At 45.3% G+C, this 141260-nt stretch overlaps 8 protein-coding genes and 1 long non-coding RNA gene across 19 annotated transcripts; 5 read left to right on the forward strand and 4 right to left on the reverse strand.

Moving 5' to 3' along the window:
• Positions 1 to 3149: 3149 nt before the first annotated feature.
• rnf4 (ring finger protein 4) lies at positions 3150 to 20008 on the reverse strand. Of its 4 annotated transcripts, none has more exons than XM_088990973.1 (8): positions 19811 to 20008; positions 14549 to 14588; positions 10825 to 11020; positions 10654 to 10736; positions 8753 to 8765; positions 8555 to 8678; positions 3861 to 3912; positions 3150 to 3792 (listed from the first exon to the last, which is right to left on the reverse strand). In XM_088990973.1, the coding sequence occupies exons 2-8, from the start codon at positions 14558 to 14560 to the stop codon at positions 3643 to 3645; spliced, it is 630 nt and encodes a 209-aa protein (XP_088847099.1). In that variant the 5' UTR covers positions 14561 to 14588; positions 19811 to 20008; the 3' UTR covers positions 3150 to 3642. The 4 variants fall into 4 exon arrangements, with proteins under 4 accessions (XP_088847099.1, XP_088847098.1, XP_088847097.1 ...); XM_088990972.1 differs by adding an exon at positions 15144 to 15299 and having other exon boundaries at positions 3150 to 3912; XM_088990971.1 differs by having other exon boundaries at positions 3150 to 3912.
• Positions 15304 to 19019, forward strand: LOC148902446 (uncharacterized). 2 transcript variants are annotated; one of them, XR_016114300.1, is made up of 7 exons: positions 15304 to 15397; positions 15533 to 15634; positions 15737 to 15825; positions 16455 to 16530; positions 16635 to 16673; positions 17264 to 17506; positions 17609 to 19019. It is a non-coding gene; the product is annotated as an uncharacterized LOC148902446 (long non-coding RNA). The 2 variants fall into 2 exon arrangements; XR_016114299.1 differs by having other exon boundaries at positions 15306 to 15634.
• Positions 20009 to 21665: 1657 nt separating the features above from the next.
• selenot2 (selenoprotein T, 2) lies at positions 21666 to 28688 on the reverse strand. Its single transcript, XM_088990976.1, has 6 exons — positions 28473 to 28688; positions 24162 to 24272; positions 23968 to 24094; positions 23809 to 23896; positions 22311 to 22438; positions 21666 to 22240 (listed from the first exon to the last, which is right to left on the reverse strand). The coding sequence occupies exons 1-5, from the start codon at positions 28655 to 28657 to the stop codon at positions 22314 to 22316; spliced, it is 636 nt and encodes a 211-aa protein (XP_088847102.1). The 5' UTR covers positions 28658 to 28688; the 3' UTR covers positions 21666 to 22240; positions 22311 to 22313.
• Positions 28689 to 29402: 714 nt separating this feature from the next.
• On the forward strand, positions 29403 to 33794 carry cox18 (cytochrome c oxidase assembly factor COX18). Of its 2 annotated transcripts, XM_088990988.1 has the most exons (7): positions 29403 to 29541; positions 29620 to 29961; positions 32061 to 32161; positions 32235 to 32389; positions 32470 to 32585; positions 32649 to 32756; positions 32824 to 33794. In XM_088990988.1, exons 2-7 carry the CDS (start codon positions 29668 to 29670, stop codon positions 32983 to 32985), a joined length of 936 nt encoding a protein of 311 aa, XP_088847114.1. In that variant the 5' UTR covers positions 29403 to 29541; positions 29620 to 29667; the 3' UTR covers positions 32986 to 33794. The 2 variants fall into 2 exon arrangements, with proteins under 2 accessions (XP_088847114.1, XP_088847112.1); XM_088990986.1 differs by having other exon boundaries at positions 32649 to 33794.
• Positions 33795 to 39062: 5268 nt separating this feature from the next.
• Positions 39063 to 42966, forward strand: igfbp7 (insulin-like growth factor binding protein 7). Of its 2 annotated transcripts, none has more exons than XM_088990989.1 (5): positions 39063 to 39569; positions 40592 to 40701; positions 42456 to 42563; positions 42629 to 42773; positions 42836 to 42966. In XM_088990989.1, exons 1-5 carry the CDS (start codon positions 39140 to 39142, stop codon positions 42856 to 42858), a joined length of 816 nt encoding a protein of 271 aa, XP_088847115.1. In that variant the 5' UTR covers positions 39063 to 39139; the 3' UTR covers positions 42859 to 42966. The 2 variants fall into 2 exon arrangements, with proteins under 2 accessions (XP_088847115.1, XP_088847116.1); XM_088990990.1 differs by having other exon boundaries at positions 39067 to 39569; positions 42839 to 42966.
• A 39-nt stretch (positions 42967 to 43005) lies between these two features.
• polr2b (RNA polymerase II subunit B) lies at positions 43006 to 58907 on the reverse strand. The gene is made up of 24 exons (XM_088990977.1): positions 58792 to 58907; positions 56915 to 56987; positions 56643 to 56793; positions 56402 to 56514; positions 54644 to 54863; positions 52109 to 52267; positions 51859 to 52023; positions 51587 to 51783; positions 51374 to 51493; positions 51122 to 51308; positions 50905 to 51048; positions 50695 to 50834; positions 50432 to 50543; positions 50194 to 50348; positions 49928 to 50126; positions 48461 to 48629; positions 48192 to 48383; positions 47867 to 48117; positions 47707 to 47796; positions 47528 to 47635; positions 44920 to 45033; positions 44677 to 44837; positions 44413 to 44608; positions 43006 to 43141 (listed from the first exon to the last, which is right to left on the reverse strand). Exons 1-24 carry the CDS (start codon positions 58808 to 58810, stop codon positions 43052 to 43054), a joined length of 3525 nt encoding a protein of 1174 aa, XP_088847103.1. The 5' UTR covers positions 58811 to 58907; the 3' UTR covers positions 43006 to 43051.
• Positions 58908 to 59930: 1023 nt separating this feature from the next.
• LOC148902451 (phospholipid-transporting ATPase ABCA1-like) lies at positions 59931 to 99189 on the reverse strand. Its single transcript, XM_088990995.1, has 49 exons — positions 99065 to 99189; positions 98028 to 98195; positions 94865 to 94958; positions 87001 to 87142; positions 85665 to 85783; positions 81031 to 81152; positions 80758 to 80961; positions 78378 to 78467; positions 76647 to 76887; positions 76158 to 76297; positions 75969 to 76085; positions 75667 to 75861; positions 75335 to 75540; positions 75067 to 75243; positions 74756 to 74978; positions 73960 to 74181; positions 73677 to 73881; positions 72857 to 72970; positions 72585 to 72759; positions 72392 to 72523; positions 72035 to 72312; positions 71755 to 71966; positions 71600 to 71672; positions 71281 to 71531; positions 70917 to 70968; positions 70719 to 70829; positions 70501 to 70646; positions 70301 to 70425; positions 70090 to 70188; positions 69809 to 69998; positions 69647 to 69741; positions 69539 to 69571; positions 69371 to 69476; positions 69124 to 69198; positions 68869 to 69038; positions 68617 to 68794; positions 68432 to 68547; positions 67383 to 67527; positions 67183 to 67306; positions 66988 to 67117; positions 66761 to 66887; positions 66590 to 66652; positions 66407 to 66513; positions 66201 to 66342; positions 65981 to 66115; positions 63698 to 63801; positions 62033 to 62125; positions 60710 to 60953; positions 59931 to 60636 (listed from the first exon to the last, which is right to left on the reverse strand). The coding sequence occupies exons 2-49, from the start codon at positions 98091 to 98093 to the stop codon at positions 60487 to 60489; spliced, it is 6858 nt and encodes a 2285-aa protein (XP_088847121.1). The 5' UTR covers positions 98094 to 98195; positions 99065 to 99189; the 3' UTR covers positions 59931 to 60486.
• An 8685-nt stretch (positions 99190 to 107874) lies between these two features.
• Positions 107875 to 124220, forward strand: slc44a1b (solute carrier family 44 member 1b). Of its 5 annotated transcripts, none has more exons than XM_088990998.1 (16): positions 107875 to 108571; positions 108815 to 108904; positions 110127 to 110269; positions 110344 to 110480; positions 113650 to 113743; positions 113822 to 113991; positions 115077 to 115166; positions 115248 to 115378; positions 115447 to 115633; positions 117641 to 117809; positions 119037 to 119193; positions 119284 to 119367; positions 119447 to 119584; positions 119649 to 119732; positions 119835 to 119885; positions 121514 to 124220. In XM_088990998.1, the coding sequence occupies exons 1-16, from the start codon at positions 108548 to 108550 to the stop codon at positions 121883 to 121885; spliced, it is 2121 nt and encodes a 706-aa protein (XP_088847124.1). In that variant the 5' UTR covers positions 107875 to 108547; the 3' UTR covers positions 121886 to 124220. The 5 variants fall into 5 exon arrangements, 4 of the variants coding, with proteins under 4 accessions (XP_088847124.1, XP_088847122.1, XP_088847125.1 ...); XR_016114302.1 differs by having other exon boundaries at positions 107877 to 108571; positions 119649 to 119885; positions 121514 to 122391; positions 122473 to 124220; XM_088990999.1 differs by having other exon boundaries at positions 107879 to 108571; positions 119649 to 119885; positions 121514 to 121612; positions 122473 to 124220.
• An 8506-nt stretch (positions 124221 to 132726) lies between these two features.
• Positions 132727 to 133520, forward strand: neurog1 (neurogenin 1). Its single transcript, XM_089018443.1, has one exon. It carries the CDS (start codon positions 132802 to 132804, stop codon positions 133354 to 133356), a length of 555 nt encoding a protein of 184 aa, XP_088874569.1. The 5' UTR covers positions 132727 to 132801; the 3' UTR covers positions 133357 to 133520.
• The last annotated feature ends 7740 nt before the right edge of the window (positions 133521 to 141260 follow it).

A 141260-nucleotide genomic window follows, 5' to 3' on the forward strand; every position in this document is an offset into this window, starting at 1 on the left:
CAGATAGCTGGCTTGATAGATAGCTACTAATAATACATTTCATTTGTAAGTGCCTTTCAAAACTCTCAAGGTCACTTTAAAGTCACTGGATCAGTTTTTCTGTGGGTGAGCGGCGGCAGCCACATGCGCCAGCGTTCACTCAACCCGGAAGTAACTCAAATATATAGAAAGCGAGCTAGCTGGATAGATAGCTAACAGATAGCCAGCCAGGTAGCTAGATAGCTAATACTAATAATAAGAAGAAGTCCAAGATGGCGCCCGAGTAGGCAGCCGTCAGCAAGTGCTCTCACGAGCCTTGCTTTTTTTGTTGTTTTTGTCTTGTTTTGTGTTTTCTTTTATCACTTTGTGTTGTTGGGCGTCGTGTGGAACGGATACGGATTGTTTTTCAGAATTTTTGACGACGACATTCATCAAGGAGGAGACTGTGCTGAGCGGTTGCGCCTTTTCGGCAGCATGAATATGCCAGTACTGTTTTTGAATGGGAGGAATGTCAATGCCATTCGACTGCCATCGCTGGACACCAAAGGGGCCATTGTGTTTTTTTTGCGCCTGTAATGGGCAGCATCTTCACAGCCCCGCTTTGTTCAGCGGAAAGGTCGGTGCTGTTGGACAGTCTGCGGCTGGATGGATGCATGGTTTGAGGAGCCCGCGATAAGAAGAAAGGAGCGTCAGCGCAGAGCGCCGATGCGTACGTGGAAATGTTGCGGCTTGGAATTGAAGCAGACTTATGTGGGACAGGAGGTGTGAGACAATCTCTTTTTGTCAATGGATGCTACAGCTGCGTGTTTGCTTTCAACATTTAGCTTGTAGTCGACGTGCACGTTCCACCATGATGTCCCTGATCCACTGGTGGAAAGACGCTTTGAACCTCTCCTCTTTCATCTCGAACTGCTTCATGTCACAAAGAGGGTACAGAAAGTGCTGAAGAATGAATGACTCTCTGTGTCTTTGTGTTGTCATGTAGTGTCATATGTTGTGTTGTCATATTATTTGTTACTTAGTTTTTTTGTTGTTCTTTTGACTTCAAGACGGCACCGCGAGAGTGGCCGCCTTTCCAGCAGCTCATGTATTTTGTTTTTCTACTTTCATCACTTTGCTGCTGTGAAATGTAAATTTCTCCACTGTGAGACTAATAAAGGCATATCCAATCCAATGTAGGGAAAGAGATGCCCATTTCACGGTAATATCAGAGCATAGTCATCAAATGGTGAGTACAGTTTAGCTTTTTTGAATGTTGCTGTGCCGATGGCCATTTTGTGTTTGGGAGCCTTTTACTGAGCATCTTCATCTTTATTAAGTTCATAGAGTTGCTTGTTCTGTAGCCACAAGAGGACATAAGCCAGTGTCTTCTTGTGCCGGTCCAAAGCCCGGATAAATAGAGGGTTGTGTCAGGAAGGACATCCGACGTAAAAGCTTGGCCAAAACAAACATGCAAATCAAACCTCTGAGGATGGAAGACACTGATTCGCTGTGGCGACGCCTTGAAGGGAAAAGCCAAAAGGAAAAGATTACAGTGATACCTTGGCTTACGAACTTAATTGGTTCCCAGACAGTGTGTGTGTTTTGATGAGCTCGCAAAAATGTTGATGCCAACTACCGCGTTTTCCACTCCAGGAGATTTGGATTACAGGCTTACAAACTTAATTGGTTCCCAGACAGAGTGTGTAAGGCGAAAAGTGTGGATCCCAAAAAATTATTTCCCATCGGAAACCATTAAAATGAGTATAATCCGTTCCGAGGTCCCTATAAAACGTACTTTTCTACTAATTTTCTCATTCTTAAAACTACACAAAATATACCTTATTCTATATCGTTCTATAAATGTGCTATGGTATTATAATTAAAGAAATAAACTACTATACAATAAAGTTGTTTTATTTACTTTTATGATGGTCGTTGATGGCTTGATGGAATGGAGTGGCTGGTTTCATCAGCATTTAAACACTTGATGAGCGAGAGTGGCTGCCTTTACAGCAGGTCCTGTATTTTTTTGTACTTCCTTGCCTTTCCTCTTTCTTTCATCACTTTTGATGCTGTGAAATGTCTCAATTGAAATGGCAACGTATTTTGACAGATATATTTGATGCATCAATTTTTTTTTCTTATTTGCTTTCAATTTCTTGTTTATCAAATCGGGATTTTCTCCATTGTGAAAACATTTTCTTCTAATGATAAATCTGCTATTAGAATCTAACATTTTATTCCAAGCAATTGAAAGGAGATATAGAATTGGAAAAGCACTTTTCATAACTTTGCTGCTGTGTTATTTCCGGGTAGAGTGAACACTGGTGTGAATGGCTGCCACTGCTCACCCGCACAAAAAAATCCATGACTGTAAAGTGTCCTTTAGAGTTTTGAAAGGCGCTTCGAAATTAAATGTATTATTATTATGATGATAAATGGTATCGTTTTTGCTTTTTTGAATGTTGCTGTGCCGATGACCATTTTGTTTGGGAGCCTTTTAACTGAGCGAGTTGCTTGTTCTGTAGCCACAAGGGGACATAAGTCTTCTTGTGCCGGTCCCAAGCCCAGATAAATACAGAGGGTTGTGTCAGGAAGGGCATCCGATGTAAAAGCGGATCCAACATCTAAAGATGGAGGACACTGATTTGGTGTGGCGACCCCTTGAAGGGAAAAACCATCTTGCCTTGCTGTAGAATCAAAACAATGGATTCAGATTCGGAGAAGATGCTTTCTTGTTACTCAGCCAGTTATGAATATGATTCCAATAGTTCTGAAGAGGAAAGCATAAATGTTTGCAATGGATTAAAGAAGTCCTTCTGTCTCAATTCGAGCCCTCAGGACTCCAATGTAGCGTCCCAGAAAATGCACAAGATGGCGGCCAAGCTCCGTTGGAAATAGGCTAATTTGTCTACTTGGAATTTGTGTCAGCGAGTATCAAATAGTAGTCTTGGTGCAACACACGATTCACCATCGCATTATGTGTTTTCCTTCTAATTTCACCATCAACACGAAGTTTTCCGACCAAAGTACCGCAAAATGCATTGTGTGTTGCTTTCTGACGTGATGTCACCGTCAGGAATCGTCACCAGCTCAAAAACAAGACTTCCTGAATATTCAGCGTGAGTCTTAAAACGTAAAATATAGCTATATGTGGGGGAATCTTAGTAAAATACACTGAATCGAAGTCATTTCAATTAAGTGATTTTACAAATTATGGACACAACTTGTCCCGAGGCGTCGGTTGTCATTTAAAGCTTGAAAATGAAAAAGCAGGAACCAAGTTTATATCCAGACAAATGCCATATTGGTCATGCAAATTGATTTAAAAAAAACAACCTTTATTGATTTATTTCTTCCTAAACCAATTGTCATCAGCAATTTTCCTTTGTTCTGAGTTCATATTGAAGTGGCTCTTTCGGAATGTCTTCAATATGCTCTTTCTGCACTATTGTCACCTTTGACTCAGAGAAAGAAGACTTCTGGACGTGCAGATGGGTGAAAGGGTTTCTGGAACATTCCGCCGGCGAGGCCTCCACTTTGCAGTCGGTCCGGTGACTGTTGGCGCAACGCTTCAACAGGTGGCGCTTTCTCGACGTGCGCAACTCGTATTACAAGAGCGGTCCAAACAAAAAAAGCAAAAAAACAAAACAAATCCAACACAGTGCAGGGCGTCGGCGCTCAGATGTAGACAGGGTGGTACTGGCGGGGCGTGAGGCGTCTGCGGCACGTCGGGCATGTGAGCGAGCGGCGCAGGGCGTCACGGAGGCACTGGCTGCAGAAGATGTGACCGCAGTTGGTGGACACCACCAGATGCCCGCTCGCCACCATCTGGACCGCCGCCGCAACGACAACATGAGTGTGCATACAGCGTATCCGTACGGCCTCCCGCATCTCACCTCAGAGTACGTGTCCATGCACACTGGGCAGCTGACTGTTCCCGAGGTCAACCTGAAAACACAAACATACCTTTACGACACCTGGACTTTTTCAGGCACGTGTGGAAGGAAGGGCTGCATTTCAGGGGCAGTCTTGAATTTGACTGATTTGCTCTGGGGGAAGGGTGGTGTGGTCATGTGTGTGAGGCGCAATCCTCCTCTGGGATACGGCTGGAAATTGGAAAGGAGTTGGTCCCCGCAGGAATCGGGCCAAGAGGGCAGACAATTTACGTGTAGTTCCCAATTCGGCCGCAAGAGGGCGAACTCTCGCGTACCCTTCACTACAGGCCAATTGAGATTTTTACAATAATAATACAGTAACACCTTGGCTTACGAACTTAATTGGTTCTCAGAGTGAGTGTGTAAGGCGAAAAGAGTGTATCCCAAAAAATCATTTTCCCATAGGAAACCATTAAAATGAGAATAATCCGTCCCAGGTCCCCATAAAACATTTTCTACTTTCTAATTTTCATAAAACTACACAAAATATACCTTATTTTATGTATAATAAATGTGCTATGGTATTATAATGTAAGAAAAACTGTACTGTATAATAAATTGGTTTTAAAGTCGAGGTGGCATTCTTGACAGCAGACTAACTTTCCACTCCCAGAAAAATAACTGAACCCGGTCTGCGTACTTCCACCTATGCAATATCAATCGTCTTCGCCCGTCTCTCACTCCTCACACCACTGCTATCCTCGTTCACAGTCTTGTCACCTCCCGGATTGACTATTGCAATTCACCTCTCCTTGGTGTCCCTCAGAAACTTCACCACAAACTTCAACTCGTCCAGAATTCTTCAGCCCGGATCATCACCAGAACCTCATCCTTTCACCACATCAACCCTGTCCTCCAAGAGCTCCACTGGCTCCCGGTCAAATATAGAATCAACTTTAAAATTCTTCTATATACATTTAAAGCGATCCATAAGCTTGCCTCCCCATACCCATCTGACCTTCTTCAAATTTCTATTCCCTCTCGTTCCCTCTGATCCTCTTCCTCCCTCCGCCTGTGTGTCCCCCCCAGCCCGTCGGGTGACAGAGCCTTCAGCTGCTCTGCCCCCAAACTTTGGAACTCACTTCCTCCCAACATTCGTACAACAGCGATTCTCTTCCCACCTTCAAGTCCCATCTCAAAACCCACCTATTTAAAATTGCATTTTCTTTGTAGCTCTCTCTCTTGTTTCAATTTATAATTGTATTTTATTTATTACATTCTATTTGTGACTGCATTTTATTCATTATAGTACCTATGCTTGTGGCACTATACAGTTCCATTTTGGCTACTGTTGAAAGAGTTCAAAGATGGTCGATGGCTTGATGGAATGGAGTGACCGGTTTCATCAGCATTAAAAAAGAGGAACGTAGCCTTCTTCTTTCACCATGTTGAGGAATGATTCCTTGTAGGTGCTTTCTCTGCGATAATTTTACCTTGTTCCTCATCAATTGTGTTCTGTTTAGCTGGGTTGATAGCTTTTTGCATCAAGTGGACAGATGGCTTGTGCGGGTTATTTGTGGAGCCTGATTGGTGGGATATTTCAACCTTGCACTCTACCCTCTGTTTCTGAACTATCAATGGGAGTAGGGAGGAATGTCGGTGCGATTTGACTGTCATCGCTGGACAGCTCTGGGGCCATTGTGCTTTTTTTGCGCCTGTAATAGGCAGAATCTTCACAGCTTCTTCACATGCCGCTTTGTTCAGCGGAAACGTCGGTGCTGTTGGACAGTCTGCGGTTGGATGGATGCATGGCTCGAGGAGCCCGCGATAAGAAGGAGCGTCAGCGCAGAGCGCCGATGCGTATGTAGAACTGTCGCGGCTTGGAATTGAAGCGGACTTATGTGGGACAGGAGATGTGAGACAATGTCTTTTCGTCAATGGATGCTACAGCTTCGTGTTTGCTTTCAACATTTAGCTTGAAGGAGATGTGCAAATTCCACCATGACGTCCCTGATCCACTGCTGAAACGGATGCTTTGATCCTCTCCTCTTTCATATAGAACAGCTTCATGACATCACAAAGAGGGTACAGCAATTCCCGAAGAATGAATGACTCTCTGTGTCTTTGTGTTGTCATATTTGTTATTTTTTGTTTTTCCCAAGATGGCGGCGCGTGAACAGGCAGCGGCTCCCCTCTCCCGGCAAATTGGCATTTTCATGTTTATTATGTTTGTCAAAGTCATTATAAGTGCCTTGCATGCTTGATCCGAGAGGACAGTAATTTCATCTGTGCTGTATGTCATGCATATTAGCATATTTGACAATAAAGCTGACTTTGAAAGTTGAAACAAGTCCAAATTTCACTGTTTTCTATCCATTTTGTCACTCTCTCTCTGTGGTCTGTCTGTCTCTTTAATGTTTAACAACCCCCCCCCCCCCCCTGCTGCGTTCTTGACCAATCACGGCGATAAAACTAAATACATATTCTCACTTTTTTGCTGTTCATTTCCTGTTTGGGTGTTAGTTGTTGGAAAGCGCAACTATGATTGGACGATACTGACCTAGGTTGACGGAAAGCGCAATTTTGATTGGATGATACTGGCCGTCATGTTGAAAAGGGTAAACGGCCCTTTCAATAAGCCCGGCGAGTAAAACAAATGACGATTACACTTCAGCTTGAATGCACCGGAGGATTCGCCTTTGTGGAGAGAAAAGGTTCTGATTCTAATTTGCAATGAAACAATACCATTGATGAAACAGTCGAATGTCAGTGGCATTTTAACAAGCCCCATGCTAATGTTAGCATCAATATACTTCTGCGAGAGACAGCAGAAAGCAAGTGTGGAAGCTAATAAACCGTGTGCAGGCTAGCTAGCAGTAACTTCGCCTATGTTGACTTTCATTCTGATCGTTGGGCTGGATTTTTACCAATCATGAGGAACGGAAAACCATTCATGTTAACGGTGAGTACTATCACAGTTATTTTAAATACAGTAAAGTCTCGTTATATCGATATTCTTGGGAGTCAGAAAAAAATGTTGATATAACCGTACTATCGATATGTCCGATCCTGTGCCGTACTACATGAAGCGGGGGCAATAAATGGGGGATCTTTGATATGGCATGTCATTTTTCTTATTGGGTTCATGCATTGCGTATCTAGCATGCTTTTGTACTGTAGTGAAGTGAAAAATAAACTTATGCATTAAATAAAAACGTCATTTATTATTTTTATAACGCACTCTTGCAATTGTGACTCTGCGTATCACTCGACATTGTTTATATTGTACACACGAGAGAAACCACGAACGGCAGCATGTACAAACATATGACAGTGATTATTGCAAGCGATAAAGATATCTGAATACAACACAATTAAATACATGTATGGAAAACGAAAACTGCAACGTTTACATTACTTACGTTGATGAAGTATTCTGTGGCACGTCGAACTATTTCGCGATGAAGGAGTTTCTTGTTGGATTGTCCCCCACAGCCACGATTGCCTTGTACGTTGTTCGGATATCACAATTCTTACGTTTCCCCATGGTTGAAATTTGTGTCAAACAACTGTATACTGTATAAGAAGACTACAGTATTGTGACGTTCTGAGGGAGAATAATAATTTATCATGTTTAAAAGTGCCGTGCTTTGCTGACCAACTAAACAATAAGCCCACAGTCAAAGCGCAGATGACTACAGTAAATCTGAGTGAAACAGACACGGCAGGGTGAACTGTCGGCTCCATCTAGTAGGAGGTCTGGCCTTGAACACAATTCGGGGCTTGGGATACTCCTTTATCACCGAAGTTATTTACGGCTTGAACATCCTGCACAGGCGCCAGGTTACAGACTTATCGGTTCATGGAGGGGACAACCAATTAGAGTGTCTGTTTTATTGCTTGCAGCTGTTGGTGCTCAGAACGCCCAGAGGCGTGGCATTATAATCAAGAAAACGATGTTTTACTAATTATCACTTTAATTTACATATAGGCTCAATAAATGGTTTGGCAGTGAGGCGCAGAATTCAGACGTATGTCATTTGATGACTGCGTCTCCTGCCGGCAGTGGGGACAATCTTTCTGGTTCCGAGTCTCTGTCCACGGTGTCTGACTGTCATATCTCTGACACGTTCTCATCGTCTTTGATCCAGGTCCGAAGTCCAACGCTTCGTATGGCGCCTTTATTTTATCCTTACTCTTCAACCACATTGATAAAGTATTTATAACTCTTTTGCAATGGAGGATTTGCTCCTTGTTGTATTCTCAACAGCCACGATTGCCTTGTATTTCGTTCCGAGGACACAATTCTTTTGTTTCGCCATGGTTGAAAATGGTAGAAAATGGCGTCTGCTACACAGCGCCAAAAGAGCACCGTAGTAACCGGATTATCGTAATAACCATGTATGTTACTAAACGGAACTAATTATACTTAAAAAGACTGGAAATTTGCCGGGAAATGAAAATAGTATCGTATTATCAATATAACCGATATCGATATTACGAGACTTTACTGTAATACATTCTGACATTGTGTTGAAAAGTGGCCGCGCGTACGTGCGCGTGGCTCTCACTGAAAAACATTTCTAAATATTTCACTCGTATGGCTCTCTTAGTCAAAAAGGTTCCGGACCCTTGCCTTACTATATGGTGACGGGAGGAGCGATGCGACGGGTGATGGAATAATTTGGTGGGGAAATGAGGTGAAGCTTTCTCACCTGCTGGAATGCGGCGTCTGCCGCAAGGGTAAGACATTGGCGCCATCCGCGGGAGGCGTGGCCTCGTCATCATCGCTGCTAACGATGTAACTTACTCCTGGGGTGTTCCTCCTGCCCTGATAACCTGATTGGCGGACAGGGACGGTGTCACGGCAAGTCCACGAATGCGGCAAAAGTCTTAGTGGAGGGACAGGTTACCTTCATCCACCAGCTGGAGCAGCAGAGCGGACAGCCACGTGACAGCAGCAGCAACGAGAGGCGGAGGAGGAGTTAGTTGGGGCTCGCCAGAATTAATTGAGATCACGTTTTCAGATCAAATGTTACGGCCCGCTCATAATGTTTAAAGGACAACCGACACCTCCGGACAAGTTGTGTCCATAATTTGTCAAATCACTTCAAATGACTTCGACTGAGTGCATTTTACCAAGATTCCACCGCATATAGCCATATTTTACGTTTTCAGACTCGCACTGAATATTCAGGAAGTCTTGTTTTTGAGTTGATGACGATCCCCGAAGTGACGTCACGGAGGGAACGCCCCTGACCGACAAAGCGACACACAATGCATTTTAGGTACTTTTTTTCGTCTGAAAACACCGTATTGATGGCGAAATTAGAAGGAAAACTACATAAATAACGCAATGGTGAATCGCTGTGTGTTGACTTCTACTGAGCGCATGTTATAAAGATTCCACCGCATATAGCTATATTTTACGTTTTAAGACTCGCGCTGAATATTCAGGAAGTCTTGTTTTCGAGTTGATGACGAGCCCCGAAGTGACGTCGCGGAGGGAACGCCCGTGACGGAGAAAGCACACAATGCATTTTGGGTACTTTTTTCCATCTGAAAACACCGTGTTGATGGCGAATTTCGAAGGAAAACTACATAAATAACGTGATGGTGAATCGTTGTGTGTCACAGCCAATTGCGATAACACGCATAAAGAAGGTGCAAGTTTACACAAATTCCTAGTGGACAAATCAGCCCATTTCCAACGGAGCTTGTGCACCATCTTGTGCATTTTCCGGGCGCTACACTAGAGTCCAGATGGCTGGAATTGATCCGGAAGGACTTCTTTAATCGATTGCAAACATCTATGCTTTCTTCTTCAGAACTATTTGAATCATATTCATAAGTGGATGAGTAACAAGAAAGCATCTTCTCAGAATCTGAACTCAGTGAAGCCATTGTTTTGATTACCTCCGATCACTTAGAGCACAGGTGTCAAGGTCAAGGCCCGCGAGCCAAATCCGGCCCACCACATCATTTTTTTTCGGCCCGCGAAAGCAAATCAAACTTGGAAAATTCCATGATGATTGCTAAAATCTGAGCCAAAATTTCATATTTTTGGATGTCAACCACAATAAAAGTCATTATTCTTGACTTCAGATTTGAAAACGAGTTATTCATTAATTTGCTGTGTGCTCTATATGTAGTATTTGAAGGGATTTAAACATTCTAATGGGGCCCCCAAATTCATAACGGCCCTCGAGAGGAAACCATAACCACAATGTGGCCTACGGCAAAAAATGACTTTGACACCCCTGACTTAGAGGATCATCATCAACTCAAAAACAAGACTTCCTGAATATTCAGCGCAAGTCTTAACAGGTAAAATATAGCTAGATGCAGTGGAATCTTTGTAAGATGCGCTCAGTAGAACTCATTTGAGGTGATTTTACAAATTATGGACCGGGTATCGGTTGTCCTCTAAGTCATTTTTATTGGTGTTTTGCATTTGACGAAAAATATCAGCCTGCATGTTTTGGATAGTTTATTGGATTGGATATGCCTTTATTAGTCTCACAGTGGAGAAATTTACATTTCACAGCAGCAAAGTGATGTTTGATTTGCTTTCGCGGGCCGATGAAAGGTTTAGATGCTGTAAAACGTTTTTCTGATGTCAGTTACGAAACAAAAAAAAATAGTGTCGGTTGTCCTTTAAGTAAAGATGGTGTTTAACAAAAAACACAAAGGGCACGTTCAGGGAGCCATCGCTCTCATCCCCGCCCAATGGATCCTCCTGTGGGGTGAGGTTAGGGTGCCTTTCCCTACCAGCGTGTAGATCTACACACTGCATGCATGTGTTGTTATTCACCAGGACAGAGTCGCTGCTGGTGAGGTCGACAACATGCGATGCTTCTGCCGCCTCAGCCGTCAGATCCACCACCTCCTCAATGCCTGAACAGCAACAAGAGGGGGTTATTGATCACACGTCAGCCAGACTTTGCTGCAGAAACCCTCCTCCCCCACCGCAAAGGCGACTCACTGTCCTCCAGCTCCAGCACGTCCATGGTCACGCCGGCGGAGGACGGCGGTCCCCCTTGGGGGCTGGTTCTTCTGGTGGCCACCCCGCTCGTGTTCACCCTTCTGTTAGCTTGGGCCGCTCTGCGAGCACGGCTGCGGGGTTTAGGCAAGCTAAACGCGATCAGGCTCCCTGCACGCCTTCTCTTTCTCTGTGGCGCCTACAAGCATAGCGACAAGGTAATTTCCCAAATCGAGGTTTATGAATAAAAGCGTGGTTATGTCAAGTATGCCTTTTGCCCACGCATGAAAACGTACGCCTGCCAGCTGGGTTTCGTCAAAAGGCCGCAAGAATGTTGCCAACTTGAATTGCGATGATTACAATCACCGATTTTGTTGTTTGGTGCAAAGACGTTTCCAAGGACCAAAATAACAAGACCCAGTGACAGATATCCATCATTCAGTCTGTGTCAGCTCTCAGTCGTACAGGAGTGGTCCATCGATGAGAAGGTTTCTTCAGCCGTCATCTGTACTCCTTTGAAGGTGTCGGACGTTTCACTTCTTATCCAAAAGGCTTTGGCAGCGAACATTTTTTTTGCTGGTAGTTTTGGCCCTATATACATATATATCCTTACTGACAATGTACATTGGGGAGACTAAACTTCTTCTTTTCCTTTCGGCTTTTCCCTTCAGGGGTCGCCACAGCGAATCAATGTCCTCCATCTATCCCGGTTTTGTGCATCCTCTTCTCTCACACCGGCTACCTTCATGTCCTCTTTGACCACATCCATAAACCTCCTCTTCGGTCTTCCTCTCGGTCTCCTGCCTGGCAGTTCAAGGCTCAGCATCCTTCTCCCGATACAATCACTCTCTCTCCTCTGGACATGTCCAAACCATCTCAGTCTGGCCTCTCTTACTTTCTCTGTAAAGCCTCGATTGGGGAGACTAACAAATTCTCAAAAAAAAAGACTTTATCAACATCGCAGGGATAATGCTAGTGGGCCTCAATCTGCAGTACATATGCACCTAAAAGCTAGCAACTACACATTTGACGACAACGAGGTTAAAATTTTAGCGAAAGAAAAGAAGGTTTGAAAGGGGAGTAAAAGAAGCTATTTTCATAAAACAGCAAAACCCTTCACTAAATCACCTTGGTGGGGCGAGGTTCAATTTGAATCGTTCCTACAACCGACTTCTTAGGCAACTTAGGCTTAGTTATGCTGATGAGGTGATAACAGAGCAAATGGGGCAATCAGGCCAGTCGTAGACCCCATACTCAGGCAGGACAATAACAGTAATCAGTCAGGATAATAGAAGTAATCAGTGTAGCCGCAGGGAGTAGTCCTCTGCTCCCCCCTGAGAGCTCGGACCAATCATAGAGTCTGGCACCGCCACCTCTGGACAGTAGGGATGGAGATATATATATATATATATATATATATATATATACACATACACACACACACACAGTAAAGTCTCGTTATATCGATATTGGATATATCGATAGTCCCGGTTATATCGATACTATTTCTATGCACGCACGGAGAAAATTACATGCAAACAGGGTCGGATATATCGATAGTCCCGGTTATATCGATATTTTTTCGGACTCCCTTGAATATCGATATAACGAGACTTTACTGTATGTATATATATATATATATATATATATATAAACTAAACTACCAGTAATACAGTAGGGATATATTTCGGGCCAAAACTACCAGCAAAAAAAATTTAGTTCGCTGACGAAGCCTCTTGGGTAAGAAGCGAAACGTTCGTCACCTACAAAGAAGTACAGATGACGGCTGAAGAAACCTTCTCATCAATATCCCTCATTGGCAAGAGTTGGACTCCTCAGTGTTTCTTATCCATCCCTCACCACTTCCAATGGTCAGCTCAGCTCAGCCGACGCCCCCTCTGTTCTTTTGACTTCAAGACGGCACCGCGAGAGTGACTGCCTTTCCAGCAGCTCATGTACTTCGTTTTTCTACTTTCATTCCTTTCATCACTGTGCTGCGGTGAAATGTAAATTTCTCCACTGTGAGACTAATAAGGGAAAATCCAATCCAATTGCAACTGCTTGGATCGCCTCGAACAGACCGGCCAACAAGCCGCGTGGGTCGTGCTAGTCGGCGAATTCGTCTGGGATATTGAAAGTGGGTAGAAAGCGACTGGCTAATATGCAACTGATGCAGCAGAGAAGCAGACGGGCTCCGCCGGCTCAGCTTCTGCTCTCATTCAAGCGAACGCGACACAGTAGGTGGCGTGAGCTCGCAAAAATGTTGATGCCAACTACCGATATTTCTGATAAATCTGAGTTTTCCCACTCCAGGAGATTTGGATTACAGGCTTACGAACTTAATCGGTTCCCAGACAGAGTGTGTAAGGCGAAAAGTGTGGATCCCAAAAATTCATTTCCCATAGGAAACCATTAAAATGAGAATAATCCATTCCCAGGTCCCCATAAAACATAATTTTCTACTTTATAAGTTTTAAAACTACACACAATATACCTTATTTTATGTATAATAAATGTATTATGGTATTATCATTAAAGAAATAAACTGTACTGTACAATAAAGTCATTTTATTTACCTTTTTGATTTAAACACGATGATGAACGTAGCCTTCTTTCACCATCTTGAGGAATGATCCCTTGTAGGTGCTTTTGCTGCTATAATTTTACCTTGATCCTCATCAATTGTGTTCTGTTTAGCTGGGTTGATAGCTTTTTGCATCAAGTGTACAGATGGCTTGTGCGCGTTATTTGTGGAGCCTCATTAACGGGATATTTTTAACCTTGAAGTCTACACTCTGCTTTTGAATTATCAATGTTGAAACGAGTCCAGATTTCACTGTTTTCTATCCATTTTCTCACTCTCTCTCTGTCGTCTGTCTGTCTAATGTTTAAACCACCTCCCCTCACTGCTGCGTTCTTGACCAATCACATGGCTTTAACCGAAGACTGGGGGCGGGGAATAGAGGACAAAAACAGTCAGCTGACATTTCTTGTTAGAACGGGCTCGTTTGCAAATGACACATGACTCATTACGGTGCTCCGTGTGTATACCGAAAAATAGTTATAATTAAATAGCTAAAAATTTCATAAATGTAACGTTCGTAAACCGAAACGTTGGTAAGCCAAGGGGTTCGTAAACCGAGGCATCACTGTACTTGAAAGGCGAATGACCCCTCATTTATTTCAGTGGCCGCATCATGAAATCGCTCCATTGGTCCCCTGAAAACAAAAGCCACGGAGGCAGATGAAGGGATCGCCGTTGACTTGGGAAGTCATGCCAATCCCACCTCCCATGAGCCTCACACTCAACAGAGCCTCACACTCTTTCTTGAAGAGACGCTCCATGTGAGGCTGTTAGGGCACATCACTAGACGAACACATTCTTAATTTTCATCTATTGTCAATCTCAATCGACACTTTTGTATACTTATTTCGAGTTTGATTGTAAACTCCCACTTCTAGATAGTTTGTAGCTGATAGACACTTTTAAACAATATCACCATTAGCTGATAGGCTTGTTTGAAATGATGTCACATGAGCTCTGCTTCCCCTCCCCCACCCCTGCTTTGGAACAACTGATTGCAAGTAATAATGATAACATTATATTTTAAGCGCCTTTCAAAGCTCTCAAGGACACTTCACAGTCAGACAAGCATAGGTACTATAATAAATAAAATACAATCATAAAATAGAATACAATAAATAAAATACAAGTGTGCCAACTTACAGCGTGACTCATAGCGGGACAACCACTGCGGGGAAGAACGCTGAAGACACATAAGACACAATCAATTATTGGACGGAAAATAAACAAGATAGATTAAGCGGGGAACTTTCTAACAACTACTGCCGCAAAATGGTGTACATGGAGTCACCGCATGCATGCATACATACATGTATGTGCGGACTCTGCACCGCACGCACACACACATCGTAATTTCCGGATTATAAACCGCAGCTTTTTCAAACCTGCATCCTGCGGTTCACGCAACGATGCGGCTAATTTATGGACTTTTTCTAATGGCTGCCATGGGGCGCTAGACCCCTCAAGGGAGTTTTGAAAGGTGCTTAGAAATGAAATGTATATATTATATTATTATCCACATATCAACACGGAAGTAGCTATATAGCTATCTAGGTGGATTGCCATCTCGCTAGCTATCTATCTATTAACTGGCTATTAGCTAGCTAGCTTTTCTCTCTATTTGAGTTATTCCAGGTTGTTGGCTATATATTAGCTATCTACTAGCTGGCTAGCTAACTTTCTGTCTATTGACTTCCGCGTTGAGTGAATGCTGGCACGTGTGGCTGCCGCTACTCACCGATTAAGTAACTACCAGTAAAGTCTTACTGTAGTTTAGGTCTTTCTGTTCTGACTTTAGTCAGAACAATAGGAACAATCAGTGGAGCTGCAGGGAGTAGTGCTCTGCTCCCCCCAACCTGAGAGCAGGGACCGATCATCGCAAAACGTCCGACACCTTCAAAGAAGTACAGATGACGGCTGAAGAAACCTTTTCATTGATGGACCACTCCTCACTGTAAACCCGAACAGTACTACTGACTCAAAGTCATTGAGGTCAGTCAACTCAAAAGCCGATTTTTTGTTTCAAAAACTTAAACGTTTTGAGTTTTCTGAATAGTCATGCGTTTTTAATTTGCAGTAAATCAATACTTTTGAGTTCATGGCTGTCGTATACTTATATATTTTGAGTAAACGGCAGAACGCTGCGTGATGACGTCACCGCAGGCGTGGTCTCACCGGGGCCAGTTTTACTTCTCGACGGCTAAAGCGTGCAGAGACCCACGAATTCAGGTGAGAAGACAAACAACATTATTTAATATTACAAGGACCCACTGTATCAATGCTGTAGTCGGTGCACAGAAAAAGTATATTTTGTTGTGTTTTTGACGACAGCAAATTGGAAAACGTCTGTGTAAGCTCTCAGTCGTACAGGAGTGGTTGTACAGATGACGGCTGAAGAAACCTTCTCAGCAAATTGGAAAGTAAGTTTGTGGAACTTGCCGCCTTTCACAAGTTAGCAAAGATGCTAGTCCGTGGTCGTGCTTGCGACTGAGGCCTTCTCATCCACTCTTTCAGCTGTGTTGTTTTGAGCCCGGGACTTATCCTATGTTAAGCGCTCTTCTGTGGCGATATATATATGAATTTTTCTTAAACGTCTCTTGTCTGTTGAAAGACACAGAAGTGTTATTTAGAGAATAGTACCGCGCAGGTTTAGTTGGGCGGTGGCCGAGTAATATCTGTTGCAGGTCATGTTTGTGTCCGCGAAGGTCCGAGAGTAATCATCAAATGGGTGTAAAATTAAGGTTTATATAAAAGGGTCACACGAAATCCTCCACACTGTGGCTGCAACGCCCAGCAGGTTAGTGCTTTGAGTTAACTTTGTTTGCAAACGATAGTACCGCGTGTCATTGTCCAGCACAAGCTATAGGCTTAAGCCATCTATACACGTGCAGCGGTAGTGCTGCAGTATTAAGAATGCACTAAGTAAATATAATGATAGCCAAAAAATGTACAGTGGATTGGAATATGTACAATTGATGCAGTTTAAATGGTCATGCATGTGTAAATTAAACATGAATTATTTTTTTTTATGTATTTTTGGCATATTAAGGATACCGAGAGAGCTGCTGGAGGCCAAGTCATCAAACTGCAAACGCCTGACTGGTTTGATTGCATCATTTAATCTGGTACATTAGATTTATTAAACTTAAAAAGTTAACATTGATAAATGTGTTTTATTAAATTAAAGGATTACATTCATTGTCATGTTTTTTTCTCTTCAACCTTTCAGCCCCCGGGTGCAAATTGGGCAACACCATCATTATCGAAGGTATGTTTACATTTTTATTTATGCTATACAGTAAAGTCTCGTTATATCGATATTCAAGGGAGTCCGAAAAAATATCGATATAACCGGGACTATCGATATATCCGACCCTGTTTGCATGTAATTTTCTCCGTGCGTGCATAGAAATAGTATCGATATAACCGGGACTATCGATATATCCGATATCGATATAACGAGACTTTACTGTATTCTTAATTACCTGATGAATATCATACTACATGTAGGTATTTTTTATATTGAACAGAATTTTACCTTTTTAACATCTATTGGAGTATTTTACACCATTACTTGAGACTTCATTGATTGTTCTTTCTTTAATAAAAACAATCTCAAGTCTCACATTCTCCTCTGCTTTTACCAGCAACTGATGTTCATTAATCATTACAGTGATGCAGTTGTTAAATTGCAATAGGGATAGTGCGGAGGTTCCAAACTATTACGAAGGATATGCTTGGATTTGAGCTATAATAATCTGTAACTGTCTTTAATTTGGACCCACTAGAATCACACCAACTTTACTTTGCTTATCCAAACACGTACTCATTCTTGAAAAATGTTTAATGTAATTGCAGGCCTAACATGGACCGGAGATGCAAACTTTGTTCTACATCCCTGGATACTCGGGCGAAGTTATTTAGCCATTATCGTTTGCAACATTTCCAGTATTCAAGAGTCAGCCCACTGCCATGTCTCGACAGCAATTGCATTTGCACTTTTCAGTATACGCAGATATACACATGAGACGCAGTCTGGCCCTTCGTGCGCTCCCATCATACCTACAAGAAGATGACTCCAAATTCTTCAAGACATGCAATGTATGTATTACCTGACTTAACACAAATGTCTATCTATGGCCACAATATATGCTATAACCTTTTACTTTATTCTGTATGTGTAAGTTTGTGTGTATTTTGCAGTGGGAAGAGGATCCAGACATTGAAAACACTCCTGTCGCACTTCTCTCCGTAACAACTGACAACCTCACTAGTGCCACCTTGTTTAACCCCGACAGCATTTCTGTTGTGATAGAAGATGGCATTATTGTGAGATGTCTCCCCAGGTTGGCTGATGCACACCTCCTCTTGTTTGGTTTAATGTATGCATTGCATTTAGATTATCCAAGAAAATTAATCCTCACATTCACCTTCATTCAGAAAATACTGCTGTGTCTTGATGATAACAGACCACTCAAACCACGCTTGCTAAGTTTGAAAAATGCTTTGTTCCGCAATATTGAAGGCACCAGTGCCTCCAATATTACGGAACAAAGTAACTTCAGTTTTACTCTGCTTTGTATACCTGTTTGTGACTGATTTTCTATTAATACTTTGATATGTAAACTTGGATTCCACCAAAATGTCTTTTTTCGTTTCAGGAATACTGTGTTTTTTTTTAGTAAGTTTTACCTTGATTTGCACCTTATAACGAGTACATTGAAATGTATTCGGTTGTATTTATTTAAGTATATGCTTTTCAAAGAATTTATTTTTTTAACAGAACAGCAGAGTATAATTTGTTGTTTTTTTCTGTCTTGTTGTGTTTATTTCACATCTTCTGCTCAGGGGTTTATTTGTTGTTTTGGTACGTGGACATGCTGCACATTTTGGTACTGTTATCATTTGTTTGATCAAAGGTTGTTTTAAACCTTAATAAAAAAATGTGAACTAAAACAGACGTGAGGTGTGTTTTTGTTTTTAGACATAGAAGGCAAATGTAAGTACAGTATACATGAATATATGTTTTCATGGAACATTATAAATTTGAGTTGGTTAAGCTTAAATATGAAACCTAATTTTAATTTAAAAATTAAGAAAACAGAGTAAACTGAAAGTACATCTTTTAAGTTCAGGCAAACTCATAACATTTAAGCTCAATCAAACTCATAACTTTTAAGTTCAGACAAACTCATAAAATTTATTTACACTACTCAAACATTTTGAGTAAACTACTTGAACATTTTGAGTTAACTCTACTCAAACATTTTGAGTAGTCTGTACTCAAAAATTTTGAGTTAACTGTACTCAAACATTTTGAGTTAACTCTACTCAAAATTTTTGACGTAATCAGTTGCCATATAAATTTTGAGTACTTTCAACTTGTGGGGTTTTACAGTACTGTACGACCGAGAGCTTACAGAGACGTATCCGTTTGAGCAGTTGTACAAGGGATAAAAATGTCAATGCTATATCGTTCACATTTCAAAATCCCGATTTCACGGGATTCATTTTTCATTCACTAACAACGAACGACTTTCAGAGCGTCATACTCCAGACCCATATCAGGAATTAACTAGCTGGCTATCTAGATAGCTATCTATTGGCTGTCTAGCTAGCTATCTATTAGCTGACTAGCTATCTAACTGGCTGGCTAACTATTAGCTATATCCTGTGACTATAAAGTGTCCTTGAGAGTTTTGAAAGGCGCTTATGAATGAAATGTATTATTATTATTATTCACATCCGACACGCAGGAGGAAGACTTCCATGGTTTCAGTTTGCAGGAGGTAGATGAGGATGGCTCTCAGTGACTTGGTATGTTTTTGTGCCCAGACCTGTTAGCGAGCGCTATCGTGTTGCTGCCGTGTCTCACTCCAGACATGTTTTTTTTTTTTAAACCAGCCCTTTTCGGGCAGTATTGCTACCGTAATGCTTGTTGTGTTTCTGCCGCGTAACAGGCACAGTTTTGAAACAAAAGTTTAGGTAGATTATTAAAACTTTTTCTGTGTACCGTCTTTTTTATAAGCATCTCATGTTTCATTTTGGGCACATGCGATTTGTAGACAGGTGCGTTTTATGTATGTACAAAATGTTTTTTCCCTTTAAAAATGTACTGGGTATGGCTCTGTAGTCCGGAAATTATGGTATAGAGTATATATCTTAAATCTTAAATAGTTTAAATGTAGTTAAAAACAGTAAACACCAAAAACACCACAGGCCGAACCAAAAGACACGGAATAAAGGGCGTGCAGTTTTAAAAAAGCAAGAAAATACTTCTTGGAGCCACGCGGCGGGGTCGGAAGCTTGAAACGTCGATTCACACACGACAAATGAGGAAAAGTAGCAGCGACGCGCCGCTTCTGGCAGCTCTCAGAGGGCCGCCGAGGGAGAAGCGTCACTCACCGCCTTCGTCGGTGCTCCACTTAGCTTCGGTAGCTTCGTCGCTTCCGCCCGTCGACGAGGCTTGCTAGGCGGGCGGGCGGGCGGGCGGGCGAGCCGTTTCGAAGGGAATGTCGAAAGTGGGCCTCGGTCACATTCGTCCGGCGTGCTTTCCCGCCCGCTAATTGTCGCGAGACTAAGATAAAGGCGAACCAAATCCGGCCCACGCCTCTTCCTCGTTGTAGAGCGCGGAGGGTGACAGCGCAGCCTGCCGGGCTGGAGGGAAACGCCGCATGTCGATAAGCGGAAACGGTTCAAATATGGGTTTGTTGTAGTGATGGGAATTCCGGCTCCTTTCAGACAGCCGGTTCTTTTGACTCTGTTCACTAAAAAGATCCGGCTCTTTTGGCTCCAAAATGGCTCCTCAGTTTTTTTGTTGCTTAAATTAACCCTCAGAAAAATGTTTTATAGCATCTAAAATACCCAAAACACGCAGTATAATATTTTTACTCAAATGCAAAACACCAATAAAAAATGACTTAAAGTGTCCAAAATCTGCAAAAAATTGAGCTGCGAATTGGGCATTTTCAAAAAGTCCCGCCCCTGGTTCGTGACGTCACGCCAATAAGTCTTGCATTGCTGGAGAATCAAAACAATGGCTTCAGATTCGGAGAATATGCTTTCTCGTTACACCTCCAGTTATTAATATAATTCAAATAGTTCTGAAGAGGAAACCATACATGTTTGCAATCGATTAAAGAATTTATTCCGTGTTATTTTGAGGCAAACGGGCGGGGGGAATGTCTCACCCAAAAAGAAGCAATAAAATGGCCACTGAGCTGTTTCCACAGGCTGATATATTCCTTCAATGGAGCTTGGACTCCCTCTGCAGGAGGCTTTTGGATGTAACACACGGTTTTCAAAAAACAGTACAGCAAAATACATTGACGTGATGGAAAGACGCTACAATGCGTCTTTTTTATGGTCAGGAGGCGGTCCTTTTCTGACGTCACGTGAAGACTCGTCACCAACTCAAAAACAAGACTTCCTGAATGTTCAGCACGAGTCTTAAAACGTAAAATATAGCTATATGCGGTGGAATCTTATTTAAATACGCCCAGTAGAAGTCATTTGAAGCCATTATACAAATAATCGACACAACTTGTCCGGAGACGTCGGTGGACCTTTAAAGGACAACCGACGTGATATTTGTTCATGCTCAGAATGACTCATTCAAGTCAGAAAAGTGAGCTTACCTATGTATATTCATCAGTGTGAACTGTGGGTCTGCATCTGGCTGGTGAGAAGTTGAATATCAGGTTCCATTCTAGTTACAGACAGTGTCAAGCACTGATGCAAATCTTCTTCTGTCAATCTTGACCTCATCGGAGATTTCAGCAGTTTCATGCCAGAAAAGCTTTTCTCGCAGATATACGTGCTGCCAAAAATTGTGGACATTTTCATTGCGTGTTTTTTGATGTTTGGATGTGTGTCATTTGGGAGGGCGGCATAGAAGTCAATGAGACTGTTGGGCTGCAATGCGTCTTTCAGAACATCACAGTTCTGTAACTCAGTTCCAACTTCTCCATGGTTTGCTACACTTGGTCTCCTCGCATATCTCAACGTTTGTGCTAACTCCACGAATAAAAATGAGCAGTTGCGCTGTGTTGCACGTCTGTGCTCTCGTCCGTGCTAATGAAAAAAAGTCAAATGCTTGTCTTCCGCTGCAGCTGGGCATATACATTACGCCCAATTTCTTCACCGCGTCTGGTGATTGTACTCGCCGACAGACTTACGGCATTAAAGGACAACCGATGTCACTTTTTTGTTTCTTAACTGACATCAGAAAAACGTTTTATAGCATCTAAAATACCCAAAACACGCTGTATGATATTTTTATTCAAATGCAAAACAGCAATAAAAATGACTTAAAGTGTCCAAAATCTACAAAAAAATTGAGCTGCGAATTGGGCATTTTCTGATGAGGTGATACCAGTGCAAATGGGGCAATCAGGCAGGACAATAGAAGTAATCAGTCAGGACAATAGAAGTAATCAGTGTAGGCTCAGGGAATTGTCCTCTGCTCCCCACGACCTGAGAGCAGGGACCTATCATAGCAGAGTATAGGGCCAAAACTACCAGCAAAAAAAAAAAAAATAGTTCGCTGACAAAGCAACTTGGATAAGAAGCGAAACGTCCGCCAAAGAAGTACAGATGACGGCTGAAGAAACCTTCTCAACTCTGAGACTTTGTTGTAGGAGACGCTGGCTAGCTTGACTGGCTTGAAACATGATTTGTTTGTTTGTCTGTTTTTCCCTCCACAGTCAATACAGGAAACTGGCGGTAGCACTAGGCCGTCGGCAGGATACTTCCAGCGGGGTCCTACAAAGTTTGCTTTCAGACCCCACCTTCATGGATGCCGGCAGCCCATGGTCCTGCTGTGCCAGGGTGTACCTGAACGCAGAAACCTGTCGATGTCACATCAGGGAGAAGGAAAGGAAACGGCAGCGAGGAGTCGCCTGACCTTCTACGGCGAGGAGAAGCTGACGGGGTTGTCCACCTGCTTGAGGTTGAGGTGGTTGTGAAGGATGTGGAAGATCTCCTGGATGTTGGGGACGTAACCCGACTCCAGCTTGGACCAGATGGGAATATCTGCGCCGGTTGCCAACGACAACAGTGCCAGGGTCAGGGGGGTGGAGGGTCAAGGTCATGTGTGCAAACAACAATCCCAAAGACTTGCGGCCCCGTATTGCTCTGAGGACTCTAGTTGAGTCTTGTTGCACATCATGTCTTGTTACCCATTATAGATTATTATTACAGTGATACCTTGGCTTACGAACTTAATTGGTTCCCAGACAGAGTGTGTAAGGCGAAAAGTGTGTATCCCAAAAAATAATTTCCCATAGGAAACCATTAAAATGAGAATAATCCATTCCCAGGTCCCCATAAAACATAATTGTCTACTTTCTAATTGTCTAAGCCTTAAAACTACACAAAATATACATTGTTTTATGTATAATAAATGTGCTATGGTATTATAATTAAAGAAATAAACTGTACTGTATAATAACGTCGTTTTATTTACCTTTTGATGTTGATGGCTTGACGGAATGGAGTGGCCGGTTTCCTCACCATAAAACACTTGATGAGGAACGTAGCCTTCTTCTTTCAGCATCTTGAGGAATGATCCCTTGTATGTGCTTTCTTTGCGATAATTTTACCTAGTTCTTCATCAATTGTGTTCTGTTTAGCTGGCTTGAAAGCTTTTTGCATCAAGTGTACAGATGGCTTGTGCGGGTTATTTGTGGAGCCTGATTGATGGGAATTTTAACCTTGCAGTTTACACTCAGCTTTTGAACTCTGAAAGTTGAAACGAGTCCAAATTTCACTGTTTTATCTCCATTTTCTCAGTCTCTCTCTGTCATCGGCCTGTCTTATGTTTAAACCACCTCCCCTCACTGCTGCATTCTTGACCAATCACATGGCTTTAACCGAAGACAGGGGGCGGGGAATAGAGGACAAAAAAATAAATAAGTCGGCTGCCATTTTCTTTTCAGAGAATGCCTGTCTCTCTGTCTGTAACACCCCCCCCCCCCCCCCCCCCCCCCCCGTTGCTTTCTTGATAAATCACGTGGCTCTAACTGAAGACTGGGGGGCGGGGAATAGAGGATAAAACGAACGGGCTCGTTCGCGAGTAACACATCACTCATTGTGGCGCTCTGTGTGTATCCCGAAAAATAGTTCGTATGCCAAGGTAAAATTTTCATCAATGTAACGTTCGTAAACCAAAAAGTTTGTAAGCCGAGGTATCTCTGTATATACAAAAACCACTGAGATATAACTAGTGTGTTGTATTACTTGTGTTCCACAGTCCCTTTCCCGGGTCCCCACCCCTCGCTACTCATATTGTTGCGACGTTGCGATCGTCAGAGGGGAAGCCAAAAACATATATAGAGAGCGAGACCCATCAAGGAAGGGGAAAGGCCAACAGCACACAAAAAACATTTGCCGTTTGGACCCACCATTCAGCGTGACTTCAAAGGCTCCAGTTGACAGGAAGTGCGTCTCCATCATGTTGCAGAGGAAGAAGGCCATCAGACACGAGAAGATCTGACAGAAAAAGGAGGCAGGGCTTTAAGACGTCACCCGCCGGGATGCTGCGGCGAGGCGAGTATTCTCACCTTGTTGTCCTGAGTCCACGTCCAAAGCCTGGGCGTGTCCATACCGAGCATTGCGAACACGTTCTGTGCGCTGACGATCAACAAGATGGACGCCAGCTTCAGGTACGAAACCGCGCCGCCCAAAAACCTGGACGAGAGTTGCAAAGGCACGTGGGGCGACTTTGGCGCGAGTGGTCTCACGCGACCGTGCGTACCTGTTGATGGGGCTGGGGGGGTAGTTTTGGCCCTCAATGCGCATGTCGGGGTACAGCTGCCCGATAGCCCTGGAGTACTCCTGGAACACTTTGCTGTAGCCTCAGGAGATACTGCAAGCAAAGTCACAAACGCAGCAAAGTTCGCCTTGCTCAGCTCACTCGGAGGTCTTGCTCATGACGAGTGTGACAAACGCGCAACGGTTGGCACCTCACGACATGCATTGATTTAATTCTTTTTAAAGGACAACCGACACCTGCGGACAAGTTGCGTCCATAATTTGTAAAATCACTTCAAATGACTTCTACTGAGCGCATTTTACAAAGATTCCACCGCATATAACTATATTTTACCTTTTAAGACTCGCGCTGAATATTCAGGAAGTCTTGTTTTGGAGTTGATGATGATGCCCTAAGTGACGTCACGGAGGGAACGCCCCTGACCGAGAAAGCGACACACAATGCATTTTGGGTATTTTTTTTCCGTCTGAAAACACAGTGTTGATCGCAAAATTAGAAGGAAAACTACATAAATAGCGCGATGGTGAATCATTGTGTGTCGCAGCCAATTGCGGCAACATGCATAAAGAAGGTGTAAATTGACACAATTGTCAGCGGACAAATCAGCCCATTTCCAACGGAGCATGTGCGCCATCTTGTGCATTTTTGGGCGCTACATTGGAGTACATTGATACCGAAGGACTTCTTTAATCGATTGCAAACATTTATACTTTCCTCTTCAGAACTATTTGGGTTGGATTGGATTTGCCTTTATTAGTCCCACAGTGGAGAAATTTCCATTTCACAGCAGCAAAGCGATGAAAGGAATGAAAGTAGAAAAACAAAATACAGGAGCTGCTGGAAAGGCAGCCACTCTCGCGGCGCCGTCTTGAAGTCAAAAGAACAAAAAAAAAATTGGAATCCATTCATAACTGGATGAGTAACAAGAAAGCATCTTCTCCGAATCTGAACTCTGTGAAGCCATTGTTTTGATACTGGAGCAAGGCAGCGTGTGACCAATTGTGACGTCACGAACAAGGGGGCGGGACTTTCTCAATCTGCCCATTTCCGAGCTCATTTTGTGGCAGTTTTGGGAGTCATTTTTATTGGATTTTTGCATTTGACTAAAAATATCAGCCTGTGTGTTTTGGGTATTTTAGATGCTATAAAACGTTTTTCTGATCTCAGTTAGGAAACAAAAAAATGGTGTCGGTTGTCCTTTAATTCAAGAACACAGCTGCCGCAATACCAGCCAAGGGCGCAAAATGCTCCTGCTCTAGTGATGGTCGCTCGCAAACGAGCCAGTTCTTAGAACTGTCTTTGAAGTGAACGACGGGAGCCGGCTCCAATTCAGGACATATGGGAGCCGGATATGGGAGCAGACTTTTTTTCTCCATTCCCTAGCCCCAGTCATCAGTTAAAGCAGGGGTCGGGAACCTTTTTGACTAAAACACGCAATTTGATGAAGAAATCCACGTTTGTAAACGGCATTGGCGATTTCAAGTATGAAAGTGTCATCGCACACCAGGGCAGTAAAAATCACTATTGAGCAGTGGTTGCAGGGACTGCCCGTACAGATGTTATCGGTAGTAGCCCCGCCGAAAGAATGATCTATTCTAAACGCTTAACAAGGTAACATTTGACAGCTACAGTATAATTTAGTCTTCTTTATGAAATACTGCTCCACCAATCATTGTATTATATTTTGGTGATAAATATCTTTTGAATTATTCAATATCATGGTGCTCATAATTATAGGGGTAATTTATATATGTAAATTGTTGTCTAGTCAGTTTCTAGTACAATGTGAAGTACCACAGTAAATCGATGAGAAGGTTTCTTCAGCTGTCATCTGTACTTCTTTGAAAGTGTCGCACGTTCCAAGAGGCTTTGTCAGCGAACTAATTTTTTTTTCAATCTGCAGTACATATGCACCTAAAAGCTAGCAACCACTCATTTGACGACAATGAGGTTAAAATCTTAGCGAAAGATAATAGATGGTTGAAAGGGGAGTAAAAGAAGCTATTTTCATGAAACAGCAATACCCTTCACTTAATCGCCATGGTGGGGTGAGGTTCAATTTGGATCGTTCCTACAACCGACTTCTTAGGCTAGATAGGCTTAGTTATGCCGATGAGGTGATACCAGAGCAAATGGGGCAATCAGGCCAGTCGTAGACCCCATACTCAGACAGAACAATAGAAGTAATCAGTCAGGACAATAGAAGTAATTAGTGTAGCCGCAATGAGTAGTCCTCTGCTCCCCCCAACCTGAGAGCAGGGACCAATCATAGCAGAGGCTGGCACCGCTGTCTGGACAGTAGGGATATATATAGAAAAAAACAAAAAAACATTTAGTTCGCTGACGAAGCCTCTTGGATAAGAGGCGAAACGTCCGACACCTTCAAAGAAGTACAGATGACGTCTGAAGAAACCTTCTCATCGATGGACCACTCCTGTACGATTGAGAGCTTACACAGACGTACCACAGTAAAGTAAGTCTCTTTTTTATTTAATGTATTTTTATAGTAACATCCTTTGCAAATATAGCATTCTGCTGATTTAATTCTGGTGCTCAATTTTATTTCTCTTTATTTAAAACTTATTTGACAAGTTTTGCAATGTCCTGATTATTTTTTTATTTTATTGTGGTGCTCTGAATTGTTTCATTGTGGTGCTCTGAATTATTCTCATTTTTTTTTAATTGAACAACAGTATAAAAATACTCTTGAAATACAATAAAATGCATATTAACTCTGAACAATGGTCGTCTTCTGTGACATTTTTACACAAGGATGAACTGAGATCAGACACATTTTGGCTAGTTGATTTTCTGATTGGCTAGTAACATTGTAAGGTAACTAGTCCGGCTGGCTCGTAAGAAAAAATGTGCATTTCTAGGCCTATTTTGGATGCTGGTTTTTGATTTTATTTGAATTTTAATGTATGATTTGTTATTGTATGAGTGTCAGAGTGACTGTTGTATGTCTTTGTGTATCCTGCGATTGGCTGGCAACCAATTCAGGGTGTCCCCCGCCAAGTGCCCAAAGACGCCTGGGATAGGCTCCAGCTCCCTTGCGACCCTAATGAGGAATAAGCAGTACGGAAATTCAAAGCGGACTCTTTTATTACTGTAAATAGTTAAATGTTAAAAATATACACAGTGAGAGATTTAAACTTTTTGTTGATCTTGTTTTGAGGTGGGTCTTTGCTTTTGTACTTTATATCGGTACGCTACAGTGAGCTATATTCCACCGCGATTGTTTCTGTCCAGTGAACCGAGCGCACTCTGTACTCGCAGTCGTATATCATTGCATTTTTGTGAAGTATGTAATGGTTTTTGGTGAGATTTTCCAAGCTGTGCAGCTTATGATGACGTATTACACGTTTCTCACCATGCTGGTTCTTTAAATTTCCGAATACGACAACGAGAAACGGGAGGAAAAATGGATTGAAGTTTACGCTCTTTTTGCTAACACTACAGTTTATAAAGGTGGGTAAGTTGTATTTTTATAACTCATAGAAGTGGTACAAGATATATTATTCTCCATAACTGCCAAGTTTTAAGCAAAAAGAAGCATTAGCATATATATTTCTAGAGCTAGCAATTTTCTTTCCTAGTATTCAGTGACATCCATTTTTGATTTCTAACGAAAATCTGCCTGCATTCAATCGTTGATATTTGCTCATTTATATTTTGAATATTTTCTTGTGTTTTCCGTTCTTGTTTCAAAAGCTTTCCAATGGTACCTCACTCGTTAAGATCTGCCAAAAATTAAGAAAGTTATGATAGTTTAAACTAATAAAGTAATAAAGAACTCGGTCACAGATTTTCATTGTTAACTGTGTAATTACAGGCAGAAAATCCCCTCATATTTAAAAAATTAAGCTATTTAAATGCACTTTCATATGGTATTAGAAAATATGTGATTAATTATTATTGAAAATTTTTGTCACATCCTTACTTTATAATTTATTTTTTTTTTTTTGTGGCACGCCATGTTGTACTCAATATTTAGTATGCTCAGAATATAAATAAATCCATGTAAACGAAAATATTTGATATGCTGTAAATTTTTTACACGTGTAATTTGTTTTCACGTAATTTTACATGATTTTTGGAAGTAAATTAATTTAAGCAATAAAAAACCGTGGAGCCATTTGGGAGCTAAAAGAGCCGGATCTTTTAAGTGAGCCGAGCCAAAAGACCGGCTCTCTCAAAGGAGAGAATTCACGTCACTATAACGCTCGCTATCTCTTCTCGCTATCTAACTATTAGGCTAACAGTGTTAGCCGCCACCACGAACAGGCTCACCAGTACTGGAACTTCAGCACGGGTCCGATCCGGTACATGGCCGTCTTGACTGCCCTTCCGGGTTCCATCTCGGGCTCGGCGGCGAACTGCTGAGGGCTCGATTTTCCCACGTAGACGTCACGCAGCGTGAGGACGGTGAAGAGGAGAATAGCTGCCAACAGGCCAAGCTGGCTGAACTCCGCCATCTTGCTGGTGTTTTGCCCGCGGCTCCCTTTCCGCTTCCCGTTTCTTTCACAATAAAGTTGCATATTGCCGGTTGGCTCGCTAAATCCTGAAAAAAAGCAGTGACAACTAAACGGTTTACCAAAAGATAAATACATCTCAAAACCTTAAATGATATGTATGCCTGTAAGAATCATTTAACATTTTTACTGTCATTGTGATAAACACTTTTGCGCGATTAGCCAAATGGAAAGCATGTCAAAAATAAGATGATGATGATGATAATAATAATAATAATAATAATAATAATAATAATAATAATAATAATAATAATAATAATAATAATACAGTTGATTTCTAAGCACCTTTCAAAACTCTCAAGGACACTTTACAGTCACGGGATAATAATTTGTTATTTTATTTTAGATGAGATCAGATCTTTCTTGTCTCACAGTGGATACATTTGCAATGTGCATCCGCAACGTACGGGAGGAAGAAGTCGAAAAACTAGAAAAAAGTATTTGCGTCCATACAACAATGTTTTCAAAAACGAAATTAAATTTAGCAAAACATACATGCAAACATCATCTCGACAACAGATTATAGCATTTGCATACTTTCCAAGTAACCTGTCATTTGCTTTGAATGTGGCAAAATCAATCATGTTTGTGACTCGCTATTATATTTAGAGCAAATAAATGAACAAATACAACAAAAAATGCAAAGGGCCCATGAATTATTATTGATGTCGCCGTTTGCAATCGCCTCACGATGCGGAAAACGTCATCAAACCGCGCCTCATTTTCGTCCGGATGATTGTTGCGCGACGAGCGAGCGAAAAGGTGAAATGAGGAATTAGTGATTTGGGACTCGGAGATTTTCACGTCGTTGCGTTTATCCCTCAGAAGTAAGCATTGTGTATCTTCTGCGCTTGATTGTACATCGTGTCGATGACTCGCCCATGATCACAAATCTCGATTTGCAGAACCACTCGAACTCATCTTGTGATGAGCTAAAGACGTGGGACGCTGCCATGCTGGTCCTGGCGGGTCGGCGCTTTCTCTCCTTGAAAGCTTCGTGCGGCTCTGTCTTGCTCAGGAAGTCTCCTCTTCGTTTCTGCCGGCATCTGTCCTCCGGGGACGGGGATCCGGGCTGGTACGACCAAGCGGCGAGCTCGGCCCCGGTGCGCCTGGCTGAGGACTTCCTGGTCCAGGTCCAGCAGACCACCGGGGTTCCCTGGTGGCTCAGCATCGCCGTCAGCACCCTGGGCATCCGGACGCTGGTCACCTTGCCCCTCGCCGTCTACCAGTTGCGCGTACTGGCCAAGGTCGCACCGCTTGGGCCCTCTTAAAAGGACGTTTCCTCCGAGTAGATAACAATAATAATAATAATAATAATAATAATAATAATAATAATAATACATTTGATTTCTAAGCGCCTTTCAAAACTCTCAAGTTACAGTCACAGGATAGTTTTTTTTGTGGGTTAGCACCGGCACTCAACCCGGAAGTATCCCCAAAGACAGAAAGCTAGCTCGCTAGTTAATGGATAGCAAATAAATAGTTAATAGATAGCCAACAGCTAGCCACCTAGACAGTTTACAGCCAGTCAGCTAGACAGATAATAGCTAGCTAGCTAATTGATAGCAAATAAATAGCAGATAGCCGGCAGCTTGCAGCCAGGCAGCTAGAGAGCTAATAGTTAGTCAGCTACCTAATAAATAGCTAATAGATAGCCAACAGCTAGACAGCTTAAAGCTACCCAGCTAGCTAATGGATGCTTCCCAATCTAATCTGCCTCGGGAGCAGTTTTATTGGCCCATTTTAGCATTTTCCAAAATGTTTAGTTCAGGTTTGCCTCAGATTTGTCTCCATTTTCTTATGATAATAATAATACATTTCATTTATAAGCACCTTTCAAAACTCTCAAGGTCACTTTACAGTCACTGGATCAGTTTTTCTGTGGGTGAGCAGTGCCAGCCACACGCGCCAGCGTTCACCCAACCCGGAAGTAACTCAAACAGAAAGTTAGCAAGCTAATAGATAGCTAATAGCCAGCCAGATAGATCGCTAGCTAGCTAATAGATAGCTAATAGCCAGCCAGATAGATTGCTAGCTAGCTGATAGATAGCGAATAGCCAACTAGCTATTCACTATTTAGCTAGCCGTCCGCTATCCAGCCCCCTAGATAGCTTCTTCTTTTCCTTAAATATACATTTGGGAGTCTAAATAAATAAATACCACTAATCATAAATAAACAAAGAAAATAATCAATTTAATTTCTAAGTGCCTTTCAAAACTCACAACTCAAATAGAAAGAAAGCTAGCAATCTAGCTAATAGCTACCTGGATAGCTACATACCTAATAAATAGCTTGCTACATAGCTAGCTAGATTTTAGCATTTTTTTTTGTGAAAACATTTGCAATTCCAACTGATGTTACAGACCAAATTCAACTCTCGGGCTTTCGCGCATGATGGGATGAACGGTGTTGGAGTCGGGTAGAGTGGTGGAATTCTGATTCGCTTCAATCCAGTCTCATTATATCTGGTATATATACAGGTAACATCCGACTTGCGACAGAGTTCCGTTCCGACCAAGTGGTTGTAAGTCGAAATGGTCGTAGGTCGAAATCCATTCAAAATGTTGAATAGAGACTCGGAGGCTAAATAACTCGCAAACTACCCCCTTTGGTGCCATCACGCGGTCGATTGCTGTGTGAGAGTGAGATGCTGGCTGGCTGGCCAAAATTGTCGTACACATTGCCGGCCTGCTAGCGCGTTGCGGTGCCAGGCGTAGAATCAAAATGTTAACAAATAAGGTCTTGGAGGTCGTGGTCAAAAGTATTGGTGGTCGTAAGTCGAGCTGGTCATAAATCGGATGTTACCTGTACATAATATTTTAATTTGACAAATCTTTGAATTGGCCCTCAAGCGCATGGTGGTGAGATTTTCCCGTCTGAGGAGATGCCTTTTTCCGATGCTTCCTGTAATCTTTGGTTAATAATAATAATAATAATAATAAATTTCATTTTAAGCGCCGTTCAAAGCGCTTAAAAGCACTTTACAGTCACAGACAAGCATAGGTACTATAATAAATAAAATATAATACAATTATGAATAGAAACAAGACAAAGAGCGACACAGAAAATGTGATTCTAAATAGGTGTTTTTTTGAGATGGGATTTGAAGGTGGGAAGAGAATCGATGTTAAGAATGTTGGGAGGAAGTGAGTTCTAGAGTTTGTGGGCAGAGCGGCTGAAAGCCCTGTCCCCCATCGTGCTGAGACGGGCAGGTGGGGACACGAAGAGGTGGAGATAGGTATGGGGGGTGCGAGGTTATGGATAGCTTTAAAAGAATTATTTTAAAGTTGATTCTATAGCGTGAGAACCTGTCCCCGTCCTCTTTGTAACCACGGCAACATGCAGGTGGAGGCGCTGCAGACGGAGATTGCGGCTCTGGCCAAGAGGCTGCGGTACGAAGTGTCGCTGAGGGCCAGCGAGCGAGGTTGGACGGAGAAGCAGAAGAGGTGAGGGTAATCCGGCCGAGACCCGCTGCCCCTCCGTTCGTCCTCCTGCTCATGGCGCTTTGGCGGCGTTCAGCTTCCAGTTCCGGAAGAATCTACGGCGTCTTGTGTCGCAGTTGTATGTGAGGGACAACTGTCACCCTTTCAAGGCCTCGCTCCTGGTTTGGGTTCAGCTGCCGCTTTGGATCGCCCTGTCTTTGGCCCTCAGGAACCTAAGCGCACCCCACTCGGGTGAGCCGAGGGCGAGCGAGGCCTCTGTTAACACGCTGTTGGTCAGTAGCAAGTGGTCATGAAGCACGTTTACCTTTCAGCTCTGGAGGCCTCCTTGGCCACGGGGGGTGCTCTATGGTTCTCCGACCTGACGTCGCCCGACTCCACGTGGCTTCTGCCGCTCGCGGTGGGGCTGACCAATCTGCTCATTGTGGAGGTGCGGCGTGGATCGCCGACGATGTCGCTGTATTGTCCTCCTCATCCTCCTCTTCTGCTTCAGCTGTTTTCCCTCCAGAGGTCCAATGTGTCCTTCACCCACAAAACAGTGACAAACGCCATGCGAGCTCTGTCCCTGCTGATGATTCCCATCGCTGCCGGCGTCCCGTCCGTGAGTTCCGCCTGCGCACTGACGGCCCGAGGGGACGTCCCCCACCTCCATCTTTGTTTCCGTTCAGGCGATGGCGCTCTACTGGTGGTGCTCCAGTCTGGTGGGCTTGGCTCACAATCTTCTGCTTCGCTCTCCCGCTCTCTGCAAGATCCTCAAACTTCCCACGCGGCCTTCCAACACGCCCTACAAAGACCTGAAGGACGCCATCGTCAAGAAGTACAGCAAGTGAACGCGAAGTCAGCGGCGGCGCCGTGGCTGTGCAGGAAGTGACGCCAGAGGCCACCGCCAACCCGATCTAGCTTCTGTCTCTCGACCTCCAAAATCTCTGCTGTCTCCACACACACACACACAACTAAAGTGTGTGTATGACTAGTCTTGTGAGGACCACTAACATTTTATACCATACGTAGTGAGGACCTTTAGGCCAGTCCTCACAAGTTTTTCATTCTAAAAAGGCGTCTAGAGGGTCTATATATGCATCTGTTAATGTTTCAGAGAGGTCCTCACAAATTCACCCAAAATGATTTTTTGGTGTGCATTTTCCTTTCATTTGGATACACACTTTTTACTCACTGTGTGTGTTTGTGTGTGTGCGTGGTTAATGAGAGGAAAAAGTTCATACCACAAAAAGTAAAACGCTATTTTCATTAAATTCACTACAGGGGTGAGGACTTTGAATGTAGCCATTCAAAAACCCAACTCCTGCTGTTATTTCAGTTTCAAGTCCACTTTTTATTTCTTTGTTTTTAAAGAAGTTGAAGTGGGAAATGGGGTGACATTTAGTGTTCAAATGTAACACTAGTTCTTCTCTAAACTTATCAGCAACGGTGGTCCTCACTGGAGTTATCCGGACCTCACAAAACCGTTGAAACAGGAATGTGTGTGTTTGTACATACTTTGGACTTGCCGAACCGAGCCAGGATTCATCTTCATTTCCTGTGGCCCACTTTCCATTATGTGCAAGCATTACAACAATTTCCTCCTCTTTTATTATCTGCGCAGCTGCTCAAATAAAAAACTTTCGTTTTGTTGAGAGAAGCATTTTGAACTTTGTGTTTATATACAGGTAACATCCGACTTAGGACCGAGTTCAGTTCCGACCAAGCGGTCGTCAGTCAAAATGGGCGTAAGTCGAAATCTGTTGAATAGAGACTCAGAGGCTAAATGACTTACACACTCTGGTGCCATCACACGGTAAATTGCTGTGTGAGTGATTAAAATGTTAAAAATAGGGTCTAGAGGTCGTGGTCGTAAGTATGGACGGTCGTAAGTCGAGCTGCTCGTAAGTCGGATGTTACCTGTATATATATTGGATTGGATTTACCTTATTTGTCTCGCAGTGGGGAAAAGTAGAAGACAAAAGAACAAAAAAAAATAATGTGACAACACAAAGACAATTCATTCTGAAGCACTTTCTGTAGCCTCTGTTACATGGAGCAGTTCTAGATGAAAGAGGTGAAGATCAAAACGTCATTTTCACCAGTGGATCAGGGACTTCATGTTGGAATGTGCACGTCTCCTAAAAGCCAAATGTTAAAAGCAAACACAAAGCTGTAGCATCCATTGACAAAAAGAGTCTCGCATCTCCTGTCCCACGTAAATTCGTTTCAATTCCGAGCTGCGACAGTTCCACATACGCATCAGGGCTCCGCGCTGATGCTCCTTTCTTCTTATCGCGGGCTCCTCAAGCCATGCATCCATCCAGCCACAGACAGTCCAACAGCACCGACCTTTCCGCTGAACAAAGCGGGGCTGTGAAGACGCTGCCCATTACAGGCGCAAAAAAGCACAACTGCCCCAGAGCTGTCCAGCCATGACAGTCGAATGGCACAGACATTCCTCCCATTTAAAAACAGTACTGGCATATTCATGCTGCCAAAAAGGCGCAACCACTCAGCACAGTCTCCTCCTTGATGAATGTCGTGGCCAAAAATGCTGAAAAACAATCCGAATCCGTTCCACACGACGCACAACAACACAAAGTGACAATGAAAACACAAAAACAAGACAAAAACCGCTCTTGCGGTTTGGGATGTAATGGGCAGCAAATATTTCTTGATACTTCAGGAGTTGATGTTGCCGTCCGCTCTGCAGATCTCTCGTACACCCCCATACTGGATGTAACCGCAAACCATGATTTTTCTGATGAGTCGTCCATTGAACTGAATACCAATCGCCGCAAATACTGTTGGAACCGGCATGGCCCCAAGATTCACCCAGAAAACAGTCATATTTGGTGGAGGAAAAATAATCATGGTTTGGGGTTAGTGGATGGCAACATCATTCAGCCCCCTTGAATCTTGCAACCTTTCGCCACATTTCAGGCTTTAAAGGACAACCGACACCATTTTTTTTAATTTCCTAACTGGCATCAGAAAAACGTTTTATAGCATCTAAAATATACAAAACACGCAGGCTGTTATTTTTAGTCAAATGCAAAATACCAATAAAGACTGTCCCAAAATGAGCTCGGAACTGAGGCGATTCAGAAAGCCCTACCCCCTTGTTCGTGACGTCACGCCAGGATACTCCATGACAAACTGCCTTACTCCAGAATGAAAACAATGGCTTCAGTGTTCAGATTCAAAGAAGATGCTTTCTTGTTACTCATCCAGTTATGAATATGATTCAAATAGTTCTGAAGAGGAAAGCATAAATGTTTGCAATCGATGAAAGAAGTCCTTCCGTATCAATTCGAGCCATCCTGACTCCAATGTAGTGCCCAGAAAATGCACAAGATGGCACACAAGCTCCGTTGGAAATGAGCTGATTTGTCCGCTGGGAATTTGTGTCAACTTACACCTTCTTTATGCGTGTTAGCGCAACTGGCTGCGACACACAACAATTCACCATCATGTTATTTCGCCATCAACACAGTGTTTTCAGACGAAAAAAGTACCAAAAATGCATTGTGTGTCGCTTTCAGGGTCTGGGCCGTACCGAATGTGACGTCACTTAGGGCATCGTCATCGACTCGATACCAAGTCCATAAATATTCAGTGCGAGTCGTAAAACGTAAAATATATGTAATAATATAATATAATGTACATGTAATAATATGTCGTGGAAGTCATTTGTAAAATGCGCTCAGTAAAAGTCATTTGAAGTGATTTTACAAATTACGGACGCAACTTGTCCTGAGGTGTCGATTGTCCTTTAAACAAAGATATGAAATGTAATTTTTTGGTCAAGAATCAACAAGTGGGACACAATCGTGAAGTGAAACAACATTTATTGGACAATTTACTTTTTTAACAAATAAAAAACTGAAAAGTGGGGCGTGCAATATTATTAGGCCCATTTACTTTCATAGCAGCAAACTCACTTCAGAAGTTCAGTGAGCATCCCCGAATGATGCAATGTTGTCCTAACTGACTGATGATGACAAATCGAATCCACCTGTGTGTCACCAAGTCTCCGTATACATGCACCTGCTCTGTGATAGTCTCAGTGTTCTGTTTGCAGTGTAGAGAGCATCATGAAAACCAAGGAACACGCCAGGCAGGTCCGAGATACTGTTGTGGAGAAGTTTAAAGCCGGATTTGGATACAAAAAGATTTCCCTAGCTTGAAACATCTCAAGGAGCACTGTGCAAGCCATCATATTGAAATGGAAGGAGCATCAGACCACAGCAAATCTCCCAAGACCCGGCCGTCCCTCCAAACCTTCTTCTCAAACAAGGAGAAAACTGATCAGAGATGCAGCCAAGAGGCCCATGGTCACTCTGGATGAACTGCAGAGATCTACAGCTGATGTGGGCGAGTCTGTCCATAGGAAAACAATCAGTAGTACACTGCACAAATCTGGCCTTTATGGAAGAGTGACAAGAAGAAAGACATTTTTCAAAGATATCCATAAAAAGTCTTGTTTAAAGTTTGCCACAAGCCACCTGGGAGACACACCAAACATGTGGAAAAAGGTGCTCTGGTCAGATGAAACCAAAATTGAACTTTTTGGCCCCAATGCAAAACGATACGTTTGGCGTAAAAACAACACAGCTCATCACCCTGAACACACCATCCCCACTGTCAAACATGGTGGTGGCAGCATCATGGTTTCGGCCTGCTTTTCTTCAGCAGGGACAAGGAAGATGGTTAAAATTGACGGGAAGATGGATGGAGCCAAATACAAGAACATTCTGGAAGAAAACCTGTCGGTATCTGCACAAGACCTGAGACTGGGATGGAGATTTATCTTCCAACAGGACAATGATGCAAAACATAAAGCCAAATCTACAATGGAATGGTTCAAAAATAAACGTATGCAGGTGTTAGAATGGCCAAGTCAAAGTCCAGACCTGAATCCAATTGAGAATCTGTCAGAGATGTTCGGTCGGACACAGTGGACAAAGGCTCGAACACAGGAAGATTGTCTTTTACTGCCGGCCTGGGACGGAGTCATTCATGACAGATGCCCAAATTCTGCAGCCCTTTGCCAAGCTATTTATTGAGAGTAGACGCAAATTAAAGCGATAACATTAGTAAAACATAGTTTTCTTGATTAGAATACCACGCCCCTGGGCGTTCTAAGCACCAACAGATGTAAGCAATAAAACAGATATTTTAATTGGTTGTCTTTTCCATGAACTGATAAATTTGTAACCTGGCTAAGAAGCTCTTCCTGTGAGGGAGTTTCAAGTCCTAAATTACTCCTGTGACGAAGGAGTTTCCCAAGTCCTAAAATTCTGTCCAAGGCTAGAGCTCCGAGATGAAGACGACAGGTTAGCAGGCTGTGTTCAGATTGACCCCAGGCCATCTGCGCATTGACTGTGGGCCTATTGTTCGGTTGGCCAGCTAAGCATGGGACTTTTAAATGTGATAACTTCTTATTCAGTCTAATCTCTATCAGAATCTGTGGAAAGAGCTGAAGACTGCTGTTCACAAACACTTTTCATCCAACCTAACTGACCTCGGGTTGTTTTGCAAGGAAGAATGGGCAAGAATGTCAGTCTCTTGATGTGCAAAACTGATAGAAACATACCCAGAGCGACTTGCAGCTGTAATTGGAGCATAAGGTGGCGCGACAAAGTATTAACGCAAGGGGGCCGAATAATATTACACGGCCCACTTTTCAGTTTTTTATTTGTTAAAAAGGTTTAAATTATCCAATAAATTTTGTTCCACTTCACAATTGTGTCCCACTTGTTGATTCTTGACAACAAATGAAAATGTTGTATCTTTATGTTTGAAGCCTGAAATGTGGCGAAAGGTTGCAAGGTTCAAGGGGGCAGAATACTTTTGCAAGGCACTGTTCAGTGACACCCCGGTTTACCAACCCCTTGGCTTACGAACTTTTCAGTTTACGAACATTAAATTTATGAAAAGTTTACCTTGGCATACAAACTATTTTTCGGGATACACACGGAGCTGCCACGATGAGTGATGTGTCGTTCGCGAACGAGCCCGTTCTAACAAGAAAATGGCAGCCGACTCGTTTTTGTCCTCTATTCCCCGCCCCCACTCTTCGGTTAAAACCACGTGATTGGTCAAGAACGCAGTAGTGAGGGGTGGGGGGTTAAACATTAAAGAGACAGGCAGAGGACAGAGAAAGAGTGAGAAAATGGATAGAAAAGAGTGACATTTGGACTTGTTTCAACTTTGATAGTTCAAAGGCAGAGTGTAGACTGCAAGGTTAAAATATCCCATCAATCAGGCTCCACAAATAACCCGCACAGGCCATCTGTACACTTGATGCAAAAAGCTATCAACCCAGCCAAACAGAACACAATTGATGAGGAAATAGGTAAAATTATCGCAGAAAGAGCACCTTCAAGGGATCATTCCTCAAGATGGTGAAAGAAGAAGGCTACGTTCCTCATCAAGTGTTTAATGCTGAGGAAACCGGCCACTCCATTCCGTCAAGCCATCAATGACCATCACAAAGGTAAATAAAACGACTTTATTATATAGTCCAGTTTATTTCTTTAAATATAATACAATATCACATTTATTATACATAAAATAAGGTATATTTTGTGTAGTTTTAAGGCTTCGAAAATTAGAAAGTAGAAAATTATGTTTTATGGGGCACTGGGAACGGATTATTCTCATTTTGATGGTTTCCTATGGGAAATTATTTTTGGGATACACACTTTTCGTCTTACACACTCTGTCTGGGAACCAATTAAGTTCGTTAGTCAAGGTATAACTGTATATGTTTTGCCCCATCAAGCACGGGGCTGTTGAAACATGAATCGTGTATGATGGCACGTAACATTCTTAAAGAAAAAAGATCTTCTTGTGTTGGGCTGGAATCAGACAAATCTCACAAAGATATCACGCGAAGCCCGTACACACTCGCACACACAGCTGGTCATAGGCGGAGTCTACCTGGGCTGCTCTCTGCGAGTTGCATCATGTTGGCATTGAAACGTTGAGGTCGGTATGAAGCGGTTGTTGATTTTGTGGCGCGGGGCCGCGCTGGTAGCGGCACTGCTGCTGTGCGTCCGAGCGGCACCGGAATGTGGGCCTTGCGAACCGGCCCGGTGCGTTGCCCCGCCAGCCGCGGGCTGCGCCGCAGGTTCGATAGAGGACGCGTGCGGCTGCTGCACGCTTTGCCTGGCGGCGGAGGGAGAGCCTTGCGGCGGCGGCGGCAGGGGAAGCGGTGCCGCTCGGCGCTGCGGCGCCGGCCTGGAGTGCGTCCGCGCCGGCAAGAGCAAATCGGGCCTGTGCGCGTGCAAGAGCCAAGATGAAGTGTGCGGCAGTGACGGCGTCACCTACGCGCACCCCTGCGCGCTCAAGAGCGCCGACTTACACGCGCGCAGGGAAGGACGGCCGCATCTCAGTGTGCTCAACAAAGGCCGATGCTCGGCAGGTGAGTACGCCTCAACTTCATTTCCGCTCAACTTACACACTGGAAAAAAGCTGTGCCTCCGGATCAACAACAAAACCAAGTAAGCAAACATTTCACAAAGCTCAGAGTTTGAAAAAAAACGCACCAGGAAAGTGTCTGTGTAAGCTCTCAGTCGTACAGGAGTGGTCCATCGATGAAAAGGTTTCTTCAGCCGTCATCTCTACTACTTTTGTCACGGTTTGCAAGGTGGTGATGGTGGTTGCGGATCCCAGAAAAGCAGGCAGGAGGGAGCGGCAGGATATATTTGACAAATTGTATTAAAATAAAGTCAGCAGGAACAAAGTCTAAAACATCAAAGTCATCTGAACAGAAAAGTACAAAGTATCGAAGAAAACCATAAGTAAAAATCTGCCAAGATGAAACAAACCTCTGACGGGGTGCAGCAGTGAACACATTCACAGTACAATGACCCGACCCCGAATGGTCGTGCTGGGAGTCCTTTTAACTGCCCCTGATGAGGACGACCATCACCTGTGCAACAGAGGGCGGGGCCGTCAGCGCTATCCGTTGGTCGCCAACCAGAACGTGACAGTCTGCCACGGATTGGAACGACCAACACCTGTGCAGGTGTTTGAAGGCGTCAGACGTTTCGCTTCTCATCCAAGAGGCTTCGTCAGCGAACTAAAAGCCTCAGGAAGCGAAACGTCTGACACCTTCAAAGAAGTACAGATGACGGCTGAAGAAACCTTCTCATCGATGGACCACTCTTGTACGACTGAGAGCTTACACAGACGGCAAAGCAAAAGACTTTTGTAGAGCAGGGCAAATGGGCCGGCCGCTGCTTGGCACCAACAAGCGCCTCGTTGAAGACCAACAGTTGGCGACACTCGCGCTAAGCTAGCAAAACGTGTCTGAGCGTGCCCCTCTCTCACGGCGCCCTTATCGTCCCAATGCGCACCCCCCTTCGGGGACGGCTCAAACGCGGAATTCTCAAGCGAGTGAGCCGGCCAACCCAAACCGAATTCCTACTCGTGTCTCGGCAGCTCCCATTATCGTTTCGCCTCCTGCGCGAGTCTTCAACGTCAGCGGTGCTCAAGTTTTCCTCAGCTGCGAGGCCGCCGGCGTACCCACACCTGTGCTCACTTGGATGAAGGTAAGACAGGGAAAAAAAACAAATACACTGATACCTTGGTTTACGAACCCCCTGGCTTACGAACGTTTTGGTTTACAGACATTAAATTTATGAAAATTTTACCTTGGCATACGAACTATTTTTCGGGATACACACGGAGCTGCCACAATGAGTGATGTGTCGTTCGCGAACGAGGCCGTTCTCCTAACAAGAAAATGGCAGCTGATTGTTTTTGTTCTCTATTCCCTAACCCAGTCCTCGGTTAAAGCCACGAGATTGTCCAAGAACGCAGCGGTGAGGGGAGATGGTTTAAACATTAAAGAGACAGGCAGACGACAGAGAAAAAGTGATAAAATGGATGGAACACAGTGACATTTGGACTCGTTTCAACTTTGATAGTTCAAAGGCAGAGTGTAGACTGCAAGGTTAAAATTCCCATCAATCAGGCTCCACAAATAACCCCCCCAAGCCATCTGTACATTGATGCAAAAAGCTATCAACCCAGCTAAACAGAACACAATTGATGAGGAACTAGGTAAAATTATCGCAGAGAAAGCACCTACAAGGGATCATTACTCAAGATGGTGAAAGATGGTTACGTTCCTCATCAAGTATTTAATGCTGAATCCATCCCATCAAGCCATCAACGACCATCACAGAGGTAAATAAAACCACTTTATTATACAGTAGTTTATTTCTTTAATTATAAGACCTTAGCACATTTATTATACATAACATACGGTATATTTCGTGTAGTTTTGAAGGACAACCGACGTCACTTTTTTGTTTCTTAACTGACACCAGAAAAACGTTTGATAGCATCTAAAATACCCAAAACACCCAGTATGATATTTTTAGTCAAATGCAAAACACCAATAAAAATGACTTAAAGTGTCCAAAATCTGCAAAAAAATTGAGCTGCGAATTGGGCATTTTCAGAATGTCCCGCCCCCAATTTGTGACGTCACGCCAAGACGTCTTGCATTGCTTGAGAATCAAAACAATGGCTTCAGATTCGCAGAATATGCTTTCTTGTTACATATCCACTTATGAATATGATTCAAATAATTCTGAAGAGGAAAGCATACATGTTTGCAATCGATTAAAGAATTTATTCCATGCCATTTTGAGGCAACATTGGGGAGAAACGATCACCAGAAAAGAGGCACAAAATGGTGAACTCGTGTAGCCACCTCCGCTTCCACAGGCTGATAAATTCCTTATATGGAGCTTGGACACCCTCTTCTTGCGGCTTTTGGGTGCAACACAAGGTTTTCAGACCAAACAATACAGCAAAATACATTGACGTGATGGAAGGACTGCTACAATGTTTCTTTTTTTCGGTCAGGGGGCATTCCTTTTGTGACGTCACGTACGGACTCGTCACCAACTCAAAAACAAGACTTCTTGAATATTCAGCGCGAGTCTTAAAACATAAAATATAGCTATATACGGTGGAATCTTTTTAACTCAGTAGAAGTCATTTGAAGCCATTTTACAAATTATGGACACAACTTGTCCGGAGACATCGGTTGTCCTTGAAGGCTTAGAAAATTAGAAAGTAGAACATTATGTTTTATGGGGCCCTGGAAACGTATAATTCTCATTTTAATGGTTTCCTATGGGAAATGCATTTTTGGGATACACACTTTTCACCTTACACACTCTGTCTGGGAACCAATTAAGTTCGTAAGCCAAGGTATCACTGTAAACGGATCAGCACTGACCATGGTGGTGATGACAAAAATGGCATGTTCCTCCGATCCATCCCACAGGTCAGCAGCGGCAGGAAGAAGTTTCCAGCGCTTCCAGGTGACAAGGATAACTTGGCAGTCCAGATCAGAGGAGGCCCCGAGAAACATCAAGTGACCGGCTGGGTCCTGGTCAGTGACGGCGAGTGGACGCAGAAACAAAACAAAGCAAACAACTCACATTTGCCCCTTTCCAGATCTCGCCACTGACAAAAGAGGAGGCGGGCACTTACGAGTGTCGCGCCACCAACGCCAAAGGCAGCGCCTCCGCCCTTGGCGAAATTCACCTGGTGGCGGACGTTCACCACGTCAAGGTCATCGGGGACGTCGAGGCCCGCAAAGGTGAGTGGCAAGTGGCCGCGGCAGCAATATCATGCCTGACTAACAACATCCTTTTCTGTCAGTAGCCCAGGAGGGGGAGCTGTGACCACCCATCTCGGACTTTGAGGCACCTTTGTCTCGGGAATAGCATCGTAGAATAGCAACAGTGCAGTTGCCCTCACAGAAATGTGAATAAAGCTCACCTGCAAGCCTTTGTGAGAGCGCAACCTCATTTTTATTGTCATATAAAAAAACTAAACAAAAAAACAAGCAAAGAGACAAGTTCAAAGATGGCGTGGCTACACCGTCATCATCCGGGGAGCGATGCTCATGGACATCAACTCCTGGAAGAGAAGCTTGCACGCGTACGGCATCCGCACCAACGAGATCTGAAAGTCACACAAAGCACGGCCGTCACCGGCAAATGAGCGGCACATTTCCATATATATAAATAAATGTGATTTCAACAAAATATCAGAATGTATTATTTAAAATATAACTGTGATAATATTCACCATTAAAGGACAACCGACAACATTTTTTTGTTTCTTAACTGACATCAGAAAAACAATTTATAGCATCTAAAATACCCAAAACACGCAGGCTGATATTTTTCGTCAAATGCAAAACACCAATAAAAATGACTTAGTGTCCAAAAACTGCCACAAAATGAGCTCGAAAACTGGGCAGATTCAAGAAGTCCCGCCCCCTTGTTCGTGACGTCACACCAGGATACTCCTTCACAAACTGCCCTGCTCCAGAATCTAAAGAATGGCTTCAGAGAGTTTAGATTCCGAGAATATGCTTTCTTGTTACTCATCCAGTTATGAATATGATTCAAATAGTTCTGAAGAAGAAAGCATAAGTGTTTGCAATCGATTAAAGTCCTTCACTATCAATTCGAGCCGTCTGGACTCCAATGTGGCGCCCAGAAAATGCACAAGATGGCGCACAAGCTCCGTTGGAAATGGGCTGATTTGTCCGCTGGGAATTTGTGTCAACTTACACCTCCTTCATGCGTGTGACCGCAATTGGCTGTGACACACAACGATTCACCATCGCATTATTTATGTCGTTTTCTTTCTAATTTCACCATCAACATAACGTTAGCATGAGGCTTGTCATAGCGCCACTGACATTTGACTGTTTCATCGATGGTATTGTTTCATTGCAAATTAGAATCTATCAAATTAGAACCTGTTCTCTCCACAAAGGCGAATCAATCTGTTTTCTTTTTTTTTTTGCTCATCTGCTTATTCAAAAGGGGGCGTTTACCTGTTTCGACTTCAACGGCACCTATGTCAAGATCATCCAATCAAGATGGTGCTTTCCGCCAACAAATGCCGAAACAGGAAATGAACAGCGAAAAAGCAAGAATACATACATGTACTGTACACGGTATTTAGTTTTATCTGGTCATTTGGTCTGAAAAAGTCGGAAAGCCGCCGATCGGCGGAAAATTCTCATCCCTGCGCATGTCAATCAATCCTTGACTCGGATACGAGCGGGCGAGCGAATGCCATATGCTTGGTGAGTTAAAAAAAATGAACTCAACCCAAGCAGCTTTTTTCCTCGTCAATGAATGAAAAAAGATTTTTTACATGCAGGGGCGCCAGTTGTTTCAAGGGTGGCACTCCGGTGGCAGCACTTCGGACGTTACCTGCGTCTTGTTGCGGCAGCCGCGACACTCGTAAGTGTGCGTGCGCGTGTTGGCGATGGCCATCAGTCCGCAGAGGTTGCAGACGTGCACCTGGTAGGGATCGGACGCCTCGAAGAGACGCTCACGCAGAAACTGGGCGGCGCCGTGAGCGATTTGGCAGTCTCGCTCCATCTCCCCAAAACGCAGACCGCCGTCCCTGAGGGGAGACGGACAGGCGGTTGGCAAGCGACGTCAAGTGGCAGTGGCGAAATCGGCGGACCTCACCGCGATCGGCCCTCCATGGGCTGCCTGTTGAGGATCTGCACGGGTCCGCGGGCCCTGGAGTGGATTTTGTCATCCACCATGTGCTTGAGGCGCTGGTAGTAGGTGGGCCCGATGAAGATCTGCGATGTAAGCTTGCGGCCCGTAAAGCCGTTGTACAGCACCTGGACACGGCCGACCGTAAGGTAGGGGGGCCAATGGGGGCCGGTTGGGGTCAGGTGCCAATGGGAAGTCGCATGCACTGACCTCGTTTCCCCGCAGGTGGTAGCCGTACTCGGAGAGCAGGTTGGACACCTTTTGCACGTTGACGGCGTCGTTGAAGGGCGTGGCGTCGCCGATCTCGCCTTTATTGGCCGAAACCTGCCCGGAGGAAACGGCAGTCGTCAAAAGCGCCGGCCTGCACCGCCTTGTGAGCTTTGACGACGATGAGTCTGAGCTGATCGCATTTCAAACTCCGTATCGGAGGACCCGCGCGGATCCATATGGCATTTTCCTGAAATAACGACCATCCCTGGCGAGTCTGATGATGTTATTGGTTAGCCCTAAGGTGTGAAAGTCATCTTTGCAGCGGGCCACATGATATAGTGATACCTTGGTTTACGAACCCCTTGGCTTACGAACATTAAATGTATGAAAATTTTACTTTGGCATACTAAATATTTTTTGGGATACACACGGAGCGCCACAATGAGTGCTGTGTCGTTCGCGAATGAGCCCGTTCTCCTAACAAGGAAATGACAGCCCACTGTTTTTGTCCTCTATTCCCCGCCCCCAGTGTTCGGTTTGAGCCACGTGATTGGCCAAGAACGCAGCAGCGAGGAGGGGGGGGGGGGTACAGACAGAGAGAGAGGCCGTTCTCCAAAAAAGAAGCCGACTTTTTTTTGTCCTCTATTCTCCGCCCCCAGTCTTCGGTTAAAGCCACATCATTGGTAAAAATCCAGGCAAACGATCGGAATGAAATTCAACTTGCCAGTCCAGAGGCGAAGTTACTGCTAGCTAGCCTGCACACGGCTCATTAGCTTCCACACTTGCTATCTGCAATATACTTCTCGCAGATGTTGATGCTAACGTTGAAGAACATGGGGCTTGTTAAAATGTCACTGACATTCGACAGTTTCATCGATGGTATTGTTTCATTACAAATTAGAATCAGAACCTTTTCTCTCCACAAAGGCGAATCCTCCGGTGCATTCAAGCTGAAGTGCACTCGGGCTCATTTAAAGGGGTGTTTACCTGTTTCAACATGACGGCCAGTATCATCCAATCAAAATGGTGCTTTCGGCCAGCCTAGGTCAGTGCCATCCAATCAAAATTGCGCTTTCCGCCAACTGCAGCCCCAACGGGAAATGAACGGCGAAAAAAAACGAGAATATGTATTTATTCGTTGTACTAAATTCATCCTGTCTACTTGATAACTAATGTTAAGCAGATTCCTTACTTACAGACAGTGTATTGTAGGTTACACTGTCTGTAAGTAAGGAATCTGCTTAACATTAATATGTATTTAGTTTTATCGGCGAGCCATATGCAATCATCAAAAGAGCCATAGGTTCCCGAACCCTGGTATAGAACATCGTGAGGATTTTGCATTGGTTGGATTTTTGAAAGGAAATAGTAATTAAAAAGTGTAAAGACGTTTTTATTTTATGCATAAGTTTATTTTTCACTTCACTACTGTACAAAAAGCATGCTAGATACGCAATCCGTGAACCCAATGATAAAATTACATGCCATATCATAGATCCTCCATTTACGTATTGCCCCCTCCCCCCCCCTTTTAATGCAGTTCGGCGCAGAACGGATATATCGATAGTACGGTTATATCAACATTTTTCCCGACTCCCGAGAATATCGATATAACGATCATATGTCATATGATCATATGTCACTACCTCACTTTACATACGTCACTGCCTCACTTTCCATACGACACTACCTCACTTTACATACAGAAATTACATGTATTGTCTGCTGTCAATTGTATGTCTTTTTTAGCCACGTTATAAGTGCCTTGCATGTCTTGCACGCTGGGTCCGAGAGGACATTAATTTCATCTGTGCTGTATGTCATGCATATTAGCATATTTGACAATAAAGCTGACTTTGACTTTACTGTACTTTTCATTTATAAGTGCCTTTCTAAACTCTTAAGGACACTTTACAGCCACAGGACCTACAAGGGATCATTCCTCAAGATGGTGAAAGGAGAAGGCAACGTTCCTCATCAAGTGTTTAATGCTGATGAAACCGGCCACTCCATTCCATCAAGCCATCAACGACCATCACAAAAGTAAATAAAACGACTTTTCTATACAGTACATGTTATTAATTTTAATTATAATACCATAGCACATTTATTATACATAAAATAAGGTATATTTTCCTGGGACCTGGGAAAGGATTATTCTCATTTTAATGGTTTTCTATGGGAAATTAATTTTGGGGATACACACTTTTCCCCTTACACACTCTGTCTGGGAACCAATTAAGTTCGTAAGCAAAGGTATCACTGTAGTTAGTTTCCTCTTGAGGGCCATTATGAATTTGGGGAAGCCATTAGAATATTTCATCCTCGCCACGTGTTTTCAAATCAGAAGTCATGAATAACGACTTGTTAGTGCGGTTTAGATCGGACAATTTGACATTTTGGTTTGGACTTTAGCAAGCATTGGGCACTTGACATGCTTGATTTGCTTTCACAGGCTGAATAAAATGATGTGGCGGGCCAGATTTGCCCCCGGGGGCCCTGACTTGGACACCTGTGGGTTAGGCTTTCACCAAGTGGACCGTCGCAAAGGAGCCACCAATGGATCGGACTGGGAGCCACGATAGACCGGGTAGGGGGGGAAGCTCACCTTGCCCTGCAGGCACTCGATAAGATGGCCGACGGTCATTCTGGAGGGGATGGCGTGCGGGTTGATGATGATGTCTGGCGTGATGCCCTCACACGTGAAGGGCATGTCCTGCCAAACAAAAGCGGCACGGCGTGACCACGGCTGCCGGTCACCCCCTTCCCCCTTCACAAACACCTCACCTCCTGCCTGTATTGGATGCCGCAGGTTCCTTTCTGTCCGTGCCTGCTGGCAAACTTGTCTCCGATTTGAGGGATCCGGACCGAACGGACCTGTAGTCGACAAAGACGTGAGACCGGGGCGCCTTCTCCCCCCCACCCACCTCCCGTGCCCTACAGTTACCCGGATTTTGCAGAACTTGTAGCCCTCCTGGTTGAGTGTGACCATGACTTGGTCGACGATGCCAGTCTCGCTGGTGCGCAGGAAGGTGCTGCAGTCGCGCTTGGTGTAGCGGCGGTTGCTGCTGTCCAGCTCGTCGTCGTTGTCGGGCAGCGTCACTGTCTTGCCGATGATCACGTCCTCACCCGACACGCGCACGCCCGGGGCGATCAGTCCGTCGTCGTCCAGCTTGTCGTAGATGGCGTGCCGCATCCCTGCCGGGAATGACGGACGGACGGCGTCAAAAACTGGTGAGGCAACGCGGGTGGGCGGTAGGCTTCTTGCTCACCCTGGCAGGTCTCCTTGGTGGGCTTCTCAAAGATCTCCTCCTGGTCGAAGCCCTTCTTGGATTCCTGCTCCTTGTAGGATCGATAGAAGACCGACCTGAAGAAGCCTCGGTCCACGGCCGAGCGGTTCATGATGACAGAGTCCTCCTGGTTGTAGCCCGTGTACGAGGCGATGGCCACGATGGAGTTGATGCCTACCACCGGCGGGCGAGGGGTTGTCAGCAGTCGACGCGCCAGCCCCGCCCGACACCCCCCACCCTACGTTACACACCCGCCGGCAGCTCCCTGAAGCGCAGGTACTCCATGGAGCGTGTAGTGACCAGCGGCTTCTGGGGGTAGTACAGGACGTGCGCCAGTGTGTCCATGCGGACATGGAAGTTGGTGATGTAGACGCCCATGGCCTGCTTGCCCATAGCCGACTGGTACGTGTTCCTGGGAGACTGTGGGCAAAACAAAGGAACCATCTGTCAAGACGGAAAAGGCTAGACCAGGTGTCGGGAACCTATGGCTCGCGAGCCATATATCAGAATCATCTTTATTGCCAAGTATGTAGAACACACAAGGAATTTGTTTCCGGTCATCAAAAAATTGCAAAGATGGCTGTTACATATCATATACATAACATATCATACACTTCAGGTTGAATAAACCGAAGGATTCGCCATTGTAGAGAGAAAAGGTTCTGATTAGAATTTGCAATGAAACAATCCCATTGATGAAACAGTCGAATGTCAGTGGCACTTTGACAAGACCCATGCTAATGTTAGCATCAATATAATTCTGCGAGAGCCAGCAGAAAGCAAGTGGAGAAGCTAATGAGACGTGTGCAGGCTAGCTAGCAGTAACTTCACGTATGGACCCAGCAAGTTGACTTTCATTCCTACGGTTTGGCTGTATTTTTACCAATCATTTGGAACGGAAAAGCATTCATGTTAATGGTGAGTACTATGACAAAGTTATTTTAAATAATACATTCTGACTGTAAATGCTGTTGATACGTTTGTCTATAACTGCTATCCCATAGTTGACCAGCAGATGGCTGTGCTTTATTTTTCTTGACATTTCGTTGGGTTGTTGTCACTTCCGGTACAGGTTTTACTTTCCGCGCCTCTTTAAGTTTCATTTTGACTGGGAAGACGGCGAGAATGGACATGCTTTATCGCTGTACTGTTGAGCAAGGAAGAGATAAAAAGGACAAAGCTCAAAACTTCGGACGGAAAGCGGGCAAAGTGGTTTGTACGATTTTATTGCATACGTTTTATTTCATTGATATAAAGTCCAAATGTTTATGTGTAAATAATAGCTATATTTTCATACTTGTTTGTGGTTCTACGGTGGTGTGAAATCACATTAAAGAATTAAACATCAGTACAAAGAACCGGAGTCCTCTGTTTCGAATGGGAGCACACCGACATTTTGTTGAAAAGTGGTCACGCGTGCGTGCGTGTGGCTCTCACAGAAAAACATTTCTAAATACAGTAAAGTCTCGTTATATCGATATTCAAGGGAGTCCGAAAAAATATCGATATAACCGGGACTATCGATATATCCGACCCTGTTTGCATGTAATTTTCTCCGTGCGTGCATAGAAATAGTATCGATATAACCGGGACTATCGATATATCCGATATCGATATAACGAGACTTTACTGTATTTTACTTTTATGGCTCTGTTCGTCAAAAAGGTTCCCGACCCCTGGGCTAGAGGGTCCCGGCCGGGGCGGACGGACTGACTCACCTGGTTGTGATCGGGGAAGGGGATGATGGAGGCGCACACCCCCAGGATCATGGATGGGTGGATTTCACAGTGGGTGTAGGTGGAGCAGTAGGCCACGCCTTTCTCCTGGAGGTCGTCGGGGGTCATGGCCAGCATCACCGTCTCCTCCTCCAGTGTGTCGATGTACTCCACCACGCCGCTGGCAACCAGGTCCTGCCAGCTGAAGGATGGAAAGAACAGGTTTTGTGCCAATTGGCACTGATGCCCGTCACGTTTATCGTCGTCACCTGTAGTTGTTGTACTCTCGCTCCTTGAGTTGGTCGATGTGTCGTCTCTTGAGCAAAAGTTTCTGCTTTTCCACAATCAGAAGTGGCCTGCAGATGCGTCCAGCGTCGGTGTAGATGCGGATCTCGCGCTCTCGGATATCTCGGATCATGGACACCTGCGAGGGGAGGGCGGGGGAGGTGAAGCGTCGCGGCAAAGTGCGAACCAGGGAACGTCCCACCTCCCCACCGAGCGACCCACCTCAGACACGATGATGTCCATCTGGCGCCGAAGCTTCCGCAGCGTGTTCATCAGCTGTTCTGGATCCTTGTGGATTCCCACCCAGCAGCCGTTGACAAAGATCTTGGTGGCGCTGCCGGGACACGCCATACAAACAGACAACAACTTAGCACAAAAGTTGCTAACACGCAACGGCGGCTAACGCGAAGACGCGCTCCAAAGTCAAAGACGGCCAACGCGTGAGATTATGATGGTACGCTCATGTGCGTGCATGGGTGACTGACTCGGCGATGGCAGCAGGCGAGATCTCCTCCAAGTTCTCCATGCTCCACTCCTCCAAGAACTCCAGGATGGGAGATGGTTGAGATCCCACTGAGATGTACGCCATCAGGGCCAGGTTCTTCACCAGGCCCACGGCATGACCCTGAGGGGAGGGAAGGGAACGGGCGCCATGAGCCCAACGTGTGACATGACCGGGCAGACGGGTTGCCCACCTCGGGGGTCTCGGCGGGGCACACCATCCCCCACAGCGTGTTGTGCAGCTGCCTCGGTTTGGCCAGTTTGCCGTCGCGCCCGATGGGAGAGTTGACGCGGCGCAAGTGAGACAGGGTGGAGGCGAAGGTGAGACGGTTCAGAACCTGCGGCGAGACTGGCGTCAGAAAAAGCGAGCTGAAAGCACACGGGGGCTCAGTGTGGGGGAGGGGGGCCCACCTGCGATACGCCGGCCCGGGCCTGGTGGGCCTTCTTGACGTCGCCCCAGTTGCCAGTGGCCAGTGAGTACTTGAGTCCGTCTGAGATGATCCTGGTCTTGATGGCCAGCTCCAGGTTGAAGTCTTTACCCCGGTCGATGAACTTCTGGGCGTAGATGCGGATCTCCTTCAGCAGGTTCTTGAACATCCTGAGGTGAGACAGCAATGCTGAGGCGCAGGCCGACGGAGGATAGCGGAGGACGGTCATACCGACCCTCTGAAGAGGAAGGCCAGGAGCGGTCCGGCCAGGTCCAGCCTCTTGTTGCCATAGTGATCTCGGTCGTCCAGTTCTCGTCTGCCCAGAGCGGCCAGCAGCAGTCTGTGGACCATGTACCTGAAGGTGCAGGCGCGACAAGGGAACGTGTCAGCAACTTCCCTCACGATGGTTGTGTGGGGTGGGGGCTACGCCGGCGACGGCCAAGCTCACCCAAGGAAGTAGGCCTTCTTGGTCTCGCAAAAGTCACTGACGCCGACGTGGGGCAGCATTTCCTTCTGCAGGACCTCTTTGGCGTACTTGATGCGGCGCTCCTTGGTGACCCCTGGTTTGGCCCCCCTGGAGCCGATAAAGTTCAAAGCCACATTCTGCTCCTGTATGACGAAGGCTTCGTCCAGCGACGGCTTCACCTAGACCAGCCCAAAAGTACCCGGTTGACGAGGCTGTACCGCGTCAAAGGCCCGCACCGGTGGCGCTCTACGCACCATTTCCATCATCTCGGGGTCGTCAAAGTCATAGATGATGTGCTCCAGGATGTCTCGATCGGACACGAAGCCCAGCGCTCGGAACACAATGATGATGGGAACTTCCTGGCGGATGTATGGCAACGTGGAAACGATCCTCTGGCCGATGGCGCTCTTCTTCACACCCTGGGCGAGTGAACAAAGGGAAAAGTCAAAGCCTCATCACTCGGGCGATTCCCGCCAAAGGAATGCGACCGTTTGCTCAAGCGACCTGTCCTCCTCGCGCCATCATGCTGACCCAGATGGTACTGGTGGGACGCGATGAGTTCTCCAGGCAGGAGCGGCACTCGCCTGTGAAGGCGTACTTGGAATCCTTCTTGGCGAAGACGTACACAGTGTTTGTGGCCATCTTCTCCTGGGCGATTAGCACCTGAGAACATCAATGGTCACTCAACACCCGGGGGTGCGCCCGTCAACTTTCAAACCGCACCGCAAGATCCCACAAGGGGCTACGACGTGTATCGCGGAAAGGGGAAGCCACGCCGCGGTGCTCATAGTGGCCATTCTAGGCACTGCAGACACCTTCAAGTGCTGCAAAAGCACGGGAACATTTTAAAGGACAACCGACACCTAATTTGAAAGATTCTAATTTGCAACGAAACAATCCCAATGATGAAAAAGTCGAATGTCAGTGGTACTATGACAAGCTCCATACTAAAGTTAGCATCAATATACTTCTGTGAGAGGCAACAGAAAGCAAGCGTGTAAGCAAATGAGCAGTGTGCAGGCTAGCTACCAGTAACCTTGCGTATGTACCCGGCAAATTGACTTTTATTCCGATAGTTTGGCTGGATTTTTACCAATCATGAGGAATAGAAAACCATTCATATTAATGGACAACCAACACCCCCAGACAAGTTGCTACCATAATTTGTAAAATCACTTCAAATGACTTCTACTGAGCGCATTTTACAAAGATTCCACCGCATATAGACATTTTAAGACTCACGCTGAATATTCAGGAAGTCTTGTTTTTGAGTTGGTGACGATACCCTAAGTGATGTCACAGAGGGAACGCCCCTGACCGAGAAAGCGACACACAATGCATTTTGGGTACTTTTTTTCGTCTGAAAACACTGAAATTAGAAGAAAAACTACAGAAATAACGCGATGGTGAATTGTGTGTCGCAGCCAATTGCAGTAACACGCATAAAGAAGGTGTAAATTCCCAGTAGACAATTCAACGGAGCTTGTGCACCATTTGTGCATTTGCAGGGCACTACATTGCAGTCCAGGCGGCTGGAATTGATACGGAAGGTCTTCTTTAATCGATTGATTTGCTTCTGGAGCATGCTAGTGTGTGACCAATAGTGATGTCACGAACAGGGGGGGGGGGGATTTCTGAATCTCCCCAGTTCCGAGCACATTTTGTGACAGTTTAAAAGACAACCGACGTCTCCGGACAAGTTGTGTCCATAATTTGTAAAATGTATTCAAATGACTTCTACTGAGCGTATTTTAATAAGATTCCACCGCATATAGCTATATTTTAATCCGTACGTGACGTCACTAAAGGAACGCCCATGACCGAAAAAAAAGACACATTGTAGCAGTCCTTCAATCACGTCAATGTATTTTGCTGTACTTGTTTGGTCTGACAACCTCGTGTTGCACCCAAAAGCCGCCAGAAGAGGGCGTCCAAGCTCCATATAAGGAATTTATCAGCCTGTGGAAACGGGAGGACCACAGGAGGTCGCCATTTTGTGCCTCTTTTTTTGGGTGAGACATTTTCCCCCCCAATGTTGCCTCAAAATGGCACGAAATAAATTCGATTGCAAACATGTATGCTTTCCTCTTCAGAACTATTTGAATCATATTCATAACAGGATGTGTAACAAGAAAGTATATTCTCCGAAACTGAAGCCATTGTTTTGATTCACAAGCAATGCAAGACGTCTTGGCGTGATGTCAAGAACTGGGGGCGGGACTTTCTGAAAATGCCCAATTCGCAGCTCAATTTTTTGCAGATTTTGGAGCCCTTAAAGCACGGGTGTCAAAGTCAAGGCCCGCGGGCCAAATCCGGCCCGCCACATCATTTTTTTCGGCCCGCGAAAGCAACTCAAACTTGTTAAATTCCATAATGTTTGCTAACATCTGAGCCAAAATTTTATATTTTTGGATGTCAATCACAATAAAAGTCATTATTCTTGACTTCAGATTTGAAAACGAGTTATTCATTAATTTGCTGTGTGTTCTATATGTAATATTTGAAGGGATTTAAACATTCAAATGGGTTCCCCAAATTCATAACGGCCCTCGAGAGGAAACCATAACTACAATGTGGCCCGCGGCAAAAAATGACTTTGACACCCCTGCCTTAAAGTCATTTTTATTGGTGTTTTGCATTTGACTAAAAATATCATAGTGCGTGTTTTGGGTATTTTAGATGCTATCAAACGTTTTTCTGATGTCAGTTAAAAAACAAAAAAGTGACGTTGGTTGTCATTTAAGTCATTCTTTTTTGGCGTTTTGCATTTGACTAACAATATCAGCCTGCGTGTTTTGGGTATTTTAGATCGTATAAAACGTTTTTCTGTTGTCAGTTAGGAAACAAAAAAATGGTGTCTGTTGTCCTTCAGAGGCAAACCAAAGCGCGGAGGTGCCACAACTCAAATTGGTTACCAAATGACGCATTTGGAGAAAAAAAGTTCTCTGAATGAATTGAGATCATCTATTGAGATCACCCAAACGGTTATCAGAAGGCAGGCCCGCCGAGTAAAAAGGCTTCTTGCGTTGAGGCACCCACCTTCTCCGAGCCGTTGATGATGAAATAGCCGCCGGGGTCCAGCGGGCACTCGTTGAGCTCGCATAGGTCACGGTCCGTCAGGCCACTCAGCAGGCAGTAGGTAGAGCGCAGCATGATGGGGATCTTACCGATGAAGGTCTTCTGGTGCTGTGTCTGCAGCTGTTCCTCACCCTCCTTGATGATGGTCTTGGTGATATCCACATACAGGGGGGCTGAGTACCTGAGAGAAGGGGGGATGCTTGAGGGGTGAGGGCAGCTGACGGGAGGACCAAGCGCGGCGGTGACGACAATTTATTTATTTATTTGGTGAATTTATTTATTCAAAGGACAACCGGCGTCTCCGGACAAGTTGTGTCCATAATTTGTAAAGTCACTTCAAATGACTTCTACTGAGTGCATTTTACAAAGATTCCACCGCATATAGCTATATTCTGTTATAACACTCGCGCTGAATATTCAGGAAGTCTTGTTTTTGAGTTGGTGACGATTCCTGACATGACGTCACGTCAGGAAGGCCCTTGACCGAGAAAGCGACACACAATGCATTTTGCGGTACTTTGTTTGGTCTGAAAACTTCATGTTGATCAGTGTTGATGGTGAAATTACAAGGAAAATACATAAATAACGCGATGGTGAATCGTTGTGTGTTGCACCAAGACAACTACAGTAAAGTCTCGTTATATCGATATTCAAGGGAGTCCGAAAAAAATATCGATATAACCGGGACTATCGATATATCCGACCCTGTTTGCATGTAATTTTCTCCGTGCGTGCATAGAAATAGTATCGATATAACCGGGACTATCGATATATCCGATATCGATATAACGAGACTTTACTGTATTTGATATTCACTGACACAAATTCCCAGCAGACAAATCAGCCCATTTCCAACGGAGCTTAGGCAACATCTTCTGCATTTTCTGGGACGGTACATTGGAGTCCAGACGACTCGAATTGATACGGAAGCACTCCTTTAATCGATTGCAAACATTTATGCTTTCCTCTTCAGAACTTTTTGAATCATATTCATAACTGGATGAGTAACAAGAAAGCATCTTCTCCTAATTTGAAGCCATTGTTTTGATTCTCGAGCAAGGCAAGACGTCCTGACGTGACGTCACGAATAAGGGGGCGGGACCTTCTGAAACTGGCCACTTCCGGGTTCAATTCGAAGTAGTTTTTGGACACTTTAAGTCATTTTTATTGGTGTTTTTCATTTGACTAAAAATATCAACCTGTGTGTTTTGAGTATTTTAGATGCTATAAAACGTTTCTCTAGGAACGTCTAGATAGGAAACAATAAAATGGTGTCGGTTTTCCTTTAAGCGGAAAAATAATAACGTACGACCAGGAACTGCATTCTTATCGTCCGTTTTGCTAAAGCTCATTGTGGAGCCAGCGACTGGTGGAGTCAAGCCAACCCTTCAACGCAAGCGGAACTTTGCCACTTTTTACTGACTTCCATTTGCTATCAAGCTGACTGGCTGGCTACCTAGCTATATCTCTCTGTAGCTGGATAGCTTGTAGCTAGCTAGCTATGGAGCTGGCTAGCTGTATATCGTTCTAGTTGGCTGGCTAGCTATCTATTAGCTAGATAACTAGTTTCCTATCTATTTAAGTTACTTCAGGGTTGAGTGAACGCTGGCGCGCGTGGCTGCCGCTGCTCACCCAAAGAAAAACTGATCCTGTGACTGAAAAGTGACCTTGAGAGTGACGCTTATAAATGAAATGTATTATTATTATTATAAACCCTACGTGAGGTTTCGTAGTCGGGCCTCGTTGGGCATCATGGGCGACGGTGCGCCGTCTCGCTCCCAGTGGGTGGGCTTGGACAAGTAGATCTGCTCGAACTTCAGCAGGTAACGGGGCTGAAACATACCACAAGTCACAGCAAAATGCGCTCAACCAAAGGAAGCTGAATCCTGTTATGCCCTCCGAACCCGCGGACAGGCTACAGCCAAAGAAAAGATGAAACAACAGCGCCGCAACAACTTACAGGTTCCTCCACCTCTCCCGAGGTATGCTGGGCTTCGGCCTGCAGGTCAATGGGCGGCGCGTCTTCCACGATCCTCTGGACTGACATCTGGATGAACTCGTCGAAGGAATCCAACTGTTGCCGCACCAAGCCCTTCTCGTCGAAATAGGAGCTGGAGAGCGGGACACAGACACACACACCTTTTGTACATGAGACCCCAGGGGCCACAAACGCCAAACGGACAAAATAGGGGCTATCGAAAACCCGACTTCTTCCGATGGGCGAGAACACACCTGATGACAATCCAGCAGGCTTCCTGCCACAGATCTGGTGTAATCTCGTCATCATCCTCACCGTACTGATTCTCTGCACGCACACACACACACTCAACAAGTGAAGTCAGGGACTTTCTTCAGAGACCTCCAGGCATTTTGAGATCTTTTTCTCACAGAACACCAAACTGAAGGCGCAATCACGGACTTGGGGATAATTCTGGTTCTCGAGACCCCCTTTCCAGTGTGTTTTAGATGTCTCTCATTCAACTCGTCAACTTGTTAACCTGACAGTGGGTAGCAACTTCCATTGTTTTCCCTGACGCTGCGATCGTCGGATCCCTTTTTTTAAACCAATTGGGTCAGTGACCTATATTCCAACACGATTGTTTATGTCTACTGAAGCGAGCGCACTCTGTACTCGTATATCATTGGATTTCTGTGAAGTATGTCATGTTTTTAGTGGGATTTTCCAAGCTGTGCAGTTTATGATGACGTATTACACATGTTTACCTCCAGCTGGTTCTTGAAATTTCCGAATACGACAACGAGAAACGGGGGAAAAAAATTGATTGAAATTTACGCTCTTTTTGCTAACACTACAGTTTATAAAGGTGAGTAAGTTGTATTTTTATAACTCATAGAAGTGGTAGAATATATATTTTTCTCCCTAACTGCCAAGTTTCAAGGAAAAAGAAGCATTAGCATATATATTTCTAGACCTCGCAATTTTCTTTCCTAGTATTCAGTGACAGCCATTTTTGATTTCTGACGAAAATCTGCCTGCATTCGATCGTTGATATTTGCTCATTTATATTTTGAATATTTTCTTGTGTTGCTATTCTTGTTTAGAATTTCAAAAGCTTTCCAAGGGTACCTTACTCGTTAAGATCTGCCAAAAATTAAGAGAGTTATGATAGTTTAAACTGTAATAAAGAACTCGGTCACAGATTTTCATTGGCAGAAAATCCCCTCATATTTTGAAAATTACAATTTTCATTGTTTCCTGATTTGTCATAGAACAATAAGCTATACATAGCTATTTAAATGCAGTTAAATACATCGATGAGACGGTTTCTTCAGCCGTCATTTGTACTTTTTTTTAAGGTGTCGGACGTTTTGCCTCCTATCCAAGAGGCTTCGCCAGCGAACAATAGTCTTACTGGTCGTATCGGCCCTATTTATATATCCCTAATGTCCAGACATGGCGGCGCCGGACACTACTCTCAGCTTGGGGGGAGCAGAGGACCACTCAACTTCAAAAAAAAAGTACAGATGACGGCTGAAAAACCTTCTGTTGGAGTAAAACTGTATATCATGTATTCACATTATATTCGTAAATTAGTTTGCTGTGTATTATCCAAGTTACTTACACACACATAGCTTTTTGTTTTGACTCATAGCCATGCTGACTCTCAATAACAGAATGTGCAGACACTCAATCACAGAATGTCTCCGTGAACTGCTGTTTTTGCTTTCCTCAAGACATGTTTTTGTCTGCATTAGTCTCAACCGGTGTGAACTGCTCCCCCTCCCTTTAGACGGTTGAGACCTTTGTAACCAGGCACTTCCAAACTTTCAATAAAAGCATCGATGGACCACTTCTGTACGACTGAGAGCTTACACAGACGCAGTTTAATACGGTATTAGAAAATGTGTGATTAATTATTATTGATTTTTTCACATCCCTACATTATGGAATAATCGTAGTAGCGATATCATTAACTTTGCAGTCTTTGAAAGGGCCAGTAATGGTTGCGTATGAACCTGCTCAAGTTAGCAAAGCTAACACGGTTAGCAGCGGTACTGTAGTCTTAATTGCTTATCGGAATGCTGAGAATAGGTATGTGACTAGGACGCGTAAAACGGGATGGAATGTTTACATTAAAGGAGCTCACCTTCGTCCTGGTCATACATTTGAAAGCTCAAGCCCGAAAATCGTTAAGAAAATAAGATTTGAATGCAGAGGCAGTGTTTCTTCTTCTTCTTTTTCTTCTTCGTCTTCGTTTTCTTCTTCGTCTTCTATGGAGTTTTACTGCCGTTTGCAATAAACGTTCAGTTACATTACTGCCATCTACTGGTGAGGAGTGTGAACAAAGTATCCCGCTTTTGTATCCAATTGTTTTTGAATTTCCAGTACAGTGATACATTGGCTTACGAACTTAATTGGTTCACAGGGTGTGTAAGGCGAAAAGTGTATATCCCTTAGGAAACCATAAAAATGAGAATAATCCGTTCCCAGGTCCCCATAAAATATAATTTTCTACTTTCTAATTTTCTAAGCCTTAAAACTACACAAAACATACCTTATTTTATGAATACTAAATGTGCTACGGTATTATAATTAAATAAATAAACTGTACTGTATAATAAAGTGGTTTTATTTACCTTTGTGATGGTCGTTGATGGCTTGATGGAATGGAGTGGCCGGTTTCGTCAGAATTAAACACTTGATGAGGAACGTAACCTTCTTCTTTCACCATCTTGAGGAATAATCCCTTGTAGGTGCTTTCTCTGCGATAATTTTACCTAGTCCCTCATCAATTGTGTTTTGTTTAGCTGGGTTGATCGCTTATTGCATCAAGTGTACAGATGGCTTGTGCAGGTTGTTTGTGGAGCCTGATTGATGTTATTTTAACCTTGCAGTCTACACTCTGCTTTTGAACTATCAAAGTTGAAACTTTCTCACTGTCGTCTGCCTGTCTCTTTAATGTATAAACCCCCCTCCCCCTCACTGCTGCGTTCTTGACCAATCACGTGGCTTTACCCGAAGACTGGGGGTGCGGAATAGAGGACAAAAACAGTCAGCTGCCATTTTCATTGAGGCAGCCCCGTGTATGAAAAAAAGTTCGTATGCCAAGATAAAATTTTCATAAATGTAACATTCGTAAACCGAAAAGTTCGTAAGCCAAGGGGTTCGTAAACCGAGGTATCACTGTACTGCAAACTACAATGGAAATGGGTATAGGGTAAAAAAAGACTTCAACAAAAGGGAAAATACCTGTCGTGGAAAGTAAAGAACGGGTACGGCTCTAAGTATGAGTCAGAGTCAGAATGAACTTTATTTAGACTTTTATTTTCTTTGACAAGCCCAACCGTCCGGGATGCCTTCCCAAAGGTTTGCACAGAATCTTGTTACTGCACTTGGAGTGGTTTCTTCCACATAACTGTGCAGTGTGGATTGATTTGATTCGAAGGTTTGCAGTAACAGTTTGCCTTCACATTTAAAGAGATTTTTTCTTTTCGCAAGACAAAAACAAATTACACCGAGAGAATTGTACAAATATTTTGCTTCTTATATATAAAAATAATCAACACTCTGATTGGCAGTTGAACAAACATAAATAAAATAAACAGACGATGATTTGAAATGATTTGGAATCTTCATCGACAAGCCCAACTTGACACCATTCTGAAATGAAAATGGCGGCCGCGCATTGGCACCGCTTCAAGTTTTTTACTTTCTCTTGCCGTGCGGCGAGGCCAACCTCCCGTCACCAGCGGACATCATTCGCATTGCGTGACGACGGGCATCTGCTCGTCACGCGGCTCATTTTCAAATCGCGCGTCATGTGATCCCTTGCACGACGTGGTCACAAGATGCTCTCATTGGCACAGTCCACATGCGGAAGGTCCACTCGGACTGCAGTTCTGCCCCGGTGCCGCTTTATTGAGGGCGAGGAAGAGTGACTGTCTTTCGAGTGGTAGTCGTCGCTTTGGTCCTTGGCAAAGTTCACAAACACCTAGCACGCAAAACAAGTATGTCTCACACTTGTGTGTGTGTGTGTGTGTGTGTGTGTGTGTTTGTGCGTATACCTGGTCGAGTGTGGTCTGCGTGACGGAGTAGTCTTCAATTTTGAGTGCGTGTTTGTTATTGGCCAGAGTGAAGAAGATGTGCGTGAGAGAGCATTGGGATGACGGTAGCTGGTACTGCAGCATGTTACGGTGTTTCTCCTTCAGGGTGCTCCCGCCCAGTTCGCTCTCGATGAACTTCATGACAGGAAGGAGATCAGGGTCGGGCCCCGCCACACGCAGGATGATGGTGTAGCCATTGCCGAACCTGCAGGCCACGGGTGCGACAGCTGGTATTAAGCTCAAACACCCACTTCCTCTCTTAAAGGACAACCGACATCTCTGAACAAGTTGCGTCCATAATTTGTAAAATCACTTCAAATTACTTCTGAGCGCATTTACAAATATTCAACTGCATATAGCTATACTCTTTGAACTCTTTCAACAGTAGCCCAAATGGAACTTTATACTGCCATTTGGCAATTTTTTGATGATGATACTAGTGCAGCGTGTCCGACCGGAAACAAATTCCTTGTGTGTTCTACATACTTGGCAATAAAGATGATTCTGATGATTCTGATTTTACGTTTTAAGACATGCACTGAATATTCATGAAGTCTTGTTTTCGAATTGATGACGATGCCCGAAGTGACGTCATGGAGGGAACGACCCTGACTAAGAAAGCGACACACAATGCATTTTGAGTACTTTTTTTTCATCTGAAAACACCGTGTTGGTAGCGAAATTAGAAGGAAAACTCGATAAATAATGTGATGGTGAATAGGTTGTGTGTCGCAGCCAATTGCTGTAACACGCATAAAGAAGGTGTAAGTTTACACAAATTCCCAGCGGAGAAATCAGACATTTCCAACGGAGCTGGTGCAAAATCTTGTGCATTTTCTGGGCGCTACATTGGAGTCCAGACGGCTCGAATTGATACGGAAGGACTTTTTTAATCAATTGCAAACATTTATGCTACCCTCTTCAGAACTATTTGAATCCTATTCATAACTGGACGAGTAACAAGAAAGCATCTTCTCACAATCTGAACTCTCTGAAGCCATTGTTTTGATTCTGGAGCAAGGCAGTTTGTGAAGGTGTATCCTGGCGTGACGTCACAAACAAGGGGGTGGGACTTTCTGAATCTGCCCAGTTCCGAGCTCATTTTGTGGCAGTTTTGGAACACTTAGCCATTTTTATTTGGGTTTTGCATTTGACTAAAAATACCAGCCTGCGTGTTTTGGGTATTTTAGATGCTATAAAACGTTTTTCTGATGTCAGTTAGGAAACAAAAAAATGGTGTCGGTTGTCCTTTAAGCCCCTGTGTGTGTGTGTGTGTTCTTGTACCTGTTCTTCAAATGCTGGACGCTGCCGAGACATTTGAACCTGCCATTCACCATGATAGCCATGCGGGTGCACAGTGCCTCACACTCCTCCATGCTGACACACACACACGCACACGCACACGCACACGCACACACACACACACACACACACACACACACACACACACACACACACACACAAACATGCACACACACAGACCCACACGCACACACACACTGGTGATTACATGTCAGGCATATGAGTAAAGTGAAGATAGCCCTTATTCCAACATATCGCATACTCATAAAGGCTGCAGATACCAGCAGCTGATATTTAATGCAAAACAAATAAATAAATAAACAAACACCCCCCCACACATTTTGGGGGCCAAGGTCCTGAGTTATGCGCAAGTAGGTGGGACATGTCAACGAACACAGGAAAAGGGAACCACCGCACAAAGGAGACATGTGAAGGATGTGCTAATACAGACGCTCCACGATTTACAATCATTCGAGTTACGACCAACGGTACATACAAACATTTTTGCGGGTATGTCGAAAAATGTTCAGACAGAGATATTGTTAGATTTTGCATTATGCGCCATTTTCCAGCCGAGCTCGCTTGCGATTGGCTGCTTCACGCACAGCGACGGACACTAAGGTTGACCAATCAGCAAATGGCTATACTGATGTGTTGCCAACGGGGTAAGCCCCCGATCCGCTGAGCTCGCTTACGATTGGGTGCGTAGAGCATGTGGATGGAGGGGAAAATCGCTCGTCCCAGTTGATGCTCTGAGGAGGACGCAATGCATAACAAAACGTAATGGCTGCTGGCATGTAATTCAGTAATTGTCAGCAGCTTCATTACTGAAGACCCAAGGATATATGTTGTCGTACTACAGTAAGTGTGAATTTATTTTATAACTGTTAGAGCGTCTGTGTTTTATACTTCTGATAGAGATTAGACAGAATAGAAGTTATCATATTTAAAAGTTTCATGTTATATGGTTAGCGAACATGTGTGACTTGAGTACACAATAGGCCCACAGTAAAGGCGCAGATGGCCTGGGGTCAATCTGAACACAGCCTGTTTAAGGTGTCATCTTCATCTAGGAGGTCTGGCCTTGGACAGAATTTAGGACTCGGGAAACTCCTTCGTCACAGGAGGACTTGAAACTCCCTCACAGGAAGAGCTCATTAGCCAGGTTACAAATTTATCAGTTCATGGAAAAGACAACAAATTAAAATATTTTATTTTATTTTATTTGTTTTATTGCTTACAGCTGTTGGTGCTTAGAACGTCCAGGGGTGTGGTATTCTAATCAAGAAAACTATGTTTTACTAATGTAGCACTTAAATTTGCATATATTCTCAATAAATAGCTTGGCAGAGGGCTGCAGAATTCGGACATCTGTCTTGAATGGCTGCGTCCCCTGGCGGCAGTAAAAGACAATCTTCCTGTGTTCCTTTGTCCACAGTGTCCGATCAAACATCTCTGATAACTTCCCAGTTCAGTGTTTGACTTAAACATACGTTCCATACAAAATATAGCACTGAAGCAACTCACTAAGAAATTCACCTTACGAACGAACACTCGGAACGGATCTCGTTCGTAAGGTGAGGAGCGTCTGTAGCACAAGAAGATAAGGATTCACGTGAAGAAAGAGTGAGACAAAGGCGAACGCACCTGTGCGAGGTGAGCACCACGGATCGTCCCTCCTTGATGACATCCAGGATGCAGTTCCAGAGCGCTCGACGGGCTTTGGGGTCCATGCCTGTGGTTGGCTCGTCCTGTGAGCATGGCGACAGCTGGGTTAATTCCACCCACGAGTTCAACAACAAGCAGAGAGAGAAGGCTTCGAGGACCGGGGGCACGCGGCATGCCTGACCGCCATGACTTAACTACACTCTGCCCTTTACAAGCAACTCCACCATACGTAACCCGAAGACGCGCACTGGCTGGTCCACGTTTCGCTATGTAACCGAAACCCAAAAAAAATCAATCCAACGTGAATCCAAGTTGATCGACACAACTGATGTGACGAGAGCAGTGGTTCTTAACGTGGCTAGGTGGGAAAGTCAAGGGTTCAGTGAGTCCACCTTTCTCAATGCTTCTCCACCGGCAGATCAACAAAGCTCATCTGTCACCCGATACAGTGATACGTTGGCTTACGACAGACAGTCCCAGACAGTGTAAGGCGAAAAGTGTGTATCCCAAAAATAATTTCCCATAGGAAACCATTAAAATGAGAATAATCCATTCCCAGGTCCCCATAAAACATAATTTTCTACTTTCAAATATTCTAAGCCTTAAAACTACGCAAAATATATCTGTGTAAGCTCTCAGTCGTACAGGAGTGGTCCATCGATGAGAAGGTTTCTTCAGCCGTCATCTGTACAAAAGTGAAGGTTTCGGACGTTTCGCCTCCTATCCAAGAGGCTTCGTCAGCGAACTAAAGTCTGACTGGTCGTATCGGCCCCATTTATATATCCCCTTTATAGGTCCCTACTCTCAGGTTGGGGGGGTAGAGGACCCCTCCCTGTGGCCTCACTGGTTGTTCCTACATTCCTGACTAACGACTGGCCTATTACCCCCACTCTCACCGGTATCACCTCATCAGCATAACGACCCTCATCAGCATTACGAAAGTTGCCTAACCTGTTTTGCCTAAGCAGGCTATTGTATGAACGATCCAAATCGAACCTCACCCCACCAGACCGGTTTAATGAAGGATTTTGTTGTTTTATAAGAATCGCTTCTTTTACCCCCCTTTCAAACCATCTATGTTCTTTCGCTAAGATTTTAACCTCATTGTCGTCAAATGAGTGGTTGCTAGCTTTTAGGTGCAAATGTACTGCCGATTGAAGCCCACTAGTATTATCCCTGCGATGTTGATAAAGTCTTTTTTTGAGAATTTGTTGAGTCTCCCCAATGTACTGCTCTTTACAATTTTCATTCTTACAATGTATGGAATAAACTACGTTACCTTGTTTTTCATTTGGTAGCCTAATTTTTTTTTTTTGCCTTAACGTGTTTGAAAGGGGGGTAAAAGAAGCGATTCTTATAAAACAACAAAATCCTTCATTAAACCGGTCTGGTGGGGTGAGGTTCAATTTGGATCGTTCATACAATAGCCTGCTTAGGCAAAACAGGTTAGGCAACTTTCACAATGCTGATGAGGGTCGTTATGCTGATGAGGTGATACCGGGGGGAGTGGGGGTAATAGGCCAGTCGTTAGTCAGGAATGTAGGAACAATCAGTGGGGCCACAGGGAGGGGTTCCCCTGCCCCCCCAACCTGAGAGTAGGGACCTATCATAGCTGTGTCCGGCGCCACCATGTCTGGACATTAGGGATATATAAATGGGGCCAATACGACCAGTCAGACTTTAGTTCGCTGACGAAGCCTCTTGGATAGGAGGCGAAACGTCCGAAACCTTCACTTTTGTACAGATGACGGCTGAAGAAACCTTCTCATCGATACGCAAAATATACTTTATTTTATGTATAATAAATGTGCTATGGTATTATAATTAAAGAAATAAACTGTAATGTATAATAAAGTTCTTTTATTTACCTTTGTGATGGTCGGTGATGACTTGATGGAATGGAGTGGCCGGTTTCAACACCATTAAACACTTGATGAGGAACGTAGCCTTCTTTCACCATCTTGAGGAATGATTCCTTGTAGGTGCTTTCTCTGCGATAATTTTACCTGGTTCCTCATCAATTGTGTTCTGTTTAGCTGGGTTGAAAGCTTTTTGCATCAAGTGTACAGATGGCTTGTGCGGGTTATTTGTGGAGACTGATTGATGGGAATTTTAACCTTGCAGTCTACACATTAAGTTGTTAAGTCCAAATTTCACTGTTTTCTATTCATTTTCTCACCTACTGGGCGACCGATACGGCTGAAGGAACACAAATGTGGCAGCGGGTTTCACCTCGCGCACTCCCCGCGCCACTTTACTCACCAGGAAGACGACAGGAGGGGCGCCGATGAGCGCCATGGCTGTGGAAAGTTTCCGTAAATTGCCACCGCTGTAACTTCCTACCGCTTTGTCAGCGTACTTGAGCAGGCCCAACCTCCTGATGCCCCACTCGGCTACCTGGGGAGCACAGCGCCACGGTCGTCGTAATCTTCGTCCTCCCGGAACCCAAAAGCCTCGCGGGCCGGGCTGGCTCGCCACTTACGTCGCAGACTTCCTTCTCGGGAACTCCTCTCAGGATGGCATAGAGCTCCAGATGCTCTCTTCCTGTCAGCAGCTCGTTGACGGCATCAAACTGGGGGCAGTAGCCCATGTTCTGATGGACCTGGTCCAGCTCCCGCAGGATACTGAGGGGCGTTAGCGTGTGAATGGAAGGAATTTTGATCAGAACGAAATTAATTTGAAGCTGACCTTTTCCCAGCAAGGAAGGCCTCGCCGCTAGTCACCACTGTGTCGCCTGTGAGCATTTTGAAGGTTGTTGTTTTTCCCGCTCCGTTTACTCCCAGCAGACCGAAACACTAACCAAACACATGCACTTACACACTTGCTACCAAACAAGTATCACACAAGTGTCTGCCTTGGCACGTAACATACTTCGCCCGGAGGAATTCCAACACAAAGTCGATCGACTGCCGGCTTCTGTTTTCTTTTGAACACCTGCAGGATGGAAATGGGGCAGTGATGATAAGAACCACCATTTTTTTTAATGACATGTGTGTCATTAGACACACACACGCTCACGCACACACACACAGTGCAGACTACCTTGGTGAGTTGTCTGAGTTCGAGGATATGTCCATGTCCAAGACCGTGTACAATACGCTGCCTTTCTCGAGCGACGTCCTCATCCTCCTCTCCAAGAACTCCCAGTTTAGTCAGGTGACTCACCGGTCTGCACGTGGGCAAAAAAACGAAGATAAGACAGAAGAGATAAGTTTTGTCGTGCGTCACAGCGAGGAGTGAGGAAGTGAAGTTGGAATTGTGAGCGTCACCCAGGTTTTATGCAGAATCTGTACTGTATGAGGACGGTGATGATGAAGAAGACGACGCCTTCTACTGCCATGGCGAACAAATTCTTTCCCACCATGTCCCATTCCAGGGGAGAACGGAGCCTGTTCTCTCCTGACACAACACACGCATGATGTCACAGCTCGCACAGACGCCAGACCGCCTCGTGAAGGCCTTACCGAATCTCTGCAGAGCGTCGGCCATGGCCTGGTTCTTGACCATGTCGATGAGGCCTCGCCCCAGACAGAAGTGAGGGAAAATGAGCAGAACGTTCTTGAGGATGTCGTTGATGCCTCCGATTTCCTGCAGCCACATAACGGGTTAGCGAGGCGGCACGTTAGCGAGGCGGCAGGCGATAAAGACGGCGGGGTCGCCTCACGTGATCCCCAAAGAGCTCCATGACGAACGTGGAGATGCTGCCATTGATCCCGATGAGGATGTTGACGCTGGTGAGAACCACATAGGCCGTGCTGGGGATGCTGAATAGGAACGACGCCGGGTACATCAGCGGCGTGATGGACCACCTACGCACATGTGCACAAAGGCATCGGATGTTGGCACCAGTCTGGCTTTGTTCCGCCGTGTGGCCTTTTGTACGTTGGCTCGCTACTTATCTTAATAATAATGCGTTTAATTTACAGGCGCCTTTCTGAGCACCCAAGGACACAATACACAAAACAAGGAAGTGAGTTCCAGAGTTTGGGAGCAGAGCGGCTGAAAGCTCTGCACCCCATCGTGGTGAGATGGGCAGAGGGCATACAGAGGTGAAAGGAGGATGAGGATCTGAGGGCCCGAGAGGGAACGGAGATTTGAAGTAGGTCAGACAGATAGGGGGGGGCAAGGTTATGGATGGCTTTAAATGTAAAAATAAGTATCTTGAAATCAATATGAAGTTTAACAGGGAGCCAGTGGCGCTGCAGGAGGACAGGAGTGATATGGTGGAAGGAGGGGTTTTTAGTGATGATCCGGGCTGAGGCATTTTGGACGAGTTGGAGTTGATGGAGAAATTTTTGATTGACCCCGAAAAGAAGTGAGTGACAATAATCGATACGAGAAGTGACGAGACTGTGGATAAGGATAGCAGTGGTGTGAGGGGTGAGAGAGGGACGGAGACGATTGATATTACGGAGGTGGAAATATGCAGACCGAGTTATGTTCTTTATATGGGAGTGAAAAGATAGTGAGCTATCGAGGATGACACCCAGGCTCTTGACCTGAAGGGCGGGGGACACGGTAGAACTGTCAATGGTGAGAGAGAAACTGTTTGCTTGGTGAAAGGTGGATTTAGTACCGACAAGGAGAAGTTCAGTTCAGAACTTCTGCTTCATGAAGGCTTTGGATTGATTTGCTGATAACTGTCGCAGTACAAAGCGAGTCGTTTCGCTCTCGACTCGCGGCCTGTTTCCAAATGGGTATGTGTGTGCGTACCCGTAGAGCAGGAGAAGCAGGGCAAGCACCGGCAGGTTTGTGGAGGAGACATAAGCCTTTTGTTGGAAGCACACGAAGATGAGGACGACCAGCGTTGCTGGGACGACGTAGTTACACTGCGGATGGAGACAAGACATGCCCCGTTATCCGGCGGTACGGACAGAGGGAGGGACGGACGGACGCACCATGTCCCAGATGAAGTTGGCGGTCCAGTAGAGGAGGGGGTGCACGCCACTGATGAAGTGCATGTGTTTGGCCTTCGTCACACGCTCCTGAATGAGGAAGACCACAAAGCTGGCCGGGACAAAGGACATGGCAAAGATCACGCAGATTGACACCAGCACGTCCACTGAGGTTGTGACCCTGGAGAACAGTTACGCGATGACGTCTACGGGATGAAGCCGACGTGCGTGCGGGTGGAAGGTGTGAGCACTCACAGCGCCACCTGAGACAGCTGCTCCTTGGTCAGGTTAAGTGGATGATTGAAAGCACGGATTCCGAAGCGGTCGGCGTCTTGACCGGGAGGCAGGTTGGCCCTCAGGATGGCATTGCTCATCACGTTGATGAAGGCGCCCATGCTGTGCCAGCCTTTGTTGTTGAACCAAATCTGACCCGACGGTAAATCCATCCATCTTGTTACGCATCGGTCGCTTGTAAAGCAATGGTCGCTAGCGCACTGGTGGCTGACTGACCTTGACGTTGTTCTTGGTGTCCAAACCGTTAATGAAAGCAGACAAATTGTCCAAAAATCGATCGGCCGCAGCTCCCTGTTCAATGGACATTCAAAGCTCGGATCAGCACCAGCGGCGGCCATTCCGTCCGTACTACTGACGAGTGGAGACACGAGTGGGTGGTTCGTCCCCAAATTGCTCAGCAGTGTAATTAGCCCACGCAACAGAACCTTGTTAATTTTTTGGCAATTGCGAGAAAAAAAACAACCTTGGTCAGTTCAAAGATTTTACGGATGCGGCGGATGGCGTCGTCGATCTCGTCAGCCGGCGGGAGGACGTGAGTGCTCCTGGCGCCCAATGAGAAGCCTCCGTACCTACCAGTAATTTGACAAAGTATAACAGATTGAAAACAACATCCGCATTCACCCCAACTCACCTGAACTCATTCACCCAAACTTTGTTCTTCAAGCTGAGGACGACACAAAGAGAAAGTTGAGCCGGCGCGGATTTTCGGCGGCACGCGGACGTTTGGACTTGGTCTTACCTTTTGCCGATGATCTGCGCGTAGGTTTTGACCAGGTAGTCTGAGATGTTCCGCCCTGTCAGGTTCTGCAGCGTGTCGGTTGAGCTCAGCTTCATCTAAACACAAGGCGTACGTTATCGAATGGGGCCCCCTCTTCCCCGTGGCAACCGGGCCGCAACCAACCTCAGGCGGCGGCATCCCACCGGCGCCGGCGGGGCAGTCGGGCAGCATCTTCTTCCTGCCGTCGCAACTGCAGGAGCAGGCGGGGGACGGGTCCTCCATGCTCCAGTTCCCGGACACGAACAGCTGCCGGACACTCTCCGAAACCTCCGGAACACTCCAGTCATCATCGCCCATCGTGCAAGGTGCCTCTCTGATCGCCAGTGGCGGAGAGTGCTCGTAAGACGGCGGGGAAAAGGCTCAGAGGAGATGACAGAGAGACCGTCGGGGTGGGATAATCTTACGGAACGGGATGTCCAAGCATGCAACGCGTCCCCAGTCCCGGCGGGTCCAAAAGGGAAGCCAGTAACTTCTGCGTGCTGGCGTCTCCCGGCGCGTCATCACTACAACCAAAAGCGGAGGAAGTTTACACTCTTGGGCGGAGGCCGACAGCTCTCGACCAATGAAAGGGGGATTCCAGCAGCAAAATAATTTTGCTGCTGGGCCACTCGGTACCTGACGAAGGTGACCTGATCTTCGTACATCCAGGGCTGCAGCTCCAAACTGGGATATTTCCCAAAAGGTGGAACGATGAGACTGAAAACCAGCGCGATGCAGACAAAGATGGCGGGAAGCACGATCTGCGAGATGGCAGCGTCTCGTCAGATGGCAATAATTTGAGAAACACCACTGGCGAGTGGGCAACGGGAGCCCACCTGGGCAAAGAATCCTTTACGGGAGCGCCGGGCGAAAAGAAATCTCTTCCACATGAGTGCCACAAACTGCTGTTTGGTCAAATTCCAACCGCTCACTTTGGTCGATCCTTTTCCAACACACTTCAACCTGTCTGTTTCTTGACTCTCTGGAATAACGAAGGTCCATCACAGAGCTAGCGGGCGCAAACGTGCGCGACCGCCTAATCGGCGGCACGTACCGTCAGCCATGTCGTCGTCGCGCTCGTCCGTTAGAGGTCTCAGGCAGCTCTGAGGGTCGCCTCCTCCAAAGGCGTGAGTACGCCGTCGTCGCTGGATGGGAAGTGTGCCGTCTGCTAACGCCGACGGGCGCAAATGAGTCCGCGGTCGAAGCTGCGCGAGGTCGGTGCACGTCAAGCGTGTCAATCACGGGACGTTACCTGAGGGCACATCCGTATCCACGCCGTTATCTTCGGCCACTTTCAGGAAAATCTGCGGAAAGAAAAAGCATACAACGAAATTGGTATGGGGAGGGGAGTGGAAGTGGATTTCCTCGACCTGTATTTATGCCCAGAGACCTTTGACTTGACAAACAGGAGAAATACACCATAGACAGACAAAGGTCTGGGACTGAGAAAGGGCCTCATTGTTAGGTCTCTTTGGATTGATATGTTGCTATCGTCCACAGATGAACAATCACATGTCCTTTGGAGTGGCAGGACAATGATTTTCAATGGCACAACCTCCGTCAGAGCACAGATGCGCTTGGGAAGCACTGCGTTTAGGGCTCGGAGAGTGTCCCACCTCCTCCAAGGTGGTGTCGGATACGCCGTAACTGGAGATGTTCAGGTCACTCAGATTGTTGTCCATTTCACGGAAAAGCTCCACAAAGGCTCCGTCCTTGGCGGCAGAGTAGGGCAGGACAAAGGTCAGCTCGTGTCCCAGGTCCTCTACCATGCGGGCGCCAGGGATGTGGCGCAGGATCAGGCCAGAGACCTGGGATGTGTCCACCGGGGGGAGCAAGGCATCGCAGAGTCCCGCCGCCTGTCCGTTTTCTAACGAGGGAGACAAAAGATGAACGCGAGGTTCTGCAGCAAAGCCGAGGAGGCGAGGCACCGCTCACCAACGGTGGCAGCGTCGCTTTCCTGTTCGCTGCCCAGTCCGGCGTCACTGCTGCTGACGGAACCCCTCTCGTCCTGTAACGTAAGCAGGCAGGGGCCCGGGTGACTCGACTCTTGTCTGCATTTTGTCAAAAGGCGGCACACAGTGCCAGCTGACCTTCTTGGTGAAGGACGCGCTGCCGGATGAGGAGCCGAGCGAGGACTCTGGGTCCTTTTTGACCAGGGTCAGGTAGTAGCCTGTTCCGAGCTGATTTTTGAGATACAACGAAGATCCCACGCAGCACAAGTTCCCATGCGAGATGATTGCAATGCGGTCGCCCAGGATATCGGCCTCGTCCATGTGGTGAGTGGACAAGATGATGGTGCGACCTGAGGGCGCACCGCACGCTGGGCTCTCAAATTGAGCTCGCCCACGTCTGCAAAGAGCAGAAACTCACCCTGTCGGTACTTGAGCAGCAGATCCCAGATTCCTCTTCGAGCGTAAGGATCCACTCCAGCCGTGGGCTCGTCCAAGATCACCACCTTTGAACCCCCGACAAAAGCCAAGGCCACGGACAGCTTCCTCTGCATGCCGCCGGAGAGCGTGCTGGTCTTTGACTTGCGTTTGTGCGGCAGGCCCGTGTCCTGGAGGATCTGCTCCATCTCGCCTTTCACCTGTTCCTCCGACAGGCCTTTGAGTCGGGCGTAGAACCAGATGTGCTCCTCCGCCGTCAACCTGTGCAAGAGGGAGAGAGGGAAAGGTTGTCGGCAGCTGTCCTCAAGAGGGACAAAGCGGCGCCCGGAGGACCCCTCACATGCTGAAGAGGACGTTGTGTTGAGGGCAAACGCCCAGACTCTGACGGATGGCGCTTAGTTCTGTGCGGATGTCTCGACCCAGAATGTAGGCGGTACCAGAGGTGGGCGGGAACAGACCGGTGAGGATGGACCTGCGGCGATGGTACGGTTGAGTCACTCTCCCCTTTGTGGCTCGCGCTTGCTCAGACTCACATGGTGGTGGTCTTTCCGGCGCCGTTGTGTCCCAAGAAGGAGGTGATTTGTCCCTCGTAAAAGCCCAGTGTCAGCCCGTCCACTGCCGGCTTCTTTCTGTGCCGATAAACCTTGACAAGGTTCTCGATGTAGACGCCAAGCTGGAGGTGAGAGGGTTCCTCTTCCGTGCACACCGCTGCATAGGACCGACACACGCACCAATTTTGTCCCGACTTCTCTACCTTCTCCTGATCAGACCTTCCCATTTACTGAGCCTTTCTCGGCATTCTCACCGGCGGGCTTGCCTCTGTGGCGCAGAGGGACTTGGGCGGACTTGTTGTCCTCATCCCCGAGCCAGTAGGACTTGGTGACGGGGAAGTACCACGGACGAGGGATCCCGTACTGGCCTGCCACACACAAACACCTGGACTGAGAGTCTGATTGGTTTCTCACGAATGAAAATGCCGTCACCGTATGTGTCTGTCGTGTACTTTCATTCCTCGTGCGGCGTCCTGGGTAGCGCAAATGGGCGGAGGTTGCTGCGTATGTGTACGCCGGATTCTTTGGTGCAGGTGAATGAGGAGGTTCGTGACTGACTATGACCGGCGCTTGTTTTCTGTTGTTGGGTTTTACTCCCCCTTTCCAGATGGCGCCTCTGCAGCAGCGCATATTTTTGGAGAATTTCTCCATTGAAAGACAAATCAAGGGATTGTTACTCTGTGTTCCCCATGGACAATACTTGTCAACTCATCTAGCTTCGCCTTTGCCCTTGTTTCTTAATGTAAAATTGCACAATTAAACAATTGTTGGTGCACTTGCCATTGTGGGTTGGAGTAAAATAGTAAACGTTCTTAAGTTTTCTTGACTCCCAATCCTGGCATTAACTTTGGTTCAGTGACTCGTGTCCTTGTGCTACTCTGCCCTCTGGCGTACTGTTCAATTTATCTTATTTTATTGGTCTGCTTTGAGGTCCCAAAGTCACATTGTGTCAAATTCTCTCGAGCTCGGACGAAGTAAGCCTCGACCGGGAATCAATGTTTTCTCACTTGCGTTCCGACCTAATCAGAAAGGCGCACACCACTCAATGTGACGGAGTAAGAAAACGTCTCCCACCTGGAAAGACGGCTTCCATGTACCAGGTGAGGAGTCCGTACAGGAAGGAGTCAAAGTACATGATGATAATGGCAGTGCGCAGGCTAAAGTCGTCTTCCTCCAGGGGACTGGCCACCAGATTCTTCCATTGGATGCCGACGCCCTGCTCCTCAAACAGAGCAAAGTACTCGCAGCCAAAACCAAACGCCACTGGCGACAGGAGACTCTGCGGGAGATAGCAGCGTCAGACTCATGAGTCCAAGCGGAAACCCCCCAGCAAGCGACACCGCCAGGACCTCCTCACCGCAAAGACTTTGGCGCCAAACCCGATGTGATCCTGCCAAGCCACGCAGAGTACGTAAGGCAAGTAAAGGGTGAAGTAGATGATTCCCCCGCAGGCGGCGGCCAAATTTGCTCGGGCAAAGGCCGTGCTGATGAGAAAGCACTGCATGATGGTCACCACGGCGAAGGACGCCAGGAAGAGGAAGACCACGCCGCTGTCGCTGTACGGTAGCAAGTTTCCTTTCTGAGGGACAGAGAATCCTGTAAGTGCGATGGACGCATCGTCACGCCGATGGTAATCGCCTGAGTGGCTTGAGCCCAGACAGTCAGACAATCGGAAATCGTCCAGATTAGGTGCTGCTTTTAACCACCGAATCGCGCGGACATCCGAAGGGGAGAATGTGGTTAAATGATTTACACGCAGCGCTTGGCCAGGTCAGGTGACCGATACGTCTTTATTTCCATATGAACGTTAATTCCTCGATTTGGTTGAGCTCAAGATGGCGCCCCCGGCCAGCCTTCCGACACGACGACCCCACCCCCGATCTATATATCACACAAACGGAGAGCAATCTACCGGAGCACACACAATGAGACAACCAAACCACAACCAGCCGGGATTTATTGACCCAGACAACTGACACTGGACCACCGGCGCAAACAGACGGGTGGACCACAATCCAGCCCATAAGTAGCCCGCAAACACTCAGAGGAGCCTAGATTCAACCACCCGCGGACCAAAATCAACCAGAGATGGCCCACGGCGTCAACGAAGCAGCCTTGAATCGTTTGGGGAAAAGGGGTTAAAGCCAGCTGACCTTGAGCATCAGCACCAGCAGTCCGGCGCTGATGAGCAGAGGAATCAGGCTGCTGACGAACCAGCTGAACCATAGAATGCCGTTGTCCAGTCCCATGATCCTCATGGTCTCCTTCAGACGCGCCTCCTTCTCGTACACCACACTCTTCAGGATGATGGACACGGAGAACATCCAGGCCAGCGTCATGAAGAGCGGCATGGAGCGGCTCATCACCCGCAGGAAGCTGAGGGTGCAGAGAGCGAGAGCGAGTCAGCGCGCTCCAGAGTCGGCGCCCGCTTGGCGAGCCTCCGCCATCTCCAACCGCGCCGTACATGTCGTCCACGTAGCATGGGTAGGGCATCTGCTGGATGTAGACGCCCGTCTTCTCCTTGGTGCCCGTCATGGCTCGGACGAGGGCCTGCTCCACAACATCTTGCAGGTAGGAGAAGCCACCCCAAAGGTAGCGCATGTCCTCAAAGGGGTCCGCCCGAGGTCCCGGGTCCCAGTACCTGGGAAGAAGCCCACAAAGCACATTGCAGACGCAGAGCACCGCTGCCAAACTTCTGCGCTTAACCGTACGCAGCCCACGCGAGACCTTACGCGTCTTTGATCTTGTTGGTCCGCTCCACGCTGTCGATGTCCATGCGGATTTTGTAGCTGATGTTGGGGGCAAGCTCTGTGTCGTTGGGGCCAACGTCTGGGAAGACAATCCCGGCCCAAAACTTCCTGTCCTCTAGTAGAACCATGGACTCGTTGATCATGTGCTCCTCAGTGGGCATGGGCTGCAGTTTGTCCAGATTTACGCACTGAAATGAATCGCAGTTGAGCGACACTTGAGAAAAGACCAAGCTCACAGCCCAAGCTCAAAGCCTTAGCGAGAGGCCTCGCTAGTCAATGCCGACCCTACGCAAGTGCCGTATTCCGAAACTCACCTCCATGAAGCGGGAAATGCCGGTGATGGCCTGGTCGGTCTCGTTGAAGACGTCCCTCCAGGTGAGGGCGCCGCCGATCGGTCGACGCTGGTCAGCGTGCCTGGACAGGAAGTTGGAGACGTCGGCCACGGTCCAGTCAGTGTCGGCCAAGTGGGTCTGGAAGTAGGCGGCGGTCACGTTGTTTTTCAGCAGGGACTAAAACGGAAGGAACACGCGCTTTGACGCATTTGGCCTCCCTCCATGGATTCTCATTTCCAGAGAATGGGGTCCAAGAAAGATTGCAAGCCAAAGACGTTGATTACCCGCAGCAGGTTGATCTGTTCACCGTTCTCCAGGAAGTTCCAAAATTTGGGTCGCATCTCTTGCCACATTCCCTCCAAGTCCCTGAACACGCCCAGCTCCTGAAATGTCCGGTTCACCTGAAAGCAGCGCAGTCAAACGAGTGTGGTCCGACACGCCGTAGGTGAGCAAAGAGGATGTGGCGTCCTCACTTCGTGGATGACCCTCCGAGTGGCGGGCGTGTCGGGAGTGTAGAGGATTTTCCCCATTAGCAGGGGCTTCACCGCTTCCCAGATCATCCTGGACATGGGGTTGGAGTCCATGTCCCTCACCAGACCGTTGCAGAAAGGAGCTGCAAAGGTTTCACATGAGGGATATCAAACAGTTTGACGTGATAACTCACATCACCCATCCTGAGGCTTGCCGCCGCCGCCTTTTTACAAATGCCGTCTTTTTACTCTTACAAAGCGCCAAGATGGAAGAAGAAAAAGTCAGCAGACCAGTAACAAGTCCACACAGATGAAGTAACATCCTACCAACGAGCGTGGCGGGAAGTGTGACACTGACAGGACAGGAAGCACGGTGTGGGCACCGGCGCAAAGAGAAGTCAACACTATCAGGCGGGCGGCATGGGAAGCGGCGGTACGCAGACGGCCAACCGGAAGGGCGGCGCGAGGCGGACGGAATCTCGGCCAACTGACTGGAGGAGTTGTCGTAGCGCAGGGTGGCGTCGTCCTCACTGCTGTTGTGGTTTCCAAAGAGCGCCTTGTAGTTGCTGTCCTCGTACCAGTTGAGAGACTTGATCTGCAGGCCGCCGCCCTCGGGATGGCCGCAGACGATGCGCGACACGGCCTGGTACATGGCGCTGGGAGAGGATGTGGCGTTGCGCGTGAGGAAGGCGATCTCCTTCCTCAGGTCCATCCAGCTCTTCATGCCAGCCAGCTGCAGCACAAGCATCGATTGAAATGGGAGCGCGAGAAATGCGTTTCAAGTTGGAAAACAGCTTGCCATAGTTTTGGGATACCAAAAGGGAGATGGAGAGCCCATCTATTTTTTGGGGGGGGAGGGCGATTACCATCAAACAAGAATGTCTGGTTATATGCAGTGAATTGAAGATGTTTGTGTTCTCCAATTGGTGTCCTCCCTTGGAGCATCTTCACTTTTTGGTCCTTATTAAAGGACAACAGACACCTCCAGACAAGTTGTGTCCATAATTTATAAAATCACTTCAAATGACTTCTACGGAGCACATGTTATAAAGATTCCACCGCATATAGCTATATTTTACGTTCTAAGACTCGCTCTGAATATTCAGGAAGTCTTGTTTTCGAGTTGATGACGATCCCCGAAGTGACGTCATGGAGGGATTGCCCGTGACCGAGAAAGCAACACACAATGCATTTTGGGTACTTTTTTTCCATCTGAAAACACAGTGTTTATGGTGAATTTAGAAGGAGAACTACATAAATAACGCGATGGTGAATCGTTGTGTGTCGCAGCCAATTGCGGTAACACGCATAAAGAAGGTGTACGTTTACACAAATTCCCAGCGGACAAATCAGCCCATTCCCAACAGAGCTTGAGCGCCATCTTGTGCTTTTTCTGGGCGCTACATTGGAGTCCAGACGGCTCGAATTGATACGGAAGGACTTCTTTAATCGATTGCAAACATTTATGCTTTCCTCTTCAGAACTATTTGAATCATATTCATAACTGGATGAGTAACAAGAAAGCATATTCTTGGAATCTGAACTCTCTGGAGCCATTGTTTTGATTCTGGAGCAAGGCAGTGTGTGACCAATAGTGACGTCACGAACAAGGGGGCGGGACTTTGTGAGGTCATTTTGTGGCAGTTTTGGGACACTTTATGTCATTTTTATTGGTGTTTTGCATTTGACTAAAAATATCAGCCTGCGTGTTTTGGGTATTTTAGATGCTATAAAACGTTTTTCAGATGTCAGTTAGGAAACAAAAAAATGGTGTCGGTTGTCCTTTAAAACCTTTGATTTTTAGACGTGTGACAACATCGGATCAAACGGAACCCAATGGCAATGTAAAATCATGTGACAAAAGAAAGTCACTTCCAGATGTTTCCACTGACTGCATAGGTCAACGAGGCCAAGACAGCTGGTGACGCTCACGCACTCACACAGGGGAACACGCACGCACGCAAGCGCACGCACACTCACACACATACACACACGCGCGTACGCACGCACGCAGTGTGTTTGTTGGTTCTGATTCTTTGTTCAGCTGAGACATCGGGTGTCCTGACTATGAAGTTGCTAACATGACTTTTCACAATTTTCTTCACGAGCGAACGCTCTCTGTCGCTCATGCACACGTCCAGCACACACTCTGAGAAGCCAACTTCCCGCAGAGTCTTTCCTTGACATCGAGTCCTGCTTGCGAAATTGCATGTGGCGTCCTACCTGCACGGCCAACGAGCCAAGACTGTCCAGCAGCTTGTTGGTTGCAATGGAAACCCCCCGGATGGCTTCAGGGTCCGATCGGACATCCCTCTGAGACACACAAACATACACAGAGCCGCAAACATGAGGCTCAACAGCGGCCACTGCCGTTTTATGTCGTGTGACGCTTTGTTCTGTCGGCCTTCATTGCAATCGCTCTCAAGGGGATTCACATGGCCACATTTGAGCAACCCCTGCGGCGTTCTGTTAAGAAACAGTTATTTTGTATCCTCATTTTGTGCAAAGCTGTAATAATCTTTAGTAAGATACAGTGATACATTGGCTTACGAACTTAATTGGTTCCCAGACAGAGTGTAGAAGGCGAAAAGTGTGTATCCCAAAAATTAATTCCCCATAGGAAACCATTAAAATTAGAATAATCCGTTCCCAGGTCCCCATAAAACATAATTTTCTACTTTACTATAATGTTCTAAGCTTTTGTGATGGTCGGTGATGACTTGATGGAATGGAGTGGCCGGTTTCATCAGCATTAAACACTTGATGAGGAACGTAGGCTTCTTCTTTCACCATCTTGAAGAATGATCCCTTGTAGGTGCTTTCTCTGCGATAACTTTACCTTGTTCCTCATCAATTGTGTTCTGTTTGGCTGGGTTGATAGCTTTTTGCATCAAGTGTACAGATGGCCTGTGTGGGTTATTTGTGATGTGTGATTGATGGGAATTTTAACCTTGCAGTCTACACTCTGCCTTTGAACTATCAAAGTTGAAACGAGTCCAAATTTCACTGTTTTCTATCCATTTTCTCACTCTCTCTGTCGTCTGCATGTCTCTTTAATGTTTAAACTACCTCCCCTCACTGCTGCGTTCTTGACCAATCACGTGGCTTTAACTGAAGACTGGGGGCGGGGAACTGAGGACAAAAATGAGTCAGCTGCCATTTTCTTGTTAGGAGAATGGGCTCGTTATCGAACAACACAGCAGTCATTGTGGCGCTCCATGTGTGTCCCGAAAAACAGTTTGTATGCCAAGGTAAAATTTTCATGAATTTAACGTTCGTAAACCGAAAAGTTCATACGACAAGGGGTTCGTAAACTGAGGTATCACTGTAAATGATACATAATGCTGGATGTTGAGCGAATCTGGCAACCCAGCCACAACGCTACATCCGGTCCTTGAACAGCGATTAAAGTCAGTGACTTCTTGTACGATGAGAGGAGCGGTTGCTTTATGTGCTCTGGCGAATAAACATCCTACTTGTATAATCTAAACAAGAAGGACCATCTCAAGTCTTTATTCACCCAAATGCATCGCGAAAACACTGAAGATCTCAACACGATCAACGCACTACAGATTTAGATATGACATTTCCACAAGCTATGTCCAAGGCCACTGGTATCTGCTGGATATTAATAATAATAAATTTCATTTATAAGCACCTTTCAAAACTCTCAAGGTCACTTTACAGTCAGAGGATCAGTTTTTCTGTGGGTGAGCAGCGGCAGCCACAGGCGCCAGCGTTCACTCAACCTGGAATAACTGAAATAGATAGAAAGCTAAATAGCTAGCTAACAGATAGCTAATAACTAGCTAGACAGCCAATTAGATAGCTAATAGCGAGCTAGCTAGATAGCCAGCGAGCCAGCTAGATAGATAATAGATAGCTAGCTAGATAGCCAGCGAGACAGCTAAATAGCTAATAGATAGAAAATAAAGTGATAGGTAGATAGCCAGCCAGATAGCCAGATATCCAGCAAGCCAGATAGCCAGCTAGATAGCCAAATACACTGTAGATAGATAGCTAAATAAAAAGAAGTGAAGAGAGGAAATATTTCACACATACCCCATGGTTACTTCAGAGGGTGGGGGAAAAATAGCTGAAGCCGTAACAAAGCTCAGTGCATGGTCATATACAGGAAATAAAGCAGTCTCAAAGATAGTACAAAGCACCAGGGAATAAAACCAAGATCATATCGGAATCATGTTTTACTGATCTAAAACACAGTTTGAGTTTCTATTCATTTGTATTTCTGTATGAATTTGAAAACGTCATTTTGATTGTAATTTTTTTGGCCATCACTCACTCACTCATATTAGTGGAGCCTTGGACACCAAAAGTGGTGACGCCTCATCAGGCTACAAAGTCCTTCTTATTCTGTTCATCTTGCTGTAGCCTATTGCTATTGAAAACGAGCATTCAAGAAGGCGGTGCGCTCGGACGCCCATGCTCAGGCTGCGCCCACTTACTTTGCCTTTACTGTGCTGTGAAAAAAACACACATCGCCTGGGGCGACACAGAGCGAAACCATGGACAAAAGGAAAGAAATGTGTCTTGACACGCTCGCTTGCCCGCACCCGCTGCCTGAGACGGGCGTGCGTCTTACCAAGATCGGTTTGAGGAAGTCCACGTTGTCCAGGAAGTGCCGTTCGGCACGGTCCAGCCACACGAGCTGGGCGGCGCACACCACTTCCTGTACCATCGCAGCGGTCACAGGGTCGATGATGTTGACAAACTCCCGCAGGCTGCGGCCGCCCGGCCTGCGAGGACACATGTCGCGCAGGCGTAGCCCAAACCCGCTCAAGAGCACCTGAACACAAGCACGCATGACACTCGGTGGATCGATCGATTGATTGATCGATGGTGATGTGATGCTGACCTGCTCCAGGTTGACGTCGGCCTCCAGGATTTGATCCACCATGGAAGCCGGAAAGGATGCGTTTTTCAACAGGAAGCTGGACAAAGTCTCCTCATCTTGTAGGAAGTGCTTCACCTTGAAGCCTGAAACACACACACAAACAGATTGATGATTATTTCACACCTTCAAGTAGTCAATTGTCCAGAGGTCTTGCACAAATGGTCCAGCAAACGTTTACTTTGAATACACTTAACTAAGGACGGAGAGGAATGAAGATCAGCGCAGCAAGACGGAATATGTGTGAATGAGGGATCCAAGTGCAAGAGTGATGCTACAGGGAGAAGAGATAAAGAAGGTGGAGGATTTTTAAGTACTTGCGGTCAACTGTCCAGAACAATGGATAGTGTGGAAAAGAGATGAAGAAGCGTGTCCAGGCAAGCTGGAACGGCTGGAGAAAAATGTCAGGTGTGATGTGTGATAGAAGGGTTTCAGCTAGGATGAAAGGAAAGGTGTATAAAACGGTGGTGAGACCAGCCATGATGTTTGGACTGGAGACAGTGCCACTGAAGAAAATAAAGAAGCAGAGCTGGAGGTAGCAGAGATGAAGATGTTGAGGTTTTCTTTGGGAGTGACCAGGTTGGATAGGATCAGGAATGAGTACATTAGAGGGACAACTCATATTAGAGGCATTGGAGAGAAAGTCAGAGAGGCCAGACTGAGATGGTTTGGGCATGTCCAGAGGAGAGAGAGTGACTATATCGGGAGAAGGATCCTGAGCCTTGAACTGCCAGGCAGGAGACCGAGAGGAAGACCGAAGAGGAGGTTTATGAATGTGGTCAAAGAGGACATGAAGGTAGCTGGTGTGAGAGAAGAGGATGCACAAAAGAGACTGAGATGGAGGACACTGATTCGCTGTGGCTACCCTTGAAGGGAAAAGCCGAAAGGAAAAGAAGAAGAAGACTTACTTACACTTAACTAAGGACGGGCAATTAGCGAGACCAGGTATCTGTTTCGGGTACGCGCGAAGCCCGTTGCTACCGAGCACGATCTATAATTAGACGGGTTTGGTGTGCGAAGACCTGACTCGGAATACATTTTTCCTCACCAGTCATTGGGCGGTAGCTACTCTTTTTTGGGGATATGATTTTATTTTGAAAAACAACAATTGACAAATCCGCCAATTTTTTGACAGACGTTACAGACCAAGGGGTTTTTAAATTGCAGGGATTTCAGAAAAAAACAAGTCCTTTGACAACACAAAATTCCTACTTATTTCAAACCGATAAACACTTTAAGGCAAAATTTTGTGCATTCAAAAGATAGGCTGCCAAATGAAAAACAAAGTAACGTAGGCGGAAGCAGTCGCCGAAACATGTCAGCTATTTGAAACACCTACACTGTCTGTAAGTAAAGAATCTGCTTAAAATTACAAAGTAACGTAGTTTATTCAATACATTGTAAGAATGAAAATTGTAAAGAGCAATACATTGGGGAGACTAAACACATTCTCAAAAAAAGACTATCAACATCGCAGGGATAATACTAGTGGGCCTCAATCTGTGGTACCGATGCACCTAAAAGCTAGCAACCATACATTTGACGACAGTGAGGTTAAAATCTTAGAAAGAAAATAGATGGTTTGAAAGAGGAGTAAAAGAAGCTATTTTTATAAAACAGCAAAACCCTCACTAAATCGCCATGGTGGGGTGAGGTTTAATTTGGATCATTCATACAACAGACCTCTTACGCAACATAGGCTTAGTTATTCTGATGAGGCGATACGAGAGCAAATGAGGCAATCAGGCCAGTCGTAGACCCTATTATCAGGCAGGACAATAGAAGTCATCAGTCAGGACAATAGAGTACCTGTAGCCTCAGGGTATAGTCCTCTGCTCCCCCCAACCTGAGAGCAGGGACCTATCATAGCAGCATCCGGCACCGCCACGTCTGGACAGTAGGGATATATATAGGGCCAAAACTACCAGCAAAACAATTTTAGTCGCTGACGAAGCCTCTTGGATAAGAAGCGAAACGTACGAAGTACAGATGACGAAGTACAGATGACCGCTCAAGAAACCTTCTCGTCGATGGACCAATCCTGTACTACTGAGAGTTTACAGACAATTTAATAAGGATTCGTTTTCTGCTCCGTAAAACTTAAGCGATTTCATTTTCCTTTGATTCTTTGACAAAACCAATCAATAAATCGACTGTCAAAAGAATTGTTAAGCCACTCTCATTGCAGCAGAAACAGCTTCTTCGAGGATCTGGCGCCCCTGCCGCCAAAGGGCTGCTCGGCATGGCAACGCCAAAAGTACAACTTCAAAAGAAGCGTGAAACTGGCAAGAAAAAACCCAACAAGTGAGCGAACATGAGTTAGTCATGGCAATGCTGCCGCCTGATCGGCTCGCCCTCCCACTGCAAACGTTCATTTGGGAGTTCAGGAGTTCTCAGTCTCCAATTGGTTCTTGTAAAGAGATGGGCATGCGCTACGCGCACATGCATGCAGGGGCAGCTCGTTCCCGCTGTAATAAAAGCAGGTCGGAGCAGGTTGGAAACTCAAGCCGAGAAAGACAAAGCGGAAAATTCCATTTGTTGGGTGTTCAAGAAAACAAAGAAAAGTGCAGGACAAAGACAAATGTTCTCCGTTCTCAAGCATGTTAGCTAGCATACCAAAAAGGCTAACTTATCCAGTTAACCTGCCTGCAAAGCTTGCATCGCATTTCTTTGGCAGAAGGATGGGGGGAAAAAACCCCAAGCAAAAAAAAAAAAAACAATAGCAACCACCTTTTTTACTTCATCATCCATCCAAAGTGTTATTTCAGGGGTTGACCAATGTCGGAAATAAATAAAAACAGTGATACCTTGGCTTACGAACTTAATTGGTTCCCAGACAGAGAGTGTGAGGCAAAAAGTGTGTATCCCAAAAATTAATTTCCAATAGGAAACCATTAAAATGAGAATAATCCGATCCCAGGTCCCCATAAAACATAATTTTCTACTTTCTAATTTTCTAAGCCTTAAAACTACACAAAATATACCTTATTTTATGTATAATAAATGTGCTATGGTATTATAATTAAAGAAATAAACTGTACTGTATAATAGTTGTTTTATTTACCTTTGTGATGGTCATTAATGGCTTGATGGAATGGAGTGGCCGGTTTCGAAAGGTTATCGAATGGCATCGATAAAGCCGAGGTCCGTCGCGGAACGCCCAAACGAGAAATAGCGCACTTTTGCTCACGACGGGTTGATTTTACTTGATCGTCTGGCCGCGACACTTTGCAAGTTGCTTACTTCCACGACCGCTAATAGCCGTCTGGCCTTTGATTCACGTCCTCTTCTGGAGCCATCACGGCGCTCCCGTTGCCCGTCAATCCGCCCGCGAGCCACTCTTCGGACTCGACATTTGACTGACGGCCGCGATGCCTGCCGTCAAATACGCCAGGATGCCAAGTGAAGTTATCGGCACGCTCTATATCCAAAGTAACTGGCCGATCCAGCCGACGCGCTTGTAAAGACCAAACCACGTTGAAGATGATTGATAGGACTATTTTATATATGCACATTCTGAAACATCCAATGTTTCTTATTCTCTACTCATTTGTATTTGTCTAAATTTAGTCTAGGTTGTTACGATATATCAGGGGTCGGGAACCTTTTTGACTAAGAGAGCCATAAAAGTAAAATATTTAGAAATGTTTTTCAGTGAGCCACACACACGCGAGCACATACACACACACACACACACACACACACACACACACACACACACACACACACACACACACACACACACACACATGCAAACACGCACGCAAACATGCACGCGTGGCCACTTTTCAACAAAATGGCAGAATGTATTATTTAAAATAACTTTGTGATAGTCCTCACCGTTAACATGAATTTCTTTCCGTTCCTCATGATTGGTAAAACTCCAGCCAAATGATCGAAATGAAATTCAACTTGCCGGGTCCATATGCGAAGTTACTGCTAGCTAGCCTTTTTTACTCGTCGGGCTCATTTAAAGGGGCATTTACCTGTTTCAACATGACGGCCAGTATCATCCAATCAAAATAGTGCTTTCTGCCTACCCAGGTCAGTGTCATCCAATCAAAATTGCGCTTTCCGGCAATTGCAGCCCCAACAGGAAATGAACGGCGAAAAAGCGAGAATATGTATTTAGTTTTATCGGAGAGCCATATGCAATCATCAAAAGAAGGTTTGAGGAAAAAAAAAAATATATATATATATATATATATGTGTGTGTGTGTGTGTGTGTGTGTAATTTACCTTATAACTTTACGCATTTGTAGTGTGTACTGTTACTCAACCATTCTTATTTCAGTCTAATATCATGTTTCAACCCTTAACGCGTAGCTGATAGGCTCCTTTTGAAATGATGTCATTCCCGCCCTCTGTATAAATAACATCTGTGGGGGAGAGCAGAGGCTTCTCTCCTCTTGGCCAGCCCCTCCTCCTCCTGTGAAGAGCATTTTCTCTTTCTCTGCTGCCCAAGATTAAAAAAATCTTTCTGTTCATCACTTTGATTCCTGGTGATTAAATATACCACCCACACCAGCGAAGAACAGAACCAGGAGAAGAAAATGAATTTTTGACCCAATAATGATGATGAGGGTGTGTTGTCGTACCTGTTTTGCTGCTCTGGAGCTCTCGGAGGGCGCGAGCGAGCTCCTTGAAGCCCTCCAGGTTTTTGTCATTCTGACTGTACAGAAGAATCTTCTTGGCGTCGGAGAAGAGACGCGAAATTCTGCGCACACAAAACCCCCATCAGACCCACGTGACCAGAGCGCAGCTGCCGACGAGCTCAAACCGGACAGCCCGGCCATGGCTTAAAACACCTCAGACCCAGGATGGCAACCCTCGTACGAAGCCCCGAGCCACCTTTAAAGGACAACTGACACCTCCACACAAGTTGTGTCCATAATTTGTAACTTCATATGACTTCCACTGGGCGCATTTTACAAAGATTCCACCGTGTATAGCTATATTTTACGTTTTAAGACTCGCGCTGAATATTCAGGAAGTCTTGTTTTCAAGTTGATGACGATGCCCTAAGTGACGTCATGGAGGGAACGCCCCAGACCGAGAAAGCGACACACAATGCATTTTGGGTACTTTTTTCATCTGAAAACACTGTGTATATTTAGAAGGAAATTAGAAGGAAAACTACATAAATAACACGATGGTGAATCGTTGTGTGTCGCAGCCAATTGCGGTACCACGCATAAAGACTGTGTAAGTTTACACAAATTCCCAGCAGACAAATCAGCCCATTTCCAACGTAGCTTGTGCGCCATCTTGTGCATTTTCTGGGCGCTACATTGGAGTCCAGACGGCTCGAATTGATACGGAAGGACTTCTTTAATCAATTGCAAACATTTATGCTTTCCTCAGAACTTCAGAACTATTTGAATCATATTCATAGCTGGATAAGTAACAAGAAAGCATCTTCTCCGAATCTGAACTCTCTGAAGCCATTGTTTTGATTCTGGAGCAAGGCAGTGTGTGACCAATAGTGACGTCACGAACAAGGGGGCGGGACTTTCTGAATCTGCCCAGTTCCGAGCTCATTTTGTGGCAGTTTTAGGACACTTTAAGTCATTTTTATTGGTACTTTGCATTTGACAAAAAATATCAGCCTTTGTGTTTTGGGTATTTTAGATGCTATAAAACGTTTTTCTGATGTCAGTTAGAAAACAAATAAAAATGGTGTCGGTTGTCCTTTAAAACTCAAAGGTCGAGATGAAAGCCGCACATGAAAGCACGAGACCGGCGAGAGACGACTTGGGGTAGCCACGCTGGTTTGAGAGCAGACGCCCGAACCCAGAACCGTCTTGGAAGCTCAAATTTGGAAACGCTCACTCGAAACCTGAGGCAAACTGGGAGCGAAAGCCAAATCGACGCGCCGGGAAGGCTGCGGGCAAGTGGCGGACCAGACTGGACTGGCACGGACACGCGTCTCACATGGAGTCGTTGAAGTTGCCGACGACGCCCGGCGACTCGCCCGGCGTGGGGCCCCGGAAGCACGGGTTGTTGGCGTTGCAGAGGATTCCCTGGATCCATGGCAAGGTGCCTGCCGACGGCATGGCCTTGTTGGGGAAGTGACCTGCGGACGCCAAACGCAAAGTCAAGAGTGGCGGCCTTGAGCCGAGGCCACGGAGGCCACGGAGGCCTTTTACGGCCCCCCGATTAGATTACAAATGACGACAACCAGCCAACGTTGCTGACTCAAGTCCTCCTCACATCACCAAATAGAGTCACTCATTTGGCACTGAGTTGGTATTTTTTTTTTTTCTTTTAGTCCCTTCATTTGCCCCCTGACAAATTCTCCCGACGTTGACACAACTAAAACTAATCATAAACCAGTGTCTCAAACTCATGACAAAACATTACCGGACACCAAGGTAGACAACTCTGAAAAGTTGCCTGCCCGGCCATAAAGTTGCCTGCCCCATTTTTCACAACTTCATACCTGTCAACTTATACGATGAAAATGTTTCTTCAGCTGTCATCTGCACTTTTTTGAAGGTGTCGGATGTTTCGCTGCTTCTTATCCAAGAAACTTCGTCAGCACTGACGAAGTTTCCTCTTGGATAAGAAGAAGCGAAACGTCCGATACCTTCAAAGAAGTACAGATGACAGCTGAAGAAACCTTTTCATCGATGGACCACTCCTGTACGACTGAGAGCTTACACAGATGTATTGCTGTCAACTTATACGTTCTCCCTGTATTTTATACCTTTTTTTCATCATTTTGAATTGTGTACGCTGTATAACAACTTTTATACGATAAAAAAAAATTCTGCGGTTATCGAGTCTTTGTCGATGAAGCGTGATATGCGCATGCGTGTCACACTGTAGAAGTAGGCATGGGAGAACCGCCAAGTAAGAAGAGAAAAACTCTAGGATCGGGTCGCCACCAAAACGAATGGGTGATGGATGGATAAGATCGATGACAAAAGGTCCTCAGTTTTCATTCTGCATTCCATGTAAAAAGGATGTAAAAGTTGCTGCAAGTGGATTTTACGATCTAAAGAGCCGCTTTAAAACTGCCGGACACATAGAAAATGTAGCCAAAAGCAAGTCTCATGTCACATTGACCAAACACTTCGTATCTAGTGCTGATCCAGCATGTTTTTATTCTTGCTATTAAGTAAATAATTATGTGTCGGGTTGTGTTTGTAAGGTTTATTATCGCTTTATAAGGGTAATTGCAATCATTAATAAGGGGAGCAAAAGTAATACTCAATCATATGTATATATTTTTTATCGCTGCGTACAGTCGATTATGAAAGCATAATGTGCGATTGCGCAGTAAACTGCATTTCCGCCGTGTTAGCGTTTTTTTATCATTTCAAATAATGTACGGCATACTGCAACTCTTATACGGGAATTGTAATCATTTATAAGGGCAGCTATTAGCCAAGGTTTACAGGTATGCAACTTGAAACAGAATAAGACGCCCAATCGCAAAAAAACTGTTTTTAAGGATTGTTTTTATGAAGGATGTACCTACCACATCTGCTCCCTTACTTAAAGGACAACCAACGTCTCCGGATAAGTTGTGTCCATAATTTGTAAAATGGCTTCAAATGACTTCTACTGAGCGTATTTTAATAAGATTCCACCGCATATTGCTATAGTTTACGTTTTAAGACTCGCTCTGAATATTCAGGAAGTCTTGTTTTTGAGTTGGTGACGAGTCCGTACGTGACGTCATGAAAGGACCGCCCCCTGACCGTAAAAAAGACGCATTGTAGCGTCCTTCCATCGCGTCAATGTATTTTGCTGTACAGCCTGTGTAAGCGCAGGTGGCCACTGGAGGTCGCCATTTTGTGCCTCTTTTCTGATGATCCATTGTTGCCCCAATGTTGCCTCAAAATGGCATGGAATAAATCTTTAATCGATTGCAAACATGTATGATTTCCTCTTCAGAACTATTTGAATCATATTCATAACTGGATGTGTAACAAGAAAGCATATTCTCCGAATCTGAAGCCATTGTTTGGATTCTCCAGCAATGCAAGACGTCTTGGCGTGATGTCACGAACTGGGGGCGGGACTTTCTGAAAATGCCCAATTCGCAGCTCAATCTTTTGCAGATTTTGGACACTTTAAGTCATTTTTATTGGTGTTTTGCATTTGACTAAAAATATCATACTGCGTGTTTTGGGTATTTTAGATGCTATCAAACGTTTTTCTGATGTCAGTTAAAAAACATAAAAGTGACGTCGGTTGTCCTTTAATTGATGTTGGTCGTTTGTCCATACACTCTGCTGCTACCCACATGAACTCCTCTTTCCACGATGCTTTTAATGGACGTTCAATTTCTAAGCGCGTTTCAAAACTCTCAAGTCCACTTTACAGTCACGGGATAATGTACGTTTACGTTTTGTAGCGTCATGAATTTTGTTAGCTTCTTTTGAATCTTTCTTCTAGGGCTGAGGTTCTGCGCATCTACTTTGTGATATGATAATGCACAACCTTACAACGCTCGGGAAAGACGGAGGCACGAAGCAGGCTTCTGATTGGCTGCCGTGCCGACTATGCAAATTGACAAACGAACCGAAATTCAGACATTTTCAAATTGAATGAAGATTTCGAAATTGGAATAATTTATTATGATTTCCAAATCTTCGTTCAAACGTTTGCTTTACTAAATAAAGCAAACGTTTGATTTGAAAAAAAATCTTTCTTTTTTTGTTTTTGTTTTTTTGTCGGCCACCCGGGCTGAGACATTTTGTAAGTTGTACGCCCGACGGAAAAGTTGGACGCCCTGGGCGTCCGGGCAGACGCTATTTCAAACATTGCATAAACGAAGAAAAAAAACAAATGAACTCTGATTAAAAAGTGCACAACTGGTAGAACTCGGGCCTGTGTGTGTGTGTGTGTGTGTGTGTGTGTGTGTGTGTGTGTGTGTGTGTGTGTGTGTGTGTGTGTGTGTGTGCGTGTGTGTGCGTGTGTGTGTGTGTGTGTGTGTGCGTGTGCTTGCGCATCCGTGGGAGTGTGACTGATGTTTTGCATTGTTGTTTTTTTGTAGAGGTTTGCATTCCACCCTGACGTTCCTGATCCACTGGTGAAAAGGACACTTTGATCCTCTCTCTCCTCTTTTATTTCTAGCTGCTTCATGTACCAAAGAGGGTACAGAAAGTGCTTAAGAATGAATGCATACACTGTCTTTGTCTTGCCGTGTTGTCATATTATTTTTTTTGTGTTCTTTTGACTTCAAGATAGCGCATTTTGTTTTATCTACTTCTTTCATAACTTTGCTGCTGTGAAATGTAAATTTCTCCACTGCGAGACTAATAAAGGTAAATCCAAATTATTGACTTTCAAATCCAGTGGTCATCTTCTAAACTGAATTTGCAACATGACAGCGGCATTTGCTTGGAAACGCTGTGAGCAAAATGAAGAGCACAGCCGGAGCGGGACATTCGGTAGGATGGCGGCTTTGGAGGGCGGCGGGCTCGCCGACGACAAGTCACCACAGGTTACAGAGCGGCTGAATCACCGCAGCGCACATTCCACCAACAATTCCGTAGCACACACATGCGCTCACAAGCACACACACACACACACACACAAGAACACACACGGCTGTGACGGGAATCAGTCACTGTCGGGCTTTTGATTTGGTCAGCATCAAATTTAGGGAAGGGTTTGTCACTTCCTGTTTCAACAGATAAAAAAAAATAGTGGACAAGAGTGAAATGAAAGGGATTTGAAGAAAGGATTGACGCCCACAAAAAAACTGATCCTGTGACTGTAAAGTGACCTTGAGAGTTTTGAAAGGCGCTTACAAATGAAATGAAATGTATTACAGTAAAGTCTCGTTATATCGATATCGGATATATCGATAGTCCCGGTTATATCGATATTTTTTCGGACTCCCTTGAATATCGATATAACGAGACTTTACTGTATTATTATTATTATCCAGCTATCTAGCAGGCTATCTCGCTAGCTAGCCATTTGTTATCTATTTGCTATCTAGCTCCAGGGCCGGCTATCTATCTACCTATTAGCTATATGGTTATCTGGCTGGCTCGCTATCTAGCTGGGTATCTGTTGGCTAGCTAGCTAGCTAGCTTTCTATCTATTTGAGTTACTTCCGGGTTGAGTGAATGCTGGCGCGTGTGGCTGCCGCTGCTCACCCACAGAAAAACTGATCCTGTGACTGTAAAGTGACCTTGAGAGTTTTGAAAGGCGCTTACAAATGAAATGTATTATTGTTATTATTATCCAGCTATCTAGCTGATATCTCGCTAGCTAGCTATTTGCTATCTAGCTCCCTGGCCGGCTATCTAGCTAGCTATCAGCTATATGGTTATCTGGCTGGCTAGCTATCTAGCTGGGTAACAGTTGGCTATCGATTGGCTAGCTAGCTATCTAGCTTTCTATCTATTTGAGTTACTTCCGGGTTGAGTGAATGCTGAACAACTGATCCTGTCACTGTAAAGTGACCTTGAGAGTTTTGAAAGGCGCTTACAAATCTCATCTCATTTTGCGTACCGCTTATTCCTCATTAGGGTCGCGGGGGTTGCTGGAGCCTATCTCAGCTGTCTTCGGGCACGAGGCGGGGGACACCCTGAATTGGTTGCCAGCCAATCGCAGGGCACACAAAGACATACGTACAACAGTCACTCTCACACTCACACCTAGGGACAATTTGGAGTGGTTAATCTGCCTGCCATGCATGTTTTTGGAGTGTGGGAGGAAACCGGAGGACCCGGAGAAAACCCACGCGGAGAGAACATGCAAACTCCACACAGGGAGGCCGGACCGGGACGCGAACCGGCGACCTCTGCACTGTGAAGCCAGTGTGCTAACCACTCGACTACCGGGCCGCCCGCGCTTACAAATAAAATGTATTATTATTATTATTATTATAAAAATGAGTTTCTTTGGATCTTCTATGCCTTTTCATTCTTTCTTTCTCTTCTACGACGTTCCACACAAACTTAACTTCTTCCTGTTCATGTTGTGAGGTGTTCCACAGGCTTCAACTCTGGGGCCTCTGCTGCTTTTCTCATTGAGGTCACTTTTCATGCCCTCGCGTATCGCAGCCTTCCCACATGGGCCACCTGGGCTCCTTATCTCCTGAGCAGTCTCGAAAACGGGTCCGTGATTTGAAATTGGAGGGGTAAATTGGTGCGCTTGTCAATCTCTTTCTTTCATCTACGGCAGCCGGTTCAAGTCGAGCCACTAATTTCTTGAGAGCACTTTGAAACTGCGATTCACGCAGTCACATCTCGTCTGGATGACGGGAACGTATGCTCCTTTGATCCTTCGTCAAGGGTCTCCAGTTGGTCCCAAAGGCTGCCACTGGCCTATTTTCATAAAACAGCAAACCCCTTCACTAAATCGCCATGGTGGGGTGAGGTTTAATTTGGAACGTTCGAACAACTGACTTATTAGGCAACATAGGCTTAGTTATGCTGATGAGGTGATACCAGAGCAAATGGGGCAATCAGGCCAGTCGTAGACCCCATTATCAGGCAGGACCATAGAAGTAATCAGTCAGGACAATAGAAGTAATCAGTGTAGCCGCAGGGAGTAGTACTCTGCTCTCCCCAACCTGAGAGCAGGGACCAATCATAGCAGAGTATGGCACCGCCACCTCTGGACAGTAGGAATATATATATATATATGGCCTAAACTACCGGTAAGACTTTACTTTGCTGACGAAGTTTCTTGGATAAGAAGCGAAACATCCGACACCTTCAAAGAATGACAGATGACGGCTAAAGAAACCTTCTCTTCGATCGACCACTCCTGTACGACTGAGAGCTTACACAGACGCTTGTAGAACCATGCTCAAATTCTGGCCTCTCTTCTCTGGCTCCGTCCACATTCGAGAGTTCATATTTACATTGTTTAACCTTGAAACGGTGCAGCCCCACCTCACACGTCTGAGGACCAAGTGCTAGTCGAAGTAGTGAGAACGAAGCGCAGGTCCTGAGGGGACGAGGCCTTTTCTGTCACCGCCCCGTCTCTTTGCAATGACTTCCCGCTCCCCTCGCTGCCCATCTTTCCAACTTGTCTTCCAACTCATTCCTGTTGTTTGACTTTGGACTCGGCAGATATCCCGAATTTGACTTGAATCTTTTGTGTGCTCTCTCCCGTCTTTGTTGCTAATTTGATGTTGGAGTTACAGTGATACCTTGGTTTATGAAACCCTTGGCTTACGAACCTTTCAGTTACATTTATGAAGATTTTACCTTGGCATACACATGGAGCGCCACAATGCGTGATATGTCGTTGGCGAACGAGCCCTTTCTAACAAGAAAATGGCAGCCGACTGTTTTTCTCCTCTATTCCCCACCCCCAGTCTTCGGTTAAAGCCACGTGATTGGTCAAAAATGCAGCAGTGAGGGGCGGGGGGGGGGTTAAACATTAAAGAGACAGCCAGACGACAGTGAGAGAGTGAGAAAATGGATAAAAAACAGTGACATTTGGACTCGTTTCAACTTTGATAGTTCAACAGCAGGGTGTAGACTGCAAGGTTAAAATATCCCATCAATCAGGCTCCACAAGCCATCTGCACACTTGATGAAAAAAGCTATCAGCCCAGCTAAACAGAACACAATTGATGAGGAACAAGGTAAAATTATCGCAGCTATCAGAATCAGAATGGGAAAACCTTTATTCGTCCCACAATGGGGAAATTTGCAGTCCACAGCAGCAATTTGAAAGGGGGTGGGGGGGGGGGAGCATAGAAAACAAGATATTCTACGCATAGCAAAATAAAAATGTCAACTGTATACTGTAAATGTGCAAAAATCGTTTCATAAAAAACTGTACATAGTGCAAGTATCATAAATATGGTGAAAGAAGAAGGCTACGTTCCTCATCAAGTGTTTAATGCTGATGAAACCGGTCAATCAAGCCATCAACGACCATCACAAAGGTAAATAAAACGACTTTATTAGACACTACAGTTTATTTCTTCAATTGTAATACCATAGCACATTTATTATACATGAAATATGGTATATTTTGGGTCGTGTCAAGGCTTACAAAATTATGTTTTATGGGGACCATTTTACAAATTATGGACACAACTTGTCCGGATACGTCGGTTGTCCTTTAAGGCTTAGAAAATTAGAAAGTAGAACATTATGTTTTATGGGGACCTGGGAACGTATTATTCTCATTTTAATGGTTTCCTATGGTAAATGAATTTTTGGGATACACACTTTTCACCTTACACACTCTGTCTGGGAACCAATTAAATTCGTAAGCCAGGTATTACTGTACTTCTGCTATTAAAAGAGAACTTTGTAGACCGGGTCGGTTGTTTTAACTTGGTCTAGAAATAACACTTGAGTGGAGTTGAGTCCCGCTCTTCATTTTCTGTCAAAGCTACGTTCTTTCTCGTTTCAGCCTGCGATCACATCCAAGTCGATGAGCGCCAAGGCTCGATCCCCAAGAGAGTCGATCCCCAAAAACACGGTATAAAAAGAGTCAAACCAACCCAGCAAACAAACAAAAACAAATTCCTGTCAATGGCTTTTCCGGTGACATTTGTCCATTGACCGCCGAGACAAAGTCGACCTTCAGCAGCTGACATCACCCACTTATGGTGTCCATAAAGAAAGATAAAAGGAGGGACAAAAAAGATAAAAAGACAAATGAAGAGGCTCGACGACTGAGCCAACGTTGACAAGCTGGACCGGCTTATCAATCGATCGCTCGCTGGCTAGCTGGCTTGAGTGAGCTTGATGTGAAACGCAGGTTTGGCGCGTGCGCAAAGGTCAACGTGACGCAGCGACGTGACAAAGTGACGCCTGGTTGCATCGGTCCACTGAAACAAAGACGGACTCACATTGGTGCTGCTCGTAGGGCGGGTAACTGAGGCGCACGCCGATCAGGATGAAGAAGATGAAAAGCGGCCATACGATCTCCACCAGAAGCTGGAGCTGCAAATAAAACGCACATAACCCCTAAAAACCTGAATTGACTTGGAGATTTTCCAAGGATTTTTCAAAGGCAAATTGGATCGGTTCTAAGAAAAAATAAAATGGCAGGCAAAAAAACCCTTTTGACAGTGATAACGTGGACAAAAAAACGATGAGGAAGTGCACGGTTCAAATTGTGCCCTCATATACACACACACACACACACACACACACACACACACACACACACACACACACACACACACACACACACACACACACACACACACACACACACACACACACACACACACACACACACACACACACACACACACACATATACATACATATATATATATATACACGTCTGTGTAAGCTCTCAGTCGTACAGGAGTGGTCCATCGATGAGAAGGTTTCTTCAGCCGTCATCTGTACAAATGTGAAGGTTTCGGACGTTTCGCCTCCTATCCAAGAGGCTTCGTCAGCGAACTAAAGTCTGACTGGTCGTATCGGCCCCATATATATATCCCTAATGTCCAGACATGGTGGCGCCGGACACGGCTATGATAGGTCCCTACTCTCAGGTTGGGGGGGTAGAGGACCCCTCCCTGTGGCCCCACTGGTTGTTCCTACATTCCTGACTAACGACTGGCCTATTACCCCCACTCCCACCGGTATCACCTCATCAGCATAACGACCCTCATCAGCATCAATCTTTTTTCTGAAAAATTACAAAGAGTCCTTTGGCAACATAAAATTCCTACTTATTTCAAACCGATAAACACGTTAAGGCAAAAATTAGTGCATCCAAAAGATAGGCTACCAAATGAAAAACAAAGTAATGTAGTTTATTCCATACATTGTAAGAATGAAAATTGTAAAGAGCAGTACATTGGGGAGACTCAACAAATTCTCAAAAAAAGACTTTATCAACATCGCACGGATAATACAAGTGGACCTCAATCGGCAGTACATCTGCACCTAAAAGCTAGCAACCACTCATTTGACGACAATGAGGTTAAAATCTTAGCGAAAGAACATAGATGGTTTGAAAGGGGGGTAAAAGAAGCGATTCTTATAAAACAACAAAATCCTTCATTAAACCGGTCTAGTGGGGTGAGGTTCAATTTGGATCGTTCATACAATAGCCTGCTTAGGCAAAACAGGTTAGGCAACTTTCGTAATGCTGATGAGGGTCGTTATGCTGATGAGGTGATACCGGTGGGAGTGGGGGTAATAGGCCAGTCGTTAGTCAGGAATGTAGGAACAACCAGTGGGGCCACAGGGAGGGGTCCTCTACCCCCCCAACCTGAGATTAGGGACCTATCATAGCCGTGTCCGGCGCCACCATGTCTGGACATTAGGGATATATATATGGGGCCGATACGACCAGTCAGACTTTAGTTCGCTGACGAAGCCTCTTGGATAGGAGGCGAAACGTCCGAAACCTTCACATTTGTACAGATGACGGCTGAAGAAACCTTCTCATCGATATATATATATACACGCGCGCGCGCACGCACGCGCGCACGCACACACACACACACACACACACACACACACACACACACACACACACACACACACACACACACACACACACACACACACACACACACATACATACATACATACATACATACATACATACATACATACATACATACATACATACATACAGTGAGACCAGTGATTTTATTTTGTGTCTTCCTGGGAACACGAGCCTGTGGTGTTTTTTTTTCGGTCCCATCATAGTAAAATTATCAGCAAAAAGCTCCAAGTAGGCGATCGACGTGTGCATTCAATGAGAGGGGGTGTGCAAAGTAGCGCCGGCTGGAGCGCTGTTCGGTCGCGTGCTTCCGCCGAAGATCACTCCGCCAGCCGTGGCGGGTGTGTATTATGAAAATAGTGCTTATTATAAGGTTTAATTTTCATAAATTAGAGGTTCTTAAGATGAAAAGTTTGTCAGATAAGGTGTTTGTAAGTTGAGGTCTCACTGTATATATATATATATATATATATATATATATATATATATATATATATATATATATATATATATATATATATATATATATATACACAGTAAAGTCTCGTTATATCGATATTCTCGGGAGTTGGAAAAAATGTCGATATAACCGCACTGTCGATATATCCGTCCTGCGCCGAACTGCATTAACAAAGGCCGCCAAAAGAGGGCATCCAAGCGCCATATAAGAAACGGAGCTGGCCATGGCCATTTTCTTTCATTATCTTTTGGATGTACTAATTTCTGTCTTACCGGTTTGAAATAAGTAGGAATTTTGTGTTGCAATAGGACCATTTGTAGTTTTTCTGAAACCCCTGCAATGTAAGGTACCGCTACTCCTCGCCTTTTTTTAACCAGCACAACTTTAGTTCGCTGACGAAGCGTTTCGGATGAGTAACGAAGCGTCCGACACCTTCAAAGAAGTACAGATGATGGCTGAAGAAACCATTTCATCGATGGACCACTCCTGAGAGCTTAAACGGACATCCCCCTCATTTTTTGCTTTCAAAGTTCATTTTTGGTGCAATAATCTAATTGCGACATATTTTTGTGACATAATTGGATGCATTTTCCTGCTTTTGAAAACATTGATGTCAGAATTTTATTTATGTATTTGTTTTTGGTGGGCTGGTTTGAAACGAACCCGTCTCTACTGACAACATTTTTTAGCGAAGAACTTTCCTCCAGAACGAATTCGTTGGTAAGTGGAGGTACGGCCACACTCAGAACTTCTGTCGAGGGAACACGGCTTTCTTCTTTCTCACTTTGCCACGAAACACGAGTCGCGCAGGATGAGTGCAGCCTGACGCCCTTCAGTACGACACACGGTTGATGAACAAGTCTCTGCGTTTGCCAAAATGATGAACACAGACATAAATGTCGTGTTGACCCGTTTTCGCACTCGAAAGGCGTCTCTCTCTCCGCGCACGGGAAGACGACGGCCATCATTCCCCAAGAAACTCGACCCAAGACTATCGTTCTATTACAAAATGGAGATCGGCCTGTGGAAATGGCCCCGAGTGAGATGGCCACCATGACAAAAGCAAGAGCTCGCTCACCTTCTGCCTGCGTCGGTACGTCAAGTTCTTCCAGAGTAGCAGGGCGAGCTGCGTACCCCGCGACATGGTGTCCAGCAGCGGCGGCGGCGGCTTGGTGGCGGCCTCCCGGCGGGATGGACACTCAGGAAGGGCAGCGAGCCTCAACAACTCTCCGGAGTCGACGCACGTCTCAAAAGGGGGGGAAAGGTCAACGCGCCGTCAGTCAGTCAGATAGCCCAGGTGCTGATCACGCACATGCTATCATCTCTCCAGCTTCTCGCTTTATTCATAACACCTGATTATCTCCCGCTGATCGCTAATCAATAACTAGTGTTGACCTGACAGCTCCTCCTAATATTCTGTAATTGGCGCTGACAGATATTTCTAAGTTATGAGGAAGAAATATCGACAAACTGGACTATGATTTTCTGCTCTTTACTTTGGCAAGTTCTGACTTTTGACCAGCTCCCCCCCCCCAAAAAAAAAAAGACCACACACGCAGGCAAACGACACACATCAGTGCAGTTAACCCCGATATATCAGATGATATTCATGAGCACGCCACAGCTCGTAGATTGATGAGCTTATGGCCGAGGTGAAACTTTCCCAAGTGGGTCTTTCGTGTCGACCAGCATGTCACAGTTCGTGGATGGTGAGCACGAAGCTCGTGTCCGAAATCCAATTCGGCAGGCAGTCTTCGAACGGACACGTCGAGAACCGTCTGCGTCCACCAGCAGCACCCAAATCGGTCAATCGACGGGTTGCCAATCATTGACAGAATTGATCGGAATACTCGGTTCAACGTTTTGGCGAGTCTTCGAGGAAAGAACGGGGCGAGAGAAAAAAAACGAAATAATCAAGATGATGAGCGGCAGCGGGCTAGTGAATTGACCGACGTGCCAACTTTATCGCTCAACTATTCCAACTTGTTGTTCTTCTGTCTGACATTTGAGGAACTCTGGTACTCGCGGCAAGTGACTCAGGCGCCGGTGGCGAAAGGGGCTCGCCGAAGCCCACCTCCGGGCTGCCTAAAACACGTGACGACGAAGTCCACTTACCGTCAAGTTGTTTCGAGTCGCCCTCGTTCTCGTCTTTGCCGTCGTCGCGCTTGTCGTCGCGGCACGTCAAGTGAAGCTCGGCTGTAAAATTGGGAAAGGTCTCCGAATTCCGGAGCCAAGCCGCGTCCCCCAAGGGAGGAGACACGCGCGCTGCTTCCTCCCGGACCTTCAAAATAAAAACGACCTTCCCGCTAACTTTCTTTCGCGTGAAAACAAAACAGAAAAAGTTGCCCGGTCGTCAACAAAAGGACACAATTTCGACGTCGTTGATTTCGATGATTTCACAACAAGCGAAATGGCGCCAAAAGCCATGGCCATTATTTTCTAGCTTTCACTTCTCTTGTACTTGTGCTAACGCGCAACAGGCGACTTGCGGTCTCCTTCGGACCGAGAGACGACCCTCCCGCAACGCTTGACCGTCCAGCTTGGACTCCAACATTCAAACGAAACGGAACAACAACAACCAATGTCAGCATTAACTGCACGTAACAATCATCATTTTTACTATTGATACTTGAACGGCACAAAGCACTGTGACACAAACTTTGAGTAACATTAGATAGTGCAAAGAGAGGATTGATACTAATAATGAGATAATGATAATGAGACTAAACCGAGAGCTTGACACCCAAAACACAATGGCTAAAGATCGATATCGTCTGCACGTGACTACTTCACAAATAAGCTTGCGACAAAGGGAAAATGACTCAACTTGACTCTACCCCCGTCACACAAAATCTTCAATTTATTAAAAAACAATATTCAGCCAATAATTCCGCAACAGTTCATATGAATTGAATGCAGTGCACATTGAAGTAGTTGACTGCAATACACATTAAAGGAATTTCTCACCGTTCAGGTTGGTAAGATTGAAATTGGTAAATGAGTTGAGGGGGCCGGTGTCAGTCAGAGATTCAGGCGAAATCAGATATTGTATTGTATAGGGTTTCCACGCTAATCAGCTTCTTTCAGAATTGGGAGAAGGAGATTCTTCAGAAGGGAAGAACTCCTGGGGATTCCGTGCCAGGGTGACCGGAGATGACGCTGGGTTGCGCGGATGGATGTCCTATGCGGAAGCGAAACTGACTGTCAACTGGTGCCCTCTAACTGAATGACAAAAGGCGAGTATGATGACCATTCACGCAGATTGCCATAATGTTGCTGACCATGTCAACTTGTGCTAAGGAATTGTAGAAGGCTGTCCTCCACCCAAACAATGTGGAGACATGCAAATGTCTACCCCACAAAAAAATTTGCAGATATGATTTGCTTGGGTGCCAGCAGAGGAGTAACAGCAGGAGAAGCTGTGCTCAACATACAAAATTTTCGTGGTACATATGTAACGGAGTTGTACACTTAGGTTATTAAATTATGAAGGAAGTGACGCAACGGCGCACAGTGTGGCACTATGTCCCGCCCATAGTTTCCAGAACAATCTCGAGGAGATTCAGGGTGAGTCGCAATTTTCTGTTGGTCTTGATTAACGCGCATTTTCATGAAAATATCTTATTTTGTTTCCCCTTTTTTTACTGTCTAGTGTTATCTAATTAGTTCCCTTATTCATTCGAGTCCAGATTACTTTTTGTGTCATTATTTACTTCACGTTTTGTCGAGTGGAATTTAGGAATATGCGCTTTTCTATCGCAGTTAATCACAAGACGAAACCCATGCGACTTCACCCATCCCTTCTGCCATACTGTGTTGCAGGTAATAATTGTTTCATTTCGTTTTTATTGAACAATATTTAGTTTCTTGTGTCGTGTTTCATTTGCCCGTGAGTGTCCGTGGCGAGTGGCGCCATTACAAGCGCACCGCGTGTTCTGCCGAGTCTCCGCCCATGATGCGTTCAGGGACATCTTGTAAATAACAGTGAACTTGTGTTGTATTCTCTTTTTCTGTAAATAACCACTATACGATCACACGTTGTTAATTCTGTTTTGTTATCTACAATGTTTTGCATTTGAGAACAATCTCGAGGAGATTCAGGTTAATCACAAGACGAAACCCATGCGACTTCACCCATCCCTTCTGCCATACTGTGTTGCAGAAATAAAAGAAATAAAAAGACACATCCACGCGTCTCGTCTTCATTAATACAGCAGCATCGTGGAGATGAAGACAGTCACTGTTGTGACACCCGTCACACATGCCACATGAATTGGTTCCCATGCGGGTGTTGAGAGACATGCCGTAATTTGGCCTTCAAAATTTGGAACAGTGATTGACAAATGGTTTTATACAAATTGATAATCTGTGCAATGTCAAAGATGGATTGGTTTTCCACGCAAACACGTTCCCAGTTGGCAAATTGAGACTTTTCATGTCTCAAAAGGGGGGGGGGGGGGTGACGATAGCTAAGATCATCATTACCAAAATTTTCACCTTTGGTAATGAGTGATGTTGGCTGCAACGTCATTCCACAAGAAAGTCGTGCCCTCCAGAAATGCAGACTCACTAACCACTAACATGTACTAACCAACTAACATCTAACAATGACTTACTGCCATTTCTGTGAGAGAATGCATTGCAGAGCCTAAATGATGAGACAGACTGATAGGGAAAGAAACGTCAAGAAAGTGTGATGTGTAGAATGAAACCATCCTTTCGACATGTGACCTGGCACAAGTTTTCTTTTGTTCTCCACAAGACAGAGCTGCGGTCTGAAGGGAATGACGTGGACCACACCAACGTGGGATGGACCGGTTGCGGAGCTGCTAGCCGTCTTAGCAGCCACAAGCTTCATCTGGATTCGCGAGGATATCGTTTGTCAAGAAGATTCCCGATGCACGTCACTGGAGCCGACAGATCACACCCTCTTTCCCAGTCACCAGCTCATCCGTATCACACCCTGGGGCCTGCTTGCGACAAATGCTACAAACAATTTTGTTCCTCCTCGTCGTCCTGGTGATCACCATCCAGGATGCCATGAAGATTTGACTGTTGTAGCGAATGACATGACTGTAATTTGAGATTGTTTCCATTGTGATTGTTTTATTTTGTGATTTTCTTTTCTTTTTTCTTTCTTATTTCTGTTCACCTCCACAGATGTTAGATATGTTCGACAGAGAGGACATGTCGGGGTAATTTGCCATACGAACATCTTTAAACATCGCTTTCTAATCTTTGTTTACGTTTCGGACTTCCTGATACGTCATATCCTGCCTTCCTTTACATGATGTTGCATCTACATTACGTCACATCCTATCGCGTCACACCCTGTGCACCATATAAATGCTCTCCCATTCCATCTATCGCTCTCTCTCCATGCTTAATCCTTAGCGATGTCTCCGCTCTCTTCAAGATTAAACCAACTTTCTGTTCAACACCTGGCTTCCTGATGATGTAACCATCCTCTGCCATCAATGCCCGTAGAAGCAATGAATCAGGGATGAACGATCAAAATAAACCAATTAGAGAGTTTGTTAAGAAATGTATGGATGCTGTCGCGGAGGAGTTGTGTCCCGAGGAGAAAGAGGCATATAATGCCATAAGTCTGTCGGCGACTACAATCACCAGACGCGGTGAAGAAACCGGGATTAATGTATATGCCCAGCTGCAGCAGAAGACGAAATAATTTGACTTTTTTTCATTAGCACTGGATGAGAGCACGGACGTGCAAGACACAGCGAAACTGCTCATTTTTATTCGTGGAGTTAGCGCAAACTTTGAGATATGCGAGGAGCTGGCAGCGCTCCAAAGTCTCAAAGGGACTACAACGGGAGAGGATATTTTTGACCAAGTGTACCAAACCATGGAGAAGTTGGAACTGAGTTACAGAACTGTGATGGTCTGAAAGACGACACATATCCAAACATCAAAAAACACGCAATGAAAATGTCCACAGTTTTTTGCAGCACGTATATCTGCGAGAAAAGCTTTTCTCGCATGAAGCTGCTGAAATCTCCGATGAGATCAAGATTGACAGAAGAACACTTGCATCAGTGATTGAGACTGGCTGTAACTAGAATGGAACCTGATATTCAACTTCTCACCAGCCAGATGCAGACCCACAGTTCACACTGATGAATATACATAGGTAAGCTCACTTTTCTGACTTGAATGAGTCATTCTGAGCATAAACAAATATAATCATAATAAAATCTACTGGGATAAAATCCATCTTTACAGCCATACTGGTCGTGAAATGTATTGTGCTGTGTAGGTGCTGTATCACTTAGTTCACTTTCTGAACCTGCTTCCATTGTGGTTTTCACAGGGAAGTTGATGAGAGAGAGCTCCAACAGCAGTGTCTACAAGCCTGTACTGGAACCTGCAAAAGGATTATAAGGAAGGAACACGGGAACTTTAAGAGACTGCTCATATGCATTAGAGAGATTCTGCTCTGACAACTGAGCTGAACTTTTATCTGTTAAGATTGTACATGGCACAACAGAAAGTTAATGTTCCATGGCTTTTTTTTCTATTATAGCATTATTCACATGAAAAGCAAATTAGTGAGAGCTGATCATGAGACCAGAGTAACCATAGGGAAAGCTAAAGTTAGTGAATACTCTCTGTGCACAGACTGTGACTAACGACTGGACTCAGAACAATAGGAACAATCAGTGGAGTGGTAGGGAGTAGTCATCTTCTCCCCCCAACCTGAGATCAGGGACCTATCAGAGCAGAGTCCGGCACCGCCATGTCTGGACAGTAGGGATATATAGATAGGGCCTAAACTACCAGTAAGACTTTAGTTTGCTGACCAAGTTTCTTGGATAAGAAGCGAAACATCCGACACCTTCAAAGAAGTTCAGATGACGGCTGAAGAAACCTTTTCATCGATGGACCACCCCTGTATGACTGAGAGCTTACACAGACGTATTTAGAAGATCAAGTATGCTCCTCAAATAAACCAGTCAATTCTTTGTTTCGTGCGCATGCATTCTCTCGCTCTCTCTCTCTCTCTCTCTCTCTCTCTCTCTCTCTCTCTCTCTCTCTCTCTCTCTCTCTCTCTCTCTCTCTCTCTCTCTCTCTCTCTCTCTCTCTCTCTCTCTCTCTCTCACACACACACACACACACACACACACACACACACACACACACACACACACACACACATGCACGGCCTGGTACAACAGTAAACCGCAGGACAAAAGACATCAGTGTTCCCATCAGCACATCGCTTGCCCTCTGGCGACTGAGCGCCGCGACACGCCGTTGGCCTCCAGACCCGGGAGCGCCTTTCCAGGACCTTAACAAAACATTTAAAGTTTATTTAGGAGCTGACAAGAGGTTCCAAATCACTCCAGGAATTTCCAGATCTCTCCTCCAAGCTTCCAGAAGGATATAAGGCCTTCCGACATCCTTCAAAGTCTGGTGTGGAGTGTCTCCAGGCGTGTCCGTCGTGATGGAGGCCAGCCGGCCAGAGCAGCAACTTCACATCAGGTTGAAGGTAGCAAAGTTTTCAAATGGGGAAAATGACTTTTTGGGCTAGGTCGCTTTTACCTCTGCCCATGTTTCCCGTTTGGGGTTTTGGATACTTGCGGCTTCATCTTTATTTATTTATGTATTTATGTATTTATTTATTTGAATTGGATTTGATTGGATTTGCCTTTATTAGTCTCACAGTGGAGACATTTACATTTCACTTTATTTATTTATTTATTTATTTATTTATTTATTTATTTATTTATTTGTTTGTTTGTTTGTTTGTTTGTTTGTTTGTTTTTTGGGTGTGGGGTGGCACCAAAGTTGACAATTGATTTGTTGCTTTTATTCTGGACAAAAGACACTTGCAATAGTGCACCGTTAATTGACCTTTCACATGATTTCCAAGACGTTTTCTTTTTCACACTAGATGGTCAACACTTCAATCAAGTGTTGAGACGGTGACCAAATTGAGGGAAAGGGGCCATCTATTTGCTATCTATTAGCTGTCTAATTAGCTAGCTATCTATTAGTTTTCTATTAGCTAGCTAGCTAACTTGATCTATTTTAGTTATTCCCGATTTAACGGGGTCACCGTTGCTTGTTACCTAGCTAGCTATCTATTTGCTATCTATTAGCTGTCTAACTAGCTAGCTAGCTATCTATTAGTTTTCTATTAGCTAGCTAGCTAACTTGATCTATTTTAGTTATTCCCGATTGAACGGGGTCACCGTTGCTGGCTACCTAGCTAGCTATCTATATGCTATCAATTAGCCGTCTTACTACCTATCTATCTATCTCTTAGTTATCCATTAGCTAGCTAGGTAACTTGATCGATTTGAGTTAGTCCCGGTTGAGTGAACGCTAGCGCATGTGGCTGCCGCTGCTCACCCACAGAAAAACTGATCCTGTGACTGTAAAGTGACCTTGAGAGTTTTGAAACGTGCTTGTAAATGAAATGTTTATTATTATTATTATTATTATTATTATTATTATTGTGTTATTGTGATGTTACAATTTGTCAAACAACCTCCTGCTCCCTCCTGCCTGCTTTTTTGGATCCGCACCCGCCATCACCACCTTGCAAACCGTGACAACTCTGTACTCGCAGTCGTATATCATTCCATGTTTGTGAAGTACATGGTTTTTGGTGGGATTTTCCAAGCTGTGCAGTTTATGATAAGTTATTACACATGTTTCCCTCCATGCTGGTTCTTCAATTTTTAAGAAGAAACGGGAAAAAAATATAAGTTTTCACTCTTTTTGCTAACACTACTGTTTATAAAGATGAGTAAGTTGTATTTTTATAACGAATAGAAGTGGTGGAATATATATTATTCTCCATAACTACCAAGTTTCAAGCAAAAACAAGCATTAGCATGTATATTTCTAGAGCTCGCAATTTTCTTTCCTAGTATTCAGTGACAGCCATTTTTGATTTCTGACGAAAATATGCCTGCATTCGATCGTTGATATTTGCTAATTTATATTTGTAATCTTTTCTTGCATTTTCAAAATTTCAGAATTTCAAAAGCCTTCCAATGGTACCTTACTCGTTAAGATCTGACAAAAAAATAAGAAAGTTATGATAGTTTAAAGGACAACCGACGTCACTTTTTTTTTTCTTAACTGACATCAGAAAAACGTTTTATAGAATTTCAAATACCCAAAACACGCAGTACGATATTTTTATTCAAATGCAAAACACCAATAAAAATGACATAGTGTCCAAAATCTGCAAAAAATTGAGCTGCTAATTGGGCATTTTTAGAAAGTCCCGCCCCCAGTTGGTGATGTCACGCCAAGACGTCTTGCATTGCTGGCGAATCAAAACAATGGCTTCAGATTCGGAGAATATGCTTTATCGATGGACCACTCCTGTACGACTGAGAGCTTACACAGACAAATATGCTTTATTGTTACACATCCAGTTATGAATATGATTCAAATAGTTCTGAAGAGGAAACCATACATGTTTGAAATCGATTAAAGAATTAATTCCATGCCATTATGTGGCAACATTGAGGGGAAATGTCTCACCGAAAAAGAGGCATAAAATTGCGACCTCCTGTGGCCGCCTCCGTTTCCACAGGCTGATAAATTCCTTATATGGAGCTTCGACGCCCTCTTCTGGCGGCTTTTGGGTGCAACACGAGGTCCCCAGACCAAACAAGTATGGCAAAATACATTGACGTGATGGAAGGACCGCTACAATGCGTCTTTTTTTCGTCAGGGGCGTTCCTTTCGTGATGTCACATACGGACTCGTCACCAACTCAAAAACAAGACTTCCTGAATATTCAGCGTGAGTATTACAACATAAAATATAGCTATATGCGGTGGAATCTTGTGAAAATAGGCTCAGTAGAAGTCATTTGAAAGCATTTTACAAATTACGGACACAACTTGTCGGGAGACGTCAGTTGTCCTTTAAAGGACAACCGACAACACTTTTTTGTTTTTTAACTGACATCAGAAAAACGTTTTATAGCATCTAAAATACCCTAAACACGCAGTATGATATTTTTAGTCAAATGCAAAATACCAATAAAAATAACTTAAAGTGTCCAAAATCTGCAAAAAAATTGACTTGCGAACTGGGCATTTTCAGAAAGTCTCGCCCCCATTTCGTGACGTCACGCCAAGACGTCTTGCATTGCTGGAGAATCAAAACAATGGCTGAAGATTCGGAGAATATGCTTTCTTGTTACACATCCAGTTATGAATATGATTCAAATAGTTCTGAAGAGGAAAGCATACGTTTGCAATCGAGTAAAGAATATATTTGTGCCATTTTGAGGCAACATTGGGGGGAAATCTCTCACCCAAAAAGAGACCCAAAATAGCGACCTCCTGAGGCCACCTCCGTTTCCACAGGCTGATAAATTCCTTATATGGAGCTTGGACGCCCTCTTCTGGCGGCTTTTGGGTGCAACACGAGGTCCCCAGACCAAACAAGTACAGCAAAATACATTGACGTGATGGAAGGACTGCTACAATGCGTCTTTTTTTACGGTCAGGGGCGGTCCTTTAGTGATGTCACGTACGGACTCGTCACCAACTCAAAAACAAGACTTTCTGAATATTCAGCGCGAGTCTTAAGACGTAAAATATAGCTATATGCTGTGGAATCTTTGTAAAATACGCAAAGTAGAAGTCATTTGAAGCCATTTTTCAAATTATGGACACAATTTGTCCGGAGACGTCGGCTGTCCTTTAAACTGTAATAAAGAACTCAGTCACGGATTTTCATTGTTTTAACTGTAATTACAGGCAGAAAATCCCCTCATATTTCCAAAATTAAAAATTCCCTTATTTCTTATTAATTGTCATAGAACAATAATCTATACATCATTTGAAAGCTATTTAAATGTACTTTAATATGGTATTAGAAAATGTGTGATGAATTATTATTGAACATAGTCATTTCCAAGCTCTGCTTGAGAAGGGATAGCTTGCAAATGGGAAGGTGATTTTAGAAAGAGATCCATGTTGATCTTCCCCTGACTTGGAGGCGATTGTTTAGCCCTGCAGTCACACACGATGACAAAATCGAGCCGCCTGCAACAAACTTGCCATTCATCGGTCGGTAGCCGACGCCACGATGATGACATTCTCCAATGTGGACTCAGTCTCCGTGGTGACGTCACTCAAATCCCTTCACAGAAGTAATGACGCCCGCCGTTCCCAGGTTCAGCGGGCGTCTTGGCGCGCGTGTGGAGTCGCCCGGTGGCGACGTTGGGTACTGCGTCGGCAGGGGCCCGAGCGGACTTCGTTGTAGTCGAGGAAGCGCGCATGCGCAATGACACGAATGGCCGCTGCGCTGACATCCCACCAGGAAGTGAGGAGGCGACCGACATTCTGACGTTCGGACGACCGACCGGGCAGGCAGCGACGGACGGCGGCCATCGCCCCGGATTGCACTCGCTTCCGCTTCCGACTTCGACCTTTCATGCGGGTCGGATAACGCTCGGCCGCCGCCGCCTGCCTGCCCCCCCCCCCACCCTAGCCCTACCCAACGCAGCACCGCCCCAGCCCACCCACCAGCCGTTGGTGCTGCTCGGTTCGAGCCCCGTCACAGCGCGCGGACGTTCACCCCCACACTGGGGATGAGATGGGATGCTGCGGGAGCGCGGAGGTGAGCTCGGCCCGGTTCGGCATGCGCGGTTCTGCTTCTGCACGGTCGAGGTCCACAACATCGAGCAAATCCATCCCATAATCCAACAATAGTACTGATGGCCGCTTTTGATCCGATTAGCCGCACGGTCATTCGGCCTCCTAACGGCGCGCCTCTGTGCATGTGCGCGCGTGTGTGTGTGTGTGTGTGCGTGTGTATGTGTGTGTGTGTGTGTGTGTGTGTGTGTATGTGTGTGTGCTGCAGAGGACAAAGAGAGAATGGAGACCACTGGAAGAGCGAACCTGCACCGACCTGCCTTGGTTCCTTCTCTTCATCATCTTCTGTGTTGGCATGGTAACAGTCCTCCTCATCCTCTTCCTCAAACTCATCACATCATGCTAACCTGGAACGGGTGTCAAACTCCGGGAGTCCATATCTCGAAAGAACCCGCACGTTCTCTGTTGGCCTTGTCAAGCTAATTTTTGTCCACTGGAGGGTGCAGCGACACCATATTCAAAACTTTCCAAAGGCCGCAAGCGGCTTGAAATCAAGACCGTGATACCTTGGCTTACAAACTTAATTTGTTCCCAGACAGTGTGTCAGGTGAAAAGTGTGTATCCTAAAAATATTTCCCATAGGAAACCATTAAAATGAGAATAATCCGTTCCCAGGTACCCATAAAACATAATTTTCTACTTTCTAATTTTCTAAGCCTTAAAACTACACAAAATATACTAATATTTCATGTATAATAAATGTGCAATGGTATTTTAGTTAAAGAAATAAACTATACTGTATAATAATGTCGTTTTATTGACCTTTGTGATGGTCGTTGATGGCTTGATGGAATGGAGTGGCCGGTTTCAACACCATTAAACACTTGATGAGGAACGTAGCCTCCTTCTTTCACCATCTTGAGGAATGGAAGTGCTTTCTCTGCGATAATTTTACCTTGTTCCTCATCAATTGTGTTCTGTTTAGCTGGGTTGATAGCTTTTTGCATCAAGTGTACAGATGGCTTGTGCGGGTAATTTGTGGATCCTGATTGATGGCAATTTTAACCTTGCCGTCTACACTCTGCCTTTGAACTATCAAAGTTGAAACAAGTCCAAATTTCACTTTTCTATCCATTTTGTCACTCTCTCTCTGTCGTCTGCTTGTATCTTTAATGTTTAAACCACCTCCCCTCACTGTTGCGTTCTTGACCAATCACGTGGCTTTAACCGAAGACTCGGGGCGGGGAATAGAGGACAAAAACAGTCGGCTGCCATTTTCTTGTTAGGAAAACAGGCTCGTTCGTGAACGACACATCACTCATTGTGGCGCTCCGTGTGTATCCCGAAAAATAGTTCGTATGCCAAGGTAAAATTTTCATAAATGTAATGTTTGTAAACCGAAAAGTTTGTAAACCGAGGTATCACTGTATCTGGAATTCACAAGAATTTGTCCATCTGAGCCACAGACAAGAACAAACAACAAACAGCTAAATAAATAAATGTGGTGGTCCATCCCTGACGAGGATTTCAACACGCCTGACCCAGCACAAATAGAAAGTGTTGTGGTGGGTGTCCCTCAGGGCAGCGTGTGCGCCTTCACTGTGGTGTCGGGGGGCGCAGCCCGCCTGGTCTTGGGCTACGACAGCTACGGCAACACTTGCGGACGGCGGAACCCGCCCCTGGACGGTGTCCGGCTCAGCGGCCTGGACCACACCGACAGGAAGTCAGCGCCCGCCCGCTCGCTTGCTCCGCGTTGGACGCCATCGTGGTGACTCACGTCTTGCCCTGTCCTCTCAGGTTCGTCTTCTTCTTGGATCCTTGCAACATCGACATCGTTCAGAGAAAGATGAAGTCGGTGGCGCTCTGCGTGGCCCTCTGCCCTCCACGCCTCCTCCACACGTACCATGACCTCATGACCTTTGCCACGCTGAATGGTGAGAGCAACCCACTCGCACGCAGACGGTCCGGTGTTTTCTTGATGAAACTGCCAAGAAACAGGTGACTTGGTTGACTTAATGGCGATGATTCTCTGCTCTTGTGTTAAAGTAAAGCGATTTACCCTTAAAGGACAACCGACACCTCCGGACAAGTTGTGTCCATAATTTGTAAAATCACTTCAAATGACTTCCACTGAGCGCATTTGACAAACATTCCACCGCATATAGCTATATTTTACCTTTTAAGACTCATGCTGAATATTCAGGAAGTCTTGTTTTCGAGTTGATGACGATGCCCTAAGTGACATCACGGAGGGAACGCCCGTGACCGAGAAAGCGACACACAATGCATTTTGGGTACTTTTTTTCGTCTGAAAACACCGTGTTGATGGCGAAATTAGAAGGAAAACTACATAAATAACGCAATGGTGAATCGCTGTGTGTCGCAGCCAATTGTGGCAACACGCATAAAGAAGGTGTAAGTTAACACAAATTCCCAGCGGACAAATCAGCCCATTTCCAACAGACCTTGTGCGCCATCTTGTGCATTTTCTGGGCGCTACATTGGAGTCCAGACGGCTCAAACTGATATGGAAGGACTTCTTTAATCGATTGCAAACATTTATGCTTTCCTCTTCAGAACTATTCTACTATTGAATCATATTCATAACAGGATGAGTAACAAGAAAGCATTGATGGGTTAAAAGTGATAGTTCGTTCCTGGTTCATCGCTCTTCAGAGTGTTAGGAGTGGGATGGTGAAATCAGCAGGAAGCCAGGTATTGAACAGAATAAGTTATTTTAATCTTGTAGACAGCAGCGACGTTGTGAAGTCAGTTGAGGGGAGACAGAGAGGAAACAAGATAGACGCGCTGGGAGAGCATTCATATAAGACGGACAGGATGTGACATAATAGGATGTGACATCATGTAAAGGCAGGAAGGATATGACGTATCAGGAAGTCCAAAAAAAACAAAACGATGCAAAAAGATGTTTAAAGATGTTCGTATAGCGAATTACCCCAACAGCATCTTCTCCGAATCTGAACTCTCTGAAGCCATTGTTTTGATTCTGGAGCATGGCAGTGTGTGACAATAGTGACGTCATGATCAAGGGGCCGGGACTTTATGAATCGGCCCAGTTCCGAGCTCATTTTGTGGCAGTTTTGGGACTTTAAGTCATTGTTATTGGTGTTTTGCATTTGACTAAAAACATCAGCCTGCATGTTTTGGGTAGTTTAGATGCTATAAAACGTTTTTCTGATGTCAATTAGGAAACAAAAAATGGTGTTGGTCAATGTTCCCTCTAATTTTTCATGTGTCTGAGCAGACACACAAGCTCCCAGAGCACACTGAGGACCACTGTGAGCAACATCAGATGTGTAACAGCAACATGTTTTCCTGAGTAAACCTTTCTCACTCGAAAAGGAAAAAAATCTCACTCAGTTTCACCGGTTGTTCTTCTATTTTCACATACTCCGACAGCCATTCCATCTTAAAAGAACCACATTTCTTTTTTACTTTGGCTTGATGAGTGGATGCGTCGCTGCCCGTTCGTTTCGCCATGATAAGGGGTTAGCAGCTGCGTCTCTTAACTCCGCTGCACTGTTGTTAGCTAGCTAACCTGAACGGCGCGTATGAACAGGGCACATTCGCGCCGTTCTGCTGCGATTGGCTGCGTGGCGTATGTGAACTGTACGGCATTATTGGCTGGACACCTGTCACTCATTGAGGTACATTGCAAAATGGTACAAACAATTAACTAAATCAGAATCAGAATCAGAATCATCTTTATTGCTAAGTATGTAGAACACACAAGTAATTTGTTTCCGGTAGAACACGCTGCACAAGTATCGTCGTCAAAAAAACTGCTAATTATAATATCAGTTCTAAGATTAGATATTATGTAATGCGTTTCTGTTTTATTTTATTTTGTGCGCTGCATAGATGTTCTTGTACGCTGAGTCTGTGCAAGCAGTGGGCGATTGCGCACGCGCGCAGCTTAGTGGGAACATTGGTGTCGGTTGTCCTTTAAAGAACAACCGACGTCACTTTTTTGTTTCTTAACTGACATCAGAAAAACGTTTTATAGCATCTAAAATACCCAAAACACGCAGTATGATATTTTTATTCAAATGCAAAACACCAATAAAAATGACTTAGTGTCCAAAATCTGCAAAAAATTGAGCTGCGAATTGGGCATTTTCAGAAAGTCCCGCCCCCAGTTCGTGACATCACGCCAAGACGTCTTGCATTGCTGGAGAATCAAAACAATGGCTTCAGATTCGGAGAATATGCTTTCTTGTTACACATCCAGTTATGAATATGATTCAAATAGTTCTGAAGAGGAAAGCATACATGTTTGAAATCGATTAAAGAATTTATTCCGTGCCATTATGAGGCAACATTGAGGGGAAATGTCTCATCGAAAAAGAGGCATAAAATTGCGACCTCCTGTGGCCGCCTCCGTTTCCACAGGCTGATAAATTCCTTATATGGAGCTTGGACGCCCTCTTCTGGCGGCTTTTGGGTGCAACACGAGGTCCCCAGACCAAACAAGTACGGCAAAATACATTGACGTGATGGAAGGACCGCTACAATGCGTCTTTTTTTGGTCAGGGACGTACCTTTAGTGACGTCACGTACGGACTCGTCACCAACTCAAAAACAAGACTTGCTGAATATTCAGCGCGAGTCTTAAAACGTAAAATATAGCAATATGCGGTGGAATCTTATTAAAATACGCTCACTAGAAGTCATTTGAAGCCATTTTACAAATTATGAACACAACTTGTGTCCGAAGACGTCGGTTGTCCTTTAACTGTTCATTGATAGATAGAATTTGATGGCGAGGGCGGTAGGCGGGCCACATGCTTGCCTGCCAATCACCAGGCTCCCTTTGGCGAACGACCATTGGCGCTCACGCTCCCAACCGAAGGACCATTTCGGGTGGGCTTTTCCAGCCTGGGGCTGAGCTGGTTTCTCCGGATGACATGTTTGGAGGTTCGGGTCAGATTTGCGCTCACAACCTTCGAATCTGCAGGGCAGCCTGATTGCAGCGGCATGCGCTGCGCTGCGTGGCGGGCGGGACGTCATCAAATGGAGGGGGGATGGGGGTGGCGATCAAGACAGCCACCATGATGAAAAGCCTACTGGTGTGTATTTCAGGTTCCGAGTTGTGCTCCTACGAGCTGGCCAGTCACAAGTACCCCAGCCTGCCCGACCGCTTCAGCAAATGTCCCAAGTTGCCAGTGCCACCCAGGTAAGCCAAAGGCCAATTCCAACACAAAGGGGCTTCCCGTCTCCTCTCACCAGCCGGCACTGCTCTGCGTGTGCCTAGCAAGCCTCTGCCGCTCTTCAATCGCTGCACGCCCGTTGACATCTCCTGCTACTCCAAGTTCGCTAAGGCCGTGGTGACCTTCGTGGGCGACGACTCCTTCCTGCATCGCGTCATTGCCGGCGTGGCAGCGAGCAAAGAAGTCATCGTGGGACTTTGCCTTCTGGCGCTGGGTCAGTCGGCAGCCCCTCTTGTCACTGTCACCTGCCGTCTCTCCACTTCAAATTGATGTATAAAGGACAACCGACACCATTTCTTTGTTTCCTAACTGACATCAGAAAAACGTTTTATAGCATCTTAAATACCCAAAACGAGCAGGCTGATATTTTTAGTCAAATGCAAAACACCAATAAAAATGACTTCATGTGTCCCAAAATTGCCACAAAATGAGCTCGAATCTGGGCGGATTCAGAAAGTCCCGCCCCCTTGTTTGTGATGTCACTATCGGTCACACACTGCCTTGCTCCAAAATCAAAACAATGGCTTCAGAGAGTCCAGATTTGGAGAAGATACTTTTTTGTTACCTCATCCAGTTCTGAATTTTATTACAATAGTTAAATACCAATCCACTTCTAACACCCTGAAGAGCGATCAACCAGGAACGAACGATCACTTTGAACCCATCAATGCATTTTTGTTACTCATCCAGTTATGAATATGATTCAATAGTAGAGTAGTTCTGAAGAGGAAAGCATAAATGTTTGCAATCGATTAAAGAAGTCCTTCAGTATCAATTCGAGCCGTCTGGACTCCAATGTAGCGCCCAGAAAATGCACAAGTTGGCGCACAAGCTACGTTGGAAATGGGCTGATTTGTCCGCTGGGAATTTGTGTCAACTTACACCTTCTTTATGCGTGTTACCGCAATTGGCTGCGACACAGAACGATTCACCATTGTATTATTTATCTCGTTTTCCTTCTAATTTGGCTATCAACACTGTGTTTTCAGACGAAAAAAAGTACCCAAAATGCATTGTGTGTCGCTTTCTCGGGCGGTCCCTCCGTGACGTCACTTCGGGGATTGTCATCAATTCCACAACAAGACTTCCTGAATATTCAGCGCGAGTCTTAAAACGTAAAATATAGCTATTTGCGGTGGAATCTTCGTAAAATGCGCTCAGTAGAAGTCATTTGAAGTGATTTTACAAATTATGGACACAACTTGTCCGGAGGTGTGGGTTGTCCTTTAAGCCTTTGACTGGTTTGGAAAGACCGCCAGGCGGGGTCCAACGCCTGACACTGTTTGTGGTATGCGGCAGTCTTGTCGATGGCGCTGACGATGATCATTCGGTACATCTCAGCGGTCCTGGTGTGGATCCTCACCTCAGTGGCGGTGCTTGGGTCTCTCGGTGAGCTCTTACCGCCCGTGCCCCACCGCCGACTGTATTTTTCCACATCCGAGCGTCTTCGTAACGGCTGTCTGCTCTCAGCGAGTACCGGCATCTTGTGGTGGTTCTACGTGGACACCCGCCTGCGCAAAAAAGACGGTGACACCGAGGCGGGCCGAGAGGACGATGACCAAACTCTGCTGGTCTACGCCATTGCCGCCTCCGTCTTCACGGTACACCAGCCGTCTACAAAATCCCCTTTCCGGGCCCTCTAATGTCGCCGCTTGATCATCGCGCTCAGGTGATCCTGCTCCTGCTGATGCTGTTCATGCGGAAGCGCGTGGCGCTGGCCATCGCCCTGTTCCACGTGGCTGGAAAGGTTTTCATTCACCTGCCGCTGCTGGTGCTACAGCCCTTTGTTACCTTCCTCGTGCTGCTCCTCTTCTGGGTCTATTGGATCCTGGTCCTGCTCTTCCTTGGAACCAGCGGTAAGGGCAAAACTCTCGCCGGAATGTGGAAACAAGCCTGCTCGGGTTTCGGGAGTTACGTATGCCGTTTCACACTCCAAAGGGGTACTTTTGGTCGCCGTTTTAGAGATACTTGAGTCAATGTCGTGTGATCGGGCTCATGATAAATCTATATAATTAGAGCTCCACGTCTGGAATCGAAAAATCTCTGACAAAGCTTGTACACTGATACCTCGGTTTACGGACCCCTTGGCTTACGAACTTTTCGGTTTACGAACGTCACATTTATGAAAATTTTACCTTGGCATACGAACTATTTTTCGTGATACACACGGAGCGCCAAATGAGTAATGTGTCGTTGGCAAACGAGCACGTTCTCCTAACAATGAAATGGGAGCGGACTTTTTTGTTGTTCTCTATTTCCCGCTCCCAGTCTTAAATCTGCACGTGATTGGTCAAGAACACAGCAGTGAGGGGGGGTTACAGACAGAGCGAGGGAGGCCATTCTCCATAAAAAAAATGGCAGCCAAGTAGTTTTTTTGCCGTCTATCCCCCGCCCCCAGTCTTCGGTTAAAGCCATGTGATTGGTCAAGAACGCAGCAGTGAGGGGAGGTGGTTTAAACATTAAAGAGACAGGCAGACAACAGAGAGACAGTGGATAGGAAACGGCAAAATTTTGACTCATTTCAACTTTGATAGATCAAAGGCAGAGTGTAGACTGCAAGGTTAAAATTTCCATCAATCAGACTCCACAAATAACCCACACAAGCCAAAAGCTATCAACCCAGCTAAACAGAACACAATTGATGAGGAACAAGGTAAAATTATGGCAGAGAAAGCACCTACAAGGGATCATTCCTCAAGATGGTGAAAGAAGAAGGCTATGTTCCTCATCAAGTGTTTAATGCTGATGAAACCGGCCACTCCATACCATCAAGCCATCAACAACCATCACAAAGGTAAATAAAATGACTTTATTATACAGTACAGTTTATTTCTTTAATTATAATACCATAGCACATTTATTATCATTACCATAGCACATTTTTATACATAAAATAAGGTATATTTTGTGTAGTTTTAAGGCTTTGAAAATTAGAAAGTAGAAAATTATGTTTTATGGGGACCTGGGAACAGATTATTCTCATTTTAATGGTTTCCTATGGGAAATTATTTTTGGGGATACACACTTTTCGCCTTACACACCAATTAAGTTTGTAAGCCAAAGTATCACTGTATACAGTAACAAAAGCTCCACGTCTGGAATTGAAAAATATCTGACAATTGTAAAAGTAGAAGCTCAAGTTGTATTTCTGCCAAGACATTGTGGCAAAATGTGACCTTTCTCAGAAGAGCACAACTTTACTTGGCGGGATTCCCTAGCTTTCCTTTCAAGGGTACAATAGTCCTCAGAAAGATTTGAATGAATTTGCGGCAAACTCTAGTTTTGGGCTTTTTTTCAAAGTCCAAGTCAGCTTTATTGTCAAATATGCTAATATGCATGACATACGGCAGATATTAAATTAACGTCCTCTCGGACCCAGCGTGCAAGGCACTTATGATGTGGCTAAAAAAGGCAGACAATTGACAACAGGCAATACATGTAATTTCTGAATGTGAGGTAGTGTCGTATGTAAAGTGAGGTAGTGTCGTATGTAAAGTGACGTAGTGTAGTAATGCAAAAACAAACACAAAAAAAGGTTGACGTGAGGTCTTGCAGAAAAAAATAATAAAATAGAGTACTGGATGATAGTACAGCGTGTAGCGTGTACTCAGAGTTCGGTGAGTGTGGCAGTGGGAAGGGGCAGGTGTGGCAGGGCTGGGAGGGAGTTTTTGGCTTTCTGCCAAACGAGCGACGTTGTTGTCACGGCGATGGCATTTCACCTTGGGGTGAGGAGGGTCGCTTGCAGGCAGCGAGCTGTCACCTTGAGAAGGGCGGGGCCTGGAGCGACCCCCATCCGGGCGAATGGAGGAAGTGTCAGTCGACGCTTGGCCTTCAACTAGCCCCAGCTCGCTTTGATCTCCTAGGGGAGGCCGTGCGCAACGAGGAGGCGGGGATGACCGAGTTCTGTCTGACGGGCCGCCTGGAGTACCTGACGTGGTTTCATGCCCTGGGCCTACTGTGGATCACCGAGTTCATCCTGGCTTGCCAGCAGATGACAGTGGCAGGCGCCGTTGTCACCTACTACTTCACCAGGTCAGTCAAGGCACCGCACCTGGCGTGAAACGGCGAGCTCATCCGATGCGGTTATCTTGCTAGACGCCGTGTGGCGGAACATGTGTCGCAAGGAAGACTTTTCAATTTGGCATTGGCGATCATGGGGTGCAGGTGATCGATCGTTGCGGGGCTCAATCACTTGGGACAGCGGCACTTGATGAACGCATTCCAAATCCAAGCTGACGCAAGTGCTTGCGGCGGTCGGTGGACGCCGCCCACAAATAAAATAGGGGGGGATGGCAGCCATAATACAATAATAATAATGATAATAATAATAATAATAATACATTTCATTTATAAGCGCCTTTCAAAACTCTCAAGGTCACTTGACAGTCACAGGATAGTTTTCTCTGTGGGTGAGCAGCGACAGCCACACGCACCAGCGTTCACTCAACCCAAAAGTAACTCAAATAGATATAAAGCTAGCTAATAGATTCCTATTAGATAGCTATCTATTAGCTATCTAGCTAGCTAGCTAGAAAGCCAACAGCCAGTCAGCTAAACAGCTAATGGCCAGCAGCGGCAGCCACACGCGCCAGCGTTAACTCAACCTGGAAGTAACTCAAATAGAAAGCTAGCTAGCTAATAAATAGCGAATAGATTGCTATTAGATAGCTAGCTAGATAGCCAGCAGCGGCAGCCACACACGCCAGCGTTAACTCAACTCGGAAGTAAATCAAATAGATAGAAACCTCTTTGTGATGATATAAAGCAGTTCTAAATGAAAGAGGAGAGGATCGAAGCATCCTTTTCATCAGTGGATCAGGGACGTCATGGTGGAATGTGCACGTTTTACTCCAAGCTAAATGTTAAAAGCAAACACAAAGCTGTAGCATCCATTGACCAAAAGAGATTGTCTGACATCTCCTGTCCCACATAAATCCGCTTCAATTCCAAGCCGTGACAGTTCCACATACGCATCGGCGCTCTGCGCTGACACTCCTTTCTTCTTATCGCGGGCTTCTCAAGCCATGCATCCTTTTCATCAGTGGATCAGGGACGTTATGGTGGAATGTGCACGTCTACTACAAGCTCAATGTTGAAAGCAAACACCAGCTGTAGCATCCATTGACGAAAAGAGATTGTCTCACATCTACTCTCCCACATGAATCCGCTTCAATTCCAAGGCGCGACAGTTTCACAAATGCATCGGCGCTCTGCGCTGACGCTCCTTCCTACTATCTTGCCTTGCCGGCAACTTTGCAGAGACAAGAAACTACTTCCGGCGTGGCCCATCATGCAGGCGGCTTTGCGGCTGCTGAGGTATCATGTGGGCACGGTGGCCAAAGGCTCCTTCATCATCACGCTAGTCAAGGTCCCCAGACTGATGCTCATCTACATCCACAAGCAGCTCAAAGGAAAGGTAAGGCTGCGGCGGTGGCCACCTCGGCGAGCCCGGCGAGCCCCGCGAGCCCCGCCGCCCTCTGACTCATGAGAGCACTCTGTGTTTCAGGAGAACGCCTGCGCCCGCTGCGCGCTCAAGTCGTGCATCTGCTGCTTGTGGTGTTTGGAGAAGTGCCTCAACTATCTCAACCAGGTGACTTGCTCTGCCTTTTCATCGACTTGACAGGCGCCGTCACCGTCTTCTTCTCACATGGTGCGCGGGGGGCCGGCAGAACGCGTATGCGGCCACGGCCGTGAACAGCACGGGGTTCTGCACGTCGGCGCAAGACGCCTTTGTCCTCTTGATGGAGAACGCCCTGCGAGTGGCCACCGTCAACGCCGTGGGGGACTTTGTGCTCTTCCTGGGGAAGGTGAGCGCCGTGAGGTGGGGCGAAGGGTCTTCCGGCAGCAAAGCTCCGCCTCCTCTTCCGGCAGGTCCTCATCGTCACCACCACAGCCTTCGCCGGCGTCCTGCTGCTCAATGCCCGGCGGGATTACGCCGAGTGGCTGCTGCCTCTGGTAATCGTCTGCCTCTTCGCCTTCCTGGTGGCGCACTGCTTCTTGTCTGTCTTTGAGATGGTGGTGGACGTGCTCTTCCTCTGCTTCGCCATCGATACGAAGTACAATGACGGCACGCCGGGAAAGGAATTCTTCATGGACAAGGCTCTCATGGTGAGTGCCGCGCAAACAGGCGGCGGAGTGGGGCGGTGGGGGTACAGTGATACCTTGGCTTATGCACCTAATTGGTTCCCAGACAGCGTGTGTAAAGCGAAAAGTGTGTATCCCAAAAAATAATTTCCCATAGGAAACCATCAAAATGAGAATAATCCGTTCCCAGGTCCCCATAAAGTCTTAAAACGACACAAAATATACCTCATTTGATTTTTAAATCTATGTGGTATGATATTATAATTAAAGAAATAAACTGTATTGTATCATAAAGTCGTTTTATTTACCTTTGTGGTGGTCGTTGATTGCTTGATGGAATGGAATGTTTGGAATTTTTTTTAATTATTTATTTATTTTTTCCCAAGATGGCGGCGCGTGAACACGCAGCGGCTACCCTCTCCCGGCAAATTGGCGTTTTCATGTTTATTACGTTTGTTAAAGTCATTATAAATGCCTTGTATGCTGGGTCCGAGAGGACAGCAATTTCATCGGTGCTGTATGTCATGCATATTAGCATATTTGACAATAAAACTGACTTTGACTTTTGACTTTGACTTTGAGTGGCCGGTTTCATCAGCATGAAGCACTTGATGAGGAATGTAGCCTTCTTCTTTCACCATATTCAGAATCAGAATCAGAATCATCTTTATTGCCAAGTATGTAGAACACACAAGGAATTTGTTTCCGGTAGAACACGCTGCACTAGTATCGTCGTCAAAAAAACTGCTAAGTGGCACTATACAGTTCCATTTTGGCTACTGTTGAATGATATTGATGAATGATTCCTTGTAAGTTTTGGCAGCTTTATCGTCAGAACTGGCTGCACCACCATGACGAAGGACACTATAAATCCCTGTACGACGCTTAAAGTTCTTGAACTGTCTGTGGCTAGCCTTGAAATCATCAATGGATGACGAACTTCCAGGTGATAGGTGATAATCGGCGATAATTTTATCTAGTTCCTCATCAATTATGTTCTGTTGAGCTGGGTTGATAGCTTTTTCCATCAATTGTACAAATGGCTTGTGCGGGTTATTCGTGGAGCCTGATTGATGGGAATTTTAACCTTGCAGTCTACACTCTGCCTTTGAACTATCAAAGTTGAAACAAATCAAAATTTTGCCGTTTTCTATCCACTGTCTCTCTGTTGTTTGCCTGTCTCTTTAATATTTAACCCCGCCTTCCCCTCACTGCTGCGTTCTTGACCAATTACGTGGCTTTAACCAAAGACTGGGGGCGGGGAAAAGAGGACACACAAAAAAAGTCGGCTGCCATTTTCTTTTTTGGAGAACGGCCTCACTCTCTCTCTGTCTGTAAACACCCCCCCTCTCCTCACTGCTGCTTCTTGATCAATCATGTGGCTTAACCGAAGACTGGAGACAGGGAGGCAGCTGCCATTTTCTTGTTAGGAGAACGGGCTCGTTCGCGAACGACACATCACTCATTGTGGCGCTCCGTGTGTATCCCAAAAAATAGTTTGTATGCCGAGGTAAAATGTTCATAAATTTAACTTTCGTAAACCAAAAACTTCATAAGCCAAGGGGTTCGTAAACGGAGGTATCACTGTACTAACTTTTGAACCACAAGAGGTAGGTGCCATTCCAATACCGGTCGTCCACCGGTGCGTGCAGGAGCTTGTGGACCGCAGCCGCCGCACGGAGCGGGCGGCCGACCGGGGCCGCAACCGAGTTAAGGATGCGCCATCGGAGGTGGCGGAGATGAAACCCATGGTGAGTGTGGAAGGGAGTGCAGTGGGTGGGGCCGGCGTCGGTGTGTGCGTGGAGTGGGAGGAGCTGGAGGAGTTCCAGGTCTACTACCTGCTGGCGGCCGTCTTCCTGGACTGCACGCTGACCCCGCACGCCGACTTCCTGCTGTGCCTCAGCCACGATGTCTTCCTTTTCCTTTGCGTCTATTTGCCCACTTCCACACTTTTCCTCTTCGGACGGCTGCTGGGCGCAGCCGCCAGCTCCGCCCCTCCTGCACCACGTGGCTCCGCCCGCTAATCACAGTCCACCGACTGCACCGAGTGCAAGCGGCGATTGTAAAGCGCACATGCTAAAGGCGACGTTCACCTCATTGTCAGCCTAATATTCACCCTCATCGTCATCATCGTCGCCACCGCCATCATTAATGGGGGTTATCCGATACCAGTTTTTTGTCCGAAAGTGGGTGTTCACTCTTGAGTACTCAGTCATACCGACACCGCCTGTACTGTTGATACAAACATTTTGGATAAATGCAATGACTTTGTTGCTCACTCACGGGATGATCCGTTGTGTGTCAAACCGCCGACATGTAGCGCAAGCTACTGAGGAGAATGGGGTGGGGGTGCGTGGGGCAACAAAAGCAAAACAAAGGGTCTCCAATTTGCCTTAAGTATCCGTGGCTGGTATCAGAAAATCCACCTGGTCTGGCTGCTGCCCCATTCCCTTTTCATCATCAGTTTCTTTTGTGGTTTTCCATCACGACATTATCCTCATCACTATCATCATCACCATGACGCCTGACGGTGAGCCACGTAGCCGCTAGCTCGTCCGCAATTAGCCAAAGGCTCACTTTTTAACCATGAGACTGTCGTTTGCCTTTTCAGGCTCCCGCCAGGACCAGTTTGGCTTGATGAGTGGAAAAGGCATCCAGTGGGACTCGTTGAAAGAAAAGATTTATTTTTTAGCAACGTGTAACTTGTTTACTATCTTTTCACTCCAGGAAAATGATATTTTAATAACAATAAGATGACATAACAAGCACTTTATATGAAAGCACTGCTCCTTTGTTTTTGTTTTGATATTTTATTTCTGTATTTTATTGTAAGACTGACTCTCGTCACTTTAAAGGACAACCGACACCTCCGGACAAGTTGCGTCTATAATTTGGAAAATCACTTCAAATGACTTCTACTGAGCGCATTTTACAAACATTCCACTGCATATCGCTATATTTTATGTTTTAAGACTTACACTGAATATTCAAGCAGTCTTGTTTTCGAGTTGATGACAATTCCATAAGTGACGTCACAGAGGGAACGCCCCTGACTGAGAAAGCGACACACAATGCATTTTCGGTACTTTTTTTCATCTGAAAACACTGTGTTGATCATGAAATTAGAAGGAAAACTACATAATGTGATAGTGAATCGTTGTGTGTGTCGCAGCCAATTGCGGTAACACGCATAAAGAAGGTGTACATTGACACAAATCCCAGCGGACTTGTGCATTTTCTGGGACGCTACATTGGAGTCCTCACGTCTGAAATTGATACGGAAGGACTTCTTTAATTGATTGCGAACATTTATGCTTTCCTCTTCAGAACTATTTGAATCATATTCATAACTGGATGAGTAACAAGAAAGCATCTTCTCCGAATCTGAACTCTCTGAAGCCATTGTTTTAATTCTGGAGGAAGGCAGTGTGTGATCAATAGTGACATCACGAACAAGAGGGTGGGACTTTCTGAATCTGCCTAGTTCCGAGCTCATTTTGTGGCAGTTTTGGGACACTAAGTCATTTTTATTGGTGTTTTGCATTTGACTAAAAATATCAGCCTGCGTGTTTTGGGTATTTTAGATGCTACAAAACCTTTTTCTGATGTTAGTGAGGAAACAAAAAAAATGGTGTCGGTTGTCCTTTAAAGATGGTTTGGTAAGGGGGGGACAGGATGATTTTTCACCTTTACCTGGCTGATGACACTGAGGATGACGTTGTCGGGGTGGGGGGGAGGGATCCCAACTCTACTTTTGATGCAAAAAATAAGTCTTCCTCCGGGAGCCGCTCACGTTTTCACGTTCAAGAGTTCAACTTCAAAGTGTTTTCGTCACTCCACCGAGACGACGCTCAGTGGTGGTCGGAAAACAAACACCGAGACAAACACCAACGGAGTCTACATGGGATTGGACGTCAGGATTGTTGACTACATTGACAAGCGAGCAGAAAGTGCCCAAAGTCCACCTGTTGAAGTTAACGTTGTTCACTTTGTGGCCTGCGACACTGGCTGCATGTCCGAATTCAAAGGCTGAATTTCCGGCCGCATGTGGTGGACGGGACCCGCGGTGTTGTCCACATTCACACGATGCCCGCCCCAAGTGGTCCACCGAGGCTACCCGAGCAAGAGCCTTCCCTATGTGGAGCAACGTTTTCTGGGGCCTTCTGATAGGTCAGCTGGGAAACGGAGGCCATCATTTTTTTTATCTTTGTGGTCGTCGTCGTGAAATTCACGTGACTCGAGGGGGTTCTTTGACTCACTCAACAACATTTCTGTTCCTGGAGGCTTTTTTGATATTTATCCTTTTCTTATGGATCTTTTTTTTGCAGAAAAATAGTCGAATAAACATCATCACTTGTGGCTTGTCTTGCTCTGATTTTAATCACTGTAAAAGGACAGAGCTGTGTAGAATTCACGCATACGGAAATGCACTGGAGATCGAGAACAAATGTTTGCTCTCAAACAATTATAAGTAAATTACCCTGATGAAATTGCTGGGGGCCCTTAAAGTACAACCAACACCATTTTTTTGTTTCCTAACTGACATCAGAAAAAGTTTTATAGCATCTAAAATACCCAAAGCTGATATTTTTAGTCAAATGCAAAACACTAATAAAAATGACTTAAAGTATCCAAAAACTGCCAGAAAATGAGCTAAAAACTGGGGAGATTCAGAAAGTCCCACCCCCTTGTTCATGACATCACTTTGGGTCACAAACTGCCTTGCTCAAAACAATGGCTTCGGGGAGTTCAGATTCAGAAAAGATGCTTTCTTGTTACTCATCCAGTTATGAATGTGATTCAAATAGTTCTGAAGAGGAAAGCATAAATGTTTGCAATCGATTAAAGAAGTCGATGCGATGAAACCGGTGAATGTCTGTACTCCGATGTAGCAGCCCAGAAAATGCACAAGATGGCGCGCAAGCGGCGTTTCGGCCAATATATGGAGCTGCTGAAAGGGCCATGATTGGTTAAAATCCGTTGTAGAAGACAGAGTGGTTGGTTTTATGCGCACACACAAAGGAAACCGCCACACTTCGAACAAGCACACGAACATCAGATTTTGAGACTAGAGAGAAAGCTCCGACAGCGGTACAGAGTAAAAATGACACGGTGGAAAGTGGATGCTTGTCCGATGGTTAAAAATTAACCATGCCCAAAAACTGCAGAGCCTGAACTGTGGCCGGGTGGGGGAAATCCACCACTGCCTGCAAGAAATCGATCTCGGACCGAATTGCCACTTCACAGGGTTAACCATACTGCGACGACGCTTGAGAACCATCGTTAAGTGTGACAGCTGTTCCTCTGGTGAAGGGCTGGCCACTAGAATGTCGTTGAGATAGACGAACACAAAATCGAGGCCTCGCCAGATAGAGTCCATCAGTCTTTGAAAGGTCTGTGCCACCCCCTTCAGACCAAATGGCATGCGGGGAAATTTAAAAAGGCCAAAAGGGGTTATCACCACAGTTTTTGGCACATCCTGGTGATAACCACGAACTAAATCCACTTTGGAAAAGATTGTGGTACGGGCCAAACGTGCAGAAGAAATCTTGGATGTATGAGATGAGGTAACCGTCTCGCATGGTTATTTTGTTAAGCCAACGAAAATTTTTGGGCACCATGTGTAATGGTGAGGCCCACGGGCTGTTAGAACGCCTCACAATGCCCACGCGCTCCATAGTAGCAAACTCCCCTCTCGTCATTGCAAATTTTGGAGTGTTGAGTCAACAATCGCGGGCAGAAAAGGGCGGGGCCAACCGTGAGAATGAAATGCTGTACCCCATGATTAGTATCGGCATTGGGAAAACGGGAGTAGTTAGCAACGTAAAATCAGTCAGCAGACGTTCATAAGCATTACCTAACGTTAAATAATTTGCACGAGTTAACAGTCCAAGCCCTCCAGCCTCACACGGAAAAGTGGCGAACGAGATGGTTAGCAACATCCACAAGTAGTCCATGAGCGCATGAAAAAATCTGTGACGATTATCGGAACTGTGATTGAGGCTACGATGAAATTCCACTTAAAATCCCATTCGTGGAAGTACACAGTCACCGACCTGGAACCAAAGTTGGTGATGGGCGAGCCGTTAGCTGCGCACAGAGGAGGCCCCCATCCACCGGCCGCCTTGTCCAGCGGCTGTGAGTGTCAGCAGGGTCACCTGCGATCCGCTGTCCACAAGGAAACGTCTTTCTGACGAGGAGTCTGTCATGAAAAGCAGCTTGCTTTCTTTGCCGGCGCCCATGGCTGCTACTGGGCGCCTGTGCTGGAGTTTCCCAGAGCCTCGTACGTGCAGGGGGGTACACAACGTCGAGCCTTAGCGACCGCTGGTGGAAAAAGCAGAGGGCCTTCTCGCACCGCTTCCGCGTGTCCACTACGGTCGGATCGATGCTCGATGCCTGCCTGCCTGCCAGTCATGATCATCTCGTCATCATTGTAATTTCCTTAATCGTCTCCCATGTGGTAATCTTTATCAGAATCAGAAAACGTTTTATTCCTCCCACAATGGGGAAATTTGCAGTCCACAGCAGCAATTTGAAAGGGGATGGGGTGGGGGAGGGGTGAAAGGATACAAAACAAGATATTCTAAGCATAGTAAAATAAAAATGTCAGCAGACTGAGATGTATACTATAAATGTGCAAAATCGTTTCATAAAAAAACTGTGCATAGTGCAAGTATCAAGAAAGGTATATTGATATATGTAGCTGTATTTCATCAACCCATATATAAAGTACAAGAGTGCAGTTTTTTTCCACATGTGGCGGTACCGCTCCTTTTTGCAGCGCGGTTGTAACAGTTTCTGGCTGAAGGAGCTACCCAGTGCTGTCAGGGTGGGCAGGAGGGAGTGGGAGGGGTTGTCCATCATAGCTTTTAGTTTAGCAAGCGTCCGTCTGTTGCCCACCCCCTCCAGAGAGTCCAGCGAGCAGCCCAGGACAGAACTGGCCCTCCTGACCAGGCACTCCAGTCTTTTCCTGTCCCGGGTGATGATGCTGCCTGACCAGCAGACAATTCCATAGTGGATGGCTGAAGCAACCACCGAGTCATAGAAAGACTTTATGATGACCTCCTTCAGTATGTCTGATCAACTTCACCACATTACGATTATCATAATTCTCTTCATGATGTTCACATTCACGGATTTCCTCCTCTTCATGACGAGCTCATCGTTGTCATCATTTGAATGCTCTCATCTGGCATCTTCATCAACATCAACGTTTTTGTCATCATCATCATCATCATCATCATCATCATCATCATCATCCCCACCACCTCCTTCATCATCACTTCTTTCTGGCCTCATTTTGTGGATGCTTGGCTGTTGCGCTTGTTCCACATCAAAACTTTTAGCCTTTGTCCACAGCATTTCAACACCATCACTTGTTATAATGAGCATTCATCACTTTTATCATAGTTGAAACTGTGCGGCCATAAAAACCAAGTCAATAACGCTCATGCGTGCGCACGCACACGCACGCACAGGCACACAGACACACATCCCCCCTTTTGAGATGCAAAGTAAGCAGACATATGGAGAGGAGGTGTGGCAGGCTGCTAAAGATTCCAATTGTATGACAAATCACGTCCGAGGACAGTGTCTCAGCCCCCTCACCCTGCCCCCTCGTGCCCCCCCCCCTGTGGCTGCCCTCGGACAACAGCTTCATTAGGCTGAAAGAAAGTTTTTGCAGCTTTGTCAAGTCAAGACTCGCTGCTCCTCGGCTCCCATTCACCATCTCTTTTGTTGCCGCCAATTCAAGTTATTGCTCTCCAAAACAGCACCCAGAACCCCCCCCCCCCCCAGTCATAGCACACACACACACACACACACACACACACACAGACAGAGGCTCCCTGGACCTGAAGGCCGCAGTGCATTGTGGGTGGTGTCAAAGCGTTGAGAAGAGTCGCCCCGCGTTTGCCATCTGAGACCGTTAAAGGAACAAAAGGGACGCTTGGAAATGGGAGCCAGGTGACGTGAACGGGCATGCTCAGAAAAATAACCCACGACTACACGGCAGAGTTGGCATTTTGTGAAGCACAAGTAGCGCCGGTCAGACCCAGAAGGCTTGTAATCCCATGAGTGTGCCCACGGCGATCGAATTTTGCTTAGATGCGGCCTCCCACATTGTGTAGCCTCGGTTTACATCTACAGTGATACATTGGCTTACAAACTTAATTGGTTGCCAGACAGTGTGTAAGGCAAAAAGTGTGTATCCCAAAAATTAATTTCACATAGGAAAACATTCAAATGACAATAATCCATTCCCAAGTCCCCATAAAACATAATTTTCTACTATCTAAACCTTAAAACTACACAAAATACAGTGATACCTTGGCTTACGAACTTAATTGGTTCCCAGAAAGAGTGTGTTAGGTGAAAAGTGTGTATCCCAAAAATTCATTTCCCATAGGAAACCATTAAAATGAGAATAATCCGTTGCCAGGTCCCCATAAAACATAATTTTCGACTTTCTAATTTTCTAAGTCTTAAAACTACACAAAATATACTTTATTTTAAGTAGAATAAATGTGCTATGGTATGATAATTAAAGAAATAAACTCTACTATATAATAAAGTCGTTTTATTTACCTTTGTGATGGTTGTTCATGGCTTGATGGAATGGAGTGGCCAGTTTCATCAGCATTGAACACTTGACGAGGAACGTAGCCTCCTTCTTTCACCATCTTGAGGAATGATTCGTTGGAGGTGGTTTCTCTGCCATAATTTTACTGAGTTCCTCATCAATTGTGTTCTGTTTAGCTGGGTTGAGCACTTTTTGCATCAAGTGGACAGATGGCTTGTGCGGGTTATTTGTGGAGCCTGATTGATTGGAATTTTAACCTTGCAGTCTACACTCTGCCTTTGAAATATCAAAGTTGAAATGAGTCCACCTCCACCCCTCACTGCTGCGTTCTTGACCAAACACGTGGCTTAACCAAAGACTGGGGGCGGGGAATAGAGGACAAAATAAAAGTCAGCTACCATCTTCTTTTTGGAGAAGGCCTCACTCTCTCTGTCTGTTAACCCCCCTCACTGCTGCGTTCTTGACCAATCACGTGGCTTTAACCGAAGACACAAAAATGAATCGGCTGCCATTTCCTTGTTTGGAGAACGGGCTCGTTCGCGAACGACACATCACTCATTGCGGGGCTCTGTGTGTATCCCGAAAAATAGTTAAAATGTTCATAAATTTAACGTTCGGAAACCAAAAAGTTGGTAAGCCAAGGGGTTCGTAAACCGAGGTATCACAGCCTTGTTTCTTGAGAATTCCAGAGAATTGTGGGGGCTGGTGTCGATTCCGTCATGCCTTTGACGGGCGACGCGGATGTGAAAACCCCGTCAGGCCTTCAATGGTGAGCTTTCTGGCGGAAGCGGCGGAGCTCCGAACCCTCACTGGTCTTCTACCTTCAATACAATCGAAGCTCAGCTGGAGTCGGAACACCGATAGCCGGGCGAACTGCCGACTTTGCCATGCTTCCTTCCAGGTTTTTGCTTGCGCCAAAGTGCGCCGGGCGTGACTTGGGGAGAAACATTGGCGCCGTTGCAGCAACATGCTTAGCGGCGGCTCCCCTCCCTCTCCCAGTTCATTGTGGCCTTGTTGCCCAGGAAGGTTTTAATGTCATGGCGGCCGTCGTCAATCACGGTGCTGAATACGGCGACGTGCACAGCCTCCGCCTCGTCATCAATCTGTTCTGGCATTCTGGGAACTGCTTCCTTTTTACTGCGAGCTCGCTGTTTGCTCGTCTGACAATTTAACTGTGGCCAACGCTTGCCCTCCGCCAAGCGCCCGAGTGGAAACGCCGCCAGTGGGCGGCGGTGATGAAGCATCCTGTATTTCTTGACTTCACTGAAAACCCCTTGGTGGACTTTTGCGCTTTGGCCTTGTCGACGGCAAGTTTTGAGCACGGTTGAGGATGCCATCACGACTTGGGGCAGTGTTTTACTCTTGCTCGTAAGCATGAAGGACGACCGGGACTGAGGGGCCTCCGGGGGGAGAGGGTATGTGGGGGTGTCTCGTGTCTTAATCCCATCCTAGCGGCTCTCGGCACAGAGCTCTCACTCCAGCGCTTTTCTCTTTCACATGTTTTCTTTTTGCCTTTTCTTTTACTCGTCGTCATAGGGGGTGCTTTCAGTGGAAAGGAGGGGAGGGGCAGTGGGGTCGAGGCTTCAGTGGAGGTGGGGTGGGATCATCGAGGCTGAAGGAATCGAGCTGAAAAAACACACGGCGGCATGTCGGTCGTGCACCCACGGCTTGGCGCACGCAAGAAACCGCGGTAGTGCCCAAGTGTGCGGCCCCCGCCGAAACTTTGAAGTGCCGTAAAAGGGACAAAGTAGCCGTAAACTTCTCTAACTTGGACTCTCCGCCTACTTGTAAATGCGCACAATTAAGCAGGCAAGTCATCGGACAGCTCAGTACAGGTGTACCTCGTTCAATTACGTGTGGGGAAAAATGGATTTCATGACGTGAAAAATGTTCGGCGGAAAAGTCCTTTAATAATAACAATAATAATAATAATAATAATAATAATAATAATCTTCTTTTCTTTTCGGCTTTTCCCTTCAAGGGGTCGCCACAGCAAATCAGTGTCCTCCATCTTTCGATAATAATAATAATAATAATAATAATAATAATAATAACAGGCAGTCGCTCTTTCACACGCACAGAGGAATGTAACAACATTGGGAAACTTTTCCGGCCTTTCTTAATTATGTCCATTTTTTCTTGAAAAGGCCGTCTTGAAAATGGCTTTAACAGTAAATTCACAACCAAATCAATTTCTTCTCCTCAGCTATTGTAGGTTGACAAAACTGCAATTAAACCAACACAACAATGTATTTGCTTATGCAACTCGCGACAGATAAGGTGTACTAGCTCTGGCCAGTATGCTCTTATCACTAGGGCAAGTGATAGTATGATTGACTGGTGACTAGCCAATCACAGTTTACCCAGGCTTGCAAGCAGGCCCTGCATGTCACCAACGCGAAATCTGATTGGTTAAAGCAACATATATTATTTAAAGCAACAGAGTCATTAACACCGCATTTAATGCGACAGGGCCTGCAGAACTGATTGTGAAGGCGTCCAAGTAGATTTCTGACCATGGTAATAAATGATGGCTGAAATATGATTGGTTAAATGCTTAATAATAATAATAATAATAATAATAATAATAATAATAATAATAATAATAATAATAATAATAATAATTAATTTCATTTCTAAGCAACTTTCAAAACTCTCAAGGACACTTTACAGCCATTGGATTTTTTTTGTGCGGGTGAGCAGCGGCAGTCCATCGCGCCAGGGTTCACTCTATACCCAGAAGTCTTCTGTCTTGATGACCCCAATGCATTGAAAACAAATGTATGCTGATGTCCGCTGAGAAATACAATACAATAAATAAAACCAAATCAACACAACAAAATACAATAAAATAGAATAACTTGAAATACTTTAAAATACAAGACATTAAAATACATGAAATTAAATTAACTATCAACATGAAAATACATTATAAGAAAAAACAACAACAAAATACAATAAAATAGAATGACTTAAAATGCCTTAAAATAAAATACATTAAAATACATGAAATTAAATTACCTATAAACATAAAAATACATTATAACAAAAACACAACAAAATACAACACAATAGAATAACTTAAAATACTTTTAAATAAAATACATTAAAATACATGAAATTAAATTAACTATCAACATGAAAATACATTATAAGAAAAAACAACAACAAAATACAATAAAATAGAATGACTTAAAATGCCTTAAAATAAAATACATTAAAATACATGAAATTAAATTACCTATAAACATAAAAATACGTTAGAACAAAAACACAACAAAATACAACACAATAGAATAACTTAAAATATTTTTAAATAAAATACATTAAAATACATGAAATTAAATTAACTATCAATATGAAAATACATTACAAGAAAAAAATACAATAAAATAGAATAATTAAAAGACCTTAAAATAAAATACATTAAAATACATGAAATTAAATTAACGGTAAAAAATAGAATTGACAGCAAGTCAAAAGTGGAAAAATTGGTTTGAGGGTGTTTCTCTTCTGTTGATGATCCCCGATTTGGCCCGCTTTTCGTCCTGCGTGTCGGAAATTAAACTCGCAACCGCAGGACATCAAAGCCAGGCATGCAGGCCATAAGCTGAATTCAGCTCTTAAGAGCACAACTTTGCAAAGCTGACTTGACATTTGGGGGCACTTGTCAGGACGCCCTTCTGTCTGTTCCAGTGGCGAAAAAGCAACACGATCCATGCAGCGTGGGCCTTTGCCATCAGACGCAGAAGCCGCTGGGGGGCCGTTTGGAGTAGGCGCGCAAGCGCGTACATTATTAGAATGAGAAAAGCCGCAACATCCCGAGCGAAAGAAGGGAACGCGACACAAAAGCGTGAAAAGAAGTGCACGACGCGCGCACACAATGGCGCTATTCACCTTTGATATATTGCGCTCGCGCGCGCAGTCTCATGATTTCTTAATGGCGACACAACGACCGCACGCACGCGCCGATTGTGTCTCGTGTGACGGACTTTTTGCGTCGCTTGAGCTCGGGTAGAGGTTGTGTGTATGTGTGCATGGCGGCGGGGGGGGGGGGGGGGTCTTACGCGTGGCTGCTCTGTGATTGGCTGGCCGTGATTGGTGGCACGATCCTCGTACCCGCAGGTTATGCAAACGAGCTACTCTCGCGGCACGGGGCAGCTTTCATTCATCTTCTTCATCCTCTCGGAGAGGAGGGGAGGGTGTCCAAGGGGGTCCATTGTGCGCGCACGCTATAAAAGTCGGCCTGAGGTCGGTCGTGTGCCACACTCGCTCCAACTCGCCCCTTCTGCGCCCTCACGCACAAACACGCGGGCACGCACTCGCTTGGCTCTCTCGAGTCAAGGCCTCGTGGGACTCATGGATGTGCACGACTTGTTGGCGCTGAGCGGTTTTGGCGACGACGACGACGATGGCGACGACTCCCACGCCAGCACGCGCTCAGCGTCACCCCCGCTGCCGGAAACGCACAGGAAGCGGCGGGGGCGGCGCGGGCGCGCGCGCTGCGAGGCCACCGTGCGCGTGGTGCGCAAGAGCAGACGGCTAAAAGCCAACGACCGCGAGCGCAACCGGATGCACAACCTCAACGGCGCCCTGGACCAGTTGCGCCGGGTGCTTCCGGCGCTTCCGGACGAGTCCAAGCTGACTAAGATCGAGACGCTGCGCCTGGCGCACAACTACATCTGGGCCTTGGCCGAGACTCTGCGCATGGGCGAGCGCTGCGGCGCGCCCCCGCGGGACTGCCTTGCTGGCGACGGTCCCGGCTGCGGATGGTTCTCCTGCGGAACGAGCCCGCCGTCGTCCTCGCCGTCCTCCTCTTCCTCCGACTCCTTTTCGCCCGCCTCCAGCCCAGGCAGTCCGCTCAAGCGCGCGCACGAGCGCGTGCTCTTTGGTCGCCCGCAGGGGGTCTTCTGACCGCTTGCATGCACTGCCCCCCCGCCCCCCACCTAGCACGGGTGCTGAAGAGACAGAGGCAGCTAGTGAAGGAGTCGTGCACGCGCGACCGAGTTGAAAGGTCAACTCCCCAATTAGTGGTGCTAAATTTCACACGAAAATTCTCGAGGACTTTGCTGTATTTATTCTTGGAAGGATTTTTGTACATAAAAGAAATATTTTATTGTATTTACTCACTGACACTTTGCAGCACAATAAAGTTTTTACTTTTCTAAACAACGATCAAACGCTCTTCTTTGTGACCGTAATGATGACCGTCATTTGCAGCCAACACAGGAATTGCGGGTCTTTTCAGAGAGCCAGTTCTTTTGGCTCTGCTCACTAAAAAGATCCGGCTCTTATGGCTCCCAAATGGCTCCTCGGTTTGTTTATTTATTTATTTATTTATTTATTTATTTATTTATTTTTTGTTGCTTAAATTAACTAACTACCAAAAATCATGTAAAATTATGTGAAAAAACCGATTACTCATGTAAAAAATACACTATATCAAATATTTTTATTTATATGGCTTGATTTTTATGTGCACAGAGAGCATCCACTAACTTTCACTTTCCCTGTGGTTACTCTGGTTTGATGATCAGCTGTCACGAATATGAATAATGATATCATACCAACTATAGTAAAGTCTCGTTATATCGATATCGGTTATATTGATAGTACTGCTTATTACGATACTATTTTCATTTCCCGGCAAATTCTAGTCTTTTTAAGTTTAATTAGTTCCGGTTAGTACAATACATGGTCATCAGAATCAGAATCAGAATCATCTTTATTGCCAAGTATGTAGAACACACAAGGAATTTGTTTCCGGTAGAACACGCTGCACTAGTATCGTCGTCAAAAAAAACTGCTAAGGGTCATTACGATAATCCGGTTACTACGGTACCCTTTTTCATCTCCCGCCGGCCATTTTGATCTGCTTATATCGATACAAAAGCAGCTTAAGCTGAATCGATATTTGCTAAGGGATTTCTATACAGTACTATCATTATCGAAATCTGTATCTGTAACACCGTTGGTCACGTGACCAGCTTTCGTGTCTTGCAATAGCATCTTCGACACCAATTTCAACCATGGGAAAACGTAAGAATTGTGACCTCGGAACAAAATACAAGGCAATAGTAGCTGTGGAGGGCAATCCAACGAGAAGCAAATCGTCCATCGCGAAAGTGTTCGACATGGCGCAGAATACTTTATCAACGTAAATAATGTAAACATTGCAGTTTTTTTGTTTTCCATACATGTATTCAATTGTGTTGTATTCAGATATCTTTATCGCTTGCAATAATCACTCTTATTCATACAGTATGTACATGCTGCCGTTTGTGGTTTCGCTTGTGTGTATAGAACAATGTCGAGTGCTACTCAGTCACTATTGCAAGAGCGCGTTATGAAAATAATAAATGACATTTTTATTTAATGCATAAGTTTATTTTTCACTTCACTACAGTACAAAAGCATGCTAGATACGCAATCCATGAACTCAAGGAGAAAATTACATGCCATATCAAAGATCCCCCATTTATTGCCCATTTCTAATGAAATTCGGCGCAGGATCGGATATATCGATAGTGCGGTTATATCGATATTTTTTCCGACTCCCGAGAATATCGATATAACGAGACTCTACTGTAGTAAAATATATAATAATTGAATAATAATAACAGCATTTGTCCACCTGTCTACCCTAACGCCTGTCCTCCCTTCCCCTCACTGCTGCGTGCGTCTGTAATTCGCCCCTTCCTCCTCTACCATGGATATCTATCGAAGACTGGGGGCGGAGAATAGAGGACAAAAAAGTAGGTACCCATTTCCGGCTCCGTGTTAGGAAGCGGACCTCTTCGTTCACTTTAGAGATTCGGCTCTAATAACCGGCTCGTTCGCGAACGAGACATCACGACCACACAGAGAGGAACAAAATGCGCTGGTGAAAATTCCCACGCTGCGATTTGGGTTTAGGATTCTCATCACTGTTGGAGTGACAGTCTGAGATCAGAAAGAAATGCTGACCTCAAAGCGATGGCATCATCAAGTTTTGTGGCAGGAAACCTTCACAAAGACAAACGATGCCGCTTCTTGTTGTAACAAGCCGGCTCGCAGCCTGCAGGCGTGATCATCGAACGTCGCAACTACCGATCCTTGTCTTCTGCCACAGCGTGAATAATAATAATAATAATAATAATAATAATAATAATAATAATAATAATAATAATAATAATAATAATAATAATAATAATAATACATTTCATTTCTAAGCGCCTTTCAAAACTATCAAGGACACTTTACAGTCACAGGATATTTTTTCTGCAGGTGAGCAGCGGCAACCACACGACCCAGCGTTCACTCAACCCGGAAATAACATAAAGTAAAAAAACCCAAAGAAAATAACAAATAATATGACAACACAAAGACACAACATATATACATATATACATATAGACAATCATTCTTCAGCACTTTCTGTACCCTCTATGTGACATGAAGCAGTGCAGATGAAAGCAGACGAAAGAGGAGAGGCTCAAAGCGTCCTTTTCAGCAGTGGATCAGGACGTCATGGTGGAATGTGCACGTCTACTACGAGCTAAAATTCACTACATCATCGCAGCGCTCGTTGAACGCAAGGGAGTCAGGCAAGAAAACATTGGGAGCAGTGAGCACTCTTTTCTCAAGCACACACACACACACACACACACACACACACACACGCACACACACACACACACACACACACACACACACACACACACACACACACACACACACGTACACACACGTGCACACACGCACGCACACACACACACTCACACACACACACACACACACACACACACACATACCCGCGCACGCACACACACACACACACACACACACACACACACACACACACAAAAAAATGCAATTTTAAATAGGTGGGGTTTGAAACGGGACGTGAAGGTGAGAAGCGAATCCATGTTACGAATGTTGGGAGGAAGTGAGTTCAAGAGTTTGGGGGCAGAGCAGCTGAAAGCTCTGTCCCCGATCATGCTGAGACGCAGGGGGGCACACAGAGGTGTAGGGAGGAAGAGTATCTGAGGGAATGAGAGGGAATACAAATTTGAAGAAGGACAGATAGGAATGGGGAGGCAAGGTTATGGATCGCTTTAAATGTCTCATCTCATCTCATCTCATTTTCCGTACCGCTTATTCCTCATTAGGGTCGCGGGGGTTGCTGGAGCCTATCTCAGCTGTCTTCGGGCACGAGGCGGGGGACACCCTGAATTGGTTGCCAGCCAATCACAGGGCACACAAAGACATACAACAGTCACTCGCACACTCACACCTAGGGACAATTTGGAGTTGTCAATCTGCCTGCCATGCATGTTTTTGGAGTGTAGGAGGAAACTGGAGGACCCGGAGAAAACCCACGCGTGTCTGGGGAGAACATGCAAACTCCACACAGGGAGGCCGGACCGGGACGCGAACCGGCGACCTCTGCACTGTGAAGCCGGTGTGCTAACCACTCGGCTACCGGGCCACCACCGCGCTTTAAATGTAGAAAGACGAATTTTTAAGTTCGTCTTTCGCTTTAAATGTAGAAAGACAAATTTTAAAGTTGATTCTATATTTGACCGTGGAGCTCTTGGAGGACGGGGGTGATGTTTTTGTTGCGCTGTGGGCGGCAGAAAAAAAGGGGGGGGGTAAAAGTTGAACAAAGTCCTCTAATTCATAGGGTGCGCAGCCTGAGTCTGAGTCCGAGTCTTCATTGACTCAAGTGACCTCCTGAGGTCAAAGGTCAGCAGGTACCCAGTGAGTGCTTGAGGCCTCTCCAACACACGCCAAGTGAAGACAATTTGTGAGCGTAACCAAAGTGCAATCAAAGGCGTTGCAATGGTAAAGAGTTCTAGTATGGAACATTTCAAAGAGGCTCATAATCAAGAGTCTAATCATGGAGAGTTTGACAGAAGAAAGCGCCACAGTGACTCTTTGGAGTCAACTCGTGCACGGACGCGAGCCACGCTAACATTTAGCCTTTGCTGGGTTTTGTAGACAAAAAGACAAATGGCTGCCAGCACGCTAAGTGCGAATGAGAACGACAAAAAGCCTCAATTGCCTCCTCGCTCACGTGCAGGCCGCCTCAGGGTCGATGGGGCTCGCCTTCTAAGTGACAGGAAAGTGTCAATCAAGAGAGCAATGATGCAAAATGAACACACGCACGCAAATGGCTTCTCCCAGCGTTGTGGAGGAAGTGAACATTGTCGAAGTTCAGATGGAGGCCTTGGCTGGGGACTCTGGAGGGGGGGAGGTGTGCTTGGGACGTGGGTGGTGGGGGAGTGTCAGTGGTCTGATAGGATCATGACAAAGTGAAGCAGATGGAAGTTTTGTGCCCCCTGCTACTTCAGATAACCTCTGATTCCTCCCCCAACACACTTTACCTTGTACCACGGATCACACCTGTAAACCCCATTGACTGACCTCCCCACACACACACACACACACACACACACACACACACACACACACACACACACGCACACACACACACGCACACGCACACACACACACATATTCCTGTTTCAATGGTTTTGTGAGGTCCAGATAACTGCAGATAAGGAGTGAGGACCACCATTGCTGATAAGTTTAGGGAACTAGTGTTACATTTGAACACTAAATGTCACCACATTTCTCACTTCAACTTATTTAAAAACAAAGCAATAAAAAGTGAATATAACAGCAGCAGTGAGATTTCTGAATTGGCACCTATAAAGTTCTCACCCCTGTACTGAATTTGGTTAAAATATAATTTTCCTTTTTGTGTATGAACTTTTTCCTCTCATTAACCACGCACACACAAACATAAACACACACAGTGAGTAAAAAGTGTGTGTATCCAAGTGAAATGAAAATACACACCAAAAATCATTTTAGGTGACTTTGTGAGGACCTCTCTGAAACTGTAACAGATGTGTATATAGACCCTCTAGAAGCCTTTAGAACGAAACATTTGTGAAGACCGGTCAGAAGATCCTCACTTGTAAAAAATGTCCTCACTACCTATGGTATAAAACAGGGGTCACCAACGCGGTGCACCAGGTCGCCCCTGAGGACCACATGAGTCACCCGCAGGCCTGTTCTAAAAATAGCTCAAATAATGCCACTGAACACCGGTAATAAATAATACACCATGTTTTTTTTTTTTTTTTTTCCTCCAATCATACGCTTTCACGCTTTGACTACCGACAGGCAACAATATAAAAAAACGCCTTGAAAAGTGTTTTATATAAATCAACTTTGACCTAGTATAGTTGAAGGGTCAGTAATGTGAGCATGCGTAAACCGCGGAGTTTGTGAAGAGCTAGCGGGGGCAGCGAGAACGAGAGGAGTTAACCCCAAAAATGGCTGAAAAAAGCAAGAAAACGTATCATTTTCACGATGACTTTTTTTTACCACTGTGAAAGGATCCTGCGTGTGTATTATTTGCGGGGCGACTGTGGCGACGGCAAAGCGGCACAATGTGGAGAGACATTTCACAACGTGTCACAAAAGCTACCATGCTAACTACCCACCGGGCAGCGCACTACGAGCGGAAAAATCCCATGAGTTAAAAGCAGCGTTGCGCAAACAGCAGTCTTTTTTCACGAGACCGGTTAAAAACTCCCAAAAAGCAACAGAAGCCTCGTTTAGAGCTACGGAATTCTTGATAAAGAAAAAGAAAGCTTTTTCAGACGGGGAGGTCGTCAAGGAAGCAATGATGTTAATTGCTAAAACTATACTTAAAGACGAGAAGTATGGAACCGATGTACTCTCCACTCTCTCCGATGTTCAACTCGGCGCAACTACAATGGTAAGAAGAGTTTCGGCGATGTCGATCCCGGTCGACCCGGTCGACCAGCTCGACCGGGATCTGGCGAGATACAGGTGGTTTAGCATCCAGTGTGACGAGTCGGTGGACAGTAGCAGTACGGCGCAGCTGATGGTCTTCATCCGGATGGTGTTTGATGATTTCTCCACCAAAGAAGAACTTCTGACAATACTACCCCTGAAGACAACTACGAGGGGAGTTGACATCTATAACGCGGTCAAGGAGTTTTTGGTGGAGAAAAAGGTGCAGCTGGAAAAGCTAGTATCAATGACTACAGATGGGGCTCCTGCTATGGTCGGCCGACACACAGGATTCATCGCTCTCTGTAAAGGTGACTCAAACTTCCCCAACTTTCTGCATTACCACTGCATTATTCACCAGCAGGCCTTGTGTGCAAAAGTGATCGGCTTTGAGCACGTAATGACTCCCGTCGTAAAGATCATTAGCAGCATCCGCTCCAAAGCTAAACAGCACAGAACATTCAAGGAACTTTTGGAGGAGCTGTCAGCTGAATATGGTGACCTGCTACTACACACAGAAATACGATGGCTCAGCAGGGGACGGATTTTGCTTCGTTTTTTGTCACTTTTGGGTGAAATCAAAGAGTTCATGCAGTCCAGAGGTGAGGACACCTCGCTGCTGGAGGACACTGAGTGGACACTTGATCTTGCATTTTTGACAGACATTACTTCGCCTTTTGACAGACATTACTGGGAAACTGAACAGTTTGAACTGTGAGCTGCAAGGCAAAGGTAAACCCATTACTGATATGATGAGTGCTTTAAATGCATTTAAAGCTAAGATAAACATTTTCTCTGTGCACTTACGGAGAAAAAAGGCGCTGCACTTTCCCTCTGTGCAGATGATGCAGAAAGACAATGCTTCTGCATCTGAGGCCTTTGACAAAGTTGCAGAAAAGTACTTTCAGGTCATAAACAGAGTTGGGCAAGAGTTTGAGAACAGGTTTTGTGACCTCGATCAGCTTGAGCCATGTGTGTCGTTCATTTCTAATCCTTTCATGAACGTGGACATATCATGTATTGCTTAACAGTTAAGTGCAATGTTCAGCCTGGATACTGAACAGCTAGAGATGGAAATTGTAACACTGCAAAATGACCTCCCCCTCAAAGCCCATCAGACTGCACCAACTTTTTGGTGCTTTATTGACACAGAAAGTACAGTGGTGTATGCACAGCAGCTATGAAGGTTGCAAGCCTGTTTGGTTCAACTTATCTTTGTGAATCAGCCTTTTCTGACATGAATTTCATCAAGAACAAACACAGAACACGGCTCACTGATGCACATCTACAAGACTCAGTCAGAGTTGCAGTGTCAAGTTACACACCAGAGTACAACACACTGGTGAAAAGCATGCAATGCCAGGCTTCCCACTAACTGACAAAGAAACAGATAACAGATTTGGTGTCCAGTTCAAAGTGTGATATAAATTATTTAAAAACCTGATTGTTAATTTTTTACTTCTTGTATTTTTGCATTTAATTGATTCATAGAAACACTGGATATGATGTTTTCATCCAAAGTGCTATGGACTTTGCATGCCAGGGGCGTCCTTCCCAAAGTAGTGCATGATTTGTCAAAAAATGTAAGTGGTTCGTTAAAATGAGACTTTTTCTTTTCCTACAAAAGTGATCATTTGAAAAAGTTTCGCTTAAAGAAAATATAAAATAAAGTGTTGCATATTGATTTTAATCTCTTTATATATTTATTGTGAGAAATCATTTAACATGATCAGTTTCTTCACATAGAGAAATATCACTAATTATTAATAATAACATAGATTTGAAGGTAAATTGAGCAAATTGGCTATTTCTGGCAATTTATTTAAGTATGTATCAAACTGGTAGCCCTTCGCATTAATAATTCCCAAGAAGTAGCTCTTGGTTTCAAAAAGGTTGGTGACCCCTGGTATAAAATGTTAGTGGTCCTCACAAGACAAGTCACACACACACACACACACACACACACACACACACACACACACACACACACACACACACACACA

This window comes from Hippocampus bargibanti, linkage group LG02 (assembly GCF_051943395.1).
Source record: "Hippocampus bargibanti isolate YZ-2025 linkage group LG02, ASM5194339v1, whole genome shotgun sequence".
Taxonomy (NCBI): Eukaryota; Metazoa; Chordata; class Actinopteri; order Syngnathiformes; family Syngnathidae; genus Hippocampus; species Hippocampus bargibanti.

Excerpts from the sequence above, each read along its gene's own strand:
- rnf4 (XM_088990971.1), bottom strand. Across the intron at positions 10,737-10,824 it reads CGTGCTGGAGCTGGAGGACA|GCATTGAGGAGGTGGTGGAT; the intron begins GTGAGTCGCCTT and ends GTTGCTGTTCAG. Across the intron at positions 3,913-8,554 it reads CAGACGCCGCATTCCAGCAG|GTTGACCTCGGGAACAGTCA; the intron begins GTGAGAAAGCTT and ends TTGTGTTTTCAG.
- cox18 (XM_088990986.1), top strand. The coding sequence starts at position 29,668 with ATGCTGGTCCTGGCGGGTCGGCGCTTTCTCTCCTTGAAAGCTTCGTGC. Across the intron at positions 29,962-32,060 it reads AGTTGCGCGTACTGGCCAAG|GTGGAGGCGCTGCAGACGGA; the intron begins GTCGCACCGCTT and ends GGCAACATGCAG. Across the intron at positions 32,586-32,648 it reads CCAATCTGCTCATTGTGGAG|CTGTTTTCCCTCCAGAGGTC; the intron begins GTGCGGCGTGGA and ends CTTCTGCTTCAG.
- igfbp7 (XM_088990989.1), top strand. The coding sequence starts at position 39,140 with ATGAAGCGGTTGTTGATTTTGTGGCGCGGGGCCGCGCTGGTAGCGGCA. Across the intron at positions 39,570-40,591 it reads CAAAGGCCGATGCTCGGCAG|CTCCCATTATCGTTTCGCCT; the intron begins GTGAGTACGCCT and ends GTGTCTCGGCAG. Across the intron at positions 42,774-42,835 it reads GGACGTCGAGGCCCGCAAAG|TAGCCCAGGAGGGGGAGCTG; the intron begins GTGAGTGGCAAG and ends CTTTTCTGTCAG.
- polr2b (XM_088990977.1), bottom strand. Across the intron at positions 50,127-50,193 it reads CGAGAGTACAACAACTACAG|CTGGCAGGACCTGGTTGCCA; the intron begins GTGACGACGATA and ends TCCATCCTTCAG. Across the intron at positions 44,609-44,676 it reads CCCATGGAGGGCCGATCGCG|GGACGGCGGTCTGCGTTTTG; the intron begins GTGAGGTCCGCC and ends GTCTCCCCTCAG.
- LOC148902451 (XM_088990995.1), bottom strand. The coding sequence starts at position 98,093 with ATGTCGCGGGGTACGCAGCTCGCCCTGCTACTCTGGAAGAACTTGACG. Across the intron at positions 75,541-75,666 it reads GCATTTCCCGCTTCATGGAG|TGCGTAAATCTGGACAAACT; the intron begins GTGAGTTTCGGA and ends GATTCATTTCAG. Across the intron at positions 67,528-68,431 it reads CTGCTTCTCCTGCTCTACGG|GTGGTCCATCACGCCGCTGA; the intron begins GTACGCACACAC and ends ACATGTGCGTAG.
- slc44a1b (XM_088990996.1), top strand. The coding sequence starts at position 108,548 with ATGGGATGCTGCGGGAGCGCGGAG. Across the intron at positions 113,992-115,076 it reads ACTTTGCCTTCTGGCGCTGG|TCTTGTCGATGGCGCTGACG; the intron begins GTCAGTCGGCAG and ends GGTATGCGGCAG. Across the intron at positions 119,194-119,283 it reads ACAAGCAGCTCAAAGGAAAG|GAGAACGCCTGCGCCCGCTG; the intron begins GTAAGGCTGCGG and ends TCTGTGTTTCAG.
- neurog1 (XM_089018443.1), top strand. The coding sequence starts at position 132,802 with ATGGATGTGCACGACTTGTTGGCGCTGAGCGGTTTTGGCGACGACGAC.